Consider the following 144,179-nt stretch of genomic DNA (forward strand, 5'->3'; position numbering starts at 1 on the left):
CATTATCTTCAGCGGCTGACCGCGGGTAACCTCACCGCTGACCGCAAAGTTCCCACCATAGAAGATAATGGACACACTGGATTTAGGTGAGTATAATTTTATTTTCAGGTACACCGTGGATTCTACTTGGAGAAGTGGACAGAGGTCGGCGTGTGAACATAGGTAAGTATGTGTGTGTCGGCATGTATGTAATAAAGTTTTACTTTCACGGTGTCCGTGTCCTGTTTTTATTTGGTATTTTTTTTGCAGAAAAACTACAGGTACCAGCGGGCCCGTTTTACCCCCGCATGCTGGTACTTGTGGTTCTCCAAGTACCAGCTTGCGGGGGAGGCTTGCTGGGACTTGTAGTTCTTCTGCAAAAAAACAATATTCTTTTATTTTACACAAGGCTATCAGCCCCCCATCCCAGCCCTTGGATGGAGGGGACAGCCTCGGGCTTCACCCCTGGCCCTTGGGTGGCTGGAGGGGGGGACCCCTTGATTTAAGGGGTTCCCACACCTCCAGGGTACCCAGGCCAGGGGTGACTAGTTGGGGATTTAATGCCACGGCCACAGGGACCGGTATAAAAGAGTCCCCCGGCTGTGGCATTATCTCTCCAGCTAGTGGAGCCCGGTGCTGGTGTTAAAAATACGGGGGACCCCTACGCTTTTTGTCCCCCGTATTTTTTGCACCAGGACCGGACGCAGAGCCCGGTGCTGGTTCTAAATATACGAGGGATCCCCTGTCAATTTTTTCCCTGTATTTTTACAACCAGGACTGGCTCAAAGAGCCCGAGGCTGGTTTTGCTTAGGAAGGGGGACCCCACACATTTTTTTAGGGTTTTTTAACCATTTCAGTGCCGTCCGAAAAGTCGAATCCAGGACGCAGTTATCCGTCAATTGGTCCCTTTTTCAACAGCGGCACTGTCGAATCCGTTTTTAATTGAATATGTCGAATTCCGGCACCCGCCGGCCGGGATTCGACGGTCGAATTGTGTCGAATTTAAAAACGGGCGAAAAAAAGACGCAATTCGTCCGGAATTGCATATACCCATTAGTCTCTGCGACATGTTCCAATTTGTGACGATAGTACTGATTGATAATGTCGATATTATCTTAAACCATAAAGCTATACCTTTAAACACACTTTTATAATGGAGCTGCTGCGGCCGCTTCACTTGATACCCATGCTACGTACTTTGTACACTATTTGCGTACAGAGTCCCGTACAGTGTATGGACTTAGTGTACAAACGCCGCGCTGGGGGTACAAAGTACACACAGCGCGCGCACACACTCTTGATAAACTTTAAACCTTACAAAGCAAAGCACTGCAATGATGTTACACCTTAAACCTTATGCAGTGCTGACGGTATAAAGTACCCGCAGTGCGTACACACCTTATCAATACACTCTTAAACCTTATACAGTTAGGTAATGTAATTCGCTTTAAACCCTAGCAGGGAAAATAGGACACAACACCGATTTGTAGTTTAACACTGGGCTCCGAAACCTCAGCGTATATATCTGGAAGGGGATAACAATACAATTTATACACTACAATATACAACAGAGTAAATGGCTACAGTCAATGTACATACGTGAGAATATTCGCTTGCGCAACCTGGTCCAGTCCTCCGCTAATCAGGTAGATAGCGTTAAGAGTCTTCTGACCGGCCAGGCAGCAACAGGCTTTTTATACACTTCTTCCAAAAACAATACAATGGATACTGTAATCCCTTTGTCCATTGGACACAGAGATGCATCTTTGCATTACAGGAGAGGTCATAGGTTGATTTGAAAAGGTGGGCGATGTCTTTCTCAACTGCTCTTGTGGGTGGTCTCCTCTGGATTCCTGCCGCATACATAATATACAGTAAATACAGTTTATATCTATATTCTACTTCTGCACATAACTATACGCAGGAACATGCGATCTTCCTCTAACCAACACCGGAATGTTACCCTTAAAATACCCTACAGCTGGATACTAGACATCACCTTATAACCTTAGTCTGTCCCTTCATATCATGCAAAGGTGAATCCCCTAGTCCTGGAATCATTTAAACTGTTGATACTTGCTGATGTGGTGCAGGGGGGCTATGTGTACAATGTGCACTATTTGGGTTAAATATGTAATGTTCTGATAACCCTCTATGCGCTCACAAACTCCGCCGTAAATACCCATACCACGCGCAGGACCGCGGGAGCGATCATACGCAAATTGCGGATATATGCACGCACGGCGGAACAAGCGCACGCGCAGCGGGCATGTGTGTGTGGTTAGTACGTGGTGTGTGTATTACAATATTTTTTGACTTTGACATGATATATCAGCAATTATACACTGTTGGATGGAAATGATGCGACTGCAGTGCGCGTCCCTATGCTCAGGTTAGCTTCATATTAGCACATAATCGCAATTGCGTACAGCAAAATCAAGAACAACCACATCTGAATCAGACCTGTTGTTATTATAATCTCTTCTAGATGGCAATGAAGGAAACACAAACTTGGTGCTTCTGGAGAAGCAAATGAATTCGGAGACAGAAGAGGAAATCACCCCAGAGGTGAAACTGTTAAAGCGGCTACTGTTAACAGTTCTAAAGATCCACAAATTCATGATCAGCATTAAAGAGGACGATGTTGCCAAGTCACAGTGGGGCCTGGTCGCCTTATTGGTGGACCGTCTGATATTAATAATCTATGTACTGATCATGTCAATCTTATTTATCTATGTGATCGTTAGTTGGACGCAATAGTTCTTCTAACTGGACAGGAGGTAAAAATACATGTTGCCCATGTGTGATTCCTAAGGTTTTAACATGTAACACCTAGTAAATCAGCTTAGGGGCATATTCAATTAGGGTCGGATCCATTCCGACATGCATTTGTCAGAATGGATCCGACAACCCCTATTCAATCTCATCTCAATTCGACTTTTAAAAAGTCGAATTGAGATGAGGGACCGGAGAGGGACGAGAGGGGGGAGACCAGCGGGGACAGCCGCGGGCAGACGGAGGAGAGCAACGCTACAGCAGCGCTGCAGAAGGATGTCTCACAGCCACCAGACCTCACGGCAGTGTCCACCCAGCTCCAGCAAGCGTGACCTCACTTGCTGGCGCAGGGGTGGACGCTGCCGTAAGCGGTGCGGCTGTGAGACATCCAGCTGCAGCTCTGTGCTGTAGCGCTGCTCTCCCCTGTTTGCCCACGGCTCCCCCCCATCTCCCCACGGCTCCCCCCCCCCCCCTCCTCCTCTGGGTCCCACATCTCAGTCCGACATTTTTTTATGTCGGACTGAGATGGTCGGAAACGGGGCCAAATCCTGTCGAATTTGGCCCTGTTTCACTCAAAAGCACGTGAATCGGCAGCTTTACCGCCGATTCACGTACTATTCGACAAGTCAAATTCCACGACTTGTCGAATAAAAACTGCAGGGATTGAATAGGTCGAATCACTATTCGACCTTAAAAAGTCGAAAACTGACGTCTTTTCGACAGACAGCAGTTTTTTGCAGTTTTTTACCCTAATTGAATATACCCCTTAGTCTTTTATTGAATCCTTCCAGCACAGTGTTGTGCAATGTACAATAAACATCAAGCACTAGGACCAGCACTCACACATCATGCGATCTATCACTATGGGGCAGATTCAATTAGCCACAGGGTTAAACCTGGAGCTTTACCAGCATGGTAAACACCATGGCTAATTAAATCTGCCCCTATGTCTCCCAGCTCCTACACTCTCCTGCTCTGCTAATCTTCTAGCTCTCAAAATCAAGTTTCTTCATTTACATGTCTATGGACCTGATTCAGAGATACATGCACGTTGGGTGGGTGCTGCGTCTTCATACGCAGCAGATCTAAGATGAAATGAAAATGCCACAGGAGCCGTCTTTTGTAGTGAGAAGCTCACTGGTGGCTACTCAGATCTGGCACTGGAATGCGAAGAGTCAGGATTGGCCAAACATCCAGAACATCGGTTGCACTATCGGACTCCTATGATTGCTCAGAATGTCCGCCGCAACTAGGCTGCTGGGGCCACTGACACACACAGTAGACAAACCATCAGCCAGTTGCTAACGAATCGAAACTGCATGCATCTCGTATCAGGCTCCATATCTTCTTTTTACTAGACATAGGTTTATCACACCTTCTAAAGGTACGTCATCAAATAAAAAAAATTGATGAGAGTGCTTTGTATTAGATCTAAGAATCCAAATCATGTATAAAATTCTGTCATAAAAAGGGGTTGAGACAATAGTGGCTGATGCCTGTGATGTGCAATTATAGCTGTATGTAAACAACGGCAATGGCATATATGAAGTCACCCTAATTAGACGCCCATTAAAGTTAGATCTCGCCCTGAAATTGTGGATTTTTGCGCACAATGGAACGGGGCAATGAACAACAAATATGAGCTCTAGGGGCTACCATAGCTGTGCATCACATGCACACACTCACGAGGATTGCCGTCTCACTCCAATAGAATGGACCCCATAGGGTCTCTACAAGAATAATGTGGCAGTGAATTCTGGTTTATGCTAATTTAATAACATAAAAATGAAAACACCAACATATGCAAATACAAAGTAATTTATACCATTGAAGAAATATGAGGACATTACGTGTAGCTAAATAAACTGTGTTGGAAATTAAGCAGCAAGGGAAGGTCGCTGGGAGTTATCCTTCCTGGAAGGTAAATGGTACACTGAAATAGAAAGTGAAATTCCACACTCCACTGTTGGAATAGATGATAATTTTTTACATTTCAACCTGATATATGAGTCCAATGCAGTGAGGTTTTCCAAGCAATATCATTCATCGTCCTCTTTTTACTCAGATGATTTCTCCCAATGATGTCATATACAGAAAAGAGAGTATTGGTATGTAAATAAAAAGAAATGAGGTACAAATGCACACAAATCTTCAAAGGTTCACCCTACATGAGTACAATCTGAGGATGAATCTATCAAAAACTTCCCAAAGTGTGATAGACGTCCAATAAATGCTCACATGTAAAGACACATACAGTTATCTTTAGAGATACAATTCACTCCTTAGAACAGGGGTGGGAAACCTTTTTTCTACCAAGGGCCATTTGGATATTTATAAAATCCTTCGGGGGCCATACAAAAATTATCAACTTAAAAATTACCCTGCCCCCCAGTAGTTATGCCCCCAGTAGTCATGCCCCTTACAGGTACAGAGTGCGTGCGCCAAAAGGTGCGCCCCAAAACATGGGTGTGGCCATTTAAAATGGGACGTGATTCACATATGCCCCTAATAGAGCAGTGCCAGATACACATATGCCAGTGCATTGCCAGATACACATATACCAGTGCAGTGCCAGATACACAAATGCCCCCAGAGTGCCAGATATACAAGTACCCCCAGAGTGCCAGATGATATACAAGTGCCCTCAGAGTGCCAGATGATATACAAGTGCCCCCAGAGTGCCAGATATACAAGTGCCTCCAGAGTGCCAGATCGCTCACTGCTGCTGCAGGTCCGTCCGGTGGCGGCGTGTCTCAGCTGTCGGGTCAGGGCAGGGAGGAGAGCGCGGCTATGTCAGGCTGCAGCGACGTGTAGGACCTCAAACCAGCTGCTGGTTCATGAGCCAATCAGAGCTCATAGACCGGCAGCGGTGGCTCCTGATTGGCTGCCGGTCCGCGAGCTCTGATAGGATCTCAAACCAGCCGCCGGTTCGTGAGCCAATCTGTGGCTGCCGGACCTATTAGCTGAGCTCTCCTCCCTGCCCTAACAGCGGAGACACGTCGCCGCCGGACTGAGCGGCGGCGTGTCTCGCTGCCAAACAAGCGGGTGGGCCAGAACAAATGGCTTTGCGGGCCATATACGGCCCACGGGCCGGAGGTTCCCCACCACTCCCCTAGAAGGAAACCAATGGCTAAGATATCCCCTGGTCACCACGTGTTTAATTATAAACGTGGAAGCTCACAAGTATTCTTACATAAATGGTTTGTTTGTAGGTGTATCAAAGTTTCTTTGTCATTATACATCCATTCAAACTGCTATGTTTCCTCCTTAATAAATGTATGCACGGGTAGATTCCACAAATTGTTTAAACTAATTTATAAAATTTCCATGAATATGGTAGACATAGAATATCCACATTAAATGAACAGAACTTGCATCTGTATTAGGTATATAGATGGTAAATGGTTACAGCATCTAAAGAATCTGCCCCACCTGCAGTGCAACATGGTTTTGCCCAATTATTAACTTTTTTGGTTGGCTAACAAACCTGGATAACCCCCTCATATTCGGTAGAATAATGTATGAGTTTTAATAATAATGTACGTCCAAATATTTTTCCCTGTTTTCCTTGAACTTAGGTAAATATATACCAAGAACGTGCATTTAAGCCAAGGCTTCATATCTAGGGGACATTTACAGTATGTCCTGGTTATCGTTGATGGACTTAATTTATAATTCGAAATCTTTATAATCTGCTGTTGGGGGATCCTCCTATAATGCTTGACACTAAATACTTTATGGGATACTGAGACTCATTTGGGCCCTGGGCCCCCTATGTCTCTGGCAAAAGGAATGTTTGGTTTTGGCTGGAATTATATACTGTTTTCATTTTGTGATGTGTTAATGTGACATGTAATACTAAAAATGATTTTATTACTGTTTTCTATTGATGCTCTGTTAAGCAATCGTAGATATGATGTTACTGTTCAATTTATTTTTCAAACTCATAACGATGCATCTGATGTATCTGATGTGATGCTTTAATAAAAAGTTTTACAACAACAAAAATGTATAATCATACTTATCCTAGAACAATTGTATGGTTAAAAGACAAGTAATTGGTAAGGAAAGGGTTAAATATGTTTCCATAGTCTGTATCAACTCATTGATCACAGCATCTTTTACAAAAGGTGACCTACCTTTCATCCGGTTCTACCCAGTTCTATCAGGCATTTACCATTGGGTCTAAGATGCAAACAAGCAAACTGCGCTCATGGGGCTCTATTTAGGAATACAGTAATAAATGTAAGCAAGCTAGCTACTGTTTAGTAAATCTACTAATAGAAGCTCATTCTGTGCTGTTGTTCTTGCTGTTGCTATATTTTACCATATGCAATTGCAAATATATGCTAATATGGGCAGAACTAACCTGAGCATAGGGACGCCCACTGATCACATTTCTTCAGTCCAACGGCATAAAATTGTTGATACATCAGCACCATTGTCGCAAGTCGGGACATGTCGGAAAGTCTTGAGTGCCTCTGAGGATGCGCAGACTAAGCTGCTCTCCCAAGACGCAGAGAGCTCTCCAGTAGCAAGTAAGATGGCAACTGCTAATTTATACATGCCCACAAAATGTCATCTGAACAGCCATGACACATCTGTGTTTACCCAACCACTCCCCGTTACAACCACAAACGCTGTCTTCCTGTCACTCACTTTCAACAGCAGTCACAATTCACTGGCTGCGCATGCGCTCTGCAGTTCAGATGCATGCGCAGTAAGAAAACATTAACCGATGTGCTAGCAGTAGCCGCTTTGTAACTGCACCTGAATGAACCCATAATGAACATTATAAAGATATAGAGGGGAATGTAATAGGGTATCAGAATCAAGAAGTGAGATATTTTGTGAGAGTTCTCCTGTGGTTTTTTTTTTTTAAAGTGGCAATCATTTACATGGCAAAATCAACCGGGTTCAGTGTGAATGCATCTGACCTTTTAATTTCCTGGATTTTTTTAGGTAAAATTCCTTGGTTGATAGACTTGGGTCGTACCCATGTATTTCCCAGGTCTTATGTCTGAGAGGGGTATAAGTTGATGCAGTATCTCTTGATTCTTCTTCAATTTAAGATTACAGAAAAATATTCCTTGTGTTTCAAATGTCTTTGAAGTTAAAAACTTTAGTTTTCCAAAGAAAGCATTGAACCATGTGGTGGACACAAAAGATAATGCCTCACTTATAACCCTTTCACATCGCACAAATAACCCGGTATCGACACGGCATATTGCCGTGTCGACACTTGTCAGTGTGCGATGTGAAAGCACTTTCGGCGAATTAGCGGGTCGCCTGACCCGGTAATTCAACCCGGTATAAAAGAAGGATTATACCCAGGTTGAATACCGGGTCAGGCGCAGTGTGAATGGGAGTCGCGTCGATGCGACACAGTTCCCATTCACAGCATAGGGAGAGGCGGCGCAGGAGATGAGCTCATCTCCCAGCGCCGCCTCCACCCCCGCCCCTGCTGCTGCTGCGCCCCCCCGCTGCTATGGCAACCAACCCGGTATATTGCCGGGTCAGAAAGCCATCAAAGGAGACCAAATGCCGGATCCCACCCGGTAAGGACACGTTTCTCTTACCGGGTGGGATCCGGCATTTGCAATGTGAAAGCGGTATTAGTGCTTAGCAATTCTGGGCCTGATTCTGATTTGGAAGTATAGCAAAAACAGCAAGTAACTTTGTATCTGGAACAAACCATGGGCCCAATTTAGACCTGATTGCTGTGCTGAAAATTTGCGATCAGATTGTCACCGCCCAGGGAGAGTGAAAACCTGCCCCATACTTACATAGTCTGGGAGGTTGAAAAGAGGCAAAATGACCCATGCAAGTGTGTGAATGCATGCGTACACTGCGCGAAAACTTCGCCAGGCAACGGACAGCTGCAAATCTGTTCACAGCCCACTCACCATCGAAATTTTTTTTTCCTGTCTGTGCAATCTGTGCGTAACCCAGGACTTACTCCTACAGTGCAATACAAACAGGCTGATCGGGGCCGGAGCTGACGTCACACACCCGCCCTGAAAATGCTTGAGAACGCCTGCGTTTTTTATGACACTCCCTGAAAACGGGCAGTTACCACCCACAAATGGACTCTTCCTGTCAATCACCTAGCGATCAAAATTTTCGCACAATCCTGTCGCTGTTTGGTGATGCACCTGCGCATTGCGGTGCATGCACATGCACAGTCATTTGATAAACTGCAGTTGTGCGAATTCGCGCAACAGCAATCAGGTCTGAATCGGGTTCAGTGTTACAATGCAAGAGGAGCAAATACATTTATATTTTTTCTGTACATGTTAAATATTGGCTGCTTTGGCATGTAGCCCACAAATGTGAGAAATTGCCATTTAGATTTCAGTTTGTACACACCCCACCCAAATCTAACTCTCTGCACATGTTACATCTGCTCCAAATGCAGTGCAACATGGTCTTGCCTAGGCGCACTGTTACAGTACTTGCTTCTTCTTTTTTTTTTTACTTTACTTCCAAACCAGAATCAGGCACTCTGGGGTATATTTATTTAGTCATGTGCACCGGAAATTTTTTGGGTTTTGTGTTTTGGTTTTGGATTTGGTTCCGCGGCCGTGTATTGGATTCGGACGCGTTTTGCCAAAACCTCCCTGAAAAGTTTTTGTCGGATTCTGGTGTGTTTTGGATTCAGGTGTTTTTTTTTACAAAAAACCCTCAAAAACAGCTTAAATCATAGAATTTGGGGGTCATTTTGATCCCATAGTATTATTAACCTCAATAACCATAATTTACACTCATTTTCAGTCTATTCTGAACACCTCACATCTCACAATATTATTTTTAGTCCTAAAATTTGCACCGAGGTCGCTGGATGGCTAAGCTAAGAGACACAAGTGGCCGACACAAACACCTGGCCCATCTAGGAGTGGCACTGCAGTGTCAGACAGGATGGCACTTCAAAAAAATTGTCCCCAAACAGCACATGATGCAAAGAAAAAAAGAGGCGCACCAAGGTCGCTGTGTGACTAAGCTAAGCGACACAAGTGGCCGACACAAACACCTGGCCCATCTAGGAGTGGCACGGCAGTGTCAGACAGGATGGCACTTCAAAAAAATTGTCCCCAAATAGCACATGATGCAAAGAAAAAAAGAGGCGCACCAAGGTCGCTGTGTGACTAAGCTAAGCGACCCAAGTGGTCGACAAAAACACCTGGCCCATCTAGGAGTGGCACTGCAGTGTCAGGCAGGATGGCACTTAAAAAAATAGTCCCAAACAGCACATGACGCAAAGAAGAAAAATGAAAGATAAAAAGAGGTGCAAGATGGAATTGTCCTTGGGCCCTCCCACCCACCCTTATGTTGTATAAAGAGGACATGCACACTTTAACGAACCCATCATTTCAGCGACAGGGTCTGCCACATGACTGTGACTGAAATGACTGGTTGGTTTGGGCCCCCACCAAAAAAGAAGCAATCAGTCTCTCCTTGCACAAACTGGCTCTACAGAGGCAAGATGTCCACCTCATCATCATCCTCCGATTCCACACCCATTTCACTGTGTACATCCCCCCTCCTCACAGATTATTAATTCGTCCCCACTGGAATCCACCATCACAGATCCCTGTGTACTTTCTGGAGGCAATTGCTGGTGAATGTCTCCACGGAGGAATTGATTATAATTCATTTTGATGAACATCATCTTCTCCACATTTTCTGGAAGTAACCTCGTACGCCGATTGCTGACAAGGTGAGCGGCTGCACTAAACACTCTTTCGGAGTACACACTGGAGGGAGGGCAACTTAGGTAGAATAAAGATAGTTTGTGCAAGGGCCTCCAAATTGCCTCTTTTTCCTGCCAGTATACGTACGGACTGTCTGATCTGCCTACTTGGATGCGGTCGCTCATATAATCCTCCACCATTCTTTCAATGGTGACTGAATCATATGCAGTGACAGTAGACGACATGTCAGTAATCGTTGGCAGGTCCTTCAGTCCGGACCAGATGTCAGCACTCGCTCCAGACTGATCTGCATCACCGCCAGCGGGTGGGCTCGGCATTCTTAGCCTTTTCCTCGCACCCCCAGTTGCGGGAGAATGTGAGGGAGGAGCTGTTGACGGGTCACGTTCCGCTTGACTTGACAATTTTCTCACCAGCAGGTCTTTGAACCTCTGCAGACTTGTGTCTGCTGGAAAGAAAGATACAACGTAGGTTTTAAATCTAGGATCGAGCACGGTGGCCAAAATGTAGTGCTCTGATTTCAACAGATTGACCACCCGTGAATCCTGGTTAAGCGAATTAAGGGCTCCATCCACAAGTCCCGCATGCCTAGCGGAATCGCTCTGTTTTAGCTCCTCCTTCAATGTCTCCAGCTTCTTCTGCAAAAGCCTGATGAGGGGAATGACCTGACTCAGGCTGGCAGTGTCTGAACTGACTTCACGTGTGGCAAGTTCAAAGGGTTGCAGAACCTTGCACAACGTTGAAATCATTCTCCACTGCGCTTGAGTCAGGTGCATTCCCCCTCCTTTGCCTATATCGTGGGCAGATGTATAGGCTTGAATGGCCTTTTGCTGCTCCTCCATCCTCTGAAGCATATAGAGGGTTGAATTCCACCTCGTTACCACCTCTTGCTTCAGATGATGGCAGGGCAGGTTCAGGACTGTTTGCTGGTGCTCCAGTCTTCGGCACGCGGTGGCTGAATGCCGAAAGTGGCCCACAATTCTTCGGGCCACCGACAGCATCTCTTGCACGCCCCTGTCGTTTTTTAAATAATTCGCACCACCAAATTCAATGTATGTGCAAAACATGGGACGTGCTGGAATTTGCCCAGATGTAATGCACGCACAATATTGGTGGCGTTGTCCGATGTCACAAATCCCCAGGAGAGTCCAATTGGGGTAAGCCATTCTGCGATGATGTTCCTCAGTTTCCGTAAGAGGTTGTCAGCTGTGTGCCTCTTATGGAAAGCGGTGATACAAAGCGTAGCCTGCCTAGGAACGAGTTGGCGTTTGCGAGATGCTGCTACTGGTGACGCCGCTGCTGTTCTTGCTGCGGGAGGCAATACATCTACCCAGTGGGCTGTCACAGTCATATAGTCCTGAGTCTGCCCTGCTCCACTTGTCCACGTGTCCGTGGTTAAGTGGACATTGGGTACAACTGCATTTTTTAGGACACTGGTGACTCTTTTTCTGACGTCTGTGTACATTTTCGGTATCGCCTGCCTAGAGAAATGGAACCTAGATGGTATTTGGTACCGGGGACACAGTACCTCAATCAAGTCTCTAGTTGCCTGTGAATTAACGGTGGATACCGGACACACGTTTCTCACCACCCAGGCTGACAAGACCTGAGTTATCCGCTTTGCAGCAGGATGACTGCTGTGATATTTCATCTTCCTCGCAAAGGACTGTTGGACAGTCAATTGCTTACTGGAAGTAGTACAAGTGGTCTTCCGACTTCCCCTCTGGGATGACGATCGACTCCCAGCAGCAACAACAGCAGCGCCAGCAGCAGGAGGCATTACACTCAAGGATGCATCAGAGAAATCCCAGGCAGGAGAGGACTCGTCAGACTTGCCAGTGACATGGCCTGCAGAACTACTGGCTTTCCTGTGTAAGGTGGAAATTGACACTGAGGGAGTTGGTGGTGTGGTTTGCAGGAGCTTGGTTACAAGAGGAAGGGATTTAGTGGTCAGTGGACTGCTTCCGCTGTCATCCAAAGTTTTTGAACTTGTCACTGACTTCTGATGAATGCGGTCCAGGTGACGTATAAGGGAGGATGTTCCTAGGTGGTTAACGTCCTTACCCCTACTTCTTACAGCTTGGCAAAGGCAACACACGGCTTGACACCTGTTGTCCGCATTTGTGTTGAAATAATTCCACACCGAAGAGGTGATTTTTTTTTTGTATTTTGACCAGGCATGTCAATGGCCATATTCGTCCCACGGACTGCAAGTGTCTGCCCGGGTGCCTGACTTAAACAAACCACCTCACCATCAGAATCATCCTTGTCAATTTCCTCCCCAGCGCCAGCAACACCCATATCCTCATCCTGGTGTACTTCAACAGTGACATCTTCAATTTGACTATCAGGAACTGGACTGCGGGTGCTCCTTCCAGCACTTGCAGGGGGCGTGCAAATGGTGGAAGGCGCAAGCTCTTCCCGTCCAGTGTTGGGAAGGTCAGCCATCGCAACCGACACAATTGGACTCTCCTTGGGGATTTGTGATTTAGAAGAACGCACAGTTCTTTGCTGTGCTTTTGCCAGCTTAAGTCTTTTCATTTTTCTAGCGAGAGGATGAGTGCTTCCATCCTCATGTGAATCTGAACCACTAGCCATGAACATAGGCCAGGGCCTCAGCCGTTCCTTGCCACTCCGTGTCGTAAATGGCATATTGGTAAGTTTACGCTTCTCATCAGACGCTTTCAATTTTGATTTTTGGGTCATTTTACTGAACTTTTGTTTTTTGGATTTTACATGCTCTCTACTATGACATTGGGCATCGGCCTTGGCAGACGACGTTGATGGCATTTCATCGTCTCGGCCATGACTAGTGGCAGCAGCTTCAGCACGAAGTGGAAGTGGATCTTGATCTTTCCCTATTTTAACCTCCACATTTTTGTTCTCCATTTTTTAATGTGTGGAATTATATGCCAGTATCAATAGCAATGGCCTACTACTATATATACTGCACACAACTGAAATGCACCACAGGTATGGATGGATAGTATACTTGACGACACAGAGGTAGGTAGAGCAGTGGCCTTCCGTACCGTACTGCTATATATACTGGTGGTCACTGTCAGCAAACTGCAAAACTAAAATACACCACAGGTATAGAATCTAGATGGATAGTATACTTGACGACACAGAGGTGGGTACAGCAGTGGCCTTCCGTACCGTACTGCTATATATACTGGTGGTCACTGTCCGCAAACTGCAAAACTAAAATGCACCACAGGTATAGAATCTAGATGGATAGTATACTTGACGACACAGAGGTAGGTAGAGCAGTGGCCTTCCGTACCGTACTGCTATATATACTGGTGGTCACTGTCAGCAAACTGCAAAACTAAAATGCACCACAGGTATAGAATCTAGATGGATAGTATACTTGACGACACAAAGGTAGGTAGAGCAGTGGCCTTCCGTACCGTACTGCTATATATACTGGTGGTCACTGTCAGCAAACTGCAAAACTAAAATGCACCACAGGTATAGAATCTAGATGGATAGTATACTTGACGACACAGAGGTAGGTAGAGCAGTGGCCTTCCGTACCGTACTGCTATATATACTGGTGGTCACTGTCAGCAAACTGCAAAACTAAAATGCACCACAGGTATAGAATCTAGATGGATAGTATACTTGACGACACAGAGGTAGGTAGAGCAGTGGCCTTCCGTACCGTACTGCTATATATACTGGTGGTCACTGTCAGCAAACTGCAAAACTAAAATGCACCACAGGTATAGAATCTAGATGGATAGTATACTTGACGACACAGAGGTAGGTAGAGCAGTGGCCTTCCGTACCGTACTGCTATATATACTGGTGGTCACTGTCAGCAAACTGCAAAACTAAAATGCACCACAGGTATAGAATCTAGATGGATAGTATACTTGACGACACAGAGGTAGGTAGAACAGTGGCCTTCCGTACCGTACTGCTATATATACTGGTGATCACTGTCAGCAAATCTCTGCACTGTACTCCTATATAATACTGCTGGTCCCCAGTCCCCACAATAAAGCAGTGTGAGCACAGATATATGCGGCAAACTAAGCACAGATATGGAGCGTTTTTCAGGTAGACAACGTATAATACTGGTGGTCACTGGTCAGCAAAACTCTGCACTGTACTCCTCCTATATAATACTGCTGGTCCCCAGTCCCCACAATAAAGCAGTGTAAGCACAGATATATGCAGCACACTGAGCACAGATATGGAGCGTTTTTCAGGCAGAGAACGGATAATACTGGTGGTCACTGGTCAGCAAAACTCTGCACTGTACTCCTCCTATATAATATACTGGTGGTCCCCAGTCCCCACAATAAAGCAGTGTGAGCACAGATATATGCAGCACACTGAGCACAGATATGGAGTGTTTTTCAGGCAGACAATGTATACTGGTGGTCACTGTCAGCAAAACTCTGCACTGTACTCCTCCTATATAATACAGCTGCTCCCCAGTCCCCACAATTAAGCAATAAGCACAAATATTTGCAGCAACATTAATAAACGGAGAGGACGCCAGCCACGTCCTCTCCCTAACATTTCCAATGCAAGAGGGAAAAATGGCGGCGACGCGCGGCTCCTTATATAGAATCCGAATCTCGCGAGAATCCGACAGCGGGATGATTACGTTCGGGCGCGCTCGGGTTAACCGAGCCATACGGCAGAATCCGAGTATGCCTCGGACCCGTGTAAAATGGGTGAAGTTCGGGGGGGGGTTCAGTTTCCGAGGAACCGAACCCGCTCATCACTAGTCATAACTAGGAATTATAACAGTATGATAATGACCAGCTGGTCACACAGTAAGTCACTAAGTATTATATCATTGTATTTTTACATTCCTCACAAAATGATGCAGTTTTTCTATTTTAGCATATCCAGGGAGACAATGGGGCTGATAGTGTCGGGGGGTGTACACGCTCACACAGCACTGGCCAAACCCACACAGCACTTGCCACACTCACACAGCACTGTCCACAGCTTCTCCGAGTCTCACAATAAGTTCTTGATCATTTTCAGCACCAGAGACATATGACCCATAATCTGTCCCCGTCTATAAACCCAGTATGTAGGAAAACACTGTGGCTCTTATAGCCTATATGATGTCATCAGTTGATGATATATGAAATCACAGAAATACATTTTTAAACAATAAAGTTGCATGAAATAAATCTGTAAACAAAAGACCAAGCTAATCAAAATGGTGGAGGAGATACCCTAAGCCTTGGAGATTGATAACGTCGAGAGAGATAAAGTACCAACCAATCATCATTTGTCATTTTTGAAACACAGCCTGTAACATGACAGTTAGGAGCTGATTTGCTGCTACTTTTTCTCTCTCCATTTTATCACTCCCCAAGGCTTAGTATATATCTCCCAGTATACTGTATTAGTCTATAATATGAGTACTATAGTTTATAGACATTGGGGAGGATGTATTCTTCAGTAGGGATCAATGGACAAGGAAGAGTCTGGGGTAGTGGGGGTGTTAAAGGAAACATAGCCAATGAGTGAGGGGTACAAATCTTAGCACAGTATGAATGTGATATTGACTGAAACCTGTAAAAATTCTCTCAGCAGTCCTAAAGGAGTGAAAACAGATTGCCCTCTGCTCCATCTGTAATTATCATTGGAAATAATTAGAGATGTGCGGCGGGCACTTTTCGTGTTTTGGATTTGGATCCCCGCTCGTGCTTTGGATCTAGATTGGTTTTTCCAAAACCACCCGTATAAATCCAGTGATCCTGCCGTCAGGGCCGAAACTAGGGGGGGGCTAGGGGGGCAGGCGACCTGGGCGCCAGATTGGAGGGGGCGCCGAGACCCCCTAACACCCGCCGCGGCACTTACTTTTAAAAAACCCCTTCTCCCGAGTGCCCAGCTCGGGGGGCGGGGTTTCGCGGAATGACGCGATTGCGTCGTGACGTCACGGCGCAAACGCGTCATTCCACGAAACCCCGCCGGAGGAGGGAGAAGGGGGAGCCCGGAGCCGCGCAGACGAGGAGGGAGAGGCGGCTGAAGAGCGGCGAGAACCGCTTCAAATGTAAGTCAGCCCCTCTCCCTTCCTCTCTCTCTCTCTCTCCCTCCACCACCTGCCGCAATGTGTAAAATGGGGACCTGTGCCTGCCGCTATGTGTAAAATGGGGACCTGTGCCTGCCGCTATGTGTAAAATGGGGACCTGTGCCTGCCGCTATGTGTAAAATGGGGACCTGTGCCTGCCGCTATGTGTAAAATGGGGACACTTGCCAGCGTACTGTGTAAAATGGGGACCTGTGCCTGCCGCTATGTGTAAAATGGGGACACTTGCCAGCGTACTGTGTAAAATGGGGACCTGTGCCTGCCGCTATGTGTAAAATGGGGACACTTGCCAGCGTACTGTGTAAAATGGGGACCTGTGCCTGCCGCAATGTGTAAAATGGGGACACTTGCCAGCGTACTGTGTAAAATGGGGACCTGTGCCTGCCGCAATGTGTAAAATAGGGACACTTGCCAGCGTACTGTTTAAAATGGGGACCTGTGCCTGCCGCTATGTGTAAAATGGGGACACTTGCCAGCGTACTGTGTAAAATGGGGACCTGTGCCTGCCGCAATGTGTAAAATGGGGACACTTTTTCCTGCCGCAATGTGTAAAATGGGGACACTTTTTCCTGCCGCAATGTGTAAAATGGGGACACCTGTCTGCCGCAATGTGTAAAATGGGGACACTTGCCAGCGTACTGTGTAAAATGGGGACCTGTGCCTGCCGCTATGTGTAAAATGGGGACACTTGCCAGCGTACTGTGTAAAATGGGGACCTGTGCCTGCCGCAATGTGTAAAATGGGGACCTGTGCCTGCCGCAATGTGTAAAATGGGGACCTGTGCCTGCCGCAATGTGTAAAATGGGGACACTTGCCAGCGTACTGTGTAAAATGGGGACCTGTGCCTGCCGCTATGTGTAAAATGGGGACACTTGCCAGCGTACTGTGTAAAATGGGGACCTGTGCCTGCCGCAATGTGTAAAATGGGGACACTTTTTCCTGCCGCAATGTGTAAAATGGGGACACTTTTTCCTGCCGCAATGTGTAAAATGGGGACACCTGTCTGCCGCAATGTGTAAAATGGGGAATGGGGACACTTGCCTGTCGTACTGTGTAAAATGGGGACACTTTTTCCTGGATATGAAATTTATGTTAGAAAAGGCAGTTTCTCAGGTAAAAAAGTTCTGAAAGAGAGAGATTATATATATATATATATATATATATATATATATATAATATTTTTATTCATTTATTTTTTATTTTTTCTATTTTATTTTATTATTTTTATTTATTTATTGTAAAATATATTTTTTTTTTTTGCGGGGGGGGGGGGGGGGGGGTGTCAAATGACTACCTTGCCCCGGGTGACAAAAATCCTAGTTTCGGCCCTGCTGCCGTATAGATCCAGTGATCCTGTCATATAAGTCCAGTGATCCTGCCGTATAAGTCCAGTGATCCTGCCGTATGATTACAGTGGTACTGGCATATAAATCCAGTCCAGTGATGCTTCCGTATATGTCCAGTGATACTGCTGTATATGTCCATTGATACTGCCGTATATGTCCAGCGGTTCTGCCATATATGTTTAGCGGTACTTGCGTATAAATCCAGTGATCCTGCCGTATAAGTCCAGTGATCCTGTCGTATAATTCTAGTGATCCTGCCGTATAATTAATTACAGTGGTACTGGCGTATAAGTCCAGTCCAGTGATACTGCCGTATATGTCCAGTGATCTGCCGTATATGTCCATTGATACTGCCGTATATGTCCAGCGGTACTGCCGTATAAATCCAGTGAACCTGCCATTTAAGTCCAGTGATCCTGCCGTATAAGTCCAGTGATCCTGCCGTATGATTACAGTGGTACCAGCATATAAATCCAGTCCAGTGATACTTCCGTATATGTCCAGTGATACTGCTGTATATGTCCATTGATACTGCCGTATATGTCCAGCGGTTCTGCCATATATGTTTAGCGGTACTTGCGTATAAATCCAGTGATCCTGCCGTATAAGTCCAGTGATCCTGTCGTATAATTCTAGTGATCCTGCCGTATAATTAATTACAGTGGTACTGGCGTATAAGTCCAGTCCAGTGATACTGCCGTATATGTCCAGTGATCTGTCGTATATGTCCATTGATACTGCTGTATATGTCCAGGGGTACTGCCGTATATGTCCAGCGGTACTGCCGTATAAATCCAGTGATCCTGCCATTTAAGTCCAGTGATCCTGCCATATAATTACAGTGATCCTGCAGTATAATTACAGTGGTACTGGCATATTAGTACAGTCCAGTGATACTGCCGTACAGGGCCGGCGCTACCTGCTCAGCAGAGTCTGCAAAGCAGGGAGGCGCTGTGCAGGAGAGGCGCTCTGCTACTCCGCTGTGTGCGCTGTTGCTGTCGGCTGCCGCTGCACCCATTAGCAGTATGACAGCACAGCGGCGCCGGCTTGGGGCTCCTCTTCGGTCAGTTCATACTTCTCCCATCACTTCCTCCCTCCCTCCCAAGAACGCACGCAGCGGAGGTATTCTCCCCCCTTCCATGCGCGCACACAGGCACACAGTGTCACAGACACACACACACCAACAGCCGGCAACTTCGTCCGCACAGGCTGTCTCTCCTCTGTCACTGTGCTTTATGTTCCTGCACGTGAGACCGTGATGTGAGTTAAAAAACATTCTCTCTTCACTGTGTTCTCTGTGCCCTCCCCCGCTACATGCTGCAGGGAGCTGTTCAGGGCATCCCGTCTTTCTTAATACTGAGTTTAACTCTTTGAAATCCTTGATGTTTTCTTCAGTAATTGCTCATGAATGCTCCTGATGTGAGTGTACCCTTACAATTATTATTTTTTACCAGAGCACTATATATCTCAATCATATGTCCCTGCACATGTGAAATATCAAAAAGTGCAAATGAATCAAAACTGAGATCTCTATTCTATAGTAATATTTAATATATATAGCATTTTTCTCTGTGCATGCTAATATTTCATTTAAACACAATAAGGGTCAATTATGAACATGAGAAAAACAGACACAAATGTCTGTTGTTTTGTGACTGCGTACTGCTATCTTGTTACATCCCCATATGCACACAGTATACGTTTAGGATCCCGGCTGCCAGAATACCGACGGCAGCATCCCGAAAGGATCAGGACCTTGGCGGCGGACAGGGAGGGTTAGGGGATAGAAGAGGTAGGTCAGGATGCTGAATTCACCCATGTCAGGTTTGCCGCCATCGTGATGCTGCTGTCGGTCTAATGACTGCCGGCATCCCAACTGCCAGCATTTAATACTGACTCCATGCGCATGCAAGGATGATGGTGAGCTCAGTTTTCACATATCATGATGGACGAAGTGGGCTGAGTATATAAGCATACCTTCCAACATGACCCTCTCCAGGAGGGACACAATGCTCTGCTTCTGGACTTTTCTCTTAACGTATGATTGCCATCACCCGTGCTGAAACACCTTTCTTATCCATTATCCTGTTCAACACAGGTGCCGGCAATCATACAGTAAGAGGGAAGTCCATGAGCAGAGCATTGTGTCCCTCCTGGAGAGGTCATGTTGGGAGGAATGGTATAAAGGGCCCCATACACCTCTGCGACATGTCCCTCTGACATGTCACAGGCGATCACCCCGGCAGCCTCCCGGGGGGCAGGATCGTCCAAGATACATCGTATGCTGTCCTTTTGCATACGATATATCTTAGGGGAACCTGGCCGATCCCAGCCACTCCTGCGGGGTCGGACCAGATTGAATGTGCAGCACATTCAATCTGGAGGATCGGATCCGATGCTCACGGGAACGCGCATCAGATCAGATCGGAAACGCCTCCAAAAAGCCCGATTTCATCCGATATATTGGGCCAAATGCATTATTGTCCTAGTATATGTGGCCCTTAAGACAGGAATAGCAATATGCCTGGTTTTAATCACAAAGGCATTCGCACCACAGCATTGTGCATTTACACTCTAGTAAGTGAGCATTAATGGCAGTAACTAACAAAAAGAAAAACGTGGAGGAAATAGTATTCTTTACAGTGCAGTTCTGACCTTGGTTCTGCCTGAATGCTTATCTCTGTTCATTCCAAATTAAAATAACTATAATTTTAAATGTTTATTAGGAATAATACGCACCCCTTATTTTTTATTTTTTTCCCCCATGATTCAAGATTTGGAAACCCTCCTTTAATTATCCTGAATTTGCCCCTGTCCTCCCTTCCCCCCTGCACCTGTATGACAGACAGGCAGCAGCGGCAGGCTTTTTCATTCTTCAGCACTGCCCCCTCCTTCCCTTCTCTCCTGTGGACATTATGTGTAAGGGACACTACTACGGTAGGTATCATGTGTAAGAGGCACTAGTCCTTTGGACATTATGTCTATTAGGGGCACTACTACTGTGGGCATTATGTCTATAAGCGGCATTACTACTGCGGGCATTATGTGTAAGGGCCACTACTACTGTGGACATTTTGTGTAACGGCCTCTTTTACTGTAGACATTATGGGGGAAGATCAGACCAGATCGCTTGGCTGCGTTTTTTGCTGTCGTGCGAACAGATAGTCACCGCCTACAGGGGAGTGTATTTTCGCTGTGCAAGTCTCTGCGCAGCCCAGGACTTACTCTTCCAGTGCGACTGACTCCTGCTGATCAGGGCCGGAGCGGACGTCTGACACCCTCCCTCAAAACGCTCAAGCCCACTTGCGTTTTTCCGGACACTCCCTGAAAACGGTCAGTTGCCACCCACAAATGGCCTCTTCCTGTCAATTACCTTGTGAATGCCCGTGCGAATGGATCCTTCGCACCATCCCGTCACTTCATACCCTCCAACATTTTATACAGAAAAAGTGGTACAAATCCGAAAAGGGGGCGTGGCCGCGGGTAAAGGGCGTGACCACGCCCCTTTTCCTATACTTTCAATGGAAGTTTGGAGAGCCAAAAATCGGTACAGACCATGAAAAAAAGGTACTGTACCTATTAAAAAGGTACAATTGGAGGGTATGTCACTGACCGTCAATGCCCGTTGTAGCCATCCGATGCGCCTGCGCAATGCGACTCAGACGCATGCGCAGTTCGGATCTGATCGCCCCCTGTGCGAAAATGCACAGCAGCGATCAGAACTTGTAATTACCCCCAATGTGCAGTGTTATGTAAGATTGTGCTTCTGTGTGGCGTAATTAGAATTGGGGATACTATTAATGGCCACGTCCCTTTCTTGTGAGACCACACTACTTTATGCGACGCGTGCCTTCAGCGTATGCTGTTCCTTTATTAAGTATGGGAGAGAGGGCGCAAATTTTTAGTTTGCAGGGAGGCGCCAGACACCCTAGCACCGGCCCTGCTGCCGTATATGTCCAGTGATACTGCTGTATATGTCCAGTGATCCTGCCGTATAATTCCAGTAATCTTGCTGTATAATTCCAGTGATCCTGCCGTATACATCCAGTGATCCTGCTGTATAATTACAGTGGTACTGGCATATAAGTCCAGTCCAGTGATACTGCCGTACATGTCCAGTGATACTGCTGTATATGTCCATTGATACTGCCGTATATGTCCAGCGGTACTGCCGTATATGTCCAGCGGTACTGCCGTATATGTCCAGTGATCCTGCTGTATATGTCCAGTGATCCTGCCGTATAATTCCAGTGAACCTGCCATATAAATCCAGTGATCCTGCCGTATAATTACAGTGGTACTGGCGTAAAAGTACAGTCCAGTGATACTGGCGTATATGTCCAGTGATACTGCCGTATATGTCCATTGATACTGCCGTATAAGTCCAGTGAACCTGCCGTATAATTCCAGTGATCCTGCCATATAATTCCAGTGATCCTGCCGTATAATTCCATATAAATCCATATAATTCTGTATAAATCCAGTCCAGGGGTGCTGCCATATAAGTTCAGTGGTGCTGTCCTGTGCTGTATATTATTTACTCCAAATGAAGAGGTTATTAATATTTAATCCAAATAATTTTCACAGGGTTTGCCATGTGTGGTGTAGAGGTACGCTCTCCTGTACCGCATATTGTTATATAACTCCCCAAAAATAATGAACAAAAGTTTGATGAATAAAATAGGGAAAATCAAGAACAACTTCCTCCTAGTGCTGAAGCTGCTGCCACTAATCATGACATAGACGATGAAATGCCATCAACGTCGTCTGCCAAGGCCGATGCCCAATGTGATAGTAGAGGGCATGTAAAATCCAAAAAGCCAAAGTTCAGTAAAAAGTAAAAAAAAAAATGAATTTTAAATTGGTCTGTGGAGAAAAGTAAACTTGCCAATATGCCATTTACGACACGGAGTGGCAAGGAACGGCTAAGGCCCTGGCCTATGTTCATGACTAGTTCAGCTTCACATGACGATGGAAGCCCTCATCCTCCCGCTAGAAAAATGAAAACAGTTAAGCTGGAAAAAGCACAGAAAAGAACTGTGCATTCAAAGATGGTATCACAAATCCTCAAGGAGAGTCCAAGTGTGTCAGTGGTTGCGATGCCTGACCTTCCCAACACTAGACGGGAAGAGGTGGCTCCTTCCACCATTTGCATGCCCTCTGCAAGTGCTGGAAAGAGTACCCACAGTCCAGTTTCTGATATTCAAATTGAAGTTGTCACTGTTGAAGTACACCAGGATGAGGCTATGGGTGCTGCTGGTGCTGAGGAGGAAGTTGACGATGAGGATTCTGATGGTGATGTGGTTTGTTTAAATGAAGCACCGGGGGAGACACCTGTTGTCCGTGGGATGAAGAAGCCCATTGTGATGCCTGGGCAAAATCCCAAAAAAGCCACCTCTTCGGTGTGGAATTATTTCTCCACAAATCCGGACAACAGGTGTCAAGCCGTGTGTTGCCTCTGTCAATCTGTAATAAGTAGGGGTACGGATGTTAACCACCTAGGAACATCCTCCCTTATATGTCACCTGCTGCGCATTCATCAGAAGTCAGTGTCAAGTTGTGAAACTTTGAGTCCACTGACACCTAAATACCTTATTCCTCTTGTACCCAAGCTCCTGCAAGCCACACCACCAACTCCCTCAATGTCAACTTCCTCCTCAGTCAGGAATGTCAGTAGTCCTGCAGGCCGGGTGGTCTTCAGTATGCCGACTGATGGGATCCCGGCGCACAGTATACCGGCACCGGGATCCCGACAGCCGGCATACCGACACTTATTCTCCCTCGTGGGGGTCCACGACCCCCCTGGAGGGAGAATAAAATAGTGTGGCGCGCGTAGCGTGCCACCGTGCCCGTAGCATGGCGAGCACAGCGAGCCCGCAAGGGGCTCATTTGCGCTTGCCACACTGTCGGTAAGCCGGCGGTCGGGCTCCTGGCGCCGGTATGCTGGTCGCCGGGAGCCCGACCGCCGGCATATCATAGTGAACCCCTGCAGGCCATGTCACTGGCAAGACTGAGGAGTCCTCTCCTAACCGGGATTCCTCCGCAGGATCATTAATTAGTACGCCTGCTGCTGTTGCTGCTGGCGCTGCTGTTGTTGCTGCTGGGAGACGATCGTCATGCCAATCCGTTCCTAGGCAGGCTACACTATGCATCACCGCTTTCTATAAGAGGCATACCGCTGACAACCTCTTACGGAAACTGAGGGACATCATCGCACAATGGCTTACCCCAATTAGACTCTCCTGGGGATTTGTAATATCGGACAACACCACCAATATTGTGAGTGCATTACATCTGGGCAAATTCCAGCACGTCCCTTGTTTTGCACATACAATTCATTTGGTGGTGCAGAATTTTTTTTAAAATGACAGGGGCGTGCAGGAGATGCTGTCGGTGGCCCGAAACATTGCGGGCCACTTTCGGCATTCAGCCACCGCGTGCCGAAAACTGGAGCACCAGCAAACACTCCTGAACATGCCCTACCAACACCTGAAGCAAGAGGTTGTAATGAGGTGGAATTCAACACTCTATATGCTTCAGAGGATGGAGGAGCAGCAAAAGGCCATTCAAGCCTATACATCTGCCTACGATATAGGCAAAGGAGGGGGAATGCACCTGACTCAAGTGCAGTGGAGCATGATTTCCGTCTTGTGCAAGGTTCTTCAACCCTTCGAACTTGCCACACGTGAAGTCAGTTCAGACACTGCCAGCTTGAGTCAGGTCATTCCCCTCATCAGGCTTTTGCAGAAGCAGGTGGAGAAATTGAAGGAGGAGCTAAAACGGAGCGATTCTGCAAAGTATGTGGGACTTTTGGATGGAGCCTTTCATTTGCTTTGCCAGGATTAAAGGTTGGTCAATCTGTTGAAATCAGAGCACTACATTTTGGCCACCGAGATCGATCCTATGTTTAAAGCCTACGTTGTATCTTTCTTTCCAGCAGGCACAAGTCTGCAGAGGTTCAAAGACCTGCTGGTGAGAAAATGGTCAACTCAAGAGGAACGTGACCCGTCAACAGCTCCTCCTTCATTTTCTCCCGCAACTGGGGCTGCGAAGGAAAGGATCAGATTTCCTAGCCCGCCCGCTGGCGGTGATGCAGGGCAGTCAGGAGCGAGTGCTGACATCTGGACTGGACTGAAGGACCTGCCAACGATTACTAACATGTCTACTGTCACTGCATATGATTCTGTCACCATTGAAAGAATGGTGGAGGATTATGTGAGTGACAGCATCCAAGTAGGCATGTCAGACAGTCCGTACGTATACTGGCAGGAAAAAGAGGCAATTTGGATGCCCTTGCACAAACTGGCTTTATTTTATCTAAGTTGATACACCCCCCCCCCCTCCAGTGTGTACACCAAAATAGTGTTTAATGCAGCCAGTAACCTTGTCAGCGATCGGTGTAAGAGGTTACTTCCACAAAATGTGGAGAAGATGATGTTCACCAAAATTAATTATAAATTCCTCCGGGAAGACCTTTACCAGCAATTGCCTCCAGAAAGTAGACAGGGACCTGTGATGGTGGATTCCATTGGGGACGAATTAATACTCTGTGAGGAGGAGGATGTACACAGTGAAAGAGATGAGGAATCGGAGGTTGAGGATGAGGTCGACATCTTGCCTCTGTAGAGCCAGTTTGTGCAAGGAGAGATTGAGTGCTTCTTTTTTGGGGCCCAAACAAACCAGTCATTTCAGCCACAGTCGTGTGGCAGACCCTGTCGCTGAAATGATTGGTTTGTTAAAGTGTGCATGTCCTGTTTATAAAATATATGGGTGGGTGGGACAATTCCATCTTGCACCTCTTCTTCTTCTTTGCATCATGTGCTGTTTGGGGCCTATTTTTTAAATCTGCCATCCTGTCTGACACTGCACTGCCACTCCTAGATGGGCCAGGTGTTTGTGCCGCACACTTGTGTCGCTTAGCTTAGTCATACAGCCACCTCGGTGCAACCTTTTGGACTAAAAACAATATTGTGAGGTTTTCAGAATAGACTGGAAATGAGTGGAAATGAATGTTATTGAGGTTAATAATACCGTAGGATCAAAATTACCCCAAAATTTTGTGATTTTAGCCATTGTTATGTTTTTTCAAAAATCATCCAGATCTAAAACCAAAACCAAAACCCAAACACGAAAGGGTGGTTTTGGCAAAACCAACTCAAAACCAAAACACGAGCGGGGAATTAGAACCAAAACCAAAACACAAAACATGAAAAGTGCCCGCCGCACATCTCTAGTTTTGATCAGAGATGGGCAGAAAAGATAGGCAGGTGTGGCACTGCCTCACCTGTCATAGACTTTTTACTCCAGAGTTTTGACTATAAAATGATTAAAATAACACAAATAAGATTTTTCTAATATATTCTTTGCATTTTTCATATACTTTATATAGTCAAAACTCATATATGTTAAAATGACAGAAAGGCTCTGCCTCACCTGTCTCACTTCACTGCTTGTCACTGGTCAGCACTCTGATTGGTACAGCTCCAGCCATCCACCAATCAGCATGCACTGGCTGCAGGCTGGGAGGCACGTAGAGACTGCTGCCTGGCTGCTCTGATTGTGTGTAATTCACAATCAAAGGGGTATATTCAATTCAAGTCAGATCCTTTCCAACAAGCAAGTCGAATTGAGATTGTCAGAAACGCGGCCAAAACCTGTCGGATTTGGCCACGTTTCTGACAAAAGCACATTGATCCGCAGCTATTCCACCGATCCAGGAGGTTTCCGACAAGTTGGGAATTCCAGACTTGTCGGAAAAATACAGCCGGCATTGAATAGGTCGGAAACCCTTCTGACCTACACCTGTCGGAAAATGCTGACTTTCCGACAAGAGGCAGTTTCCGACAGGTATTGAATACACCCCAAAGTGGCTGGAAGCATACTCTACCTGCCTCACAAGAAGCTCATGAGGCACCAGGCCCAGCCTACCCCTGCACAAAAGCCCCTAAAATTGTGGGGCCCTGGACAGCACCCCAGTGTGCCTATACATTAAAATGACCCTGCTGAGCATTACATTACACAGTGTGTACACATAAAGGTGCTGTTGCGATTGAAGCACAGAATAGCAGTATGGCTTAGAAAAGTAAGGTGCGTTACTGGGCAGTGCCTAGGAGTGTCTTAGTGCACGCACAGAGATGGTCCATCTTATGGGTGGGATGCGGTTAAGATGGCAACTGTCGGGATCCCGGGACCCAGAATACCGATGCTGGTATCCTGACAGCTGTCAGGAGTCTAACAGCTGAATCGTGACAGCCGGCATTCCTATCGTAAGTATTGCAGGAGGGTTAGGGTCAGTACCGAGGGAGTTAGGTTTAGGTGCCTCCCAGGGGGGTTAGGGTTAGGCTGCAGGAGGGAGGTTAGGGTTAGGCTATTGGGAGGGGGGGTTAGGGTTAGGCATTGCTGGGAGGGAGGTTAGGTTTAGGCACTAAGAGGGAAGGGTTAGGCTGCGGGGTGGGGGGGTTAGGTTTAGGCAGATCAGAGTGGAGGTTAGGGTCAAGCACTAAGGGGGAGGTTAGGGATAGGCTGTGGGAAGGAAAGAGTATGCGTTAGGGTAGAGGGGGCAACAGTCTTACATCCCCCCTGTCGGGATTTCACATATCAGGATACCAGAGTTATACTGAATCCTTATGGGCATGTTATGGGAGTGCATGAGTCACTGAAGAGGTTCTATCTGCAGATCGCAGTAATCTAATGTGGCAGTATGGAATCAGAAGTTGCCTCAGGTACCTTGGGCCCTGGTCATGTAGGGCTTTGAAAGTCGGTAAGCCAATCTTGAAGATGATGCGCCATCTTACAGGCAACCAGTGCAAGGAGAAGAGAATGGGAGTTATGTGGTAAGAATGGGGCTGTTTCATTAATATCCTGGCAGCTGCATTTTGTACCATCTGCAAGTGATGCTATTATTTTGCTGGGAGACCCAAGGTAGAGGGCATTGCAGTAGTTTTATCGAGATGACACAAATGCAGTGACGTATTTATAATGGGTGCAGTGTGTGTGCAGTGCACACGGGCCCCTGGGTCAAGAGGGGGCCCACACCGCACACACTGCACCTATTTATTCTATACTTACCTTTCCGCCGTCCATTAGTGACCGTGTGTGGGCCCCATCCTCTCCCGTAGCTGGCACCACCGCTGCTAGCGCACCGAGCACCAGAGACTCTGCACTGTGCCAGAGTCTCAGTGCTCAGAGCGCTAACAGCGGCGCTGATGGCTACGGGAGAGGATGGGGCCCACACACGGAGACTGCACATGGGTCCCCTCCTCTCTAGATATGCCTCTGCGCAAATACATGTATGACTTTTGGAAGATCTTCAGAGGGAATTAAGTGTTTGATTCTTGCTATGTTCCTCAGATGAGAGAATGAGGATTTGATTATGGCTGATATCTGATGTTTAACAGCGACGTGCGGTGGGGTGAGGCAGGTGAGGCAGAGCCTTTTCTGTCATACTTACGTTTAAACCAGAGTTTTGACTGAATAAAATATATGAAAAATACTGATAATTTGTTTGAAATATGTTCTTTGCAGTATTCTAATAATATTTATAGCCCAAACTCTGGAGTAAAAAGTCTATGGCAGGTGAAGCAGTGCCTCACCTGTGTATCCTTTCCACACATCTCTAATCAAAACTCACCAGATTTCCAGGAGTTTATAATGTTGCACCTGTGTATAATGCCCAGATGTACCCTTTGGCTCATATATTGCATGTAAATCTGACTCGGGTTAGCTAGTGCCTCCTGAGCCATTTAGCTCACCGCACGTCCCTGATGTTTAAGTGTCAAGCCACCATATGAAACTCACTTCCCAGCACAGTACGAGAGGCCATCACTCTAGAATCCTTCAAAAGCAGACTCAAAACGTTCCTGTTTACTAAAGCATTTCCGTAATGTCTCTTTAGTATCTCCATGCTCTCTGTAGTTTATGAAAAGCTTTTCTGTACTTTATTACTTCTGTACTATATTATGTTCATTCTTTCTGTTAAGCACCTTGAGTTCTATTGGTGAAAGAGCACTATATAAATAAAATTATTATTATTATTATTATTATTATTATTATTATTTTATACACAGATGCTCAGTCGTTCAATTTGTTCTATTTGGAAGCCATACTCAGATATATAATCTGCAGCTGCCATAGGTCTAAAGACCCACCAAGCAGTATTACATTATATGCTCACAGTGGGCGTCTTGATCCTTGCAAATTCCTACTCATGGATGTGCACCAGGGAATGGCTTTGTTGTGGTATTTGCGTACCTGCGTCCACCTTTGAATCAAGTCCCAGATGAGATGATCAAGTATGTAAGATGGCAGAGAAAAAAAATGAAGAGATAAAACAAGTGAGGGTGGAGATGGTGGCACTGCCATGTATAAGAAGAACCTTGTCTTCCCAGCATCCCTTATTATGGGCTCCTCCATCAGACCTGGGCTCAGGTTATTAGTACCCTCTCTCCCCCTCTCTCGGCACCACTGCACAGGGGCATAATGGCTGGCAAGGGCATAGCTACCATAGGTGCAGGGGATGCAACTGCTATTGGGCCTGAACTGTCTCTGGGGCCCGGCCTTTCCCCTGCACCTACTGTAGTTGCTGCCCACACTTACCTTAAAAAAGTGTGCTGCAGACTTCCGGTTCCGGCCTCATGCTGTAAGGAAGCTTCACAACAGGGCTCCGGTGATTCCCGACTCCGGCACCGCTATATCGACTGATTTCTCAGTCTCCAAGAGCCGGTATTCTATCCACAGCATCAGTGGACCCGTCCCGCAGCCCCCCGCTGGTTTCAAGTGTCCGTGACGAGCTGCTCTCCTGCGGCGAGAGACTCCCGCCAGCCGGCGCGTCGCTGCAGTGACTCTCGTGGAGCGTTCAGTGTCCCAGATCGAACGCCACGGTCTGTAGCGCTCCCTGCACCCACCTGACCTGGCAGATCACCCCGAGGACGGATAGAGTACAAGCGTCTCTCGAGCAAAATCAGGTGCGGTATCCATAGCAACCGCAGCAGGGCGATTATTATTACACTGCCTCTCCACGCTGTCGCTGGGCTCCTGCAGCTCGATAACAATCTATAACAACGGCACACGCAGGATTATAAACTGCACAGACTGAATACCTCCTCCCGGGGCCCCTTAGCTGCACCCTCTTGAAATTTTATAACTATTTACAGAACATTTCAGCGGTTAAAACACGGCAAGGTCTTCATTTCAAATCACTCCTCAGGTTGCCGTATTATAGCTTTTAAAAACAGGCCTTCTCCATACGCCACCCAGCCTCTCTTCATTACACTGACGAGGAGTTTTATTATCTGTGCTCTCGCCTCATTCTGTCCATGGACCGTTTTTTATCCCCCATCCCTGCAGCTTCGGCACCACCCTCCTCTCTCCCTATTAGACAGGAGAAAAGGAGAGCTAATTCCACCATGGCTCCTGGCATTACTAACCCCCCTTCGTCTCCAGCCCCCCAAAAATTAATCGCATCACAATCTCCCGCACGTAACACCCCAACTAGCCGCTCTTCGGATTCACCTATCACGTATGCGGATCTGACAGAGGCCATAACCCAGGCTGTATCTCCACTGTTGTCAAAAGCAGTCTCAGATATCTCACTCCAACTGCAACACCTCTCGCATAAAGTCTCTGTTAATGAGAATAGAATTGGTGGTCTCTGTCATGATATGGCTGATATTCAGGGCTGTGTCAAACGTCTTGAAAAAGAAAATTATCAATTGTGGATGAAGCTGGACGACGCAGAAAACAGGTCCAGAAGAAATAATATAAGGCTGGTAGGCCTTCCTGAATCAGTAAAAGGAGAAGAACTCTCTAATTTTGTTCAGGTGACCCTCCCTACCCTCCTTGGTATTGCTGACTCCTGCAAGGACCTAGTGATTGAACGCGTGCACCGTGTTGGTCCTCCGCCCCGCTCTGCTGAAGGCCGCCCCAGGGTTACCCTATTCAGATGCCTCAACTATCTTCACAAAGTTGCCATATGGACAGCGTCAAGAAAGACCCGCTCACTCCAATGGGAGAACAACCGCCTACTTATATTCCAAGACTTTTCCGCAGAATTATCAAGAGCCAGGAAGGCCTTTAACCCAATTTGTTCAAGGCTGGTGTCTGCCAAGCGTAAGTTCTCCTTACTCTACCCAGCAAAACTTCGAATATACGATGGAGACAAACATCTGGATTTCTCTACTCCAGAAGATGCGACGTCCTTCCTCCAAGAGGGGCCTACAGAAATTCGTGATGACATCGCAGATGCCGCCCCTGCCCCTGACACTTGATCTTCAGGTCCATACCATAATTTTGTTACAAAAGGGGTTCCCCCCCCCCCATGTGTTCTTGTTTAACTCATTTAAACTAGAGAAGTTTTATTGTGCTTTAAATCTTGTGATAATCCTCAACATGCTGGTCACAGCCTTATTTGGTTCTAGAATTATTATATTCTCCCGTATGCCAATTCTTGTGGTCAGGTTTCCTTGTTACTCTTTTGTGATTATCACAATATTTACGCTTATTGATGTTCTTATATAAAATTAGTAAATTTATTATTATATCATATACTTGCTGTTACATAGCTTAGTCTAGCTCTACCACAATATTCTATGTAACTTTCCCCAGATGCTGTAGTCGGGAACTCATCTGGTGCATTGCTCCGGATTAGTAATGATGTTTAGAACAATCTCAGTTATTATTTTGTCTCTTGTGCCCGGAAGTTTGTTTGCTTGCCAAACGTTACCCATACTTTCTTGTGTGAATCCGTATTCTTCCCATGCCCCTCCCCCCCCTATCCCCATTTCCCATTCCCTCTTTCAGATCCGATCGTTTGATATTCGGTTGATCTTTGTATTTCTATACCTCTCATGGTTATTTAAATGACTGATCTAAAAATTGGCACTTTGAATGTTGGTGGAATTAATTCCCCGGCTAAACGTTGCAAAATCCTCATATATTTATCCAAGATGAATTTAAATATAGCATTTCTGCAGGAAACTCACTTGACTCTTCAGGAATCCGTAAAATTGCAGATGTCACACTGGTCCCTTATAGCGGCAGCCCCATATAACTCAAAATCAAGAGGTGTTGTCCTCCTAGCGAAACGTAATCTCAACATCATAATACTGTCCTCAGACATAGACCCTAACGGCCGATATTTAATTGTAAATCTCTCTATTGATTCACAAGTTATGGTTCTTTGCAATATTTCTCTAACGTCCTAAGTGGATGCTGGGACTCCGTAAGGACCATGGGGAATAGCGGCTCCGCAGGAGACAGGGCACAAAATAAAAGCTTGAGATATCAGGTGGTGTGCACTGGCTCCTCCCCCTATGACCCTCCTCCAAGCCAGTTAGATTTTTGTGCCCGGCCGAGAAGGGTGCAAACTAGGTAGCTCTCCAGAGCTGCTTAGAATAAAAGTTTAGTTAGGTTTTTTTATTTTCAGTGAGTCCTGCTGGCAACAGGCTCACTGCATCGTGGGACTAAGGGGAGAAGAAGCGAACTCACCTGAGTGCAGAGTGGATTGGGCTTCTTAGGCTACTGGACGTTAGCTCCAGAGGGACGATCACAGGTTCAGCCTGGATGGGTCACCGGAGCCGCGCCGCCGTCCCCCTTACAGAGCCAGAAGAGACGAAGGTCCGGTGAAAGCGGCGGCAGAAGACATCCTGTCTTCAAGACTAAGGTAGCGCACAGCACCGCAGCTGTGCGCCATTGCTCTCAGCACACTTCACACTCCGGTCACTGAGGGTGCAGGGCGCTGGGGGGGAGCGCCCTGAGACGCAATATAACACACATATACCTTAGCTGGCAAAAGGAATACATCACATATAGCTCCAGGGCTATATGGATGTATTTTTTCCCCTGCCATTTTACACAAAAAAGCGGGAGTTAAGGACGTCGTGAAGGGGCGGGGCCTATCTCCTCAGCACACTGGCGCCATTATTCCCTCACAGCTCCGCTGGAAGGACGGCTCCCTGATTCTCCCCTGCAGTACTGCATCTGATTCAGGGTAAAAAAGAGAAGGGGGGGCATTTTGGCAGCAAATAACTAGATTAACAGCAGCTATAAGGGATTAACACTTATATAAGGTTATCCCTGTATATATATAGCGCTGGGTGTGTGCTGGCAGACTCTCCCTCTGTCTCTCCAAAGGGCTAAGTAGGGTCCTGTCCTCTATCAGAGCATTCCCGGTGTGTGTGCTGTGTGTCGGTACGCGTGTGTCGACATGTATGAGGAGGAAAATGAGGTGGAGGCGGAGCAGTTGCATGTGTTAGTGATGTCACCCCCTAGGGAGTCGACACCTGACTGGATGATTGTGTTTAAGCAATTAAGTGATAATGTCAGCAATTTACAAAAAACTGTTGACGACATGAGAAAGCCGGCAAATCAATTAGTGCCTGTTCAGGCGTCTCAGACACCCTCAGGGGCCCTAAAACGGCCGCTACCTCAGTGGGTCGACACGGATCCAGATCCAGATACTGAATCTAGTGTCGACGGTGACGAGACAAACGTAATGTCCAGTAGGGCCACACGTTACATGATCACGGCAATGAAAGAGGCATTGAACCTTTCTGACACTACAAATACCTCAAAGGCGGGTATTATGTGGGGTGTGAAAAAACTGCCAATAGTTTTTCCTGAGTCTGAGGAAATAAATGAGGTGTGTGATAAAGCGTGGGTTTCCCCCGATAAAAAACAGCTAATTTCTAATAAGTTATTAGCACTATACCCTTTCCCGCCAGAGGTTAGGGCACGGTGGGAAACACCCCCTAGGGTAGATAAGGCGCTCACACGTTTATCTAAACAAGTAGCGTTACCGTCCCCTGATACGGCCACCCTCAAAGAACCAGCTGATAGGAGGCTGGAAAATATCCTGAAAAAGTATATACACACACTTGCTGGTGTTATACTGCGACCAGCAATCGCATCAGCCTGGATGTGCAGTGCTGGAGTCGCATGGGCGGATTCCCTGACTGAGAATATTGATACCCTGGATAGGGACAATATTCTGTTAACTATAGAACATTTAAAGGATGCATTGCTATATATGCGTGATGCGCAGAGGGATATTTGTACCCTGGCATCAAGAGTAAGCGCAATGTCCATCTCTGCCAGAAGAGCATTATGGACCAGACAGTGGTCAGGGGACGCAGATTCCAAACGGCACATGGAAGTATTGCCGTATAAGGGGGAGGAGTTATTTGGGGCTGGTCTAACAGACCTGGTGGCCACGGCAACGGCTGGAAAATCCACCTTTTTACCCCAGGTTACTTCACATCAACAGAAAAAGACAGTCTTTTCAAACTCAGTCCTTTCGTTCCCATAAGTACAAGCGAGCAAAAAGTCACTCTTTTCTGCCCAAGGGCAGAGGAAGAGGAAAAAGGCAGCACCATGCAGCCGCTTCCCAGGAGCAGAAGCCCTCCCCTGCTTCTGCCAAGTCTTCAGCATGACGCTGGGGCTTTACAAGCAGACTCAGACACGGTGGGGGCCCGTCTCAAGAATTTCAACGCGCAGTGGGCTCACTCGCAAGTGGATCCCTGGATTCTACAGGTAGTATCACAGGGGTACAAACTGGAATTCGAGGCGTTTCCTCCTCATCGGTTCCTGAAGTCTGCTTTACCAAAGTCTCCCTCCGACAGGGAGGCAGTTCTGGAAGCCATTCACAAGCTGTACTCCCAGCAGGTGATAATCAAGGTACCTCTCTTACAACAGGGGAAGGGGTATTATTCCACACTATTTGTGGTACCGAAGCCGGACGGCTCGGTGAGACCAATATTAAATCTAAAATCTTTGAACACTTACATAAAAAGGTTCAAATTCAAGATGGAGTCACTCAGAGCGGTGATAGCGAACCTGGAAGAGGGGGACTATATGGTGTCGCTGGACATCAAGGATGCTTATCTCCACGTCCCAATATATCCTTCTCACCAAGGGTACCTCAGGTTTGTAGTACAAAACTGTCATTATCAGTTTCAGACGCTGCCGTTTGGTTGTCCACGGCGCCTCGGGTCTTTACCAAGGTAATGGCCGAAATGATGATTCTTCTACGAAGAAAAGGCATCTTAATTATCCCTTACTTGGACGATCTCCTGATAAGGGCAAGAACCAAGGAACAGTTAGAAGTCGGAGTGGCACTATCTCAGGTAGTGCTAAGTCAGCACGGATGGATTCTAAATATTCCAAAATCGCAGCTGATTCCAGCGACACGTCTACTGTTCTTAGGAATGATTCTGGACACAGTCCAGAAGAAGGTGTTTCTCCCGGAGGAGAAGGCCAGGGAGTTATCCGAGCTAGTCAGGAACCTCCTAAAACCAGGACAGGTCTCAGTGCATCAGTGCACAAGGGTCCTGGGAAAAATGGTGGCTTCTTACGAAGCGATTCCATTCAGAAGATTCCATGCAAGAACTTTTCGGTGGGATCTACTGGGAAAATGGTCCGGATCGCATCTTCAGATGCATCAACGGATAACCCTGTCGCCAAGGACAAGGGTGTCTCTCCTGTGGTGGCTTCAGAGGGCTCATCTACTAGAGGGCCGCAGATTTGGCATTCATGATTGGATCCTGGTAACCACGGATGCCAGCCTGAGAGGCTGGGGAGCAGTCACACAGGGAAGGAATTTCCAGGGCTTGTGGTCAAGCATGGAAACATCTCTTCATATAAAACATTCTAGAACTAAGGGCCATTTACAATGCCTTAATTCAAGCAAAACCTCTGCTTCAGGGTCAGGCGGTGTTGATCCAGTCGGACAACATCACGTCAGTCGCCCACATAAACAGACAGGGCGGCACGAGAAGCAGGAGGGCAATGGCAGAAACTGCAAGGATTCTTCGCTGGGCGGAAAATCATGTGATAGCACTGTCAGCAGTGTTCATTCCGGGAGTGGACAACTGGGAAGCAGACTTCCTCAGCAGACACGACCTTCACCCGGGAGAGTGGGGACTTCACCCAGAAGTCTTCCACCAAATTGTAAACCGTTGGGAAAGACCAAAGGTGGACATGATGGCGTCACGTCTAAACAAAAAACTGGACAGATATTGCGCCAGGTCAAGGGACCCTCAGGCAATAGCAGTGGACGCTCTGGTAACGCCGTGGGTGTACCAGTCAGTGTATGTATTCCCTCCTCTGCCCCTCATACCGAAAGTATTGAGAATTATAAGAAGGAGAGGAGTAAGAACTATACTCGTGGTTCCGGATTGGCCAAGAAGGTCTTGGTACCCGGAACTTCAAGAGATGCTCACGGACGAACCGTGGCCTCTACCTCTAAGACAGGACCTGCTACTGCAGGGGCCTTGTCTGTTCCAAGACTTACCGCGGCTGCGTTTGACGGCATGGCGGTTGAACGCCGGATCCTGAAGGACAAGGGCATTCCAGAAGAAGTCATCTCTACTCTGGTAAAAGCCAGAAAGGAAGTAACCGCAAAACATTATCACCGCATTTGGCGTAAATATGTTGCGTGGTGTGAGGCCAAGAAGGCCCCTACACAGGAATTTCAACTGGGTCGTTTCTTGCATTTCCTGCAAACAGGACTGTCTATGGGCCTAAAATTAGGGTCCATTAAGGTTCAAATTTCGGCCCTGTCGATATTCTTCCAGAAAGAACTGGCTTCAGTACCTGAAGTTCAGACATTTGTGAAAGGGGTGCTGCACATACAGCCTCCTTTTGTGCCTCCAGTGGCACCTTGGGATCTCAATGTTGTGTTGAGATTTCTAAAATCACACTGGTTTGAACCATTGTCTACGGTAGATTTAAAATATCTCACGTGGAAGGTGTCGATGCTGTTGGCCTTGGCTTCAGCTAGGCGTGTGTCAGAATTGGCGGCTTTATCATGTAAAAGCCCTTACCTAAATTTTCATTCTGACAGGGCGGAATTGAGGACTCGTCCTCAATTTCTACCTAAGGTGGTTTCTGCATTTCACATGAACCAACCTATTGTGGTACCTGCGGCTACTAGGGACTTAGAGGACTCTAAGTTGCTGGACGTTGTCAGGGCCTTGAAAATATATGTTTCCAGGACGGCTGGAGTCAGGAAAACTGACTCGCTGTTTATCCTGTATGCACCCAACAAGCTGGGTGCTCCTGCTTCAAAGCAGACGATTGCTCGTTGGATTTGTAGTACAATTCAGCTTGCACATTCCGTGGCAGGATTGCCACAGCCAAAATCAGTAAAAGCCCATTCCACAAGGAAAGTGGGCTCATCTTGGGCGGCTGCCCGAGGGGTCTCGGCTTTACAACTTTGCCGAGCAGCTACTTGGTCAGGGGCAAACACGTTTGCTAAATTCTACAAATTTGATACCCTGGCTGAGGAGGACCTGGAGTTCTCTCATTCGGTGCTGCAGAGCCATCCGCACTCTCCCGCCCGTTTGGGAGCTTTGGTATAATCCCCATGGTCCTTACGGAGTCCCAGCATCCACTTAGGACGTTAGAGAAAATAAGATTTTACTTACCGATAAATCTATTTCTCGTAGTCCGTAGTGGATGCTGGGCGCCCATCCCTAGTGCGGATTGTCTGCAATACTTGTATATAGTTATTGTTACAAAAAATTCGGGTTATTATTGTTGAGCCATCTTTTCAGAGGCTCCTTTAAAATTATCATACTGTTAACTGGGTTCAGATCACGAGTTGTACGGTGTGATTGGTGTGGCTGGTATGAGTCTTACCCGGGATTCAATATCCTTCCTTATTATGTACGCTCGTCCGGGCACAGTATCCTAACTGGCTTGGAGGAGGGTCATAGGGGGAGGAGCCAGTGCACACCACCTGATATCTCAAGCTTTTATTTTGTGCCCTGTCTCCTGCGGAGCCGCTATTCCCCATGGTCCTTACGGAGTCCCAGCATCCACTACGGACTACGAGAAATAGATTTATCGGTAAGTAAAATCTTATTTTACGCTCCTACTACATACAAAAAATATTTCTTCCAGCTGCTACTGGCTAAATTAACCCCATTCTCTACTGATAACCTCATAGTTTGTGGTGATTTTAATTTAGTTTCTTCCAATTATTTAGACCGCTCTAACACTTCTAGGAACCCCCAACTCCTTCCTAAACTTGGTATACCTTCCGTTTCTGAGTCCTTACAATTAATTGATATATGGCGTGCACTCCACCCCATAGAAAGAGAATTTTCTTGCCATTCCTCCGCCCACGATACATTTTCTAGAATCGATTATGTGTTTATTTCCCATCAGTTTTTTTCCTCAGTCACAGACTCAGCCATTGAACCCATTATTATCTCTGATCACGCTCTAATTTGGTTTTCTTTCATTTTGCGTCCCACTCATTCCCTAACCCCCCAATGGAGATTTCCCTCTCACCTTTCTAACTCTACAAAATTTTGTGACTCCCTACAGTCATCTTGGGACTCCTTTTTCTTTTCAAACGAACACTCAATATTAGACCCCCCTATATTTTGGCAAGCTGCCAAAACGGTTCTTCGGGGCAATATCATTTCATACTCCTCGGCCTTAAAGAAAAAATATGCTAAATCTTATTTAGAAATTCAACGTGCGTTATCCACAGCTTTTCAAGCTTTCAAATCCCATCCCTCCCAGTCCAATAAATCTTCCTATTTAACATTGAAACTCCAGTTTAATGAATTTCTCTCACTGATGGGAGACAAATATAAATTTAAAGTAGATTATCGGTTCCACAAATTTGGAAATAAGACTGGTAAGCTCCTCACAAATATGTTAAAAGGTTCCTCTCCTCCCATGTTAGTTCATCCACTAAAGCTCCCGGATGGGTCCTTAACTAATGACCCCCAAACCATTGCATCTATCATGAAATCATTTTATGAAACATTATATTCTGGTCATTCTCCCACCTCGGCTGAGCATCCCCAATCTTGGTCTTTTCCCTCTTTACCTCAAATTCCCTCTGAATTTCTTATTTCTTTGGATAAACCCATTACACTAGAAGAAGTCCGTTCAGCTATCACCCACTTGAAACCTAATAAAGCTCCAGGCCCGGACGGCTTTTCTAATGAGTTTTATAAATTGTTAATTGATACAATTGATAAGCACCTTTTGGCATTGTTTAACTCAATAATTCATTCCAAATCCATTCCCCTATATTTTAATAGAGCTATAATCAAAGTTCTTTTGAAACCAGGACAAGATCCTTCCCTTTCAAGCTCCTATCGCCCAATTTCTCTATTAAATTCAGACTATAACATTTTTTCAAAAATCTTAGCTGACCGCCTAAAATTTTCTCTCCCCCACATAATTCATCCAGACCAATCCGGGTTTATTTGGGGCCGTCACTCTGTGACTAATGTCCGCAAAGTTCTTTCCGTAATCCAACATTTGAAAATACACCCTACCTCATCAGAAAACATTGTATTAGCCTTAGATGCAGAAAAGGCATTTGACCTCTTGAAATGGCCGCAACTTTTTCGATCCATGCGATTTTTTGGGTATCCCTCATCCTTTATTTCGATTATCCAGTCTCTATACACCTCCCCATTCTCACAGCTTTATTGTAACGGTCACCTATCAACTCCCTTCGCAGTTTCTCGAGGTACTCATCAGGGTTGTCCCCTTTCTCCACTACTCTTCGCCATCGCTATTGAACCACTGGCAATCTCTATCAGAAACTCTCCTAACATTCATGGTATTCAAGTCGGAAATATCCCATTAAAACTTGCTTTATACGCGGATGACCTATTACTTTTTCTGTCTGACCCCTGCACTTCTCTACCTAATTTATATTCATTGATAGTTAATTTTGGCGCTCAAGCAGGATTCAAGATAAACATGACTAAATCAGAAATCCTTCATTTAGACGGCCCTAACACTCTCACTCAAATTCCTACAAACCCTCTCATCTCGTCACTACTCAAAACAGAAATTAAATATTTAGGCTTACGTATTCCCTCAGATCTCTCCTCTCTGTACAAAATAAACTTTACCCCATCTCTTTCCAAAATCTCTTCACTATATGACTCATGGCTAAATCTCCCATTATCTATTATTGGAAGAATTGCGGTAGTTAAAAGCATAATTTTTCCTAAAATTGTTTACTTATTACAAATGCTACCAATTGGTCTTTCTATTTCCGACCTGAAACGCTTTGATCAGATTACCTCTCGATTTATATGGCAAAATAAACGCCCTCGAATTGCTCTCCACAAATTACAGACTCACAGATATCACGGTGGTATGTCCCTTCCAAATCTACAATTATATACTCTAGCGACCCATTTCAGATATATTTCAGATTGGCTTCTTTCCAAATCTACTTACACTTCCACTTCTTTAGACTCAGCTCTTTTCAGTCCATACTCTCCAAGCGCCCTTCTTCACTCCAAAAAATTCGATATTCCTCCTAATATTTTACACCATATTATGTTTCAAACCACATATTCATCTTGGATCTCTATTAATAAAAAATTAACCAGAAACTCGACTTCTTCTCCATATAACACACTTTGGGGTAATCCTTCATTTCGCCCTTCGTTATCCAACCCTATATTCCACACATGGAAAGATAAAGGCCTCTCACTTACCTCCCAGGTTTTTGACCCAGGAGGTCAAATACTGTCTTTCTCTACTCTTCAAGCACAGTTTTCCCTTCACACCTCACACTTCTTCATGTACTTACAATCACGGCACTACATCTTTTCGCTAGATCCTAAAACAAGATATCTAAATTCAATTGATCCCATTAATTCTCTGCTACGTCTTTTAAATTCTTCTTCCTATCGTATAAAATTTATCTATACTCTATTATTACCGATCTCCGATACGAAAGCATGGCAATCACTGACATTAACTTGGCAAAAAGATATCCCTGACATTGACTCTCCCTCGATCCTCACTAAACATAGCTCCAAAACCCTGAAATTCCTGAAATCCTCCTACCTTCAGGAAGTCCATTGGAGAACATTGCATAGAGCTTACATATCCCCCGCTCAAAGAAGTCATATGATCCCAGACACATCAGGCTCCTGTCTTAAATGTCATCACTCTCACGCTAATTTTTTCCACTGTTTCTGGGAATGTGGGAAAATAAAACGCTTTTGGAATAAAATAATTGTGTACCTAAACTCCTTATTTTCCACACATGTCTTCCCAGACCCTTTAGCCTGTCTATGTGCTAACTTAAAAAATTGGCTTCCTAACAGAGCTCTCTCTCCCTATATTCCATTGCTGGCCACCATTGTGACACTTGCAAAGAAAATCATTCTCACTCATTGGATCTCCTCCTCCTCTCCCTCCCTGCAAGAATTGAAATTAAAACTCTTACAAATATTTTACTTTGATATAGTACCTTTCCAGATTTGGATAAATATATTGATCGATTTTACACCAAATGGTCCCCATTCATACATTCTTTAGACTCGTCTACTCAAGAAAGAATTATGAAAGTATACGAAAATACGGACTGGCATCACTTGCGTATTGTCGCAAACTCCTAAGCCCACTCAACATTGATCTACTAGTTAATTCTGTTTAAGCGATTATGAACCGTTTCAATCCTCTTCCGATAATAAAGATTGGATCCCCCCCCCCTTCCCTCCTCCATCCCTCCCCCTCACACTCATTGTCTTCTGTTTTTCTTTCCTTTTTCTATATTTTTCTTTCTTCTTTTATCCTTTTCAAAATTATTTTTATTCTACGTAATTGTCATAATTTTGTGTGGATATCTGTAACTGGATCCTCAATTTGCATCTCAATCTGCACCGCATTTGTCGTAGTTTCTCTTTATATTAACGCGCAGGACTTGGAATTGTTTTTCAGGTTAAACGTTTTTGTACTCTTGGATCCCTTCTCTATATGCAATTGACGATGTATCCTCTGATTGTATACCCCTTTTTTTTTTTAACAATAAAAATTGTATTATAAAAAAAAAAAAAAAAGTGTGCTGCTGCACCACAGTAACACCCAGGGCCGTCTTAACAGCATTGTAGGCCCTGGGCAAAGCAATGCTCTGGGAAGGGGGGGGGAGTGCTATCAGCGGCAGCTTTGATGTCCCGCGAGCGTTAGGGGGTGTTCTATCTGCTGCTCAGCATGGTGGGAGATGGGGCGGGAAGGAGAACACTAAACTGTAGAAGGGGGCATTGGGCTGAATGAAGGGGCTCCAGTACATGACTTCCAAGGTGGTATGGAGTGTTTAATATGCAAGGAAGGGGTGGGTAGAGGAGTGGGCTTAATAATAATTTTCCAGTGGGAGGGCAGTTTGCTTGACTGCAGATATAGTATCTCCAGTTCCTGAAAATAGAGTTCTTAGCTTTTAAATGGATAAAAAACTAGAGAGTCTCGCCTTTCGGGGGGTACTGGGGACTTGGGGATAAGAGTTCAGGAGCCAGAGCAATCCACCGACGAAAATATAAAACTGCATACCAGGAGTGTGGAGCTGGATCAGGGACCAGCTGCTGGAAGGCAGATATCTCTGGAGGTGGGCATAGTAGAACAAGCTGCCAGTGTCCACTGAAAGGGGAGAGTCCCAGTGTTTGGAGAATACCCTAAGAAAAACTCTAAGTCAGACAGAACCTGAGATATCTGGCTGGGAATAGCAATTAACAGGCACGGATGGGGATCACTGCTTTGAAATCAGATGTCTCCTGTTCCCCATGGCCGATTTAAAAAAATCTGATACCCCTGGAAAAAGGGGACCCTCCGCTATCAGGCTAGGGCCCTTATACTCCTAGGGCCCTTGGGCAACTGCCCATTGAGCCCATACGTAAATACGGCCCTGGTCAGACTTGCTCAACCGGCTGGCTTCACATTTCCTGAGTCCTAACTAATTGTGGAAGGAGGCATGGCTGAGTCTGCAGGCATATCCTTGGACCATGTCCACACCTCCTCCCAGCATTTGTGTGAAGGAGAAACTAGATGGAGCTGGCTGGGAAAACAGATGTGTCTGCAGTGCAGCAGCTCACTGCTAACATGTAAAAAAGCAGAAAACAAGGCCCACTGCGGGTAGTCCACAGGGGGAAGGTCTTTAAGTAGTCAGGGGGAGGTGATCTTTTAGTAATCCACAAGGGGGGGGGGTGCCTCTTCCAGTCAGTTGGGGGCCGGGGGCTAACTGACTATGTTAAGGGGCCCCAATTGGCATAGCTATGCCCCTGATGGCTGGCATTGCTGACTCACAGTTCTGAGGCCATGAGATTGATTGTGAACTGTGTGTAGTTTTTATGTTCTTTCCATGTTTCCATTAGTATACATTATGTTTTGGCTATATCCTACACTAAAAATAGACTATGTATTGCTACAGGGGCATTCACCTATGGGACTAAATCAATATTTTCTATGTAAAGTGCTGCATATTATATAGGTGATTGATTAAAAAGTGAATAATAAAAATGATGACACTACTTAAAATTAGAGCTGTGCGGCGGGCACTTTTCGTGTTTTGAGTTTTGGTTTTGGTTCTAATTCCCCGCTCGTGTTTTGGTTTTGGGTTGGTTTTGGCAAAACCACCCTTTCGTGTTTTGGTTTTGGTTTTGGATCTGGATGATTTTTTTTTTTAAAACCCATAAAAACAGCTAAAATCACAGAATTTGGGGGCAATTTTGACCCTACGTTATTATTAACCTCAATAACATTCATTTCCACTCATTTCCAGTCTATTCTGAACACTGAACACCTCACAATATTGTTTTTAGGTCAAAAGGTTGCACCGAGGTGGCTGTATGACTGAGCTAAGCGACACAAGTGTGCGGCACAAACACCTGGCCCATCTAGGAGTGGCAGTGCAGTGTCAGACAGGATGGCAGATTTAAAAAATAGACCCCAAACAGCACATGATGCAAAGAAGAAAAAGAGGTGCACCGAGGTTGCTGTATGACTAAGCTAAGCGACACAACCACCTGGCCCATCTAGTAGTGGCATGCAGTGGCTGAATGTCGAAAGTGGCCCGCAATTTTTCAGTCCACTGACAGTATCTCCTGCACGCACCTCTCATTTTTAAAAAATTATGCAATTGGTGGACTTACACGGCAGTACCCCAGGACTAATACAGCAGTACCCCTGGACTTATACAGCAGTGTCAGACAGGATGGCACTTTAAAAAAACATGCCCCAAACAGCACATGATGCAAAGATGAAAAAGAGGTGCACCAAGGTTGCTGTATGACTAAGCTAAGTGACACAAGTGTGTGGCACAAACACATGGCCCATCTAGGAGTGGCACTGCAGTGTCAGACAGGAGGGCAGATATAAAAAAAAAAGGCCCCAAACAGCACCTCATGCAAAGATGTAAAAGAGGTGCAATGAGGTAGCTGTATGACTAAGCTAAGCGACACAAACAATTGGCCCATCTAGGGTTGGCACTGCAGTCCCACTGCACTAATGGCGGATTCCGGATGCACGTCTAACACCAGCATAGTTGTTATGGCCTCAGTAATCCACTTTGCAACAGGGTATATATATATATATATATATATATATATATATATATATATATATATACGGCAGTATCACTGGACTGGACTTATACGGCAGTACCACTGTAATTATACGTCAGGATCACTGGACTTATACAGCAGTATCAATGGACATATACGGCAGTATCACTGGACATATACGGCTGTATCACTGGACTGGACTTATACGCCAGTACCACTGTAATTATATGGCAGTATCACTGGACTTATATAACAGGATCACTGGATTTATACGGCAGGATCACTGTAATTATATGGCAGGATCACTGGAATTATACGGCAGGATCACTGGATTTATACGGCAGGATCACTGTAATTATATGGCAGGATCACTGGAATTATACAGCAGTACCGCTGGACATATACGGCAGTATCAATGGACATAAACGGCAGTATCAATGGACATATACGGCAGTATCAATGGACATATACGACAGTATCACTGCACTAGACTTATACGCCAGTACCACTGTAATTATACTGCAGGATCACTGGATTTATACTGCAGGATCACTGGAATTATACGGCAGGATCACTGGATTTATATGGCAGGATCACTGGATTTATACAGTAGGATCACTGGATTTATACGGCAGGATCACTGGAATTATACAGCAATATCACAGGAATTATACGCCATTATCCCGAGAATTATATGGCAATATCACTGTAATTATATGCCAGTATCACGGGAATTATGTGGCAATATCACAGGAATTATACGGCAGTATCACTGTAATTATACGCCAGTATCATGGGAATTATATGGCAATATCACTGTAATTATATGCCAATATCACAGGAATTAAATGCCAGTATACCGAGAATTATACGGCAATATCACTAATTATACGCCAGTATCACAGGAATTATATTGCACTATCTCTGTAATTATAAGTAGAGATGAGCGCGTTCGGTTCCTCGGAAACCGAACCCGCCCGAACTTCAGTTTTTTTTACACGGGTCCGAGCGACTCGGATCTTCCCGCCTTGCTCGGTTAACCCGAGCGCGCCCGAACGTCATCATCCCGCTGTCGGATTCTCGCGAGACTCGGATTCTATATAAGGAGCCGCGCGTCGCCGCCATTTTCATACGTGCATTGAGATTGATAGGGAGAGGACGTGGCTGGCGTCCTCTCCGTTTATAGAGAGTGAGACTACTAGAGTAGAGAGAGACACAGTATTATTTACTTTAGTAATTTTGGGGAGCATTAGGAGGAGTACTACTACTTGCTGAAGTGATAGTGTGACTGTATATCTGACTTGTGGGGGAGACAGTGGGGAGCAGTTAGAGTCTGAGAGCAGGAGTACATATTTTAACGTACAGTGCACACTTTTGCTGGCACTCTGCTGCCAGAGTGCCACACTGCCATTGTGACCACACTGACCACCAGTATATATTGTGATTGTCTGCTTAGGAGTACTACTTGCAAGTTGCTGATAGTGTGACCAGTGACCTGACCACCAGTTTAATTAATCACCACCAGTTTAATATATATATATATATAATTGTATATAATATATATATATATAATTGTATATGTATACCACCTACCCGTGTTTTTTTTTTTTCTCTTTCTTCTTGATACATACTACTATAGTAGCTTACTGTAGCAGTCTGCGGTGCTGCTGAGCTGACAGTGTCCAGCAGGTCCGTCATCAGTCATTACATAATAAATATATATACCTGTCCGGCTGCAGTACTAGTGATATTATATATATATATATATATATATATATATATATATATATATTAATTTCATCTCATTATCATCCAGTCTATATTAGCAGCAGACACAGTACGGTAGTCCACGGCTGTAGCTACCTCTGTGTCGGCAGTCGCTGGTCCATCCATAAGTATACTAGTATCCATCCATCTCCATTGTTTACCTGAGGTGCCTTTTAGTTGTGCCTATTAAAATATGGAGAACAAAAATGTTGAGGTTCCAAAATTAGGGAAAGATCAAGATCCACTTCCACCTCGTGCTGAAGCTGCTGCCACTAGTCATGGCCGAGACGATGAAATGCCAGCAACGTCGTCTGCCAAGGCCGATGCCCAATGTCATAGTACAGAGCATGTAAAATCCAAAACACCAAATATCAGTAAAAAAAGAACTCCAAAATCTAAAATAAAATTGTCGGAGGAGAAGCGTAAACTTGCCAATATGCCATTTACCACACAGAGTGGCAAGGAACGGCTGAGGCCCTGGCCTATGTTCATGGCTAGTGGTTCAGCTTCACATGAGGATGGAAGCACTCAGCCTCTCGCTAGAAAAATGAAAAGACTCAAGCTGGCAAAAGCACCGCAAAGAACTGTGCGTTCTTCCAAATCCCAAATCCACAAGGAGAGTCCAATTGTGTCGGTTGCGATGCCTGACCTTCCCAACACTGGACGTGAAGAGCATGCGCCTTCCACCATTTGCACGCCCCCTGCAAGTGCTGGAAGGAGCACCCGCAGTCCAGTTCCTGATAGTCAGATTGAAGATGTCAGTGTTGAAGTACACCAGGATGAGGAGGATATGGGTGTTGCTGGCGCTGGGGAGGAAATTGACAAGGAGGATTCTGATGGTGAGGTGGTTTGTTTAAGTCAGGCACCCGGGGAGACACCTGTTGTCCGTGGGAGGAATAGGGCCGTTGACATGCCTGGTGAAAATACCAAAAAAATCAGCTCTTCGGTGTGGAAGTATTTCAACAGAAATGCGGACAACATTTGTCAAGCCGTGTGTTGCCTTTGTCAAGCTGTAATAAGTAGGGGTAAGGACGTTAACCACCTCGGAACATCCTCCCTTATACGTCACCTGCAGCGCATTCATAATAAGTCCGTGACAAGTTCAAAAACTTTGGGCGACAGCGGAAGCAGTCCACTGACCAGTAAATCCCTTCCTCTTGTAACCAAGCTCACGCAAACCACCCCACCAACTCCCTCAGTGTCAATTTCCTCCTTCCCCAGGAATGCCAATAGTCCTGCAGGCCATGTCACTGGCAATTCTGACGAGTCCTCTCCTGCCTGGGATTCCTCCGATGCATCCTTGCGTGTAACGCCTACTGCTGCTGGCGCTGCTGTTGTTGCTGCTGGGAGTCGATGGTCATCCCAGAGGGGAAGTCGTAAGCCCACTTTTACTACTTCCACCAAGCAATTGACTGTCCAACAGTCCTTTGCGAGGAAGATGAAATATCACAGCAGTCATCCTGTTGCAAAGCGGATAACTGAGGCCTTGACAACTATGTTGGTGTTAGACGTGCGTCCGGTATCCGCCGTTAGTTCACAGGGAACTAGACAATTTCTTGAGGTAGTGTGCCTCAGTTACCAAATACCATCTAGGTTCCACTTCTCTAGGCAGGCGATACCGAGAATGTACACGGACGTCAGAAAAAGACTCACCAGTGTCCTAAAAAATGCAGTTGTACCCAATGTCCACTTAACCACGGACATGTGGACAAGTGGAGCAGGGCAGGGTCAGGACTATATGACTGTGACAGCCCACTGGGTAGATGTATGGACTCCCGCCGCAAGAACAGCAGCGGCGGCACCAGTAGCAGCATCTCGCAAACGCCAACTCTTTCCTAGGCAGGCTACGCTTTATATCACCGGTTTCCAGAATACGCACACAGCTGAAAACCTCTTACGGCAACTGAGGAAGATCATCGCGGAATGGCTTACCCCAATTGGACTCTCCTGTGGATTTGTGGCATCAGACAACGCCAGCAATATTGTGTGTGCATTAAATCTGGGCAAATTCCAGCACGTCCCATGTTTTGCACATACCTTGAATTTGGTGGTGCAGAATTTTTTAAAAAACGACAGGGGCGTGCAAGAGATGCTGTCGGTGGCCAGAAGAATTGCGGGACACTTTCGGCGTACAGGCACCACGTACAGAAGACTGGAGCACCACCAAAAACGCCTGAACCTGCCCTGCCATCATCTGAAGCAAGAAGTGGTAACGAGGTGGAATTCAACCCTCTATATGCTTCAGAGGTTGGAGGAGCAGCAAAAGGCCATTCAAGCCTATACAATTGAGCACGATATAGGAGGTGGAATGTACCTGTCTCAAGCGCAGTGGAGAATGATTTCAACGTTGTGCAAGGTTCTGCAACCTTTTGAACTTGCCACATGTGAAGTCAGTTCAGACACTGCCAGCCTGAGTCAGGTCATTCCCCTCATCAGGCTTTTGCAGAAGAAGCTGGAGGCATTGAAGGAGGAGCTAAAAGGGAGCGATTCCGCTAGGCATGTGGGACTTGTGGATGGAGCCCTTAATTCGCTTAACAAGGATTCACGGGTGGTCAATCTGTTGAAATCAGAGCACTACATTTTGGCCACCGTGCTCGATCCTTGATTTAAAACCTACCTTGGATCTCTCTTTCCGGCAGACACAAGTCTGCTGGGGTTCAAAGACCTGCTGGTGACAAAATTGTCAAGTCAAGCGGAACGCGACCTGTCAACATCTCCTCCTTCACATTCTCCCGCAACTGGGGGTGCGAGGAAAAGGCTCAGAATTCCGAGCCCACCCGCTGGCGGTGATGCAGGGCAGTCTGGAGCGACTGCTGATGCTGACATCTAGTCCGGACTGAAGGACCTGACAACAATTACGGACATGTCGTCTACTGTCACTGCATATGATTCTCTCACCATTGAAAGAATGGTGGAGGATTATATGAGTGACCGCATCCAAGTAGGCACGTCAGACAGTCCGTACTTATACTGGCAGGAAAAAGAGGCAATTTGGAGGCCCTTGCACAAACTGGCTTTATTCTACCTAAGTTGCCCTCCCACAAGTGTGTACTCCGAAAGAGTGTTTAGTGCCGCCGCTCACCTTGTCAGCAATCGGCGTACGAGGTTACTTCCAGAAAATGTGGAGAAGATGATGTTCATTAAAATGAATTATAATCAATTCCTCCGTGGAGACATTGACCAGCAGCAATTGCCTCCACAAAGTACACAGGGAGCTGAGATGGTGGATTCCAGTGGGGACGAATTGATAATCTGTGAGGAGCGGGATGTACATGGTGATATATCGGAGGATGATGATGAGGTGGACATCTTGCCTCTGTAGAGCCAGTTTGTGCAAGGAGAGATTAATTGCTTCTTTTTCGGTGGGGATCCAAACCAACCCGTCATTTCAGTCACAGTCGTGTGGCAGACCCTGTCACTGAAATGATGGGTTGGTTAAAGTGTGCATGTCCTGTTTATACAACATAAGGGTGGGTGGGAGGGCCCAAGGACAATTCCTTCTTGCACCTCTTTTTTTCTTTCATTTTTATTTGCGTCATGTGCTGTTTGGGGAGTGTTTTTTGGAAGGGCCATCCTGCGTGACACTGCAGTGCCACTCCTAGATGGGCCAGGTGTTTGTGTCGGCCACTAGGGTCGCTTATCTTACTCACACAGCTACCTCATTGCGCCTCTTTTTTTCTTCTTTGCGTCATGTGCTGTTTGGGGAGTGTTTTTTGGAAGGGCCATCCTGCGTGACACTGCAGTGCCACTCCTAGATGGGCCAGGTGTTTGTGTCGGCCACTAGGGTCGCTTAGCTTACTCACACTGCTACCTCATTGCGCCTCTTTTTTTCTTCTTTGCGTCATGTGCTGTTTGGGGAGTGTTTTTTGGAAGGGCCATCCTGCGTGACACTGCAGTGCCACTCCTAGATGGGCCAGGTGTTTGTGTCGGCCACTAGGGTAGCTTATCTTACTCACACAGCTACCTCATTGCGCCTCTTTTTTTCTTCTTTGCGTCATGTGCTGTTTGGGGAGTGTTTTTTGGAAGGGCCATCCTGCGTGACACTGCAGTGCCACTCCTAGATGGGCCAGGTGTTTGTGTCGGCCACTAGGGTCGCTTAGCTTACTCACACAGCTACCTCATTGCGCCTCTTTTTTTCTTCTTTGCGTCATGTGCTGTTTGGGGAGTGTTTTTTGGAAGAGCCATCCTGCGTGACACTGCAGTGCCACTCCTAGATGGGCCAGGTGTTTGTGTCGGCCACTAGGGTCGCTTATCTTACTCACACAGCTACCTCATTGCGCCTCTTTTTTTCTTCTTTGTGTCATGTGCTGTTTGGGGAGTGTTTTTTGGAAGGGCCATCCTGCGTGACACTGCAGTGCCACTCCTAGATGGGCCAGGTGTTTGTGTCGGCCACTAGGGTCGCTTAGCTTACTCACACAGCTACCTCATTGCGCCTCTTTTTTTCTCCTTTGCGTCATGTGCTGTTTGGGGAGTGTTTTTTGGAAGGGCCATCCTGCGTGACACTGCAGTGCCACTCCTAGATGGGCCAGGTGTTTGTGTCGGCCACTAGGGTCGCTTATCTTACTCACACACCTACCTCATTGCGCCTCTTTTTTTCTTCTTTGCGTCATGTGCTGTTTGGGGAGTGGTTTTTAAAAGGGCCATCCTGCGTGACACTGCAGTGACACTTCTAGATGGGCCAGGTGTTTGTGTTGGCCACTAGGGTCGCTTAGCTTAGTCATCCAGCGACCTCGGTGCAAATTTTAGGACTACAAATAATATTGTGAGGTGTGAGGTATTCAGAATAGACTGAAAATGAGTGGAAATTATGGTTTTTGAGGTTAATAATACTTTGGGATCAAAATGACCCCCAAATTCTATGATTTAAGCTGTTTTTTAGTGTTTTTTGAAAAAAACACCCGAATCCAAAACACACCCGAATCCGACAAAAAAAATTCGGTGAGGTTTTGCCAAAACGCGGTCGAACCCAAAACACGGCCGCGGAACCGAACCCAAAACCCGAAAAATTTCAAGTGCACATCTCTAATTATAAGGCAATATCACAGGAATTATACACCAGTATCACGGGAATTATACGGCAATATCACGGGAATTATACGGCAATGTCACTGGTATTATACGCCAGTAACACTGGATATATGGCAGCAGAGGACACCACCACTGTGACTGGTCACTGGACTGATGCTGCACAAGAGAGACACTACCCCTGGTCTGATGCAAGACAACACAGCAAAACTGCAAGGGACTTATACAGCAGCCAGCAGCACTGGGGGCATATAGCAGCAGAGGACACCAACATTGTGACTGCCTGGACTGATGCAGCATTAGACACTGACTACACTGGACTGAGCAGCATAAGACAGCACTAGAATCGCCACCCCACTTTCCCACCCACACAGACACTGAGGATGAAGACACGTCCTCCACTACACTCTCCAAGACTGGATTGAAAATGGCCGCGACGCGCGGCTCCTTATATGGAATCCAAATCCTGCGAGAATCCAACGGCGGGATGATGACGTTTTGCCTCGTTCTGGTTTCCGATTCAGGCGGGAAAACCCGAGTCTGACTCGGGGTCGGGCTCGTGACGTGAAGTCCAGCAGGGTTTGGTTTTCTGAGAACTGAACCCGCTCATCTCTACTTAAAATTAGTGATGAGCGGATTCGGTTTTACTCGGTTCTCAAAACCGAATCTTATTGGCTCACTGATGTCACGTGTTTTGGATAGCCAATAAGATTCGGTTTTGAGAACCGAGTAAAACCGAATCCGCTCATCACTACTTTTAAAATTAGGTTTTTTTAACTAGAAAAGGTTTTTCTTGATATCAGTGTGCATATTTTCAACCTTAGTAACTGCTTTAGGGCACAATTAAACAGGCGGCCTTGAGGCATTGATTCTCCATGGTAGCTGCATTCCTTACAAGCCACATTACACAACAGCGAAATTCTTGTCAAACAGGTTTTTAAAAGGACTCACTGATTGACATCTAGTAATAAAATAACAATAGTTTAGGATATGTCTCTTTTCTATCCTTCATTCTCTTTACTGCACGTTCCCACAAACGTTCATCTGAATGACCTTCTAACAGTCTTTTGTTGCTAAGGTGCTGGATATCATATTAGCTTTGTTGAAGACCTAAGTAACAGGAGAATCTTTTCTTCACATCACAGTGACTTTTTCTTTAGGGGACACCCAACTGCATATTTAACTTGTTTGGGAGAACTCTAAGGCAGGGGTGGCCAACCAGTCAGAGACAAAGAGCCAAGATATCTTGTTAGGTACATCAAAGAGCCGACTTTAAGCCGAAGACGCACTTGCAAAAATGGGGTGTGACCTTGTGCCTGCTAGGCCACGCCCCTGGTATAAAATACATAGAAAAAGCCAGATCCAACATAAAATACAATGAAAAAGCCACTTCTACATCAAATAATTGAAAAGGCCAGATCCGCATAAAATATATTGAAAAGCTAGATTCACATTATTATTATTATTATTATTATTATTATTACAGTTATTTATAGGGCGCCACAAGTGTTTCGCAGCGCCGTACAAAGGACAGTACAGGGAGACAAAACTTAGCATAACAGTAAATAAATAACAAAAATGGAGTGCAGGTAACAAAGAGCACCACAATTGTCAAAATATAATACAGCTTAGATGTAAGTAGCGAAGGAGTAATCATTGTACTACTTGGGGCTGGCGGCCATAGATAGAGAGGGGCCATTTACCAGCACGAGAAAAGGCAGGTAAAGATGGTCGCTGAGTGAAATGTGTCAGGAAGAGGGCTTAGACAAGAGGAAAGAGGGCCCTGCTCTGAAGAGCTAACAATCACATAATACACTTTAGTTCCCCCATGTGTCACTCCAGCCAGCACCCGCATGTGTCACTCCAGCCAGCACCCGCCTGTGTCACTCCAGCCAGCACCCGCCTGTGTCACTCCAGCCAGCTCCCCGATGTGTATTTGGCTCCCTCAGTTCTCAGTCTACGTAGTGCTGCTGCATGTCTGGCTGGAGCGCAGCAGTTTACAGATCTCTTGTGGTCATGTGACTGAGTGTTGGGAGCCACATTTGAATAAAGAAAGAGCCGCATGTGGCTCAAGAGCCACGCGTTGGCCACCACTGCTCTAAGGGGTCAATTTGCGAGTTTGCAAAAGTGAGTTTGTATCATGAAACTTGCATCATACTTGCCTACTCTCTTGCAGTGCCAGATTAAGGTCCACATGGACCTAGAGCTGAAATTGCTGAAGGGCCTATTGTGTGCCACCACAGGAGTGTGACCAGTGCTGTGGTGGGGTGACTAGTGCTGTGGTGGGGTGACTAGTGCTGTGGGGATCTGTTGTGTGCTGTGGGGCGACATCCAGGGGTGTAAAGTCATTCCAGTGACAAGTTAGAATTTTGACTTTGATGTGGTCTTCTATGTACATATGTGCCTACAGTATGTATATATGTGCTCATCTGTCTGTATGTGCCTATGTCTGTATGTACTCCTCTATGTCCGTATGCGCCTATGTCTGTATGTGCCCCTCTATGTTTGTATGTGCTTATGTCTGTATGTACTCATCTATGTCCGTATGCGCCTATGTCTGTATGTGCCCCTCTATGTTTGTATGTGCTTATGTCTGTATGTACTCATCTATGTCCGTATGGGCCTATGTCTGTATGTGCCCCTCTATGTTTGTATGTGCTTATGTCTGTATGTGCTCATCTATGTCCGTATGCGCCCATGTCTGTATGTGCCCCTCTATGTTTGTATGTGCTTATGTCTGTATGTACTCATCTATGGCCCTCATTCCGAGTTGATCGGTCGCAAGGCGAATTTAGCAGAGTTACACACGCTAAGCCGCCGCCTACTGGGAGTGAATCTTAGCTTCTTAAAATTGCGACCGATGTATTCGCAATATTGCGATTACTAACTACTTAGCAGTTTCAGAGTAGCTCCAGACTTACTCTGCCTGTGCGATCATTTCAGTGCTTGTCGTTCCTGGTTGACGTCACAAACACACCCAGCGTTCGCCCAGGCACTCCCACCGTTTCTCCGGCCACTCCTGCGTTTTTTCCGGAAACGGTAGCGTTTTCAGCCACACGCCCCTGAAACGCCGTGTTTCCGCCCAGTAACACCCATTTCCTGTCAATCACATTACGATCGCCGGAGCGAAGAAAAAGCCGTGAGTAAAAATACTTTCTTCATAGTAAAGTTACTTGGCGCAGTCGCAGTGCGAACATTGCGCATGCGTACTAAGCGGATTTTCACTGCGATGCGATGAAAAATACCGAGCGAACAACTCGGAATGAGGGCCTATGTCCGTATGGGCCTATGTCTGTATGTGCCCCTCTATGTTTGTATGTGCTTATGTCTGTATGTACTCATCTATGTCCGTATGTGCCTATGTCTGTATGTGCCCCTCTATGTTTGTATGTGCTTATGTCTGTATGTACTCATCTATGTCCGTATGGGCCTATGTCTGTATGTGCCCCTCTATGTTTGTATGTGCTTATGTCTGTATGTACTCATCTATGTCCGTATGTGCCTATGTCTGTATGTGCCCCTCTATGTTTGTATGTGCTTATGTCTGTATGTGCTCATCTATGTCCGTATGTGCCTATGTCTGTATGTGCCCCTCTATGTTTGTATGTGCTTATGTCTGTATGTACTCATCTATGTCCGTATGTGCCTATGTCTGTATGTGCCCCTCTATGTTTGTATGTGCTTATGTCTGTATGTGCTCATCTATGTCCGTATGTGCCTATGTCTGTATGTGCCCCTCTATGTTTGTATGTGCTTATGTCTGTATGTACTCATCTATGTCCGTATGTGCCTATGTCTGTATGTGCCCCTCTATGTTTGTATGTGCTTATGTCTGTATGTACTCATCTATGTCCGTATGTGCCTATGTCTGTATGTGCCCCTCTATGTTTGTATGTGCTTATGTCTGTATGTGCAGTGCCAGATTAGGGTCCTAATGGGCCTGGAGCTGAAATTTATAAAGGGCCTATTATACGCTGCAGTCAACAGGTTGACAGATATATAATATATGTATACACACACACACACACACACACACACACACACACACACACACACATACATATATAGTGCTAGGATTCTGGGCCGGCAGGGGCTATCTGTGCCCGTGCGCGAAAAGGGGGCCTCACTGGCGTCACAATTGGGGGCATGCCCAGCACCTACAAATGTGCTGGGCTCCCCCTAAGTGCTCCATTTCATGTGAATAGATGCCATGCACGTGCGCATGGCATCTATTCATGCGGTGGCAACGGCAGCATGGCAGGCTGTTTTAGTGGAGCGCCGCTAAAGGGACAGGGTGCATTTTGCCCTTTAAAAACTGGGCAGGGGACGCAGCGCCCTGCTAAAACAGCCTATCATGAACACTACGTATAGTCTGCCAATTAATGTTTCAGGGCATCCATACAGTCGTCAGGACTACATACAATACATACAATGATGCAGGGGCGGATCCAGAAAAAAATTATAGGGGGGGGGGCACCATAAGGGGCGTGGCTTCATTGGAATGGGCGTGGCTTCGTTGGGATGGGCGTGGTATTGCAGGAAAAGGCTACCTTATACCCCAGTTTTGCAACCTGCACGCCCAGACGTTGGCCACCACAGGAAAGAAAAATAATCCTGATTCATGCCCCTTACATTATTTGTCATTTTTCCTCCTTATAGTAATGCCCAGTATACATTATTCCACATACTGCAATGGCCCTTAGACATTATTCCACACACAATAATGCACATGACACAATATGCACACACTGTAATGCCCCAGACACATTATGCCACACACCGTAATGCCTGTGACACATTATGACAGGAATCGCAATGCCCGTTATACATTATGCTACACACTGCACTGCCCCTGATACATTATAGCACATACAATGTCTGTGACACATTATGACACACACTGCAATGACCTTGAGACATTATACCACAATGCCCGTGATATAGTATACCATACACCGTAATGCCTGTGACACATACCGCAATGCCCGTTATACCCTATGCCACACACCGCAATGCCCGTTATATATTATGCCACACTGCAATGACCCTGAGACATTATACCACATACCACAATGCCCGTGATATAGTATACTGTCAAAGTCAGAAAAATATCTCTATGCACACTACCATATTTGCACCTCACACAGGTCCGTGCTGCGCATGCGTACGCTCTCCCGTACGTGCGCATACTCACAGTCGCGGGCACCCGCAGGCGCATGGTATGCGTATTTACGGTAGAGTTTATGTGGTTGTAGCATGCGACTCAATCGTAACATATTTTCAGTAATAATGTATTTTGTAGATCATGGTCCCTTTGATAGATTCTGAAAGTTTGGTTAATATAGAATGTTTATGAACAGAGGAATCCCTCTTTGTTTGAAACGAAGGGTCAGACAGGAGTAATACAGTGGTGTTTAGTATCCATCGGAAGAATATTTAATTAGAAATATTCCGGTGTTAGTTTGAAGCAGATCAATCGCTCGTGCGAATAGTTATGGACATAAGAAGTTTATGAACATTTACTTTATTTGCACTTTATTACCCATGCGGCGGGAAACCCAGTTTCCCTCCCACCTGAGCAGTTGGAAATAGTCACAGCCCACCTGTATGAATCAACCTATGACCTTTTGTTATAATGCGAAGCCGAATTCCTGTGTCCAATGAACAATGAGATTGTAGGGACCATTGAATTGTATTGTGTGTGGGGCATAAATAGCAGGCCGACCATATCCAACTTCACTCTCTTCAACGGTTCTCATTACTGATAATCGGGAGCTGGATATCGAGGCGCATGCGATCGTTCCCTTTGTGCGTAAGTTCTCTCCGTAATCATATTGTCTTACTGTGAGCCATTTCTCTCTCTCCCTCTCTTCTCTTTCACTCGTATTTTTCCTTGATTAGACTTGAATTGTATTGTATTGTATTTCCCGTGTAGTTATCTGGTTAGTTGGTTTATGTTATATTGTAGTGTATGCTTTGTACTGTGATTCCTTTTGCAAGTATAATAGTCATAATACACATAATAGGTTTCGGACCCTAAGCCCAGGTATCTGTGTATTCTTTATAGTGTTAAGTACTCCCTGAGCATCGGTGACACTCAAGCAGCTTTGTAGTTAATCAGGTTACACAAGGTTGCACTTACACTTTGTCTCTACATTAAGGTTTGCTGTGTATTTCATTGCTAAAGGTATAGATATAAAGGTTTAACGTTGTGAGCGTCTGCATCGCTGGTGATCTCCTCGTGGTCCCGAGCGCTGCTACGCTATAGCGAATCATTACGATAAGTCAACAGCCAATAGTCTGCCTGCCTGCGATCACTTGGCCGTGAGTGAACGTGACGCCTGAGCGTCTCGATCACGGCTAAGCGATCGATACGCAACTTGCGTACCCTTATGGTACTTCTTACGTAGATAGCGTACATTGTTCTTAGACCTCATAAAGGGTTATATACACGATAAATATTTAGCTTTATCAATTGGCGGCTCGTCCTGTCCTTCACATATCTGCACTAGGTAGATCAGCAGACATTATCCCTCAGCAAAGGGCGGGAGGTTGTCTCGTAGTGCTGACGGGATAAGCGTCTGCTTCGCTTAGATAAAAGAGTGCTGAAGGAATCCGGGAACCGGAGGTAAGAACAAAACGCTAGTGTCTTTTAAAACTGTTTATTTTTCTGTCTTGCGTACATACGCACGCACACATATATATCTGCATTTCCGTTTCATTTTCGTATATCATTCTCCTGTCTGCCAGTTTTATAGTTGATAAAAAAAGTGCCAAAAGAGATTTGCTGTTATTTCATAGTTTAAGAGTAAAGGTAATATAGTTAAAAGATAGACAAACACACAGTTTTGCCTGGGAGATAAGGCGAAGTCAGTGTGTTGTGTGGTAGATGACCAGGGATCATCTACATTGATAAAAAATATAAATTGTGTTACGGTGGATCTTTGCTTTGCGTACACGTGTCCCTAACAAAAGACTTGTGTACGCAATCCAAAGGCGGACGCACGCAGCGTACATTACGCAACGGAGCGTCCGGTTACGCCCACGTAGCTCAAGTCACGATAAGTTGATTTTTAACGCAACGCGGTAAGTAACGCAAAGCGGTAAAGAGCGCCACAGGCGATAAATAACGCAAGTCTATTTTTGGAAATCCAAAATTTAAATTAACAGATCCTGCTCCTAATTGGTAACACAGCTGGGCTAAAGAAAAATTTCTGCGCAGAAATAGAAATAGAAGCAAAAGTGTACATGTGATGAGTGAGTGTTTTTGTATTACATAAGTTTATATAACTTAAAGGTTGAACCACAAGAAAAGTCGAGTACTCGTGAGGTACACGCGTGTAAGTGACGTGCACGGTGGCTAGGGAGGCATCCTTGGTTAAACATAATATTTGAGCATTAGAGTATAGCGGACCAGTATAGAACAAGACCAGGAGGTCAGACCAGGAGGTCGTACAGAACAAGACCAGGAGGTCATAGTAGACCAGCAGGTCCAGGTACAGTAAACAGGGAAGTCCGCTATACAGTTCAGAGGCACAACACCAAGAGAAGGGTTGGTGCAAGACCCATATAGGCCGTACAAGCTCTGGCTGAAGGAATTCGCAGTCGTAAGTTTCGATTCCATTGGTCTTTCCGTACACAAGCTTAGTTGTTTGTGTACTGAACGACTGGACCGCACGTAATTGTGTACAGTAGTTAGTAATCTGACCTAGTACCATTAGAGTAAAGGGGTCACAAACGCTATTTGTACATTCTGACGTGATTTGTGTAATTTTTTATTTTTCAAGAAGGGAAGTTCGCTGGTCACTCAGGAACTATCTGACAAACCTCACCTTTACTGGAAAGAGTAAGTGTTCTGCGGATAACCCTCGCATGTTCCAGTAAACAACGGTTTTTATAGGTGCCCTGGGTCGAGTGCGCCAGCACCATATCGGTGTGATCAGGTCGCATTGGTCGGCGTGGGCGAGTGAGTGGGGTACTCGGTAAACCGCCACCGTCAGCCTATTGTGAACAATCTGGTTTTCTGTAAGGGTTCGCTGAAGACCTTGATATAGAGATCAGAGGTAGAGCAAGCAACGCCTGCAGAGTTATGGGGGCCAGTTGTTCAGGTAGGGGGCGATCAACCTCGGTTCGGGTTGATTCAGTGGTCCGACCAATTGGGTCGGCCAGGTATATCATGTGTGAGAAATATGGAAGTCACACAGAGGTTTTATGTGATGAATGGGAGAGAATGACGGTACAAGACCAGGAGAAATTCCCAAGAATAGGTAGCTTCAGCCCAGAGGTGTTACAAAATTTAAGGAGGAGGATATGTCTCATAAAATCAACAAAGAGACGAGTTCAGCATTATGATTATTTACAGTTGTGGCAACAGGAAGGTGAGATACAGAGAGGTTTGGCTCAGGCGGCGGGATCTGGCTCTAACAGAAAACTGATTGCCACGGCCCCGCCGCCACCATATATATCAGGAGAGAAGTTGATTACGGAGAAAGACGCACTAAAGTGTAACACAAAATCACTTAGTAACTGTGTAAATGTTAATGATAATGTTAACCCATTAACCCATGCAAGTATTAACCCGTGCAAGTTGTACCCTGTTTTGAACTTTCCTCAGGAGTGTGATCAAGAGGACGAAGCGACAACGATTTCAGCGCTCTCTCTAGCAGCCACCATAGCAGAGACCACAGTAGGCACAGCAACACCCACGAGATTAGTAAAGGCCCCTAGCGGAGGGATAGGTGAGGTCGTATCAACTGGTAAGTACGGCACCATGCATTATGCTGAGACTATTTCACCACAAGCTGTAGAATCTACACAGAATGAGGTTGTTAGAATTACTCCTGTTAGGGTAATAGCAGTTCCCAATGGGAAAACAGATGTATCAGGAGCCACTCCCATAAGGAACATTGCCATGTACAGCCCATTTTCCCGAATGGAATTAAGGACCATAGTGTCTGAATTCCCTGACCCTAGAAAAGATTTAGTTGCCAGCCAAAAATACATCGCAGACTTAGGAAACACTTTAGAGCCCAATAATAAAGATTGGCAGATATTGCTAAAAGCTTGTTTACCCTCCAATGTCGACTCAGCTCAATTTTTAGCTGATTGTGGACTAGATCTGGATGTACCTCTTACAGATGTGTACAACAAAGATAACGTAAGAAGGATAAACTTACAGTTAAAGGAGCATTTCCCAGCAGTTGTTAAATGGAACAAAATATTTTCCATTAAATAAAAAGAGTCAGAAACAGCTGCAGAATATTTTCACCGGGCACTATTAGAAATGGCAAAGTACACTGGTATAGAGGACATTAGGACAAATCCAAACCATCGAGAAGTAGCAGTATCTGTACTAATGGATGGTTTGAAGGAAACATTAAAGGCAAGGGTACAGACCACGCAACCATGTTGGCGAGGTCTGTCAGTGTCCACTTTGAGAGAGGCTGCTATTGATCACGACCGAAACATCACCAGACACAGGGAGTCGCAGAGTGATAAGCTAATGTCAGTAAGTATACAGGCTCTGACCACAAAGCAGCCTGCGTATGTACCATCCAACCCTGTGGGTAAGTCAACTATGATAACATGTTATTCTTGTCAAAGACAGGGACACTATGCACGAGACTGTAGAGCGAAAAAATTCGCAAAGATCATACCAACCCCCTAGACAACGACACGACACACGACATTGGGAGCAAGGTCCGCAGAAACGGAGTTATGAGCCACATACAGGGGAAACAAAAAGATATCCCCCAAACAGAGACTGGCATGCCTCTGGTAGTTCCCAACTATCTCCCTCACAAATAGTTGCTGCCAGCGGGATTCAGGGAGGTCACCATACCCAATAGGGGTGTGGCCATACCTGTAATCTGCAGCCAGTGAAATTGATTGCCAACCTTGAAAGTGAACCCGAGGTCGCAATTAATGTAGCTGGTAAAACTTTAAACTTTCTTGTAGACACAGGGGCGGCCAAGTCAGTGATAAATTCGACAGTGGGCATGAGAACCACTGGTAGGACAATTCCAGCCATGGGAGTAACAGGAGTAGTCCAGCACTACCCTGTTAGCAAACCAGCCGAGATTACAATAGGGCCTTTGCATACCAAGCATTCCTTTTTGCTGGCTGCATCGGCACCAACCAATCTCCTGGGAAGAGACTTACTGTGTAAAATGGGGTGCGTCATTTATTGTACTCCTGAAGGTGTATTCTTGGACATACCTGAGAAACACGCTCAGGAAGTGCGAGACATGTTAGACTCCCCATCAAAATTAATGTCACATACCATTATGACAAATAGGAATCCATCCCAAGTAGAAGAGATGACATCTCAGATACCAGAGTCACTTTGGACAAAAGACGGACAGGACACTGGATTAATGGCAAACGTAGCTCCAGTAGTTGTACAAGTAAAAGATGGTAGGATAGCTCCAAAAATCCCACAGTATCCTCTGAAGCCAGAGGTGGAGTTAGGAGTTTACCCAGTAATAGAGCGCTTGCTACAACAGGGCATTCTGGTAAGAACGTCCAGCACTGCTAATAGTCCCATCTTCCCTGTTAAGAAGAGTGGGGGGAGGGGTTACAGGCTAGTGCAGGATCTAAGGGGGATTAACAAAATAGTTGAGAGTCAGTTCCCCGTAGTGCCAAATCCAGCTGTCATCCTAATGCAAATCCCTCCCACTGCCAAATTTTTCACTGTTATTGACCTCTGCTCCGCTTTCTTTTCGGTACCTCTGCACCCTGACAGCCAATATTTGTTTGCATTCACATACAGAGGAGTCCAATACACGTGGACTCGATTGCCCCAAGGTTTCATAGATAGTCCAAGTATATTTTCTCAGGCTTTGCATGATTGTTTACAGTCTTTCCAACCAGACAGTGGAACAGTATTGATACAGTATGTGGACGATTTATTACTGTGTTCAGATTCACTGGAAGCATCTCTGAAGGATACGAAACAGCTCCTGTTTCATCTTTCAGACACCGGACACAAGGTGTCCAAAGACAAGTTGCAATTATGCCAAACTAAGGTAAAATATTTGGGACACTGTCTAACACAAGGACTGAGACACCTGACCGCTGATAGAATCCAAGCAATTAGAGACATGACCCTGCCACAAACCCAGCAACAGATCAGAACGTTTTTAGGAATGTGTGGGTATTGCCGTAATTGGATCCCAGGGTTTTCCATTTTAGCGTTACCTTTGCAGGAAATGGTCTCCTCGAACAAACCTGATAGGATTTCGCATACAGACGAGTCCGAAACAGCATTTGAGAGACTCAAACAGTGCCTAACGCAGGCACCAGCACTAGGTATGCCAGACTATGGGAAACCCTTTGAACTATACGGAACAGAAAGTGCTGGTTGCGCGGCAGGCGTACTAACCCAAAAACACGGTGATGCCAGCAGGCCAGTTGCATACTACAGCGCTCAGCTAGATACGGTAGCGCGATCCCTCCCCACATGCTTGTGAAGCGTTGCTGCGATAGCATTGCTAGTGACAAAAAGCGAAGATGTCGTGCTAGGCCACAACCTCACAATCCATACGCCACATGCGGTATCAGCCTTATTGAATTCTGCCCAAACCAGACACGTCTCATCAGCGAGGTTTACAAGATGGGAATTAGCACTAATGGCCCCCGTAAACATCACCATAAGGAGATGCAGTGCATTAAATCCTGCAACATATCTCCCAGGTGTGCCTGGTCAGGCACAAAGGGTGGAAGGTGAGAGTGCTGGGGAAGGAGGATTTAATACAAAGGAAGATACACATGATTGTATGGAATATTTGACCCAAAATTTTACCGCAAGGCCTGACATCAGTGACAACCCACTGGAAGATGCAGAACTCACGTTCTACACGGACGGTAGTTGTCACAGACAGTCAGACTCGGGAGACTTGTGTACTGGATACGCAGTCGTAGATGACCAAGACACCATAGAAGCGGAACCGCTAGGCCCACCTCACTCAGCCCAGGTTGCTGAACTGGTCGCCCTAACCAGAGCATGTGAATTGGCTAAGGGTAAGTCAGCCAATATCTACACCGATTCTAGATACGCATTCGGGGTAGTCCATGATTTCGGAGCCCTATGGCGCCTCAGAAATTTCATGACGGCAGCTGGTACACCGGTAGCGCATGCAGCTCACATAAAAAGGCTTCTAACAGCGATACAGGAACCCGACAGAGTGGCTGTTATCAAATGTAAAGCACACACATATAGCCAAGACCCGGTATCACTTGGTAACAGCCGAGCAGACGAAGCTGCTAAGTTAGCAGCTGCTACCCCCATACAGACAGACACCACACAACTGATGGTATTCAATACCATCAACACACAGAAGTTGTGTAAAATGCAAAATTTGTGTTCCACACAGGAAAAGGCAGTCTGGAAGGCAAAGGGATGTGGCCAAGAGTCCTCAGGACTCTGGACGGATGGACATGGTAAACCAGTGGCCCCCAGAGCATATCTTCCATGTCTGGCTGAAGCAGCTCACGGGCTGACTCATCTAGGCAAGGAAGGAATGTGCAAATTGGTAAGAGCCTATTGGTGCGCCCCAGGATTCTCCTCTCATGCGAGTAAAAGAGCAATGTCATGCCTTACCTGTCTGAGAAAGAATATTGGAAAGGCAATACCTACAGAACCATCCCATATCCCACCTGCCGGCGGCCCTTTCCAGGTAATACAAAATTGACTTCATTCAATTACCCCCTTGTCGGAATTTGAAATATGTACTTGTTTGTATAGATGTTTTCTCGAATTGGGTCGAGGCATTTCCTGCAGCTACAAATACCGCTATGTTTACAGCTAGGAAAATTGTGCAGGAATTTGTATGTAGATATGGTATCCCTAGAATAATCGAAAGTGATAGGGGTACCCATTTTACAGGTGATGTCTTTCAAGGAATGTGTAAGTTGATGGGAATTGATAGCAAGCTGCACACTCCGTACCGTCCACAGGCGAGTGCGAAGGTCGAAAGAGTGAACAGCACTATTAAAAATAAATTGAGTAAAGTGATGGCAGAGACAGGATTGACATGGCCAGAAGCTTTACCCATTGTATTGTACAGTATCAGAACCACTCCCAGGTCCCCTCTTAATCTGTCCCCCTTTGAAATCTTATTTGGTCGACAACCGCATGTCATGATTAACCCTCAGGATGATTTGAAATGTAACAATGAAGTAACTGTAAAGTACTTGATTAACATGAGTAAACAGTTAAGGAATCAACATGATAATCTAAAGTTGGTGATTCCTGATCTACCTGATAGTAATTGTCATGACATTGAACCTGGGGATTATGTAATGATACGAAATTTTCTACGCTCAGGTTGCCTTATTGACAGATGGGAAGGACCATACCAGGTCTTATTGACTAGCACTACAGCATTGAAGGTTGCTGAGAGAGAGACTTGGGTCCATTCATCCCACTGCAAGAAGGTTGCTGATCCAGAGAAGTCCCGTGATAAGGAACAGACGGTAGAGGTTGTATCACTGGAGTGTCTGTTCCAGGAGGACTGAGGCGGCACCTGAGCCTTGAAGACCGAGAGCTGTTGTCGACTCCCCACTCCCTTTTATTGTTTTTTTTCCACTTCCCATCCCCTCTCCCTCAAATGTATTTTTCCTCCTTCTCATTCTTCTTCGTCTCCTCCTCAAAGATGGACTTGCCCCAAGAGACTGTGATCCGGATTTTCCTGTTGACCATGATGTTGACCAGAGCAGTCTGTTCCGGCGAGAGTACCATGGAGGTCGATAGAGGTTCTGGAATGAGTTCTGATGATAAAGATGGAGGCGTAGTTTTCCAAGATCAACCTAACCAACTAGCAAAGGCGAGTATCAGAAAACGATCCGATAGCATTGACCATAGAAGAAATTGTGACGGATTGTTAGCTGAAGAAAATTGTATCTGTAGGCTCTGTAACAATGTCATTGAAGATGGGTGCATTAAGAAATGCCAATCCAGTTTTAATATCCATATGGACCGGCATCCATTGAGTGATTATCACTCCTTAGTGGGTAATGTACTAAACAAAACAGATTGTTGGGTATGCTCTCAAGTACCTCAGGGTCATAGCAAATCAGGGCTAGTACCATTTCCTTTAACGATAGGGGAGGTACTTGAGTTAAATGGTGGGAGACCGGTGGACCGGAGGTTTAATATCTCCAGCCCTCCTAGTTTGAAGCTCCACCAATACCACGTGGATAGGTCCCTATTATGTTTTAACATCTCCAATCCCAGAAAGCCGGGAAATTGGGAAGTATCATGGAGTAACCACACCATGACCTTTTTACATAGAGCAGATAGAATGCCTACAGATACAGAGCTTGTACGCCACATAGCCAGTAGAGGAAAATCTTTCCGGTATAGATACACCTTAGGAAATAGGATTACTAGAGTTGGAGAAGTATCACCAGGATACTGTGCACATATCGTACAACCTGATACGTGCATTAAGCAGATGGAAGAATTAGGGCTAGGAGATTTCACCTGGAAGGTGTGTAATATGGTAATGTCTTTCTCCGTCCCATATGTTCTCCCCGATGATGCATATTTCATATGCGGGAGAAAGGCGTACAAGTGGCTTGCCCCAAACTCTGAAGGATTGTGTTATATTGGAAGAGTATTGCCTGAAGTAATGACTGTAACCCATGATAAAATGAAAGACATACACCGTGGTGCCCAAGCTCCTTATACTCACACTCATTACGAGCACCTCGTTAAAAGACAACTGTCAGAAAGGTTAGAGCATCCGGCCTCTGATCTGATCCATGAATCCACCGGGATTCAGGTTCTGGTGGCGTTAGATTTCACTCGCACCGCTCGAGGAGTGATGAATTATAGATACATTTCCGCACTCGCCAATTTGTTAGATAATATCACTGAAATGTATGATGACACGTTTAGATACACTGGAAGAGAACTTCAAGCTTATAAAACAGAACTGGTACAGCATAGAATGGTTCTTAATTACCTCACAGCAGTGACAGGCGGATATTGTGTTACATTGGCAACACAGTACGGCGTGAAGTGTTGCACGTATATCACAAATAGCACCGAGGATCCGGTAGAGGTCATAGACCAAAAGATGGACGATATTCTCCAATTAAAGTGGGAATTTCGCCGAAAACACAATCTCACTCTTGCTGCTGTAGGTAATGAGCTGACTGGTTGGGTGTCATGGTTGAACCCGCGAAATTGGTTCTCGGGTTTAGGAGACTGGGCTCAAGGAGTCATAATGGATGTTGGGAAGTTTCTACTATGTATCTTAGGTGTCGTTATATCGATTGGATTGATATTTAGATGCGGGCAGGCTTTAATGAGGTGCAAACAAAGTACCAGAGTGATGAGTTTGAGGAGTGAGGAAACTGTAATTAACCTGGATTTGATTTACGACCCAACGATAGAAACAATGATGTGATGAAAATGCGATTTCTACGGTCCGTTTCTTTCACCTGTTTTTCTGGTTTTTCTCCAAGATAACAAGACCCCCTTGGACGAGGAAGTTGATGAGACGCTATACAGACAACGGATAGACCAAAGAAGAAGTTTTGACCACTTGAGATATGGACACTTGATGAACTTTGCCATGGATCCCCAGTTTCCCTAGAATTCTTAAAATTACGCTAGCCCAACATTTTTTTGTAAATCTAATGGCATTGACAAAGCTTATTGCTCACGCTTAATGAGCAAAACAGCGCAAAGAAGACGACTTTCAACTGATACCGAACAAAACTTCAACCGACAGATGTACATTAACCTGACATAGAATACCACCGCATTTACCGTAATTATGTCTTTTCTTCATTTCTACAACCCTCAGGTAATGACACACATAGTATAGGGAATACAGGCACAGATATCAGCAATCACATATTCCCCCATTCATGTATCATCAACTAAAATGTGCTCCCCATTTTGTTCAAAATCCGAAAAGAGCTCGGTAAAGTTTGACAGCCCATCCACAGACCTGTACCACGGGATAAGAAGGAATTCAAATGTATACTTCGCAATACCTCGAAGCTTGATTTACAACACGTACGGCACGATGATACATGACCCCCCCAAACACGGATTCATACACACATGCTTCTGCTATCTCACTAGGTCATACCCTCTTCACACCTACTCCTCTCTCCTCCCTTACCCAACCATGGAAATGAATTAACCCCTAACATATATTTTTCTCCTTTTGAAATGTTTTCAGGAAGTGGCAGTTATTATTGACTGCCAAAGGGTGGACTGTCAAAGTCAGAAAAATATCTCTATGCACACTACCATATTTGCACCTCACACAGGTCCGTGCTGCGCATGCGTACGCTCTCCCGTACGTGCGCATACTCACAGTCGCGGGCACCCGCAGGCGCATGGTATGCGTATTTACGGTAGAGTTTATGTGGTTGTAGCATGCGACTCAATCGTAACATATTTTCAGTAATAATGTATTTTGTAGATCATGGTCCCTTTGATAGATTCTGAAAGTTTGGTTAATATAGAATGTTTATGAACAGAGGAATCCCTCTTTGTTTGATACGAAGGGTCAGACAGGAGTAATACAGTGGTGTTTAGTATCCATCGGAAGAATATTTAATTAGAAATATTCCGGTGTTGGTTTGAAGCAGATCAATCGCTCGTGCGAATAGTTATGGACATAAGAAGTTTATGAACATTTACTTTATTTGCACTTTATTACCAATGCGGCGGGAAACCCAGTTTCCCTCCCACCTGAGCAGTTGGAAATAGTCACAGCCCACCTGTATGAATCAACCTATGACCTTTTGTTATAATGCGAAGCCGAATTCCTGTGTCCAATGAACAATGAGATTGTAGGGACCATTGAATTGTATTGTGTGTGGGGCATAAATAGCAGGCCGACCATATCCAACTTCACTCTCTTCAACGGTTCTCATTACTGATAATCGGGAGCTGGATATCGAGGCGCATGCGATCGTTCCCTTTGTGCGTAAGTTCTCTCCGTAATCATATTGTCTTACTGTGAGCCATTTCTCTCTCTCCCTCTCTTCTCTTTCACTCGTATTTTTCCTTGATTAGACTTGAATTGTATTGTATTGTATTTCCCGTGTAGTTATCTGGTTAGTTGGTTTATGTTATATTGTAGTGTATGCTTTGTACTGTGATTCCTTTTGCAAGTATAATAGTCATAATACACATAATAGGTTTCGGACCCTAAGCCCAGGTATCTGTGTATTCTTTATAGTGTTAAGTACTCCCTGAGCATCGGTGACACTCAAGCAGCTTTGTAGTTAATCAGGTTACACAAGGTTGCACTTACACTTTGTCTCTACATTAAGGTTTGCTGTGTATTTCATTGCTAAATGTATAGATATAAAGGTTTAACGTTGTGAGCGTCTGCATCGCTGGTGATCTCCTCGTGGTCCCGAGCGCTGCTACGCTATAGCGAATCATTACGATAAGTCAACAGCCAATAGTCTGCCTGCCTGCGATCACTTGGCCGTGAGTGAACGTGACGCCTGAGCGTCTCGATCACGGCTAAGCGATCGATACGCAACTTGCGTACCCTTATGGTACTTCTTACGTAGATAGCGTACATTGTTCTTAGACCTCATAAAGGGTTATATACACGATAAATATTTAGCTTTATCAATACCACACACCGTAATGCCTGACACATTATGACACACACCGCAATGTCCGTGATACATTATGCCACACACTGCAATGACCCTGAGACATTATACCACATATCACAATGCCAGCGATATAGTATACCATACACCGTAATGCCTGTGACACATTATGACACACACCGCAATGTCCGTGATACATTATGCCACACACCGTAATGCCCATTACACATTAAGTCCTACAGTAAGGCTTCTAATTACTTTTCAAATACCTGCTCGTTGTCAGGGGTTTCATGCACTGGGTGTCATGCTCGTTGCCAGGGGTTTCATGCTCTTGGTTCCATGCACGGTGCCAGGGGTTTTCATGCTCAGGGTGTCATGCTCGTTGCCAGGGGTTTCATGCACTGGGTGTCATGCTCGTTGCCAGGGGTTTCATGCTCGTTGCCAGGGGTTTCATGCACTGGGTGTCATGCTCGTTGCCAGGGGTTTCATGCACTGGGTGTCATGCTCGTTGCTAGGAGGTAGTCCTTGTTGCTAGGGCTGTGCTCCCAGTGCCACATATGTCCCCAGTGCTAGATATTCCCCCACGGTGCCAGGTACTCACATGCCCCCAGTGCCAAATATAGCCCCCCCCATGTGCCAGGTACACATATACCCCCAGTGCCAGATATTCCCCGACAGTGCCACATATGCCCCCAGTGCCAGATATCGCCCCCCCCCCAGTGCTATATATGCCCCCAGTGCCACATATGCCCCAGTGCCAGATATTCCCCCCCCCCCCAGTGCCACATATGCCCCCAGTGCCACATATGCCCCCAGTGCCAGATATTCCCCCCCCAGTGCCATATATGCCCCCAGTGTCAGATATTCCCCCCAGTGCCATATATGTCCCCAGTGCCAGATATTCTCTCCCCCCCCCTCCCTGCCAAATATGCCCCCAGTGCCAGATATTCCCTCCCCAGTGCCATATATGTCCCCAGTGCCAGATATTCTCCCCCCCCCCTCCCTGCCAAATATGCCCCCAGTGCCAGATATTCCCCCCCAGTGCGTCCCCCCCCCTTCCTCCGCCGCCGCTGCTCCCCCCGCTCCCCTGCTGTTAGGAGGGACACGGAGGGCACAGTGCACGCCTCCCTGTGTCCCTCCTGTGTCTCCGGCGGCCGCGGGTCACTGTAATAAAGGAAGTGCTCACGAACGGCACTTCCTTCATGAGACCAGCGGCCGCCGGAGACCCAGGAGAGGCGCGCACTGTGCCCTCCGTGTCCCTCCTAACAGCAGGGGAGGAAACGAGACCGCAGACTGACATGCGGACGCTCGTCCGCATGTCAGTCTGCACTAAAAATGACAGGGGGGCACGTGCCTTGGTGCCCCCCCCCTAAATCCGCCACTGCAATGATGACAGGGTGGATGGCCCGTAATGGAATTTACTTATTTACCAGCAAGAAGTCTCTGAGTGCAGTTTGTTGGATATATACAGATGTAACCAGCCTCGTCCATGGGCATATGCATTGCGGGTGTAAATTGGTGAGCCGAACTGCAATTACACGCACCCGTCGCCTTGCTAATGTATTCTCTATGGCCGTGCACATGCATACACACGCGTGCGGCCATTCACTGGCATACATGGGGCGACTACATTGCCAAGAGGCTGGCCACATCTTTATGTCTTATTATAATTGTGCATCGGGGCAAGCTACCATTGATATTGTGAGTGTCGGTAGTTCTCTTGGATGAGATAATTTTGTTATATATATTTACACACATACATACATACATACATACATACATACATACATACATACATACACACATATACATACACATACATACATGTATAGGGATGCGGTCATGTGATTGCTGCTCAGGATCCCGGCGGTCACCATGCCGATATTGGGATCCCGAGCGATTAAAAGCCCGACAGTAGGCTTGCCGACTGACAGGGACTATTCCCACTCGTGGGTGTCCACGATAGAGCGGAAATAGAACCTGTGGCGAGTAGAACCTGGAGCTCTGTTGCACTCGCCCTCCCCCGCCAGCATTCTGTGGTCGGGATCCCGGAGTCGGTATGCTGCCGTCCGGGATCCCGACCACCAGTCTCGCAGCCCAGAGAGAGAGAGAGAGAGAGTGTGTGTGTGTGTGTTTTTCTACCAAAGGCCGGCACTCGCAATTCAGTGTGTAATTGCTGCGGTACCCTCCACAACACAAATGGATATGTAGACAAGAAGAGGCGGCACCAGTCGGACTCCCCATGCAAAGAAAGACACTGTTCTACCACTTACTTTGCATGGGAAGTCCGACTAGTACCACCTCTTCTTGTCTACACACTTTACACACACATATATATATATATATATATATATATATATATATATATATATATAGCAATGCATACAGGGTCCCTGGCACTCCGGTCTTACGTATGCTTGCTCTGGTGCCCTCCCCTCAGATCAGCATCTGTAGATATCTCCTTTCTTATGGGCGGCACTCAGTGTTAGGATCTCCTGCTCTGTGCTGCCACGTCGCCATGGCAACCGGGAGGCAAGTGTTAGCGAAGTAACCTGAGCGCAGCTGATACTCCGGTCCTGGTTTTTACTGTGTAGTGGTTACAGGCTCTGTGCACGGCAGGGAATCCAGCGCTGGTTTTGTGCTCACAGTCTGTGAGGTCTGAGTGGGGCGAAGACAGCACCTGCTATATAAACCATCCTCTCAGGCTAGGCAAATGCTGCTGAATCTTTGTTTGTTAGTCAGTTCCAGAGAGTTAGTTAGTACTGTGTGACTTTGTATTTACTTGTTGCTTACTGCGAATAGGCCTTGGGATTCGGTACTTCATTCTGCCAATCCGGACCTAGCAGTAAGACTGGAGTCAGTTGTTTGACCTGCTGGGGTTCTTTTGCTATTCTGTGAACCCAGCAGGTTTGCGGCTGTACTCTCAGACCTGCTTGCTTAATCCTCCCTCACTGTGCAGGGCGTCCGGGTGTCAGTTTAGTGGCAGTAAGCTGAACCTGTGCCCTGCAAGTGGGGGTTAGGATTGTGGATACTCTCCTTGTGTCTATATTTCTATCTCTGACCAAGGAGTTTATTCCCACACCCGTTGGTAACCCTTTGGGGTTTTTCCTGTTGCTCTTAGCAACATAATTTCAGGTGCTCCACATGTTAAATCACTACACCTCGCTTCATTGTCCGCTCTATTCCATCTGAGCATTCCTGACACTAGGGAGACACCCAATTCCTGAGCCTTTGGGCTTCTCCGTTCACTTTGTGTTTATTAGTTATTCCATCACCTCCTGTGTATGTTATGTTATACTGTCTGTGAGTTCGTTTGCTTCGTTTCCCTCTCTGTTCATACACCGGTATACTCCTGTTAGCACTGGTGTGCGTAACATATTCAGCAGCCCTACTCCTGTTGAAATTTTGTGGGAATATGGAGCATACCCCTCAAAATACTTTGCAACAGGTGGTCGATCAGGTGCAGGTCCTGACTCGACAATTTAATGAGATGTCCATTAAATGAACACCCCGCAGGCTGCTAGCGGAGCTCCCGCAGCAGCAGCGGCAAGTTCAAGGGTTAAGGAGCCGAAAGTAAATCTCCTGGATCGTTTTTTTTCTGGAGATCGCTCGCAGTTCTTTTGTTTCAAGGAGAGCTGTAAGCTATATTTCAGGCTTAGGCCCCAGTCTTCTGGGTCGGAGATTCAGCGGGTGGGCATGGTGATTTCCTTGCTACAAGGAGACCCACAGGTCTGGGCATATGGGTTACAGCCTGACTGTCCGTCGCTTAAAAGTGTTGATGCTTTTTTTACGGCACTGGGCATTTTGTATGATGACCCTGACAAGATGGCTTCAGCCGAGGCTCAGATTACGGTCCTTAAGCAAGGGCGACGGCCAGCTGAGGTTTATAGTACAGAGTTTCAGAGGTTGGCTCATGATACCCAGTGGAATGACCCAGCCCTGAGAAACCAGTACCGAAGGGGTCTTTCTGACCAGATAAAGGACCAACTGGTACAATATCCCTCGCCTGATATTTTAGATCAGCTCATGCAGTTATCCATCCGGGTGGATAGACGACAGAGAGCGTAGGCTTGAAAGGGAGACCGTAGTTTCCTTTTTTCCCAAGGGAACCTCAGACTGAGGAATATTCCGAGGAGCCTATGCAGATTGGGGCTACCCGCCTCTCCTCACGTGAGAAGACGCGGAGGAGACAGCAGGCTTTGTGTTTGTACTGTGGGAATAAAGGTCATGTTGTAGTATCATGCCCAGAAAAACCGGAAAACTTCAGGGCCTGAGGGTGATGGGAAATATCCTGTCAGGCCAGAAGTCAGAATTTCCCAAAAAGACTTTTCTCATTCCGGTGACTTTGGAGATCCTCGGTCAAACTGTCAAGACTGAGGCCTTTGTTGACAGTGGGGCCGATGGGGTTTTCATGGACCATCAATTCGCCCTGGAACACTCTGTTCCCTCAGTACCTTTGGCATCAGAGATTGAGATCTGTGGGTTAAACGGGGAACCATTGTCCCAGGGTAAAATTACCTCCTGCACCAGCCAAATTCCTTTGTTTATTGGAGCCACACACTCTGAAAAATTGTCTTTTTATGTGACTGTCTGTTCTTTTGCCCCATTGGTTTTGGGGTTACCCTGGTTAAGGGCCCATAACCCTCAATTTGACTGGGTCTCTGGGGAGATTCTTAGTTGGGGTAGTGATTGATTAAGGAGTTGCTTGAGCCTTCCAGTCAGGCTCTCGCAGCGAAGTTTGCCAGGATTGCCAGGATGTTATGCAGATTTTGCGGATGTGTTCTCCAAAAAAGTTGCGGAGGTACTACCTCCCCATCGCCCCTATGACTGTGCCATTGATTTGTTGCCGGATGCTAAGCTTCCCAAGAGCAGGTTGTACTCCCTGTCACGTCCTGAGACTCAGGCTATGGCAGAGTACATTCAGGAGAACTTGGCTAAGGGATTTATCAGACCCTCACAGTCCCCAGTTGGGTCAGGGTTCTTCTTCGTGGGTAAAAAGGACGGTTCGTTGGGACCCTGCATCGACTTCAGGGAATTGAACCGTATCACGATTAAAAACTCGTACCCACTGCCTCTCATTTCGGTTTTGTTTGACCAGCTTCGTACTGCCACCATTTTTTCTAAGATTGACCTACGCGGTGCTTACAATCTAATCCGAATAAGAGAGGGGGATGAATGGAAGACTGCCTTTAATACCCACTCAGGGCATTATGAATATTTGGTGATGCCTTTTGGGCTCTCTAATGCCCCGGCAGTCTTCCAGGAATTCATGAACGATGTGCTCAGGGAATATTTGGATAGATTCTTAGTTGTTTATCTAGATGACATCCTAATCTTCTCTCATTCCCTGGAGGAACATCGGAAGCATGTACGCTTAGTCCTCCAGAAACTCAGAGACCACCAGCTTGGGGCGAAGCTGGAGAAGTGCGAGTTTGAAGTCCAGCAAATCGCATTTCTAGGGTATATTATCTCCTCAGAAGTTTTCCAAATGGAGGGTTCTAAGGTACAGGCAGTCCTGGATTGGGTGCAGCCCACTAGTTTGAAGGCGCTTCAGCGTTTTCTGGGCTTTGCAAATTTTTATAGACGGTTTATCGCTGGATTTTCGTCTATAGTGGCCCCCTTGGTGGCACTCACTAAGAAAGGTGCGGATGTTGCTCACTGGTCTTGTGAGGCCAAAGCGGCCTTTGCCCGTCTCAAAAGGGCATTTGTCTCGGCCAAGGTGCTGCGACACCCAGATCCAGAGCGTCCTTTTGTGGTAGAAGTGGATGCCTCTGAGATAGGTATTGGGAAAGTGCTCTCTCAGATGGGGGTGTCTGATAATCGCCTTCATCCCTGTGCTTACTTTTCCCGTAAATTTTCGTCTGCCGAGATGAATTATGATGTGGGTAACTGGGAATTGTTGGCTATAAAGGATGCACTCGGGGAGTGGAGACACTGGCTTGAGGGGGCTAAGTTTGTGGTCTCAATTCTCACCGACTATAAGAATCTGGCATATTTGGAGTCAGCGAAGCGGCTCAATGCCAGGCAGGCACGATGGGCTTTGTTTTTTGCTCGCTTTAATTTTTTGATAACATATCGCCCTGGGTCAAAAAACATCAAGGCTGATGCGCTCTCGCTGAGTTTTGCTCCAGTTCAAGAGACCACCGAAGAGCCATTGCCCACTGTGTCCCCATCATGTATTAAAGTGGGCATTACCCAGGACCTCTTGTCATTAGTCCTTAGAGCACAGGAGCAGGCTCCTCCAGACCTTCCGGTAGGTCTCTTGTTTGTGCCTCCTAGGTTAAGACAGCGAGTGTTCCTGGAATTCCATGCCAAGAGGTCGGCAGGGCATCCGGGTATTGCCAGAACTCGGGAGTTGCTGTCTAGGGCGGTGTAGTGGCCCTCGGTGGCTAGGGATGTGGATCAGTGGGTTCGGGCATGTGACGTTTGTGCCCGAAATAAAACTCCTAGAGGGGTTCCTGTCGGCCCATTACATCCACTCTCTATTCCGTCTAAGCCATGGACCCACATTTCCATGGATTTTGTGGTGGACTTGCCCAAATCCTCGGGGATGACAGCCATTTGGGTTGTTGTTGACAGGTTTTCGAAGATGGCGCATTTCGTTCCACTGGTTGGGTTGCCATCGGCCAGACGCCTGTCTGAGTTATTTATGCAGCATGTTGTGCGCCTCCACGGGTTGCCACTTGATGTGGTCTCTGACCGTGGATCCCAGTTTGTGGCCAAATTCTGGAGGGCATTTTGTTCTGATCTCCAGATTTCTGTGAGCTTGTCGTCAGGCTACCATCCACAGTCTAATGGGCAGACTGAGAGGGTGAACCAGTCCTTGGAGCAGTTCCTCAGGTGTTATGTCTCCAAGTGTGATACTGACTGGGTTGCTCATCTGTCCATGGCAGAGTTTGCCTATAACAACGCGGCTCACTCTGCTACAGGGATCTCTCCCTTCCTTTGTGTGTATGGGCATCATCCTAAGGCCAATTCTTTTGACCCCCTGGATTCCACGCCTGGTGGTTCCTCTGTTGTTTCGGTCCTTAGGGGTATTTGGAGGAAAGTGAAGAAAGCCCTTGTGTCTGTGTCATTAGTGACCAAAAGGGTTTTTGATAAGCGGTTTTTGATAATGCAGCTTCAAATTAGGAGACTTCGTCTGGTTGTCCACCAAGAATTTGAAGTTGAGACAGCCATCTCATAAGTTAGGCCCCCGGTTTATCGGCCCTTATAAGATCACCAGGGTTATCAATCCGGTGGCATTTCAGTTAGATCTGCCCCGTTCATTGGGTATCAATAAAACATTTAATTGTTTCCTTTTAAAACTGGCGGTTAATAATCCTTCTTCCAGTGGAAGACCTTCTCCTCTTCTGATACGGGGTCAGAGGGAGTTTGTGGTTGAAAGGGTTCTTGACTCCAAGATGGTTCGGGGTCGGCTGTCATTTTTGGTGCACTGGAAGGGGTATGGCCCGGAGGAGCGGTCGTGGGTGCGCAGTTGTGATCTTCATGCCCCCAGACTGTTACGCTCTTTCTTCTCGCAGTTCCCCGATAAACCCGGTGGTAGGGGTTCTTTGACCCCTCGTCAGAGGGGGGGTACTGTTAGGATCTCCTGCTCTGTGCTGCCACGTTGCCATGGCAACCGGGAGGCAAGTGTTAGCGAAGTAACCTGAGCGCAGCTGATACTCCGGTCCGGGTTTTTACTGTGTAGTGGTTACAGGCTCTGTGCACGGCAGGGAATCCGGCGCTGGTTTTGTGCTCACAGTCTGTGAGGTCTGAGTGGGGCGTGGACAGCACCTGCTATATAAACCATCCTCTCAGGCTAGGCAAATGCTGCTGAATCTTTGTTTGTTAGTCAGTTCCAGAGAGTTAGTTAGTACTGTGTGACTTTGTATTTACTTATTGCTTACTGCGAATAGGCCTTGGGATTCGGTACTTCATTCTGCCAATCCGGACCTAGCAGTAAGACTGGAGTCAGTTGTTTGACCTGCTGGGGTTCTTTTGCTATTCTGTGAACCCAGCAGGTTTGCGGCTGTACTCTCAGACCTGCTTGCTTAATCCTCCCTCACTGTGCAGGGCGTCCGGGTGTCAGTTTAGTGGCAGTAAGCTGAAACTGTGCCCTGCAAGTGGGGGTTAGGATTGTGGATACTCTCCTTGTGTCTATATTTCTATCTCTGACCAAGGAGTTTATTCCCACACCCGTTGGTAACCCTTTGGGGTTTTTCCTGTTGCTCTTAGCAACATAATTTCAGGTGCTCCACATGTTAAATCACTACACCTCGCTTCATTGTCCGCTCTATTCCATCTGAGCATTCCTGACACTAGGGAGACACCCAATTCCTGAGCCTTTGGGCTTCTCCGTTCACTTTGTGTTTATTAGTTATTCCATCACCTCCTGTGTATGTTATGTTATACTGTCTGTGAGTTCGTTTGCTTCGCTTCCCTCTCTGTTCATACACCGGTATACTCCTGTTAGCACTGGTGTGCGTAACACTCAGAGACTTTTATCAAACAGATTAAGTGAAAAAAAGACCCCACCGGGCCGTTTTATTGGTAACGTTTCGGGGTATAATCCCCTTCCTCAGACAACCTGTCTGAGGAAGGGGATTATACCCCGAACCGTTACCAATAAAACGGCCCGGTGGGGTCTTTTTTTCACTTAATCCGTTTGATAAAAGTCTCTGAGTGCCGCCCATAAGAAAGGATAGATATATATATATATATATATATATATATATATATATACATATACATATACACACACACACACACATATATATATATATATATATATATATAAACACACACACACACACACATTTCTATATATATATATATATTCTATAGTCTGCCTTTAAAAAAAAAATACATACATATATATATATATATATATATATACATACACATACACACATATACACATATACACACACTGCTCAAAAAAATAAAGGGAACACTTAAACAACACATCCTAGATCTGAATGAATGAAATATTCTTATTAAATACTTTGTTCTTTACATAGTTGAATGTGCTGACAACAAAATCACACAAAAATTATCAATGGAAATCAAATTTATTAACCCATGGAGGTCTGGATTTGGAGTCACACTCAAAATTAAAGTGGAAAAACACACTACAGGCTGATCCAACTTTGATGTAATGTCCTTAAAACAAGTCAAAATGAGGCTCAGTAGTGTCTGTGGCCTCCTCGTGCCTGTATGACCTCCCTACAACGCCTGGGCATGCTCCTGATGACACTGGTCTATACGATTACGTATACATCTTCCAACTGGGCTGTTCCAGTGGGAAACTATTTAAACTAATATATGGGAGAGCCCAATATGTGTGCTAGTAAAGATAACGTAGCGACAGAGCTCTCTTTTTTGTTTAGATATTGGTAAAGGTATATTGTGAACGCATGTGCAGAGATATAGAGCTTCATATTCTGCACTACATTAATATAACAAAATACATGTAACAATAAAAATAAAAACAAAATTAATTTAATTATGAGATGTTTGTGTAATTTAGAAAGTAACATTAGATAAAGAATATATCAACATGATTCTGCCTTTTATCAAATTGAGTAATTATATATTTCTACTATTAGACATTATAATAGTTTGTAGTAATGATATTTATAAACTTAGAGTCTCCAATTCTGTCCGCATCGCAATAAGCTTGTAACTCTACATGATCAAATTTGTATATGCATTAGTATAATACTATTAAGCATTTTTAAATGTTAATTATTGTTGTTATTATTTAATACAGACCACTTTTAGTACTCTAAGCTAAACATTGCTATATGAAAGTGCAAATGAGAATGCACCTGTTGAGATCCTACACACACCTGTTCTCACTAATTAGAAAAGACAAGGTATAAAAGAATGAGAAGCAATGTTCAGAGTAGAACACTCTGCCTCTTGAAGAAGCCACCTGGGGTGCGGAGAAACGCGTTGAGGGTACAGAGAGAAGGAGTCTAATACCCCATTGCCCACAAGAATTGGAGCGTGTCCTCCTAGCAGCTGATTCTAACATTTGCCGGCAATTGTTCTATCTCCAGCGAGACTGCACTGTTCAATCCCCTGGATCACACCGGGAACGCCTTGTGTCCTGCCCTGGTGAGCACTATTCCACCGGTGCTGGGGGTGGAGAACGGTGCACTGGTGCATCCACACTCTGTCGGAGTAGAGAGCGGCTCCCCGCTTGCGCTGTAGACGGACTACGCTGATGACGAGTCCCGCCGCTGACGGATGTCTCACCCGTGCACAGGGTGATAAAGAGCGGCTACAAACATATTACTGTGGTGCAGCGAGGAAAAACCGTCCAAGACTGTGAATAACAGTTATTCCACAACTCCCAATTATTTGCACCGCTCATACACCTAGTAAATCTGGAAACTGATGAACTCTTTCCAATTGGAATCGAACTTTACATTACCTTGAGGACACCCATATGCACGACCGTGCTAAAAATTCTTGTGTTTTTACATTTGGGCGAGTAATTAACTACAGATAAAAGCTATTAGAGAATTATCTCTTATTCTAGGTATTATGACTGCCTTACGAGTACATGCAAATAGTTCATACCATTGTTTATTCTAGAGGTCTCCGGAACCTCAGTTTTATATGATTACTGTAGTGTGATGTTGTCTATTTTAATGTGTTATATGTTATCAGTTCATGTAATAAATTAGTTTATTTTTATTTTTATTGCTGTGTCCATCATTGGCATTGAGCACTCACCTGGTAATTTTTTACAATTGCTAATTTTTTACAATTGTTCTACTTTACCCGCTCTTATTTCCTTTTTGCAAATTTTGTTACATTCCTTATAGTGCTGAAATGACTCTGCTTCCCCGTCAGATTTGTATTTTTTAAATGCTCGCCTTTTCTTGCCCATAAGTTCCTTTATCTTTTTGTTAAGCAACATCGGTTTATGATTTTTATTCCTTTTTTTGCTGCTCGTAGGAATAAATTTGAGAGTATTTTTAGCTAGCAGGAATTTTAGTACCTCCCATTTCTCCATAGTATTTTTTCCTAAAAACAAACCTTCCCATTCAATATCCCTGAAAAATACCCTCATATTTTCAAAATTCGCTTTGCTAAAGTTTAGAGTCATAGTAATGTAGTATTACTGAGCACCACAATGCAGCACAAGACAATGAGCAGTGATACTGAGCACTGATGATACTACTGAGCAGCACGATGCTGCAAGAGACACTGTACTAGTATTAGTAATGTAGTATTACTGAGCACCACAATGCAGCACAAGACAATGAGCAGTGATACTGAGCACTGATGATACTACTGAGCACTGACACTGAGCAGCACGATGCAGCACAAGACACTGTACTAGTATTAGTAATGTAGTATTACTGAGCACCACAATGCAGCACAAGACAATGAACAGTGATACTGAGCACTGATGATACTACTGAGCACTGACACTGAGCAGCACAAGACACTGTACTAGTATTAGTAATGTAGTATTACTGAGTACCACAATGCAGCACAAGACAATGAGCAGTGATACTTAGCCCTGACGATACTACTGAGAACTGACACTGAGCAGCAAAAGATACTGTACTAGTATTAGTGTGCAGCACAAAAGCACTCTGGAATTGTCACCCCAGAGATACAACTGTGACTGATGAATGAATGATGATGACCGATGCACAGTCACAGGACACTACTACCAGAGCACCCTACAGCAGCAAGATGCAGCACAAGAGAGACACTGTACTAGTATTACTGAGCAGCAATAAGCACTGATACTGAGCACTGATACTGAGAACTGACACTGAGAGAATGTAGCCACGTCCTCTCTGTACCCTCTACAATGCCCGAGTGAAAATGGCAGCGACGCGTGGCTCTTTATATGGAATCCGAATCTCGCGAGAATCCGACAGCGGGATGATGACGTTTTGCCTCGTTCGGGTTTTCCAAGTCAGGCGGGAGCAACCGAGCCAGGCTCGGACCCGTGTTTGACACGTGGAATTCGTTAGGGTTCGGTTCTCGGCGAACCGAACCCACTCATCTCTAATAACAACCATTATGAATCCATCTAATCTTTTTTAATTTCTTATTTGTTTTTTTGTGTTAGATTGGTTTCTAAATTTATTTTATTACTGAGCAATCAATATGGCCTGATTCAGAGTCGAACACAATGCAGATGTTCACAGAGTTGAGCGATTATTATTGTATTGTGCATCAGTAACAGCATTGCAGACACTGGACAAAGCAATACACTATGTCCCTACGCACCCATTCATGGCAATAAATAATAAAAACAAAATCACAAATTACCCCTCCTTCGGTCCCATGCCGTCTCTCCACATGCTTCCATACAGTGAATGGCTGTCTGTCAGGGACGTGCAGTGAGGTAAATGGCTCAGGAGGCACTGGCTAGTAACAGAGCCACATTTACACACAATAAATGATCCAAATGGTTTGTGTGGGTATTATACATAGGTGCAGCAGTATAAACTGCTGGAAATTTGGTGAGTTTTGATTAGTGATGAGCGAATTGGGTTCTCAGAGAACCGAACCCTACCAGACTTCACATCCTGAGCCCGGATCCAAGTCAGGCTCGAGTTTTCCCGCCTGACTCAGAAACTAGAACGAGGCAAAACGTCATCATTCCGCTGTCGGATTCTCGTGGGGTTTGGATTCCATATAAGGAGCCGCACGTCACCGCCATTTTCACTCCAGCATTGGAGAGTGTAGAGAGAGGACGTGGCTCCATCCTCATTGTCCGTATCTTGTGCTGCATCTGTCCAGTTACAGTGGTTGTGTCCTCTGCTGCCTTATGTCCAGTGCTGTCCAGTGGTGCTGTGTTGTGCTGCATCAGTCCAGTGGTGGTGTGTTGTGCTGCATCAGTCCAGCCAAAGTGGTGGTGTCCTCTGCTGCCATATGTCCAGTGTAGCTGTATAAGTCCAGTCCATTGCAGTGGTACTGTGTTGTCCTGCATCAGTCCAGTGGTGCTGTCCCTGTGCTGCCTATATGTCCAGTGATACTGCCGTATATATGGCCAGTGATCCTGCTGTATATGTCCATTGATACTGCCGTATATATGTCTAGCGGTACTGCCGTATATGTTCAGCGGTACTGCCGTAAAAATCCAGTGATCCATGCTGTATAATTCCAGTGATCCTGCCATATAAATCCAGTGATCCTGCCGTATAGATCCAGTGATCCTGTCATATAAGTCCAGTGATCCTGCCGTATAAGTCCAGTGATCCTGCCGTATGATTACAGTGGTACTGGCATATAAATCCAGTCCAGTGATACTTCCGTATATGTCCAGTGATACTGCTGTATATGTCCATTGATACTGCCGTATATGTCCAGCGGTTCTGCCATATATGTTTAGCGGTACTTGCGTATAAATCCAGTGATCCTGCCGTATAAGTCCAGTGATCCTGTCGTATAATTCTAGTGATCCTGCCGTATAATTAATTACAGTGGTACTGGCGTATAAGTCCAGTCCAGTGATACTGCCGTATATGTCCAGTGATCTGCCGTATATGTCCATTGATACTGCCGTATATGTCCAGCGGTACTGCCGTATAAATCCAGTGAACCTGCCATTTAAGTCCAGTGATCCTGCCGTATAATTACAGTGATCCTGCAGTATAATTACAGTGGTGCTGGCATATTAGTACAGTCCAGTGATACTGCCGTATATGTCCAGTGATACTGCTGTATATGTCCAGTGATCCTGCCGTATAATTCCAGTAATCTTGCTGTATAATTCCAGTGATCCTAATTACAGTGGTACTGGCATATAAATCCAGTCCAGTGATACTGCCGTACATGTCCAGTGATACTGCTGTATATGTCCATTGATACTGCCGTATATGTCCAGCAGTACTGCCGTATATGTCCAGCGGTACTGCCGTATAAATCCAGTGATCCTGCTGTATATGTCCAGTGATCCTGCCGTATAATTCCAGTGAACCTGCCGTATAAGTCCTGTGATCCTGCCGTATAATTACAGTGGTACCGGCGTAAAAGTACAGTCCAGTGATACTGGCGTATATGTCCAGTGATACTGCCGTATATGTCCATTTAATACTGCCGTATAAGTCCAGTGAACCTGCCGTATAATTCCAGTGATCCTGCCGTATAATTCCATATAAATCCATATAATTCTGTATAAATCCAGTCCAGTGGTGCTGCCATATAAGTTCAGTGGTGCTGTCCTGTGCTGTATATTATTTACTCCAAATAAAGGGGTTATTAATATTTAATCCAAATAATTTTCACAGGGTTTGCCACGTGTGGTGTAGAGGTACGCTCTCCTGTACCGCATATTGTTATATAACTCCCCAAAAATAATGGAGAACAAACGTTTGATGAATAAAATAGGGAAAATCAAGAACCACTTCCTACTAGTGCTGAAGCTGCTGCCACTAATCATGACATAGACGATGAAATGCCATCAACGTCGTCTGCCAAGGCCGATGCCCAATGTGATAGTAGAGGGCATGTAAAATCCAAAAAGCCAAAGTTCAGTAAAAAGTCCCAAAAAATGAATTTTAAATTGGTCTGTGGAGAAAAGTAAACTTGCCAATATGCCATTTACGACACGGAGTGGCAAGGAACGGCTAAGGCCCTGGCCTATGTTCATGACTAGTGGTTCAGCTTCACATGACGATGGAAGCCCTCATCCTCCCGCTAGAAAAATGAAAACAGTTAAGCTGGAAAAGGCACAGAAAAGAACCGTGCGTTCAAAGATGGTATCACAAATCCCCAAGGAGAGTCCAAGTGTGTCAGCGGTTGTGATGCTTGACCTTCCCAACACTAGACGGGAAGAGGTGGCTCCTTCCACCATTTGCATGCCCTCTGCAAGTGCTGGAAAGAGTACCCACAGTCCAGTTTCTGATATTCAAATTGAAGTTGTCACTGTTGAAGTACACCAGGATGAGGATATGGGTGCTGCTGGCGCTGAGGAGGAAGTTGACGATGAGGATTCTGATGGTGATGTGGTTTGTTTAAATGAAGCACCGGGGGAGACACCTGTTGTCCGTGGGATGAAGAAGCCCATTGTGATGCCTGGGCAAAATACCAAAAAAGCCACCTCTTCGGTGTGGAACTATTTCTCCACAAATCCGGACAACAGGTGTCAAGCCGTGTGTTGCCTCTGTCAATCTGTAATAAGTAGGGGTAAGGATGTTAACCACCTAGGAACATCCTCCCTTATATGTCACCTGCTGCGCATTCATCAGAAGTCAGTGTCAAGTTGTGAAACTTTGAGTCCACTGACACCTAAATACCTTCTTCCTCTTGTACCCAAGCTCCTGCAAGCCACACCACCAACTCCCTCAATGTCAACTTCCTCCTCAGTCAGGAACGTCAGTAGTCCTGCAGGCCGGGTGGTCTTCAGTATGCCGACTGACGGGATCCCGGCGCACAGTATACCGGCGCCGGGATCCCGACAGCCGGCATACCGACACTTATTCTCCCTCGTGGGGGTCCTTGACCCCCCCCTGGAGGGAGAATAAAATAGTGTGGCGCGCAAAGCGCACCACCATGCCCGTAGCGTGGCGAGCGCAGCGAGCCCGCAAGGGGCTCATTTGCGCTTGCCACACTGTCGGTAAGCCGGTATGCTGGTCACCGGGAGCCCGACTGCCGGCATATCATAGTGAACCCCTGCAGGCCATGTCACTGGCAAGACTGAGGAGTCCTCTCCTAACCGGGATTCCTCCGCAGGATCATTGAGTGGTACGCCTGCTGCTGTTGCTGCTGGCGCTGTTGTTGTTGTTGCTGCTGGGAGATGATCGTCATCCCAGAGGGGAAGTCAGAAGACCACTTGTACTACTTCCAGTGAGGAAGATGAAATATGGTAGAAGTCATCCTTCTGCAAAGCGGATAACTGATGCCTTGACAGCTATGTTGGTGTTAGACGTGCGTCCGGTATCCACCATTAGTTCAGTGGGACTTAGAGAATTGTTTGAGGTTCTGTGTCCTCAGTATCAAATCCCATGTAGGTTCCTCTTCACTAGGCAGGCGATACCGAGAATGTACAGAGACGTCAGAAAAAGTGCCCTCAGTGTCCTACAAAATGCAGTTGTACCCACTGTCCACTTAACCACGGACATGTGTACAAGTGGAAAAGGACAGACTAAGGACAATATGACTATGACAGCCCACTGGGTAGATGTATAGCCTCCCGCAGCAACAACAGCAGCGGCACCAATAGCAGCATCTCGCAAATGCCAACCCATTCCTAGTCAGGCTACACTATGTATCACCGCTTTCCATAAGAGGCATACCGCTGACAACCTCTTACGGAAACTGAGGGACATCATCGCACAATGGCTTACCCCAATTAGACTCTCCTGGGGATTTGTGATATCGGACAACACCACCAATATTGTGCGTGCATTACATCTGGGCAAATTCCAGCACGTCCCTTGTTTTGCACATACAATTCATTTGGTGGTGCAGAATTTTTTTTTAAATGACAGGGGCATGCAGGAGATGCTGTCGGTGGCCCGAAACATTGTGGGCCACTTTCGGCATTCAGCCACCGCGTGCCGAAAACAGGAGCACCAGCAAACACTCCTGAACATGCCCTGCCAACACCTGAAGCAAGAGGTTGTAATGAGGTGGAATTCAACACCCTATATGCTTCAGAGGATGGAGGAGCAGCAAAAGGCCATTCAAGCCTATACATCTGCCTACGATATAGGCAAAGGAGGGGGAATGCACCTGACTCAAGCGCAGTGGAGAATGATTTCCGTCTTGTGCAAGGTTCTTCAACCCTTCGAACTTGCCACACGTGAAGTCAGTTCAGACACTGCCAGCTTGAGTCAGGTCATTCCCCTCATCAGGCTTTTGCAGAAGCAGCTGGAGAAATTGAAGGAGGAGCTAAAACGGAGCGATTCCGCAAAGTATGTGGGACTTTTGGATGGAGCCTTTCATTTGCTTTGCCAGGATTAAAGGTTGGTCAATCTGTTGAAATCAGAGCACTACATTTTGGCCACCGAGCTCGATCCTATGTTTAAAGCCTACGTTGTATCTTTCTTTCCAGCAGGCACACGTCTGCAGAGGTTCAAAGACCTGCTGGTGAGAAAATTGTCAACTCAAGAGGAACGTGACCCGTCAACAGCTCCTCCTTCATTTTCTCCCGCAACTGGGGCTGCGAAGAAAAGGATCAGATTTCCTAGCCCGCCTGCTGGCGGTGATGCAGGGCAGTCAGGAGCGAGTGCTGACATCTGGACTGGACTGAAAGACCTGCCAACGATTACTGACATGTCTACTGTCACTACATATGATTATGTCACCATTGAAAGAATGGTGGAGGATTATGTGAGTGACAGCATCCAAGTAGGCATGTCAGACAGTCCGTACGTATACTGGCAGGAAAAAGAGGCAATTTGGATGCCCTTGCACAAACTGGCATTATTTTACCTAAGTTGCCCCCCCCCCCCCTCCAGTGTGTACACCAAAAGAGTGTTTAGTGCAGCCAGTAAGCTTGTCAGCGATCGGTGTAAGAGGTTACTTCCACAAAATGTGGAGAAGATGATGTTCACCAAAATTAATTATAAATTCCTCCGGGAAGACCTTTACCAGCAATTGCCTCCAGAAAGTAGACAGGGACCTGTGATGGTGGATTCCATTGGGGACGAATTAATACTCTGTGAGGAGGAGGATGTACACAGTGAAAGATGAGGAATCGGAGGTTGAGGATGAGGTCGACATCTTGCCTCTGTAGAGCCAGTTTGTGCAAGGAGAGATTGATTGCTTCTTTTTTGGTGGGGGCCCAAACAAACCAGTCATTTCAGCCACAGTCGTGTGGCAGACCCTGTCGCTGAAATGATTGGTTTGTTAAAGTGTGCGTGTCCTGTTTATAAAATATATGGGTGGGTGGGACAATTCCATCTTGCACCTCTTCTTCTTCTTTGCATCATGTGCTGTTTGGGGTCTATTTTTTAAATCTGCCATCCTGTCTGACACTGCACTGCCACCCCTAGATGGGCCAGGTGTTTGTGCCGCACACTTGTGTCGCTTAGCTTAGTCATACAGCCACCTCGGTGCAACCTTTTGGACTAAAAACAATATTGTGAGGTGTTCAGAATAGACTGGAAATGAGTGGAAATGAATGTTATTGAGGTTAATAATACCGTAGGATCAAAATTACCCCAACATTTTGTGATTTTAGCCATTGTTATGTTTTTTTAAAAATCATCCAGATCTAAAACCAAAACCAAAACCCAAACACGAAAGGGTGGTTTTGGCAAAACCAACTCAAAATCAAAACACGAGCGGGGAATTAGAACCAAAACACGAAAAGTGCCCGCCGCACATCTCTAGTTTTGATCAGAGATGGGCAGAAAAGATAGGCAGGTGTGGCACTGCCTCACCTGTCATAGACTTTTTACTCCAGAGTTTTGACTATAAAATTATTAAAATAACACAAATAAGATTTTTCTAATATATTCTTTGCATTTTTCATATACTTTATATAGTCAAAACTCATATATGTGACAATGCTAAATTCCTTTGTCGTATAACAACCCTTTATGAAGCTAAGAACACTGTACGCTGTTTACTTAAGAAGTACCGTAATGGTACGCTAGTTGCGTAATGATCGCTCAGCCGTAGGCGAGACGCTCAAGCGTCACGTTCGCTCACGGCCCAGCGATCACAGGACACGTTATTGGTTATGTCTAGGGTAATGATTCGCTATGGCGTAGCTTACGCTCGAGACCACGAGGAGGTCACCAGCGATGCAGACGCTCACAACACTATACCTTTATGTTAAAACCTTATACCAATGAAATACAAAGAATACCTTAATGTGAGTACAGGGTGTAAGTGCAACCTTGTGTAACCTGACTAACTACAAAGCTGCTTGAGCGTCACCGACGCTCAAGTGAACACTTAACACTATAGGAAATACACAGATGCTGGTTTAGGTTCCAAAGCCTATTGACTGTATTATATCTAATATACTTGTAAAAGGGGATAACAGTACAAATGATACACTACAATATAACAAAGACTTCCTAACCACAGAACTAAACAATAAATACAAAAAGACAATACTACACTGACCTAAATGCAATACAATACAATGCTATCTAATACAATACAATACTAGCCTAGTCTAGGGGAGATATGAGAGAACAGAACAGAGAGAGAGAGAGAGAGAGAGAGAGAGAGAGAGAGAGAGAGAGAGAGAGAGAGAGATGAGATGAGAGAAATTGGCTCACAGAAAGACAATGATAACGGAGAGAAACTTACGCACAAAGGGTATGATCGCCTGCGCCTCGATATCCAGCTCCTGGCTATCAGCAGATAACCGTTGATGAGAGAGTGAGAGCTGGATGTGGTCGGCCTGCCTATTTATGCCCCACACACAATGCAATCTCCTGGTCCTACAATCCCATTGTCCATTGGCCGAAGGAATTCGGCCCTGCATCATAACAAAAGGTCATAGGGTGATTCATACAGGTGGGCTGTGACGATTTCCAACAGCTCAGGTGGGTGGGAAACTGGGTTTCCCGCCGCATACCTGAGTATGTGTAATTAATAGAAATGGACATAAACTTCTTATGTCCATAACTATTCGCACGAGCGATTAATACGCTCCAAACCAACACCGGAATATTGCTAATTAAATACTCTTCCGATGGGTACCAAACACTGCTGTATGATTCCTGTTAGACCCTTCGTACGATATAAAGAGGGATTCCTCAGCTCTGGGACATTGTATTTTAACCAAACTTTCAGAATCTATCAAAGGGACCATGATCTATAAACTACATTAATTGTGAACATTTGTAACGAATGAGTCGCACGCTACGACTACATAAACTCTACCGTAAATACACATACCGCGCCTGCGAGTGCACGTTATTGCGGGTATGCGCATCCACGGGAGAGCGCACGCACGCGCAGCGCGGACCAGTGTGCGGTGCAAATATGGCAACGTGCATTGAGACATTTTTCTGACTTTGACAGTCCACCCTTTGGCAGTCAATAATAACTGCCACAAAACATTTAAGGAGAAAAATGTAAGTCAGGGGTTAATTGATTTCCATGGTTGGGTAGGGGAGGAGAGAGGAGAAGGTGTGAAGAGGGTATGACCTAGTGAGATAGCAGAAGCATGTGTGTATGAATCCATGTTTGGGGGGTCATGTATCATCGTGCCGTACGTGTTGTAAGTCAAGCTTCGAGGTATTGCGAAGTATACATTTGAATTCCTTCTTATCCTGTGGTACAGGTCTGTGGATGGGCTGTCAAACTCTACCGAGCTCATTTCGGCTGTGGTTGTAACAAAATGGGGATGCACATTTTAGTTGATGATACATGAATGGGGGAGGTATGTGGTTGCTGATATCTGTGCCTGTATTCCCTATCGTCTATGTGTGTCGTTACCTGAGGGTTGTAGAGATGAAGATAAAGAACACTTACGAAAAATGCAATGATATTCTATGTCAGGGAAATGTACATCTGTCGTCGAAGTTGTTTTCGGTATCTGTTGAGAGTCGTCTTCTTTGCGCTGTATTGCTCCTTAGGCATGAGCAAATAGCTTTGTCTGAGCCATCAGATTTACAAAAAATGTTGGGCTAGCGTGAGTTTAAAGATACTAGGGAAACTGGGGATCCATGGCAAAGTTCATCAAGTGTCCATATTTAAAGTTGTCAAATCTTCTTCTTTGGTGCTTGTCTGTTGTCTGTATACATCTCGTCTCGTCAGCTTCCTTGTCCAAGGGGGTCTTTGTATCTTGGAGAAAAGCAGAAAGACAGGTGAAAGAAACGGACCGTATAATCGCATTTTCATCACATTCTGGTTTCTATCATTGGGTCATAAATCAAATCCAGGTTAATTACAGTTTCCTCACTCCTCAAGCTCATCACTTTTGTACTTTGTTTGCACCTCATTAAAGCCTGCCCGCATCTAAATATCAATCCAATCGATATAACGACACCTAAGATACATAGTAGAAACTTTCCAACATCCATTATGACTCCTTGAGCCCAGTCTCCCAAACCGGAGAACCAATTTCGCGGGTTCAACCATGACACCCAACCAGTCAGCTCATCACCTACAGCAGCAAGGGTGAGATTGTGTTTTCGACGAAATTCCCACTTCAATTGGAGAATATCGTCCATCTTTTGGTCTATGACCTCTACCGGATCCTCGGTGCTATTTGTGATATACGTGCAACACTTTATGCCGTACTGTGTTGCCAATGTAACACAATATCCGCCTGTTACTGCTGTAAGATAATTAAGAACCATCCTATGCTGAACTAGTTCTGTTTTGTAAGCTTGAAGTTCTCTTCCAGTGTATCTAAACGTGTCATCATACATTTCAGTGATATTATCTAACAAATTGGCGAGTGCGGAAATGTATCTATAATTCATCACTCCCCGAGCGGTACGAGTGAAATCTAACGCTACCAGAACCTGAATCCCGGTGGATTCATGGATAAGATCAGAGGCCGGATGCTCTAACCTTTCTGACAGTTGTCTTTTAACTCGGTGCTCGTAATGAGTGTAAGTATAAGGAGCCTGGGCACCACGGTGTATGTCCTTCATTTTGTCATGTGTAACAGTCATCACTTCAGGCAATACTTTTCCAATATAACACAATCCTTCAGAGTTTGGGGCAAGCCACTTGTACGCCTTTCTCCCGCATATGAAATATGCATCATCGGGGAGAACATATGGGACGGAGAAGGACATGACCATGTTACAAACCTTCCAGGTGAAATCTCCTGACCCTAATTCTTCCATCTGCCTAGTGCACGTATCGGTTTGTACGATATGTGCACAGTATCCTGGTGATACCTCTCCAACTCTAGTAATCCTATTTCCTAAGGTATATCGATACCGGAAAGATTTTCCTCTACTGGCTATATGGCGTACGAGCTCTGTATCTGTAGGCATTCTATCTGCTCTGTGTGAAAAGGTCATGGTGTGGTTACTCCATGACACTTCCCAATTTCCCGGTTTTCTGGGATTGGAGATGTTAAAACATAAGAGGGACCTATCCACATGGTATTGGTGGAGCTTCAAACTAGGAGGGCTGGAGATGTTAAACCTCCGGTCCACCGGTCTCCCACCACTTAGCTCAAGTACCTCCCCTAACGTTAAAGGAAATGGTACTAGCCCTGATTTGCTGTGACCCTGAGGTACTTGAGAGCATACCCAACAATCTGTTTGGTTTAACACGTTACCCACTAAGGAGTGATAGTCACTCAATGGATGCCGGTCTATATGGATATTAAAACTAGATTGGCATTTCTTTATGCATCCATCTTCAACCAGATTATCACAGAGCCTACAGATACAATTTTCTTCAGCTAACAATCCATCACAATTTCTTCTATCGGATCGTTTTCTGATACTCGCCTTTGCTTGTTGGTTTGGTTGATCTTGGAAAACTACGCCTCCATCATCATAATCGGAACCCATTCCAGAACCTCTTTCGACCTCTATGGTACTCTCGCCGGAACAGACTGCTCTGGTCAACATCATGGTTAACATCAAAATCCGGATCACAGTCTCTTGGGGCAAGTCCATCTTTGAGGAGGAAATAGAGAAGAATGAGGGGGAAAAAGAAATTTTAAGGGAGAGGGGCTGGGAAGTGGAGAAAAACAATAAAAGGGAGAAGGGAGTCGACAACTGCTTTCGGTCTTCAAGGCTCAGGTGCCGCCTCAATCCTCCTGGAACAGACACTCCAGTGATACAACCTCTACCGTCTGTTCCTTATCGCGGGACTTCTCTGGATCAGCAACCTTTTTGCAGTGGGATGAATGGACCCAAGTCTCTCTCTCAGCAACCTTCAATGCTGTGGTGCTAGTCAATAAGACCTGGTATGGTCCTTCCCATCTATCAATAAGACAACCTGAGCGTAGAAAATTTCGTATCATTACATAATCCCCAGGTTCAATGTCATGACAATTACTATCTGGTAAATCAGGAATCACCAACTTCAGATTATCATTTTGATTCCTCAACTGTTTACTCATGTTAATCAAGTACTTTACAGTTACTTCATTGTTACATTTCAAATCATCCTGAGGGTTAATCATGACATGCGGTTGTCGACCAAACAAGATTTCAAAAGGAGACAGATTAAGAGGGGACCTGGGAGTGGTTCTGATGCTATACAAAACAATGGGTAAAGCTTCTGGCCACGTCAATCCTGTCTCTGCCATTACTTTACTCAATTTATTTTTAATAGTGCTGTTCACTCTTTCGACCTTCGCACTCGCCTGTGGACGGTACGGAGTGTGCAGCTTGCTATCAATTCCCATCAATTTACACATTCCTTGAAAGACATCACCTGTAAAATGGGTACCCCTATCACTTTCAATGATTCTAGGGATACCATATCTACATACAAATTCCTGCACAATTTTCTTAGCTGTAAACATAGCGGTATTTGTAGCTGCTGGAAAAGCTTCGACCCAATTCGAGAAAATATCTATACAGACAAGTACATATTTCAAATTTCGACATGGGGGTAATTGAATGAAGTCAATTTGTATTACCTGGAAAGGGCCGCCGGCAGGTGGGATATGGGATGGTTCTGTAGGTATTGCTTTTCCAATATTCTTTCTCAGACAGGTAAGGCATGACATTGCTCTTTTACTCGCATGAGAGGAGAATCCTGGGGCGCACCAGTATGCTCTTACCAATTTGCACATCCCCTCCTTGCCTAGATGAGTCAGCCCGTGAGCTGCTTCAGCCAGACATGGAAGGTATGCCCTGGGGGCCACTGGTTTACCATGTCCATCCGTCCAGAGCCCTGAGGACTCCTGGCCATATCCCTTTGCCTTCCAGACTGCTCTTTCCTGTGTGGAACACAAATTCTGCATCTCACACAACTTCTGTGTGTTGATGGTATTAAATACCATCAACTGTGTGGTGTCTGTCCGTGTGGGGGTAGCAGCTGCAAGCTTTGCGGCTTCGTCTGCTCGGCTGTTACCAAGGGATACTGGGTCTTGGCTATATGTATGTGCTTTACATTTGATAACAGCCACTCTGTCGGGTTCCTGTATCGCTGTTAGAAGCCTTTTTATGTGAGCTGCATGCGCTATCGGTGTACCAGCTGCCGTCATGAAATTTCTGAGCCGCCATAGGGCTCCGAAATCATGGACTACCCCGAACGCGTATCTGGAATCGGTGTAGATATTGGCTGACTTACCCTTAGCCAATTCACATGCTCTGGTTAGGGCGACCAGTTCAGCAACCTGGGCTGAGTGAGGTGGGCCTAGCGGTTCCGCTTCTATGGTGTCTTGGTCATCTACGACTGCGTATCCAGTACACAAGTCTCCCGAGTCTGACTGTCTGTGACAACTACCGTCCGTGTAGAACGTGAGTTCTGCATCTTTCAGTGGATTGTCACTGATGTCAGGCCTTGCGGTAAAATTTTGGGTCAAATATTCCATACAATCATGTGTATCTTCCTTTGCATTAAATCCTCCTTCCCCATCACTCTCACCTTCCACCCTTTGTGTCTGACCAGGCACACCTGGGAGAAATGTTGCAGGATTTAATGCGCTGCATCTCCTTATGGTGATGTTTACTGGGGCCATTAATGCCAATTCCCATCTTGTAAACCTTGCAGATGAGACGTGTCTGGTTTGGGCAGAATTCAATAAGGCAGATACCGCATGCGGTGTATGGATTGTGAGGTTGTGGCCTAGCACGACATCTTCGCTTTTCGTCACTAGCAATGCTATCGCCGCAACGCTACGCAAGCATGTGGGGAGGGATCGCGCTACCGTGTCTAGCTGGGCGCTGTAGTATGCAATTGGCCTGCTGGCGTCACCGTGTTTTTGTGTTAGTACACCTGCTGCGCACCCAGCACTTTCTGTTCCGTATAGTTCAAAGGGTTTCCCATAGTCTGGCATACCTAGTGCTGGTGCCTGCGTTAGGCACTGTTTGAGTCTCTCAAATGCTGTTTCAGATTCGTCTGTATGCGAAATCCGATCAGGTTTGTTTGAAGAGACCATTTCCTGCAAAGGTAGCGCCAATATGGAAAACCCTGGGATCCAATTACGGCAATACCCACACATTCCTAAAAACGTCCTGATCTGTTGCTGGGTTTGTGGCAGTGTCATGTCTCTAATGGCTTGGATTCTATCAGCGGTCAGGTGTCTCAGTCCTTGTGTTAGACAGTGTCCCAAATATTTTACCTTAGCTTGGCATAATTGCAACTTGTCTTTGGAAACCTTGTGACCTGTGTCTGAAAGATGAAACAGGAGCTGTTTCGTATCCTTCAGAGATGCTTCCAGTGAATCTGAACACAGTAATAAATCGTCCACATACTGTATCAATACTGATCCACTGTCTGGTTGGAAAGACTGTAAACAATCATGCAAAGCCTGAGAAAATATACTTGGACTATCTATGAAACCTTGGGGTAACCGAGTCCACGTGTATTGGACTCCTCTGTATGTGAATGCAAACAAATATTGGCTGTCAGGGTGCAGAGGTACTGAAAAGAAAGCGGAGCAGAGGTCAATAACAGTGAAAAATTTGGCAGTGGGAGGAATTTGCATTAGGATGACAGCTGGATTAGGCACTACGGGGAACTGACTCTCAACTATTTTGTTAATCCCCCTTAGATCCTGCACTAGCCTGTAACCCCTCCCCCCACTCTTTTTAACAGGGAAGATGGGACTATTTGCGGTGCTGGACGTTCTTACTAGAATGCCCTGTTGTAGCAAGCGCTCTATTACGGGAAAAACTCCTAACTCCACCTCTGGCTTCAGAGGATACTGTGGGATTTTTGGAGCTATCCTACCATCTTTTACTTGTACAACTACTGGAGCTACGTTTGCCATTAATCCAGTGTCCTGTCCATCTTTTGTCCAAAGTGACTCTGGTATCTGAGATATCATCTCTTCTACTTGGGATGGATTCCTATTTGTCATAATGGAATGTGACATTAATTTTGATGGGGAGTCTAGCATGTCCCGTACTTCCTGAGCGTGATTCTCAGGAATGTCCAAGAATACACCTTCAGGAGTACAATAAATGACGCAACCCATTTTACATAGTAAGTCTCTTCCCAGGAGATTGGTTGGTGCCGATGCAGCCAGCAAAAAGGAATGCTTGGTATGCAAAGGCCCTATTGTAATCTCGGCTGGTTTGCTAACAGGGTAGTGCTGGACTACTCCTGTTACTCCCATGGCTGGAATTGTCCTACCAGTGGTTCTCATGCCCACTGTCGAATTTATCACTGACTTGGCCGCCCCTGTGTCTACAAGAAAGTTTAAAGTTTTACCAGCTACATTGATTGCAATTTCTGGTTCGTTTCCAAGACTAGCAATCAACTTAACTGGCTGCAGATTACAGGTATGGCCACACCCCTATTGGGTATGCTGACCTCCCTGAATCCCGCTGGCAGCAACTACTTGTGAGGGAGTTAGCTGGGAACTACCAGAGGCATGCCAATCTCTGTTCGGGGGATATCTTTTTGTTTCCCCTGTATGTGGCTCAAAACTCCGCCTCTGTGGACCCTGCTCCCAATGTCGTGTGTTGTGTTGTCTAGGGGGTTGAAAAGATCTTTGTACATTCTTTGTTCTACATTCTCGTGCAAAGTGTCCCGGTCTGTTACAAGAAAAACATGTTATTACACTTGCCTTACCCACAGGATTCGGTGGTACATACGCAGGCTGCCTTGTGGTCAGCGCCTGTATACTTACGGACATCAACTTATCACTTTGCGATTCCCTGTGCCTAGTGATGTTTCTGTCGTGATCAATAGCAGCCTCTCTCAAGCCGGACACTGACAGACCTCGCCAGCACGGTTGCGTGGTCTGAACCCTAGTCTTTAATGTTTCCTTTAAACCATCCATCAGTACAGATACTGCTACTTCCCGATGGTTTGGGTTGGTCTTAATGTCTTCTATACCAGTGTACTTTGCCATTTCTAATAGTGCCCGGTGAAAATATTCTGTTGCCGTTTCGGACTCCTTTTGCTTAATGGAAAATATTTTATTCCATTTAACAACGGCTGGGAAATACTCTTTTAGCTGTAAATTTATCCTTTTTACATTATCCTTGTTGTACACGTCTGTAAGCGGTACATCTTTATCCAATGCAGTCAGCTAAAAATTGAGTTGCGTCAACATTGGAAGGTAAACAAGCTCTTAGCAGTATCTGCCAATCCTTGTTGTTGGGTTCTACAGTGTTACCTAGATCCCTGATGTATTTTTGGCTAGCAACTAAATCCTTCCTGGGGTCAGGAAATTCGGACACTATTGTTCTTAATTCCATTCTGGAAAATGGAGTGTACATGGCAATGTTCCTTATGGGAGTGGCTCCAGACACATCTGTTTTTCCATTGGGAACTGCTATTACCCTTACAGGAGCAATTCTAACAGCCTCTTCCTGTGTAGATTCTACAGCTTGTTGTGGTACAATTGTTTCAGTGTAGTGCATGGTGCCGTACTTACCCGTTGACACGACCTCACCTATCCCTCCGCTAGGGGCTTTCACTAATCTCGTGGGTGTCGCTGTGCCTACTGTGGTCTCTGCTATGGTGGCTGCAAGAGAGAGAGCTGAAATTGTTGCTGAATCGTCTTCTTGATCACACTCCTGAGGAAGGTTCAAAACAGGGTACATCTTGCACGGGTTAATACTTGCATGAGTTATTTGGTTAACATCATTAACATTTACAGTGTTACTAAGAGTTTGTGTTTTACAACCCAGTGCGTTTCTCTCCGCAATCAACTTCTCTCCTGCAATGTATGGTGGAGGAGGAGCTGTGGCAATCAACTTCCTGACTGCCCCAGATCCTGCCGCCAGAGCCAAACCTCTCTGTATCTCACCTTCCTGGTGCCATAACTGTAAATAATCATGATGCTGAATTCGTCTCTTTGCTGATTTTACGAGACATATCCTCCTCCTTAAATTTTGTAACACTTCTGGACTAAAGCTACCTATTCTTGGGAATTTGTCCCTGTCTTGTACAGTCATTCTCTCCCATTCATCACATAAAGATTCGGTGTGAATTCCATATTTTTCACACATTACATATCGTGCCGACCCAACTGGTCGGTTCACAGAATCAACCTGAACCATGGTTGATCGCCCCCTACCTGAACAAATGGCCCCCATAATCTGCAGGCGTTGCTTATTCCTCCTTGAATATCAAGGCTTTCAGCGAACCCTTACAAACAAACCAAGATGTCCTTGGGCAGGCCGGCGGTGGTGGTTTATCAAGTACCCCACTTACTTCTCGCCCACGTTGGCCAGTACTGCAATCACTGTAACCAGAGCTGCTGTACCCAACCTAGGGCCCCTGTGAACCTTTATTTACTGGAACATATGAGGGTTACCCGCAGGACACTTACTCTTTCCAGTAAAGTTGGGGTTGTTAGATAGTTCCTGAGTGACCAGCGAACTTCCCTTCCAAAAATAAAAAATTACACAAATCACGTCAGAATGTACAGATAGCGTTTGTGACCACTTTACTCTAATGGTATTAGGTCAGATTACTAACTACTGCACACAATAACGTGCGGTCCAATCGTTCAGTATACGAGCACTACTTGTCATGTACTGAAAGATCAATGGAATCTATGTTTCCGGCTGCGATTCCTTCAGCCAGAGCTTATGGCCTATATGGGTTCTGCACCAACACCCCAGGCGTTGTGCCACTGGACTTTTATAGCGGACCTCTTTGTCTATTTTACCTGTTACCTTATGACCTCCTGGTCTTGTTACCTTATGACCTCCTGGTCTTGTTACCTTATGGTCCGCTATACTCTAATGCTCAAATATTATTTAACCAGGGATGCCTCCCTAGCCACCGTATATGTCACTTACACGTATGTCCCTTGACGAGTACCCGGCTTTCCTTTTGGTTCCACCTTAAAGTTATATAAACTTTTGTATACAAAACACACTCACTCAACACAAGTACACTTTTGTTTCTATATCTATTTCTGCGCAGAAATTGTCTTTAGGCCAAAAGTGTTACCAATTAGGAGCAGGATCTGTTAAACTAAATTTCAGATTTTCCAAAAATAGATTTGCGTTATTTACCGTGTCGCGTTATCTACCGCTGTGCGTTAATTATCGCCTTTGCGTTACTTCACTTTATCACAACTTGAGCTACGTGGGCGTAACCGGACGCTACGTTGCGTAATGAACGCTGCGTGCGTCTGCCTTTTGGATTGCGTACGCTAGTCTTTGTTAGCGACACGTGTACGCAATGCAAAGGATCCACCGTAACACAATATATTTTTATCAATGTAAATGATCCCTGATCATCTACCGCAATCCACACTGACTGCCTTGTATCTCAGACAAACCGTGTGTTTGTTCTATACTTTAACTATCACCTCTACTATGAAATAACAGCAAATCTCTTTTTAGCACTTTCTATCAACTATAAAATTGGCAAACAGGAATAGTGATATACGAAAATGAAACAGAAATGCAGATATATGTATGCGTGCGTGTATACGCAAGACAGAAGAGAAATAAAACAGTTTTAAAAGACACAAGCGTTTTGTTCTTACTTCCGGTTCCCGGATTCCTTCAGCATTCTTTATCTAAGCGAAGCAGACGCTTATCCCGTCAGCACTGTGAGACAACCTCCCACCCTTTGCTGGAGGGATAATGTCTGCTGATCTACCTAGTGCAGATATGAGAAGGATAGGACGAGTCCCCAATTGACAATGCTAAATTCCTTTGTCGTATAACAACCCTTTATGAAGCTAAGAACACTGTACGCTGTTTACTTAAGAAGTACCGTAATGGTACGCTAGTTGCGTAACGATCGCTCAGCCGTAGGCGAGACGCTCAAGCGTCACGTTCGCTCACGGCCCAGCGATCACAGGACACGTTATTGGTTATGTCTAGGGTAATGATTCGCTATGGCGTAGCTTACGCTCGAGACCACGAGGAGGTCACCAGCGATGCAGACGCTCACAACACTATACCTTTATGTTAAAACCTTATACCAATGAAATACAAAGAATACCTTAATGTGAGTACAGGGTGTAAGTGCAACCTTGTGTAACCTGACTAACTACAAAGCTGCTTGAGCGTCACCGACGCTCAAGTGAACACTTAACACTATAGGAAATACACAGATGCTGGTTTAGGTTCCAAAGCCTATTGACTGTATTATATCTAATATACTTGTAAAAGGGGATAACAGTACAAATGATACACTACAATATAACAAAGACTTCCTAACCACAGAACTAAACAATAAATACAAAAAGACAATACTACACTGACCTAAATGCAATACAATACAATGCTATCTAATACAATACAATACTAGCCTAGTCTAGGGGAGATATGAGAGAACAGAACAGAGAGAGAGAGAGAGAGAGAGAGAGAGAGAGAGAGAGAGAGAGAGAGAGAGAGAGAGAGAGAGAGAGAGAGAGAGAGAGAGAGAGAGAGAGAGAGAGATGAGATGAGAGAAATTGGCTCACAGAAAGACAATGATAACGGAGAGAAACTTACGCACAAAGGGTATGATCGCCTGCGCCACGATATCCAGCTCCCGGCTATCAGCAGATAACCGTTGATGAGAGAGTGAGAGCTGGATGTGGTCGGCCTGCCTATTTATGCCCCACACACAATGCAATCTCCTGGTCCTACAATCCCATTGTCCATTGGCCGAAGGAATTCGGCCCTGCATCATAACAAAAGGTCATAGGGTGATTCATACAGGTGGGCTGTGACGATTTCCAACAGCTCAGGTGGGTGGGAAACTGGGTTTCCCGCCGCATACCTGAGTATGTGTAATTAATAGAAATGGACATAAACTTCTTATGTCCATAACTATTCGCACGAGCGATTAATACGCTCCAAACCAACACCGGAATATTGCTAATTAAATACTCTTCCGATGGGTACCAAACACTGCTGTATGATTCCTGTTAGACCCTTCGTACGATATAAAGAGGGATTCCTCAGCTCTGGGACATTGTATTTTAACCAAACTTTCAGAATCTATCAAAGGGACCATGATCTATAAACTACATTAATTGTGAACATTTGTAACGAATGAGTCGCACGCTACGACTACATAAACTCTACCGTAAATACACATACCGCGCCTGCGAGTGCACGTTATTGCGGGTATGCGCATCCACGGGAGAGCGCACGCACGCGCAGCGCGGACCAGTGTGCGGTGCAAATATGGCAACGTGCATTGAGACATTTTTCTGACTTTGACATATGTTAGAATGACAGGAAAGGCTCTGCCTCACCTGTCTCACTTCACTGCTTGTCACTGGACAGCACTCTGATTGGTACAGCTCCAGCCATCCACCAATCAGCATGCACTGGCTGCAGGCTGGGAGGCACGTAGAGACTGCTGCCTGGCTGCTCTGATTGTGTGTAATTCACAATCAAAGGGGTATATTCAATTCAAGTCAGATCCTTTCCAACAAGCAAGTCGAATTGAGATTGTCAGAAACGCGGCCAAAACCTGTCGGATTTGGCCGCGTTTCTGACAAAAGCACGTGGATCCGCGGCTATTCCACCGATCCAGGAGGTTTCCGACAAGTTGGGAATTCTAGACTTGTCGGAAAAATACAGCCGGCATTGAATAGGTCGGAAACCCTTCTGACCTACACCTGTCGGAAACTGCTGACTTTCCGACAAGAGGCAGTTTCCGACAAGTATTGAATACACCCCAAAGTGGCTGAAAGCATACTCTACCTGCCTCACAAGAAGCTCATGAGGCACCAGGCCCAGCCTTCCCCTGCTCAAAATCCCCTAAAATTGTGGGGCCCTGGACAGCACCCCAGTGTGCCTATACATTAAGATGACCCTGCTGAGCATTACATTACACAGTGTGTACACATAAAGGTGCTGTTGCGATTGAAGCACAGAATATCAGTATGGCTTAGAAAAGTAAGGTGCGTTACTGGGCAGTGCCTAGGAGTGTCTTAGTGCACGCACAGAGATGGTCCATCTTATGGGTGGGATGCGGTTAAGATGGCAACTGTCGGGATCCCGGGACCCAGAATACCGATGCTGGAATCCTGACAGCTGTCAGGAGTCTAACAGCTGAATCGTGACAGCCGGCATTCCTATCGTAAGTATTGCAGGAGGGTTAGGGTCAGTACCGAGGGAGTTAGGTTTAGGTGCCTCCCAGGGGGGTTAGGGTTAGGCTGCAGGAGGGAGGTTAGGGTTAGGCTGTGGGGAGGGGGGGTTAGGGTTAGGCATTGCTGGGGGGAAGGTTAGGTTTAGGCACTAAGAGGGGAGGGTTAGGCTGCGGGGTGTGGGGGTTAGGTTTAGGCAGCTCAGAGTGGAGGTTAGGGTCAAGCACTTAGGGGGAGGTTAGGGATAGGCTGTGGGAAAGGAAGAGTATGCATTAGGGTAGAGGGGTGCAACAGTCTTACATCCCCCCTGTCGGCATTTCACATATCAGGATACCAGAGTTATACTGAATCCTTATGGGCATGTTATGGGAGTGCATGAGTCACTGAAGAGGTTCTATCTGCAGATCGCAGTAATCTAATGTGGCAGTATGGAATCAGAAGTTGCCTCAGGTACCTTGGGCCCTGGTCATGTAGGGCTTTGAAAGTCGGTAAGCCAATCTTGAAGATGATGCGCCATTTTACAGGCAACCAGTGCAAGGAGAAGAGAATGGGAGTTATGTGGTAAGAATGGGGCTGTTTCATTAATAGCCTGGCAGCTGCATTTTGTACCATCTGCAAGTGATGCTATTATTTTGCTGGGAGACCCAAGGTAGAGGGCATTGCAGTAGTCTTATCGAGATGACACAAATGCAGTGATGTATTTATAATGGATGCAGTGTGTGCGGTGCACACGGGCCCCTGGGTCCAGAGGGGGCCCACACCGCACACACTGCACCTATTTCTTCTATACTTACCTTTCCGGCGTCCTTTAGTGACCGTGTGTGGGCCCCATCCTCTCCCGTAGCTGGCACCACCGCTGCTAGCGCACCGAGCACCAGAGACTCTGGCACAGGATTCTGAAAAAATGGCACGCGGCCATTTTTTCAGAGTCCTGTGCATGCGCTGTAGACTCTTGCACTGTGCCAGATACTCAGTGCTTAGAGCGCTATCAGCGGCGCTGATGGCTACGGGAGAGGAGGGGGCCCACACACGAAGACTGCACATGGGTCCCCTCCTCTCTAGATATGCCTCTGCGCAAATACATGTATGACTTTTGGAAGATCTTCAGAGGGAATTAAGCGTTTGATTCTTGCTATGTTCCTCAGATGAGAGAATGAGAATTTGATTATGGCTGATATCTGATGTTTAACAGTGACGTGCGGTGGGGTGAGGCAGGTGAGGCAGAGCCTTTTCTGTCATACTTACGTTTAAACCAGAGTTTTGACTGAATTAAATATATGAAAAATACTGATAATTTGTTTGAAATATGTTCTTTGCAGTATTCTAATAATATTTATAGCCCAAACTCTGGAGTAAAAAGTCTATGGCAGGTGAAGCAGTGCCTCACCTGTGTATCCTTTCCACACATCTCTAATCAAAACTCCCCAGATTTCCAGGAGTTTATAATGCTGCACCTGTGTATAATGCCCAGATGTACCCTTTGGCTCATATATTGCATGTAAATCTGACTCGGGTTAGCTAGTGCCTCCTGAGCCATTTAGCTCACCGCACGTCCCTTATGTTTAAGTGTCAAGCCACCATATGAAACTCACTTCCCAGCACAGTACGAGAGGCCATCACTCTAGAATCCTTCAAAAGCAGACTCAAAACGTTCCTGTTTACTAAAGCATTTCCGTAATGTCTCTTTAGTATCTCCATGCTCTCTGTAGTTTATGAAAAGCTTTTCTGTACTTTATTACTTCTGTACTATATTATGTTCATTCTTTCTGTTAAGCACCTTGAGTTCTATTGGTGAAAGAGCACTATATAAAGAAAATTATTATTATTATTATTATTATTATTATTATTATTATATACACAGATGCTCAGTCGTTCAATTTGTTCTATTTGGAAGCCATACTCAGATATATAATCTGCAGCTGCCATAGGTCTAAAGACCCACCAAGCAGTATTACATTATATGCTCACAGTGGGCGTCTTGATCCTTGCACATTCCCACTCATGGATGTGCACCAGGGAATGGCTTTGTTGTGGTATTTGCATACCTGCGTCCACCTTTGAATCAAGTCCCAGATGAGATGATCAAGTATGTAAGATGGCAGAGAAAAAAAATGAAGAGATAAAACAAGTGAGGGTGGAGATGGTGGCACTGCCATGTATAAGAAGAACCTTGTCTTCCCAGCATCCCTTATTATGGGCTCCTCCATCAGACCTGGGCTCAGGTTATTAGTACCCTCTCTCCCCCTCTCTCGGCACCACTGCACAGGGGCATAATGGCTGGCAAGGGCATAGCTACCATAGGTGCAGGGGATGCAACTGCTATTGGGCCTGAACCGTCTCTGGGGCCCGGCCTTTCCCCTGCACCTACTGTAGTTGCTGCCCACACTTACCTTAAAAGTGTGCTGCTGCACCACAGTAACCCCCAGGGCCGTCTTAACATCATTGTAGGCCCCTGGGCAAAGCAATGCTCTGGGAAGGGGGGGGGAGTGCTATCAGCGGCAGCTTTGATGTCCCGCGAGCGTTAGGGGGTGTTCTATCTGCTGCTCAGCATGGTGGGAGATGGGGCGGGAAGGAGAACACTAAACTGTAGAAGGGGGCATTGGGCTGAATTAAGGGGCCCCGGTACATGACTTCCAGGGTGGTATGGAGTGTTTAATATGCAAGGAAGGGGTGGGTAGAGGAGTGGGCTTAATAATATTTTTCCAGTGGGAGGGCAGTTTGCTTGACTGCAGATACAGTATCTCCAGTTCCTGAAAATAGAGTTCTTAGCTTTTAAATGGATAAAAAACTAGAGAGTCTCACCTTTCGGGGGGTACTGGGGACTTGGGGATAAGAGTTCAGGAGCCAGAGCAATCCACCGACGAAAATATAAAACTGCATACCAGGAGTGTGGAGCTGGATCAGGGACCAGCTGCTGGAAGGCTGATATCTCTGGAGGTGGGCATAGTAGAACAAGCTGCCAGTATCCACTGAAAGGGGAGAGTCCCAGTGTTTGGAGAATACCCTCAGAAAAACTCTAAGTCAGACAGAACCTGAGATATCTGGCTGGGAATAGCAATTAACAGGCACGGATGGGGATCACTGCTTTGAAGTCAGATGTCTCCTGTTCCCCATGGCCGATTTAAAAAAAATCTGGTACCCCTGGAAAAAGGGGACCCTCCGCTATCAGGTTAGGGCCCTTATACTCCTAGGGCCCTTGGGCAACTGCCCATTGAGCCCATACGTAAATACGCCCCTGGTCAGACTTGCTCAACCGGCTGGCATCACATTTCCTGAGTCCTAACTAATTGTGGAAGGAGGCATGGCTGAGTCTGCAGGCATATCCTTGGACCATGTCCACACCTCCTCCCAGCATTTGTATGAAGGAGAAACTATATGGAGCCGGCTGGGAAAACAGATGTGTCTGCAGTGCAGCAGCTCACTGCTAACATGTAAAAAAGCAGAAAACAGGGCCCACTGCCGGTAGTCCACAGGGGGAAGGTCTTTAAGTAGTCAGGGGGAGGTGATCTTTTAGTAATCCACAAGGGGAGGGAGGGTGCCTCTTCCAGTCAGTTGGGGGCCGGGGGCTAACTGACTATGTTAAGGGGCCCCAATTGGCATAGCTATGCCCCTGATGGCTGGCATTGCTGACTCACAGTTCTGAGGCCATGAGATTGATTGTGAACTGTGTGTAGTTTTTATGTTCTTTCCATGTTTCCATTAGTATACATTATGTTTTGGCTATATCTTACACTAAAAATAGACTATGTATTGCTACAGGGGCATTCACCTATGGGACTAAATCAATATTTTCTATGTAAAGTGCTGCATATTATATAGGTGATTGATTAAAAAGTGAATAATAAAAATGATGACACTACTTAAAATTAGAGCTGTGCGGCGGGCACTTTTCGTGTTTTGAGTTTTGGTTCTAATTCCCCGCTCGTGTTTTGGTTTTGGGTTGGTTTTGCCAAAACCACCCTTTCGCGTTTTGGTTTTGGTTTTAGATCTGGATGATTTTTTTAAAAAAACCATAAAAACAGCTAAAATCACAGAATTTGGGGGTAATTTTGACCCTACGTTATTATTAACCTCAATAACATTAATTTCCACTCATTTCCAGTCTATTCTGAACACTGAACACCTCACAATATTGTTTTTAGGCCAAAAGGTTGCACCGAGGTGGTTGTATGACTAAGCTAAGCGACACAAGTGTGCGGCACAAACACCTGGCCCATCTAGGAGTGGCAGTTCAGTGTCTGACAGGATGGCAGATTTAAAAAATAGGCCCCAAACAGCACATGATGCAAAGAAGAAAAAGAGGTGCACCGAGGTTGCTGTATGACTAAGCTAAGCGACACAGCCACCTGGCCCATCTAGTAGTGGCATGCAGTGGCTGAATGTCAAAAGTGGCCCGCAATTTTTCAGTCCACTGACAGTTTCTCCTGCACGCCCCTGTCATTTTTCAAAAATTATGCAATTGGTGGACTTACACGGCAGTACCCCAGGACTAATACAGCAGTACCCCTGGACTTATACAGCAGTGTCAGACAGGATGGCACTTTAAAAAACCATGCCCCAAACAGCACATGATGCAAAGATGAAAAAGAGGTGCACCAAGGTTGCTGTATGACTAAGCTAAGTAACACAAGTGTGCGGCACAAACACATGGCCCATCTAGGAGCGGCACTGCAGTGTCAGACAGGAGGGCAGATATAAAAAAAAGGCCCCAAACAGCACATCATGCAAAGATGTAAAAGAGGTGCAATAAGGTAGCTGTATGACTAAACTAAGTAACACAAACAATTGGCACACCTAGGAGTGGCACTGCAGTGTCAGACAGGAGGGCAGATATAAAATAAAAAAAGGCCCCAAACAGCACATCATGCAAAGATGTAAAAGAGGTGCAATGAGGTAGCTGTATGACTAAGCTAAGCGACACAAACAATTGGCCCATCTAGGGTTGGCACTGCAGTCCCACTGCACTAATGGCAGATACCGGATGCACGTCTAACACCAGCATAGTTGTTATGGCCTCAGTAATCCACTTTGCAACAGGGTATATATATATAGCAGAAAGTGGAGGGTACGGCACTCCAGGCGACTTGAAAAAACACTCTTAAGCCAGTATGAAGTAAAGACAACGTTTCAGGGCTTTTATTCTTGCCCTTTCGTCAGGTCAACATGTTGACCTGACGAAAGGGCAAGAATAAAAGCCCTGAAACGTTGTCTTTACTTCATACTGGCTTAAGAGTGTTTTTTCAAGTCGCCTGGAGTGCCGTACCCTCCACTTTCTGCTGTTGCTGTCTCCTCGTTTGGGCACCCGGCGCTGAGAGAATCTAAGGGAGAGCCGGACCACACTTTGTATGTATGTATGTATATGTATATGTATATTATATATATATATATATATATATATATATATATATATATATATATATATATATATATACGGCAGTATCACTGGACTGGACTTATACGGCAGTACCACTGTAATTATATGTCAGGATCACTGGACTTATACAGCAGTATCAATGGACATATACGGCAGTATCACTGGACATATACGGCTGTATCACTGGACTGGACTTATACGCCAGTACCACTGTAATTATATGGCAGTATCACTGGACTTATATAACAGGATCACTGGATTTATACGGCAGGATCACTGTAATTATATGGCAGGATCACTGTAATTATATGGCAGTATCACTGGACTTATATAACAGGATCACTGGATTTATACGGCAGGATCACTGTAATTATATGGCAGGATCACTGTAATTATACGGCAGGATCACTGGATTTATACGGCAGGATCACTGGATTTATACGGCAGGATCACTGTAATTATATGGCAGGATCACTGGAATTATACAGCAGTACCGCTGGACATATACGGCAGTATCAATGGACATAAACGGCAGTATCAATGGACATATACGGCAGTATCAATGGACATATACGGCAGTATCACTGCACTAGACTTATACGCCAGTACCACTGGAATTATACGGCAGGATCACTGGATTTATACAGCAGGATCACTGGATTTATACGGCAGGATCACTGGAATTATACAGCAATATCACAGGAATTATACGCCTGTATCCCGAGAATTATATGGCAATATCACTGTAATTATACGCCAGTATCACGGGAATTATGTGGCAATATCACAGGAATTATACGGCAGTATCACTGTAATTATACGCCAGTATCATGGGAATTATATGGCAATATCACAGGAATTAAATTCCAGTATATCGAGAATTATACGGCAATATCACTGTAATTATACGCCAGTATCATGGGAATTATATGGCAATATCACTGTAATTATACAGCAATATCACAGGAATTATACAGCAATATCACAGGAATTATAAGACAGTATCCCGAGAATTATACGGCAATATCACTGTAATTATACGCCAGTATCACAGGAATTATATTGCACTATCTCTGTAATTATAAGGCAATATCACAGGAATTATACACCAGTATCCCGAGAATTATACGGCAATATCACTGTCATTATATGCCAGTATCACGGGAATTATACGGCAATATCACAGGAATTATACGACAATATCACTGGTATTATACGCCAGTAACACTGGATATATGGCAGCAGAGGACACCACCACTGTGACTGGTCACTGGACTGATGCTGCACAAGAGAGACACTACCCCTGGTCTGATGCAAGACAACACAGCAAAACTGCAAGGGACTTATACAGCAGTACTGGGGACATATAGCAGCAGAGGACACCACCACTGTTACTGGTCACTGGACTGATGCTGCACAAGACACTACCCCTGGTCTGATGCAAGACAACGTAGCAAAACTGCAAGGGAATTATACAGCAGCACTGGGGACATATAGCAGCAGAGGACCAGGCCCGGCGACAGGGGGGGTCAAAGGGGACAGCCGTCCCGGGCCCCGACGTTGTTGTGAGGGGCCCCAAGGTCCAGCGGCGGCAGCATGTAACAGATCTAAATAATTATATATATTTCGGCATCGCGCCAGCTGCGGGCCGCCCGCTGTGCAGTTAAAAGTAATCAATAACTGACCTTTTTTTTCAGATCCGCCACCCCCATGATCTGTGGTCACCACTTAGCATCCCCAAGCCCAGCCCCAGGTCAGCTGTCACACAACGCTACCTCCGGACCTCCCCTCATCTCCCAGTCATCCCCACCCGCCCTGTCTCTGCTGTGAGGAGCGTGAGCAGGCAGGCAGGAGCAGGATTGCAGGACTGCTGGCAGCTTGTTGCGGCAGGGTGCATCAAGCTGGTCACTCGGAGGCTGAGCCTCGTTGATTCACGGCGCCGGCGGCTGTGTCTGGTAAGTCAAGTGTCTGCACTGCAGGTGCACTCGGCTCTCCAGCAGGAGTTTGGGGCTTTGGGTGTGGGATGGGCTGCGTGCAGGCACATATCATGGATGCATGTGCATGCATTACATCTGCCCTGTAAACCTGGTATTACTGTAGGTAAGAGCGAAGATTGCAGGGCGAGAAAAGGTAGGGATGGCCATTATGGTGGGGCATGCTGGATCATTACAGGTGAGTATAACTCTCTCTCCCCCTCCCATAATGTGTAAAAATGGGGACTGCCTGCCATAATGTGTAAGAATGGGGGATTCTGCCTGCCTAATGTGTAAAAAAGGGGACTCTGCTGCTGTAATGTGTAAAAAGGGATACTCTGTCTGACATAATGTGTAAAAGGAGCTCTGTGGTCACTAGAGATGAGCGCCGGAAATTTTTCGGGTTTTGTGTTTTGGTTTTGGGTTCGGTTCCGCGGCCGTGTTTTGGGTTCGACCGCGTTTTGGCAAAACCTCACCGAATTTTTTTTGTCGGATTCGGGTGTGTTTTGGATTCGGGTGTTTTTTTCCAAAAAACCTAAAAAACAGCTTAAATCATAGAATTTGGCGGTCATTTTGATCCCAAAGTATTATTAACCTCAAAAACCATAATTTCCACTCATTTTCAGTCTATTCTGAATACCTCACACCTCACAATATTATTTTTAGTCCTAAAATTTGCACCGAGGTCGCTGTGTGAGTAAGATAAGCGACCCTAGTGGCCGACACAAACACCGGGCCCATCTAGGAGTGGCACTGCAGTGTCACGCAGGATGGCCCTTCCAAAAAACCCTCCCCAAACAGCACATGACGCAAAGAAAAAAAGAGGCGCAATGAGGTAGCTGTGTGAGTAAGATTAGCGACCCTAGTGGCCGACACAAACACCGGGCCCATCTAGGAGTGGCACTGCAGTGTCACGCAGGATGTCCCTTCCAAAAAACCCTCCCCAAACAGCACATGACGCAAAGAAAAAGAAAAGAAAAAAGAGGTGCAAGATGGAATTGTCCTTGGGCCCTCCCACCCACCCTTATGTTGTATAAACAAAACAGGACATGCACACTTTAACCAACCCATCATTTCAGTGACAGGGTCTGCCACACGACTGTGACTGATATGACGGGTTGGTTTGGACCCCCCCCAAAAAAAGAAGCAATTAATCTCTCCTTGCACAAACTGGCTCTACAGAGGCAAGATGTCCACCTCATCATCACCCTCCGATATATCACCGTGTACATCCCCCTCCTCACAGATTATCAATTCGTCCCCACTGGAATCCACCATCTCAGCTCCCTGTGTACTTTGTGGAGGCAATTGCTGCTGGTCAATGTCTCCGCGGAGGAATTGATTATAATTCATTTTAATGAACATCATCTTCTCCACATTTTCTGGATGTAACCTCGTACGACGATTGCTGACAAGGTGAGCGGCGGCACTAAACACTCTTTCGGAGTACACACTTGTGGGAGGGCAACTTAGGTAGAATAAAGCCAGTTTGTGCAAGGGCCTCCAAATTGCCTCCTTTTCCTGCCAGTATAAGTACGGACTGTGTGACGTGCCTACTTGGATGCGGTCACTCATATAATCCTCCACCATTCTATCAATGTTGAGAGAATCATATGCAGTGACAGTAGACGACATGTCCGTAATCGTTGTCAGGTCCTTCAGTCCGGACCAGATGTCAGCATCAGCAGTCGCTCCAGACTGCCCTGCATCACCGCCAGCGGGTGGGCTCGGAATTCTGAGCCTTTTCCTCGCACCCCCAGTTGCGGGAGAATGTGAAGGAGGAGATGTTGACAGGTCGCGTTCCGCTTGACTTGACAATTTTCTCACCAGCAGGTCTTTCAACCCCAGCAGACTTGTGTCTGCCGGAAAGAGAGATCCAAGGTAGGCTTTAAATCTAGGATCGAGCACGGTGGCCAAAATGTAGTGCTCTGATTTCAACAGATTGACCACCCGTGAATCCTTGTTAAGCGAATTAAGGGCTCCATCCACAAGTCCCACATGCCTAGCGGAATCGCTCCGTGTTAGCTCCTCCTTCAATGTCTCCAGCTTCTTCTGCAAAAGCCTGATGAGGGGAATGACCTGACTCAGGCTGGCAGTGTCTGAACTGACTTCACGTGTGGCAAGTTCAAAGGGCATCAGAACCTTGCACAACGTTGAAATCATTCTCCACTGCGCTTGAGACAGGTGCATTCCACCTACTATATCGTGCTCAATTGTATAGGCTTGAATGGCCTTTTGCTGCTCCTCCAACCTCTGAAGCATATAGAGGGTTGAATTCCACCTCGTTACCACTTCTTGCTTCAGATGATGGCAGGGCAGGTTCAGTAGTTTTTGGTGGTGCTCCAGTCTTCTGTACGTGGTGCCTGTACGCCGAAAGTGTCCCGCAATTCTTCTGGCCACCGACAGCATCTCTTGCACGCCCCTGTCGTTTTTTAAAAAATTCTGCACCACCAAATTCAAGGTATGTGCAAAACATGGGACGTGCTGGAATTTGCCCATATTTAATGCACACACAATATTGCTGGCGTTGTCCGATGCCACAAATCCACAGGAGAGTCCAACTGGGGTAAGCCATTCCGCGATGATCTTCCTCAGTTGCCGTAAGAGGTTTTCAGCTGTGTGCGTATTCTGGAAAGCGGTGATACAAAGCGTAGCCTGCCTAGGAAAGAGTTGGCGTTTGCGAGATGCTGCTACTGGTGCCGCCGCTGCTGTTCTTGCGGCGGGAGTCCATACATCTACCCAGTGGGCTGTCACAGTCATATAGTCCTGACCCTGCCCTGCTCCACTTGTCCACATGTCCGTGGTTAAGTGGACATTGGGTACAACTGCATTTTTTAGGACACTGGTGAGTCTTTTTCTGACGTCCGTGTACATTCTCGGTATCGCCTGCCTAGAGAAGTGGAACCTAGATGGTATTTGGTAACGGGGGCACACTGCCTCAATAAATTGTCTAGTTCCCTGTGAACTAACGGCGGATACCGGACGCACGTCTAACACCAACATAGTTGTCAAGGCCTCAGTTATCCGCTTTGCAGCAGGATGACTGCTGTGATATTTCATCTTCCTCGCAAAGGACTGTTGAACAGTCAATTGCTTACTGGAAGTAGTACAAGTGGGCTTACGACTTCCCCTCTGGGATGACCATCGACTCCCAGCAGCAACAACAGCAGCGCCAGCAGCAGTAGGCGTTACACGCAAGGATGCATCGGAGGAATCCCAGGCAGGAGAGGACTCGTCAGAATTGCCAGTGACATTGCCTGCAGGACTATTGGCATTCCTGGGGAAGGAGTAAATTGACACTGAGGGAGTTGGTGGGGTGGTTTGCGTGAGCTTGGTTACAAGAGGAAGGGATTTACTTGTCAGTGGACTGCTTCCGCTGTCACCCAAAGTTTTTGAACTTGTCACTGACTTATTATGAATGCGCTGCAGGTGACGTATAAGGGAGGATGTTCCGAGGTGGTTAACGTCCTTACCCCTACTTATTACAGCTTGACAAAGGGAACACACGGCTTGACACCTGTTGTCCGCATTTCTGGTGAAATACTTCCACACCGAAGAGCTGATTTTTTTGGTATTTTCACCAGGCATGTCAACGGCCATATTCCTACCACGGACAACAGGTGTCTCCCCGGGTGCCTGACTTAAACAAACCACCTCACCATCAGAATCCTCCTGGTCAATTTCCTCCCCAGCGCCAGCAACACCCATATCCTCCTCATCCTGGTGTACTTCAACACTGACATCTTCAATCTGACTATCAGGAACTGGACTGCGGGTGCTCCTTCCATCACTTGCAGGGGGCGTGCAAATGGTGGAAGGCGCATGCTCTTCACGTCCAGTGTTGGGAAGGTCAGGCATCGCAACCGACACAATTGGAGTCGGACTCTCCTTGTGGATTTGGGATTTCGAAGAACGCACAGTTCTTTGCGGTGCTACTGCTTTTGCCAGCTTTAGTCTTTTCATTTTTCTAGCGAGAGGCTGAGTGCTTCCATCCTCATGTGAAGCTGAACCACTAGCCATGAACATAGGCCAGGGCCTCAGCCGTTCCTTGCCACTCCGTGTGGTAAATGGCATATTGGCAAGTTTACGCTTCTCCTCCGACAATTTTATTTTAGGTTTTGGAGTCCTTTTTTTACTGATATTTGGTGTTTTGGATTTGACATGCTCTGTACTATGACATTGGGCATCGGCCTTGGCAGACGACGTTGCTGGCATTTCATCGTCTCGGCCATGACTAGTGGCAGCAGCTTCAGCACGAGGTGGAAGTGGATCTTGATCTTTCCCTAATTTTGGAACCTCAACATTTTTGTTCTCCATATTTTAATAGGCACAACTAAAAGGCACCTCAGGTAAACAATGGAGATGGATGGATTGGATACTAGTATACAATTATGGACGGGCTGCCGAGTGCCGACACAGAGGTAGCCACAGCCGTGAACTACCGCACTGTACTGTGTCTGCTGCTAATATAGACTGGTTGATAAAGAGATAGTATACTCGTAACTAGTATGTATGTATAAAGAAAGAAAAAAAAACCACGGTTAGGTGGTATATACAATTATGGACGGGCTGCCGAGTGCCGACACAGAGGTAGCCACAGCCGTGAACTACCGCACTGTACTGTGTCTGCTGCTAATATATAGACTGGTTGATAAAGAGATAGTATACTCGTAACTAGTATGTATGTATAAAGAAAGAAAAAAAAAACACGGTTAGGTGGTATATACAATTATGGACGGGCTGCCGAGTGCCGACACAGAGGTAGCCACAGCCGTGAACTACCGCACTGTACTGTGTCTGCTGCTAATATAGACTGGTTGATAAAGAGATAGTATACTCGTAACTAGTATGACTATAAAGAAAGAAAAAAAAACCACGGTTAGGTGGTATATACAATTATGGACGGGCTGCCGAGTGCCGACACAGAGGTAGCCACAGCCGTGAACTACCGCACTGTACTGTGTCTGCTGCTAATATAGACTGGTTGATAAAGAGATAGTATACTCGTAACTAGTATAACTATAAAGAAAGAAAAAAAAACCACGGTTAGGTGGTATATACAATTATGGACGGGCTGCCGAGTGCCGACACAGAGGTAGCCACAGCCGTGAACTACCGCACTGTACTGTGTTTGCTGCTAATATAGACTGGTTGATAAAGAGATAGTATACTACTAATATTATATATACTGGTGGTCAGGTCACTGGTCACTAGTCACACTGGCAGTGGCACTCCTGCAGCAAAAGTGTGCACTGTTTAATTTTAATATAATATTATGTACTCCTGGCTCCTGCTATAACCTATAACTGGCACTGCAGTGCTCCCCAGTCTCCCCCACAATTATAAGCTGTGTGAGCTGAGCACAGTCAGATATATATATACACATTGATGCAGCACACTGGGCTGAGCAGTGCACACAGATATGGTATGTGACTGAGTCACTGTGTGTATCGTTTTTTTCAGGCAGAGAACGGATATATTAAATAAAACAAACAACTGCACTGTCTGGTGGTCACTGTGGTCGTCAGTCACTAAACTCTGCACTCTCTTCTACAGTATCACAGCCTCAGGTCAATCTCTCTCTCTCTCTCTCAACCCTAATCTAAATGGAGAGGACGCCAGCCACGTCCTCTCCCTATCAATCTCAATGCACGTGTGAAAATGGCGGCGACGCGCGGCTCCTTATATAGAATCCGAGTCTCGCGATAGAATCCGAGCCTCGCGAGAATCCGACAGCGTCATGATGACGTTCGGGCGCGCTCGGGTTAACCGAGCAAGGCGGGAAGATCCGAGTCGCTCGGACCCGTGAAAAAAAACATGAAGTTCGGGCGGGTTCGGATTCAGAGAAACCGAACCCGCTCATCTCTAGTGGTCACGCCCCTATATTTTTATATCGGGGGGGCCCACAGGGATATCAGTGTACCGAGCCCCAAGATTTCTGTTGCCGGCCCTGCAGAGGACACCAACATTGTGACTGGCTGGACTGATGCAGCATTAGACACTGACTACACTGGACTGAGCAGCACAAGACAGCACTAGAATCGCCACCCCACTTTCCCACCCACACAGACACTGAGGATGAAGACACGTCCTTCACTACACTCTCCAAGACTGGAGTGAAAATGGCCGCGACGCGCGGCTCCTTATATGGAATCCAAATCCTGCGAGAATCCAACGGCGGGATGATGACGTTTTGCCTCGTTCTGGTTTCCAAGTCAAGCGGGAAAACCCGAGTCTGACTCGGGGTCGGGCTCGTGACGTGAAGTCCGGCAGGGTTTGGTTTTCTGAGAACTGAACCCGCTCATCTCTACTTAAAATTATTTTTTTTTAACTAGAAAAGGTTTATCTTGATATCAGTGTGCATATTTTCAACCTTAGTAACTGCTTTAGGGCACAATTAAACAGGCGGCCTTGAGGCATTGATTCTCCATGGTAGCTGCATTCCTTACAAGCCACATTACACAACAGCGAAATTCTTGTCAAACAGGTTTTTAAAAGGACTCACTGATTGACATCTAGTAATAAAATAACAATAGTTTAGGATATGTCTCTTTTCTATCCTTCATTCTCTTTACTGCACGTTCCCACAAACGTTCATCTGAATGACCTTCTAACAGTCTTTTGTTGCTAAGGTGCTGGATATCATATTAGCTTTGTTGAAGACCTAAGTAACAGGAGAATCTTTTCTTCACATCACAGTGACTTTTTCTTTAGGGGACACCCAACTGCATATTTAACTTGTTTGGGAGAACTCTAAGGGGTCAATTTGCGAGTTTGCAAAAGTGAGTTTGTATCATGAAACTTGCATCATACTTGCCTACTCTCTTGCAGTGCCAGATTAAGGTCCACATGGACCTGTCTGTATGTGCCTATGTCCGTATGTGCCTATGTCTGTATGTGCCCCTCTATGTTTGTATGTGCTTATGTCTGTATGTACTCATCTATGTCCGTATGTGCCTATGTCTGTATGTGCCCTTCTATGTTTGTATGTGCTTATGTCTGTATGTACTCATCTATGTCTGTATTATTATTATTATTATTATCATCCATTATTTATATGGCGCCACAAGGGTTCCGCAGCGCCCGATTACAGAGTACAAATGCACATAAAAAATAGGAAAACAGTGACTTACAGTTGAATACAATATAGGACAAGTACAGGGCAGCTAAGCATAACTACACCAGTAAACATAGAGATAAGTTCCAGGTGGTCAAAAAACTGTGGGATCGGGGCGGTTGAGGATTATTAAAGTAAGAAAAGTATAAAGCACATGAGGGAAGAGGGCCCTACTCGTGAGAGCTTACATTCTAAGGGGAGGGGTAGACAGACAGGGATGACACAGATGGGGTACATAGAGAGCGTGGAACAGAGGGTTATGTTGAGATTTGGCTACGTTTGGTAAAGAAATGGGTCTTAAGAGCCCGTTTGAAGTTTTGTAGAGAGGTGGAGAGTCTGAGGGGGAGAGGTAAAGAATTCCAGAGAAATGGAGCAGCACGTGAAAAATCTTGGAGATAGGAGTGGGAGGAAGTAATCAGAAGACAGGAGAGACGGCGTGCATTAGCAGAGCGAAGAGGACGGGTGGGAGAGTAAAGGGAGATAAGGTCAGAGATGTAGATGGGAGAGGAGTGGGTGAGTGCTTTGTAAGTGAGTGTGAGAAGTTTGAATTGGATTCTGAAAGGGAAGGGAAGCCAGTGGAGGACCTGTAGGAGGGGGGAGGTAGACGTAGTGCGTTTGGTGAGGAAGATGAGCCGGGCAGCAGCATTGAGGATAGATTGGAGTGGAGAGAGGTGATTGTCAGGGAGGCCAGTTAAGAGGAGATTACAGTAGTCCAGTCTGGAAATAATCAGTGAGTGAATAATGATCTTAGTGGCATCCTGTGTGAGAAAAGGTCTGATTCTAGAAATGTTTTTGAGATGAAAATGACAGGTTTGTGAGAGGTGCTGAATGTGTGGTTTGAAGGAGAGGGAGGAGTCAAGGATTACGCCAAGACAGCGTACTTGGGGGCTAGGGGAGATAGTTGTGCCATCAATGGATAATGAGATTGTGGGAGGTGAGGCTGTGCGGGAGGGTGGGAAGATGATCAGCTCAGTCTTAGACATGTTGAGTTTAAGAAAGCGCTGAGACATCCAGGAAGAGATAGCAGAAAGACAGTTTGAGGTACGAGTGAGGAGAGCCGTGGAGAGATCAGGGGAGGAGAGGTAGATTTGAGTGTCATCAGCATAGAGGTGATATTGGAAGTTAAAAGAACTAATGAGTTCACCTAAAGAGGACGTATAGAGAGAGAAAAGGAGAGGACCAAGAACAGAGCCTTGGGGGACACCAACAGTTAGTGGAAGTGGGGGGGGAGGTAGCATCATGAGAGGAGACAGAGAAGGAACGATCAGAGAGGTAGGAGGACAGCCAGGAGAGGGCAGTATCACGCAGACCAAGAGAGTGAAGGATTTGCAGAAGGAGAGGATGGTCCACAGTGTCAAAAGCAGCAGAGAGGTCAAGAAGAATAAGCAGAGAGTAGTGGCCCTTAGATTTGGCTGCATGGAGGTCATTGCAGACTTTTGTGAGGGCAGTTTCAGTGGAGTGGAGAGAACGGAAACCAGACTGGAATGGGTCAAGCAGTGAGTGAGAGGAAAGAAAGGCAGTGAGGCGATTATAGACAATACGCTCAAGAAGTTTGGAGGCAAAGGGGAGGAGAGAGATGGGTCGATAGTTGGAGAGAGTGTTAGGATCAAGGGTAGGTTTTTTAAGAATAGGGGAGACAAGAGCATGCTTGAAGGCAGAGGGGACAGTGCCTGATGAAAGGGAGAGATTGAGAAGGTGGGCAAGATGGGAACAGGCAGAAGGGGAGAGGTAACGGAGGAGGTGGGAGGGGATAGGGTCGAGCGTGGAGGTTGTGGGGGGGGAGGAACGGATGAGGGCCATGACTTCCTCGCCAGATACATGGGAGAAAGATGTCAGAGTTGGTAAGAGGGAAGGGGAGGGGTGGCAAGGGATGGGTGGTGGCTGGTTGCTGGTCTGGTGGGAAGTGATATCCTGACGTATGGAGTCAATCTTGGATGTGAAATAAGTGGCAAAGTCAAGAGCAGACAATGAGGAAGGGAGAGGAGGTGGTGGTGGGCAGAGGAGGGAGTTAACAGTGGCAAAGAGGCGCCGGGGGTTGGAAGACTGTGTAGAAATGAGGATTTTGAAGTATGATTGTTTAGCAAGGGAAAGGGCAGTACTGAAGGATGAGAGCATGAATTTGAAATGGAGGAAGTCTGCTTTAGAGCGTGATTTCCTCCACTGTCGCTCGGCAGTACGTGAGCATTTTTGTAGGTATCTGGTGCATTTGGTGTGCCAGGGTTGAGGTGTTGATCTGCGAGGGTGAATAGTGGTTGGCGGAGCAACAGAGTCAAGGGCAGAAGTAAGAGATGCATTGTATAGGGATGTGGCTTGTTCAAGGCATGTGAGAGAGAGAAGAGGAGAGAGAAGGGAGTCAAACAGGGAGGACAGGGATGAGGTGTCAATAGCCTCAATGTTACGCTTCGTGATGGTAGCCTTAGGAGGGAGAGATGGGGAAGCAGAGATAGATAAGTTGAAAGAGAGCAAATGGTGGTCAGAGAGGGGAAAAGGGGAATTGGAGAAATCAGAAATATCACAGCGGTGAGTGAAAACCAGATCCAGTGAGCTCCCGTTCACATGGGAGGGTGAGGTGGTCCACTGGGAGAGACCAAGTGAAGAGGTGAGGTTAAGGAGTTTAGAGGCAGGTGATTTTGTGGGGTTATCGATAGGGATGTTGAAATCACCTAGAATAATGGAGGGAATGTCAGAAGAGAGGAAGTGAGGTAGCCAGGAAGCAAAGTTGTCAAGGAATTTGGAGGAAATGCCAGGTGGACGGTAAAATTACAGCAACTCGAAGATTAGTAGGTTGGTAGAGGCGTAATGCATGGACCTCAAATGTAGAGAATGTAAGAGAAGGTTCTTGAGGTATAAGTTGGTATGTGTAGCTTGAGGGTAAAAGGATCCCAACACCACCCCCATGGCGACCCCCGGGTCGGGGTGTGTGTGAGAATGTGAGGCCCCCAGCAGAGAGAGCAGCAGGAGAAGTGGTGTCATGAGGAGTAATCCAGGTTTCTGTAATGGCCAGGAGGTGCAGGGAGTTGGAAATGAAAAGGTCATGAGTGGGGGTCAGTTTGTTGCAAATAGATCGGGCATTCCAGAGTGCACAAGATAGGGGGTATGAGTTTGTGGGAGAGATGTGAATGAGATTATCAGGATTGCTGTAGCGTTGAGGTAGGAGTAATTTGGAAGGAGAAGATAAAGAGGGTGTGATGATGGTGCTGGGGCCTTGGCTAGGAAGGGAGACTGCATGCGTGAAACAGGGAGGGAGTGCAGTTTGATACTGGTGGAGGAGAGGTGAGGAGACAGGCAGAGGAGGGAAAGAGTAGGGTTGAGCGGTGGGGTATAAGTGGTGTGAAGGGGCAGAAGTGAATTGCAATGGGGAAACAGAAGAGGGGTAGGGAGGCAGACAGAGGAGAGGAGGGAGGATGAGATGTAGGAGACTGTGAGAGAGGGATAGAGGTGGTAACAGGGGACAAAATAAAGGAATAGAAGGACAATGAGTAAGGGGGGTTGCCAGCCTGGCCATAGTGTGGATGGTGTGTAAACTGGTAGTATAATGAGAATAGGGGGAGGAGTGGTGGCTGTATGAGAGAGCAGTGAAGTTTGCAGAAAGAAATACGATTTGCAAGTAATTAAAATGATGTTAATATCTACAGATTACCAGTAAATCAAATATTTGTTGATGTTAGATGGAAAATTACACAGTGTTGGCAAACCACAAGTCAGTGTTGTTTCATCAAATATGCTTCTCAATTAAACATTTGTTTTCCAGGTATTTGCAGGGTCAGAGTAAAAGTTGTATTGCAGGTTTTTTGCAGAAAGTGAATGTTTAGTGTCCGGGTAAGTGAGGTTTGGAGAATAGGTGTGTACATACATTTGTAGCTGCAGTCCAAGGTTTGGTGGATTGTGTTGATTTGCTTTTGTTTGGAGTTTCCATGCAGTTTCCGTCCAGTTAAAGTCCAGTATAAGTGCCAGACGAATCCCTTTGAGATCTTTCTCCACACAATGATTCAGCTACGCTAAAATCAGCTAAACTACACACCAATATAAAGCCCAAACATGTGTATGTAAGCACATTGATTGATTGGACCCTCCCCTAGCCCATCACCCATTTGGGGCAATAAAACTTAAACAAACAAATAATGTGTAGGGATGAAACCATTACACATTCCCCAAATAACTACAAATAAAACTTGAATAAATCTGCTAATATTTAATACACTAGTGACTAGACATACCTATGGCTAAGCATTCAGGATATTCCTATGTGATAATTAGCAGACTCGGTACAGCTTGCTGGGCATTGTTGTTCCACTAGACATACCTATGGCTAAGCATTCAGGATATTCCTATGTGATAATTAGCAGACTCGGTACAGCTTGCTGGGCATTGTTGTTCCACTAGACATACCTATGGCTAAGCATTCAGGATATTCCTATGTGATAATTAGCAGACTCGGTACAGCTTGCTGGGCATTGTTGTTCCACTAGACATACCTATGGCTAAGCATTCAGGATATTCCTATGTGATAATTAGCAGACTCGGTACAGCTTGCTGGGCATTGTTGTTCCACTAGACATACCTATGGCTAAGCATTCAGGATATTCCTATGTGATAATTAGCAGACTCGGTACAGCTTGCTGGGCATTGTTGTTCCACTAGACATACCTATGGCTAAGCATTCAGGATATTCCTATGTGATAATTAGCAGACTCGGTACAGCTTGCTGGGCATTGTTGTTCCACTAGACATACCTATGGCTAAGCATTCAGGATATTCCTATGTGATAATTAGCAGACTCGGTACAGCTTGCTGGGCATTGTTGTTCCACTAGACATACCTATGGCTAAGCATTCAGGATATTCCTATGTGATAATTAGCAGACTCGGTACAGCTTGCTGGGCATTGTTGTTCCACTAGACATACCTGGTAAGAGAACAATGAGATATGAGGTTACTTCATAGTTCAAGCAAATTGATCACAAAAGTAGTCCAGTATAAGTGCCAGACAAATCCCTTAGAGATTTTCTCCCTTTGAGATCTTTCTCCACACAATGATTCAGCTACGCGTATGTCTGTATGTGCCCCTCTATCTTTGTATGTGCTTATGTCTGTATGTACTCATCTATGTCCGTATGTGCCTATGTCTGTATGTGCCCCTCTATGTTTGTATGTGCTTATGTCTGTATGTACTTATCTATGTCCGTATGTGCCTATGTCTGTATGTGCCCCTCTATGTTTGTATGTGCTTATGTCTGTATGTACTCATCTATGTCCGTATGCGCCTATGTCTGTATGTGCCCCTCTATGTTTGTATGTGCTTATGTCTGTATGTACTCATCTATGTCCGTATGTGCCTATGTCTGTATGTGCCCCTCTATGTTTGTATGTGCTTATGTCTGTATGTACTCATCTATGTCCGTATGTGCCTATGTCTGTATGTGCCCCTCTATGTTTGTATGTGCTTATGTCTGTATGTACTCATCTATGTCTGTATGTGCCTATGTCTGTATGTGCCCCTCTATGTTTGTATGTGCTTATGTCTGTATGTACTCATCTATGTCCGTATGTGCCTATGTCTGTATGTGCCCCTCTATGTTTGTATGTGCTTATGTCTGTATGTACTCATCTATGTCCGTATGTGCTTTTGTCTGTATGTGCCCCTCTATGTTTGTATGTGCTTATGTCTGTATGTACTCCTCTATGTCCGTATGTGCCTATGTCTGTATGTGCCCCTCTATGTTTGTATGTGCTTATGTCTGTATGTACTCCTCTATGTCCGTATGTGCCTATGTCTGTATGTGCCCCTCTATGTTTGTATGTGCTTATGTCTGTATGTACTCATGTATGTCCGTATGCGCCTATGTCTGTATGTGCCCCTCTATGTTTGCATGTGCTTATGTCTGTATGTACTCCTCTATGTCCGTATGTGCCTATGTCTGTATGTGCCCCTCTATGTTTGTATGTGCCTATGTCTGTATGTACTCATCTATGTCCGTATGCGCCTATGTCTGTATGTGCCCCTCTATGTTTGTATGTGCTTATGTCTGTATGTACTCATCTATGTCCGTATGCGCCTATGTCTGTATGTGCCCCTCTATGTTTGTATGTGCTTATGTCTGTATGTACTCATCTATGTCCGTATGTGCCTATGTCTGTATGTGCCCCTCTATGTTTGTATGTGCTTATGTCTGTATGTACTCATCTATGTCCGTATGCGCCTATGTCTGTATGTGCCCCTCTATGTTTGTATGTGCTTATGTCTGTATGTACTCATCTATGTCCGTATGCGCCTATGTCTGTATGTGCCCCTCTATGTTTGTATGTGCTTATGTCTGTATGTACTCATCTATGTCCGTATGTGCCTATGTCTGTATGTGCCCCTCTATGTTTGTATGTGCTTATGTCTGTATGTACTCATCTATGTCCGTATGTGCCTATGTCTGTATGTGCCCCTCTATGTTTGTATGTGCTTATGTCTGTATGTACTCCTCTATGTCCGTATGTGCCTATGTCTGTATGTGCCCCTCTATGTTTGTATGTGCTTATGTCTGTATGTACTCATCTATGTCCGTATGTGCCTATGTCTGTATGTGCCCCTCTATGTTTGTATGTGCTTATGTCTATATGTACTCATCTATGTCCGTATGCGCCTATGTCTGTATGTGCCCCTCTATGTTTGTATGTGCTTATGTCTGTATGTACTCATCTATGTCCGTATGCGCCTATGTCTGTATGTGCCCCTCTATGTTTGTATGTGCTTATGTCTGTATGTACTCCTCTATGTCCGTATGTGCCTATGTCTGTATGTGCCCCTCTATGTTTGTATGTGCCTATGTCTGTATGTACTCATCTATGTCCGTATGTGCCTATGTCTGTATGTGCCCCTCTATGTTTGTATGTGCTTATGTCTGTATGTGCAGTGCCAGATTAGGGTCCTAATGGGCCTGGAGCTGAAATTTATAAAAGGCCTATTATGCGCTGCAGTCAATAGGTTGACAGATATATAATATATGTATACACACACACACACACACACACACACACATACATATATAGTGCTAGGATTCTGGGCCGGCAGGGGCTATCTGTGCCCGTGCGCGAAAAGGGAGCCTCACTGGCGTCACAATTGGGGGCATGCCCAGCACCTACAAATGTGCTGGGCTCCCCCAAAGTGCTCCATTTCATGTGAATAGATGCCATGCACGTGCACATGGCATCTATTCATGCGGTGGCAACGGCAGCATTGCAGGCTGTTTTAGTGGAGCGCCGCTGAAGGGACAGGGTGCATTTTGCCCTTTAAAAACTGGGCAGGGGACGCAGCGCCCTGCTAAAACAGCCTATCATGAACACTACGTATAGTCTGCCAATTAATGTTTCAGGGCATCCATACAGTCATCAGGACTACATACAATACATACAATGATGACAGGGTGGATGGCCCGTAATGGAATTTACTTATTTACCAGCAAGAAGTCTCTGAGTGCAGTTTGTTGGATATATACAGATGTAGCCAGGCTCGTCCACGGTCATATGCATTGCGGGTGTAAATTGGTGAGCCGAGCTGCAATTACACGCACCCGTCGCCTAGCTAATGTATTCTCTATGGCCGTGCACATGCATACACACGCGTGCGGCCATTCACTGGCATACATGGGGCGACTACATTGCCAAGAGGCTGGCCACATCTTTATGTCTTATTATAATTGTGCATCGGGGCAAGCTACCATTGATATTGTGAGTGTCGGTAGTTCTCTTGGATGAGATAATTTTGTTATATATATTTACACACATACATACATACACACATATACATACACATACATATGTAATACCCTGAAGCTATTGCACCATGGAGATCCCCTTGTGATTTATTTATTTTTTTTACATTGTGGAACTACAAGTCCCAGAGTAGATCGTGGGCTGAACTTTATGTGACCCTGTCAGATTGGGACAGGGATTTTGCCGCCAATTCTCTGGTCCTGTCACATCTTACCCAGCAACATAAAAAAGTCTGGGAAACATGTCCCCAGCTGATTGGGTCCCCTGGGTTGTAGGGCAGTGTGACCAGGGGGTGGTCTGTTGCTGGGGCCCCGGGAGCCAGTCATCATAGAGGAGAGGGGAGGTGGAGGAGCACCAGGACCCTTAAAAGAAGCCTCACAGCACAGGAGAAGAGAGCCCTGGAATGGGAAGATTACCTGGAGGAGTTGTCAGCATGTAACTGCCGGGAGCCTGAAGTGCGGAGTCCCCCGCTGAAGCCTGACTGCTGCCCAGCCGAGCCGCCGCCAGGACCAGGAGCTATGACCAGCCTGGAGAGTGGAGCCGCCTGTCGGGTCGTGTGTCCGTCTGCGCTGTGAGAAGCGAAGGGGAAGATCCGGTGACCGCAGTGAACCGAGGAGCAGAGCTGGAGACCTGGTCGGAAGTGAGGACCCCTGGTGAGGATAAGCCGTCCACGCCGCTGCCTGCCGGTGAAGAGGATCGCGGGGACGACTGGAGATGCCCGGCGCGGATCGCTACCGAAGAGGAGCGGGTGGAGGAAGATCCCCAGGAGGAATTCCCAGGCTGCTGCAGAGAAGATGCGGGACCCGGCGGTGAAGGGCGCGCAGGCATCGCGGAGGACGACCCTGCAAAGAAGAGCCCCGGCGAGGACCCCTGGCGGCTGGAGTACGGCGAGGACCCGAGAAGACCCCAGCGTAGATATGACGGCGCGGACCGGAGTCTGCTGCACAAGAGGAGAGAGGACAGCGCAGAGGAGTGAAGACCCGGAGACGGCGCGGCGGCAGCTGAAGAGGAGAAGACCGGACCGGAGCCTGAGGAGGGAGACTCCAGACAGCAGCGCTGAAGATGCAGAGGATCGGAGGTGGCAGAAGCGCCGCATCTGGTGGTGAGACCCTGGTGCCCCAGTAACCCTTCCGCTGCCAGAAACTCTGCCCATGAAGATATCCCCTTCCGCTGCAAAAGCTCTGCAAAGAGGGGACATAGTATTAGTAAAGGGTGTAGACACCCCTAAGATCCCCTGTGTCCTGTATTTAACCCCTTCCGCTGCATGAACTCTGCATTGAGGGACATATTATTTAATAAGGGGTAGGCTCTCCTTCATAGTGCCCCACAAGCTGAGTTAATTTTGGGGAAGGACACCCTACAGTAACTGTGCCCCTGCAATTATGTACAAACAGGGGGTAGGCACCCCTTGGGTAGGCACCCTTAGAGCTAATGGTGCCCGTATCTAGTGTTAATGTGCTTATCTGTAATTGAGTAATGCTGGTACCTATAGTTCTTTCATGCAAGCTCCGCCCAGCGGTAATAGTCAATGTGAATGTGCTTATCCGTAATTGAGTTATGCTGGTACCTATAGTTCTTTCATGCAAGCTCCGCCCAGCAGTAATAGTCAATGTGAATGTGCTTATCCGTAATTGAGTTATGCTGGTACCTATAGTTCTTTCATGCAAGCTCCGCCCAGCAGTTTAATAGTCAATGTTAATGTGCTTATCTGTAATTGAGTTTTGCTGGTATCTATAGTTCTTTCATGCAAGCTCCACCTAGCAGTTTAATAGCCAATGTGAATGTGCTTATCTGCAATTGAGTTATGCTGGTATCTATAGTTCTTTCATGCAAGCTCTGCCCAGCAGTTTAATAGCCAATGTGAATGTGCTTATCTGTAATTGAGTTATGCTGGTATCTATTGTTACACATACATGTATAGGGATGCGGTCATGTGATTGCTGCTCAGGATCCCGGCGGTCACCATGCCGATATTGGGATCCCGAGCAATCAAAAGCCCGACAGTAGGCTTGCCGACTGACAGGGACTATTCCCTCTCGTGGGTGTCCACGATAGAGCGGGAATAGAACCTGTGGCGAGTAGAACCTGGAGCTCTGTTGCACTCGCCCTCCCCCGCCAGCATTCTGTGGTCGGGATCCCGGAGTCGGTATGCTGCCGTCCGGGATCCCGACCACCAGTCTCGCAGCCCAGAGAGAGAGAAAGAGAGTGTGTGTGTGTGTGTGTGTGTGTGTGTGTGTTTTTCTACCAAAGGCCGGCACTCGCAATTCAGTGTGTAATTGCTGCGGTACCCTCCACAACACAAATGGATATGTAGACAAGAAGAGGCGGCACCAGTCGGACTCCCCATGCAAAGAAAGACACTGTTCTACCACTTACTTTGTATGGGAAGTCCGACTAGTACCACCTCTTCTTGTCTACACACTTTACACACTTACACGCATATATATATATATATATATATATATATATATATATATATATATATAGCAATGCAGACAGGGTCCCTGGCACTCCGGTCTTACGTATGTCTTGCTCCGGTGCCCTCCCCTCAGATCAGCATCTGTAGATATCTCCTTTCTTATGGGCGGCACTCAGAGACTTTTATCAAACGGATTAAGTGAAAAAAAGACCCCACCGGGCCGTTTTATTGGTAACGTTTCGGGGTATAATAATCCCCTTCCTCAGACAACCACATTACTGTCAATCAGCGGCAGCCAGCAGGTAGTCTGATATCTCACCTCAGTCTGGAGGATATCAGACACCCAGCCGTTGCAACCAGTCTGCCTTCAAAGAGCTGCTGCTTTCCGTACCCTGTCCTGCCCTGCCTGGGCTGTGTTGTGGAGTCCAGGACACGGAGTACGGTAGTGGTGGTGTTTTGCTGTAGTGGTGGGTACTTTTTTGACAGCACACGCTGTGATATCACCTGGAGCGGAAGAGGAGCCGCCAAGACACAACGTGTATACGGCGCAGGGAAGGCAAGGCAGGGAAAGCCTTCGACTGTCTCCATGTGAGTGGCATCATTTAATCCACCGGCGCCGCAGCCGGGGGAGGGGGCCCCATCTGAAGTGTAGAGGGTGGAGGGGGTGGGGCCCACCTAAGACACAACAGGCTGCTGCAGTAGAAGGAAAAAAAATTTCCTCCCTCCCTACTGCAGCACAGAGCTCTGTGATCCTCTGGGCCTATTTTGGAGGGTGGGCCTGGAGCTGAAGCTCCATCAGCCCCATTGTTAATCCGGCCCTGTGTATGTGCTCCTTTATGTCCATATGTGCCTCTGTCTGTATGTGCTCCTCTATGTTTGCATTTGCATAGGTCTGTATGTGTTCCTTTACGTCCGAATGTGCTCCTGTAGGTCCCTATGTGCCTCTGTCTGTATGTGCTTCTCTATGTCTTTATGTGACTATGTATGTACTCCTGTATGTTAATATGTCTGAATGTAACATAGTAACATAGTATCTGAGGTTGAAAAAAGACAATTGTCCATCGACTAAAATTTCTGACTGATGCTGATGTCAGCCGTTGCATTTTATCCCTATTTATAGTGACTATAATGCATGACTATGCACCATACCCCTGGATATCCTTATCCATTAGGAATTTATCTAACCCATTCTTAAAGATGTTCACAGATTACGCCATTACAACTCCCTCAGGCAGGGAATTCCAAACACGTATTGTCCTTACCGTGAAAAAGCCTTTACGCCGTATTGTGCGGAATCTCCTCTCCTCTAACCTGAGCGAGTGTCCACGAGTCCTCTGTGTTGATCTAACCAAAAACAGGTCCTGCGCAAGCTCTTTGTATTGTCTCCTTATATATTTGTAGATGTTGATCATATCCCCTCGTAGTCTCCGCTTTTTCAATGTAAACATGCCTAGTCTTTCAAGCCTTTCCTTGTATTCCATCGTCTCCATGCCCTTAATTAGTTTGGTCGCCCTCCTCTGAACCTTTTCTAGCTCCAGGATATCCTTTTTGTAGTATGGTGCCCAGAATTGAACACAGTATTCAAGGTGTGGCCTCACTAGTGATTTATATAATGGGAGTATAATACTCTCGTCCCTAGCATCAATACCCCGTTTTATGCATGCTAATATCTTATTAGCCTTCTTTGCTGCAGTTCTACTTTGGGTACTACTGCTTAGTTTGCTATCTATGAGGACACCTAAGTCCTTTTCCAGTACAGAATCCCCTAATTTTACCCCATTTAGTAGGTAGGTGTAATTTTTGTTATTGTTACCACAGTGCATTACCTTACACTTGTCTGTGTTGAAGCGCATTCTCCATTTGGCTGCCCATGCTTCTAATTTAACTAAGTCGTTCTGTAGAGACTCGGCATCCTCCTCTGTATTTATAGCCTTACACAATTTGGTATCATCTGCAAAAATGGGGAGATGTTTAAGTGATTCATTGGCGGACTGGTGGAACTTGGAAGGAGTGCAGGAGAGGTGGGTAAAACTGAAAAGTGCAATACTAAGTGCAACTGATCTTTGTATCAAAAGGGTTAGGAAAAGCACCAGGAAAAGGAAGCCAGTGTGGTTCACAAAAGAAGTATCAACTAGTGTGAAAGCAAAAAAGATGGCTTTTAGGAAATACATACTCTAACAAAGGAAACCCAGAAATGATTTCCAGAAGAAAAAATTCCCTTTGTGGAGCACTCTTTTATGTGTATAATTGGTAATTTAATACAACATAACTTTTATTCACTCTTGTTAAAAAACTAACTAGACATGAACATACAATACAAGTACAATAAACATATATATAGTGCGCTCACCAAATAGTAATGGCAGTGGTGGTATTTTAAAGCATCAAACGAGTAAATACATGTAACACATCAATACACCAATTATAAAACTTTAATTATAAAACTTTAGATGTTATTTCATAGTCATCTCCAGCTAATGGTACCCTTGAAACGAATCTTAGTGAATTCAACATTTTTCATACAGTTCATTCATAGGCTATCTGTTTATGATAACGTATATTAAGTCACAAGCAGTATGCCACAGGTGATACATTTAAACATGAAACCATGATTTGCATAAAGCCACATAAATAAGTCATAACTCATGCTCCCAATGATCAAAGAAAATTGTCATCCTGAACATATGACTTTAAAAATTATTAGCATGCAAGCTACCCAGAAAGCCAAATATCTGCATTAATTGTTATTTCTGGTAACAGTTATTATCATAGCATGGCTTCCCTGCGCTCTCCCTTGTATAGGTGTCAGGTATAAATTTCAGTGCACTAAAATAGGATAGAAAGAGACAGCGTGAAGATATGCCGCCCATTCTGCTGCCGCCGTCTTCCGTGAGCGGACGGGGGTGAGAGCGGGACAGGCAAACGCTGATCACGAAACGGGAGATACAGTGATAAGCCCTAACTCCTCCGTTTGCGGTGTTAGATGGCCCTGATTACACTAGGCATCGCAGGGACCAAATTCGCAACCGGGAGGAGGGCAGACACCGAAATTGATCAAATAGAATCACAGATCACGTAATGAATACTATAATAATTGATTGATCTAATAATGGTTGTGTCAATGGAATTAGTTCCAGACAAAGCACGCTATAAGTGTCTTGACTGTATCCCAAAAATAGATGAATTATACTAGGTAACAATACACTGGGAAATTAACTGTCTCATCTAACCTTGTGCATTTGATTTAATTGATTTATGAGCAACACAGTATCCCTGGCATAAATGGATTCAAATAAATAACCAGTAGATTGAGAGATAGGGACAGCGTGGGAATCTGCAGCCCCATCTACTGCCTCCGTCTTCAGTGAGCGGATGAAGGTGAGAGCAGAGCTAGCAGCACGCTGGCCGGAGAGAGGGATACGGTGTGCGGCCCCGTCTCCCGTGTGCGGTGTTAGGTGGCCCTGGTTACACAATGCATAGCAGGGACCAAGTGCGCCGCCGGGAGAGGAGAAGACACCTGAAGGGGGAGAGAAAGAGTACCTGACTGGTTAGCTGGAGGGTGTAGATGTGTAAGGGCTGTTCCCCCTGCAGCGGGGAATCAGCAAACGGCCAGAACGCGTTTCACCACGGAGGGCTTAATCACCTGTGAGCCTAACCGGAGTTAGGAAGTGTGTCAGTATTTAAAGGAGGTAGAACCAATCATTGATCAGGGCCTGATTGCCCGGTGATTATCTGATTGGTTAATTGGTTAATTATCTAAATGTCTAAAAATGTAACTCGATATTCAGAGCAGAGAAATTCAAATTAGAACCCTTCCCAAATGGGTATACGTTTTCTATCTCAGAAACATTAATTAAAATATAAAAGCAATCAATTAAGCACTAAAGAAAAAGGAAAAGAAAAAAGAAGAAAAGAAAAAAGAAGAAAAAGAAAAAAGAAGAAAAAGGAAGAAAAATAATTTTTGTATTATATTATTAAAATAAAACACCTAATAATCAGTGGTGCTGTTAATGATAATTTTCTATCACAGGAACACTTCTTAAAGTATATAATCAATCAATTAAAAAGGAAATAAGGAATTTTCATAATTATGTCGGGCAAAAAAAATTTTTTATCCAAGACAGACCACACTGTACGTGTCTTGGCTGTATCCCGGAAAGTAATTTTTAGTACTATGTAATAATACACTAGACAATTTATTAATTAACTGTTTATATGATCATAATAACTAGATACTTGAATAAATTACCTACTGAGTGGTGATATGAACATGGAGTGAGGGTGAGGACGGGAGGGTTGGGTACAAGGGAGGGAGGGGGGGGAGGGTTTGGAGCAGTTTTGGATGTCACCACAATACGTGATCAAAATGCAAGTACAAAAAAAGGGGGGTGCAAATACAAACAAATGTGTAGGAATCATGGACCTGTGAAGAAAAGGGGGAAAAGAAAGGGAAAAGGGAAAGGGGAAATATATTATTATATTATGTGTCTGTGCTAATAAAACGTGTCTATATAAATAAGGATGTAAAAAAATATATACAAATGTGAAGTGTATGTTTGTAGAAGTGTATAAATAAATTATTATAGATACAAAATTGTGTGATAAATGTGCGATGTGTACAAATCCATTATTAATGGAATAGAAATTAAAATATTGAATGTGAGAACATGAGAATCAATTAATATAAATATGTATGTATGCTCATAAATTAAATTCATTGCTTATATCCAAAAGGTGTGTTCCCAAAAGATATATGTTATGAAATGGTTGTTTATTATCCTACTGTTAATTAGGGGAGCCCCAAAGGGGCATAACCAAGGCCTGAAGCTAAAAAATGGAAATACAGATAAAAATGATGAAAGTAAAAATAAAAATAAAAATGAAAATAAAAATAAAAATTAATGAATGAAAACAAACATAGGAACAGTCGAGAGATAAGGTGTATCTACTTAGTGACTACACCTTCAAGGAAATATGTTATAATTCCTGAATTCATTGCGACCTTCCGGTCCCTAAATAATTGGAGGGAACCCTAACGAACAAGACCAGGGCCTAAGAAAACTAAGATCCAGTGTATCTATTTGATAATTACACCTTCAGAGAAAGATGTTATAATTAATGGATTCGTTGAGACCATCCGGTCCCAGAGTACCTAACATGAAAGTCCACTTGCTCTCTTTTTGGAGAAGTACTTTGGTCGTATCGCCACCTCTAATGTTGGATTTGATCTTATCCACACAGAATACTTTCATTCTGTGTGAGGGATTGCGATGAAAATGTTTGGCAACGGATGTAATCTGTTTCATGTTCCCCAGATTTTGTACTTGCATTTTGATCACGTATTGTGGTGACATCCAAAACTGCTCCAAACCCTTCCCCCCCTCCCTCCCTTGTACCCAACCCTCCCGTCCCCACCCTCACTCCATGTTCATATCACCACTCAGTAGGTAATTTATTCAAGTATCTAGTTATTATGATCATATAAACAGTTAATTAATAAATTGTCTAGTGTATTATTACATAGTACTAAAAATTACTTTCCGGGATACAGCCAAGACACGTACAGTATGGTCTGTCTTGAAAAAAAAAAAAATTTTTGTCCGACATAATTCTGAAAATTCCTTATTTCCTTTTTAATTGATTGATTATATACTTTAAGAAGTGTTCCTGTGATAGAAAATTATCATTAACAGCACCACTGATTATTAGGTGTTTTATTTTAATAATATAATACAAAAATTATTTTTCTTCCTTTTTCTTCTTTTTTCTTTTTCTTCTTTTTTCTTTTTCTTTTCTTCTTTTTTCTTTTCCTTTTTCTTTAGTGCTTAATTGATTGCTTTTATATTTTAATTAATGTTTCTGAGATAGAAAACGTATACCCATTTGCGAAGGGTTCTAATTTGAATTTCTCTGCTCTGAATATCGAGTTAAATTTTTAGACATTTAGATAATTAACCAATTAACCAATCAGATAATCACCGGGCAATCAGGCCCTGATCAATGATTGGTTCTACCTCCTTCAAATACTGACACACTTCCTAACTCCGGTTAGGCTCACAGGTGATTAAGCACTCCGTGGTGAAACGCGTTCTGGCCGTTTGCTGATTCCCCGCTGCAGGGGGAACAGCCCTTACACATCTACACCCTCCAGCTAACCAGTCAGGTACTCTTTCTCTCCCCCTTCAGGTGTCTTCTCCTCTCCCGGCGGCGCATTTGGTCCCTGCTATGCATTGTGTAACCAGGGCCACCTAACACCGCACACGGGAGACGGGGCCGCACACCGTATCTCTCTCTCCGGCCAGCGTGCTGCTAGCTCCGCTCTCACCTTTGTCCGCTCACTGAAGACGGAGGCAGTAGAAGGGGCTGCAGATTCCCACGCTGTCCCTATCTCTCAATCTACTGGTTATTTATTTGAATCCATTTATGCCAGGGAACTGTGTTGCTCATAAATCAATTAAATCAAATGCACAAGGTTAGATGAGACAGTTAATTTCCCAGTGTATTGTTACCTAGTATAATTAATCTATTTTTGGGATAAAGTCAAGACACTTATAGCGTGGTTTGTCTGGAACTAATTCCATTGACACAACCATTATTAGATCAATCAATTATTATAGTATTCATTACGTGATCTGTGTTTCTATTTGATCAATTTCGGTGTCTGCCCTCCTCCCGGTGGCGAATTTGGTCCCTGCGATGCCTAGTGTAATCAGGGCCATCTAACACCGCAAACGGAGGAGTTAGGGCTTATCACTGTATCTCCCGTTTCGTGATCAGAGTTTGCCTGTCCCGCTCTCACCCCCGTCCGCTCACGGAAGACGGCGGCAGCAGAAGGGGCGGCATATCTTCACGCTGTCTCTTTCTATCCTATTTTAGTGCACTGAAATTTATACCTGACACCTATACAAGGGAGAGCGCAGGGAAGCCATGCTATGATAATTGTTACCAGAAATAACAATTAATGCAGATATTTGGCTTTCTGGGTAGCTTGCATGCTAATAATTTTTAAAGTCATATGTTCAGGATGACAATTTTCTTTGATCATTGGGAGCATGAGTTATGACTTATTTATGTGGCTTTATGCAAATCATGGTATCATGTTTAAATGTATCACCTGTGGCATAGTGCTTGTGACTTAATATACGTTATCATAAACAGATAGCCTATGAATGAACTGTATGAAAAATGTTGAATTCACTAAGATTCGTTTCAAGGGTACCATTAGCTGGAGATGACGAAATACATCTAAAGTTTTATAATTAAAGTTTTATAATTGGTGTATTGATGTGTTACATGTATTTACTCGTTTGATGCTTTAAAATACCACCACTACCATTACTATTTGGTGAGCGCACTATATATATGTTTATTGTACTTGTATTGTATGTTTATGTCTAGTTAGTTTTTTAACAAGAGTGAATAAAAGTTATGTTTTATTAAATTACCAATTATACACATAAAAGAGTGCTCCACAAAGGGACTTTTTTCTTCTGGAAATAATTTCTGGGTTTCCTTTGTTAGAGTATGTGATATTCAGTTCCGTGGAGCACCTCCGGCGTTGATACTAAATTAATGTGAGATAATTCTTGTACAAGCTGGTTTAAATACAATTGTATCCATTTATTATTGTTTATGTTCTGTGCGGGATACTCAGTACCCCTTTTTTATAATTTTAGGAAATACAAACAGACTCAAAATAATAATGACAAAGAGGTGTATCTTGACAGATGGAAGGATGCTAAGAAAGTGATCAGACGTGCAAAGGCAGAAGCTGAGGAAAAAATGGCCCAGTCAGTAGATAAAGGGGGCAAAACTTTTTTTAAGTATATAAGTGAAAGGAGAAAATCAAATGGAGGAATAATAAGACTTAAGACAGAGAGTGATCATTTGGTGGAGGGTGACAAGGCAATAGCAGATCACCTAAATAATTATTTTTGCTCAGTATTTACTACAGAATAAGGGATGGGGCCACAGTTAAGTTGCAAGGACATTCATAAAAATAAGGTAGTTGAAAGTACATTTACAGAGGAGAAGGTCCTAACAGAACTTTTACAACTAAAAGTGGATAAAGCAATGGGACCAGATGGGAAACACCCAAGGATACTCAAAGAGCTAAAAGATGTGCTGGTTACACCGTTAACAGAATTATTTAGCCAGTCACTAAATACAGGTGCTATTCCAGAGGACTGGAAAAGAGCAAATGTAGTTCCACTGCACAAAAGTGGAAGCAAGGAAGAAGCAAGTAACTACAGACCAGTAAGCCTTACATCAGTAGTGGGGAAAGTAATGGAAAAACTATTAAAAGAAAGAGTTGTGGAATATCTTAAATCAAACCACTTACAGGATCCAAAACAGCATGGATTTACTGGTGGTAGATCATGCCAAACAAATCTTATTGACTTTTTTGACTCTGTGACAAAAATAATAGATCAAGGGGGAGCTGTAGATGTAGCTTATCTAGACTTTAGTAAGGCATTTGACACTGTCCCACATCGCAGACTGCTAAATAAACTTGAACGCGTGGGGGTGGATTATAAAACAGTTAAATGGATAAGAACCTGGTTGCAGGATAGGAAACAGACAGTTGTAGTTAATGGAGTGCAATCTATGGAGGGAAATGTTACCAGTGGAGTACCCCAGGGATCTGTACTTGGTCCAGTTCTCTTTAATATCTTTGTTGGTGACATTGCAGATGGTATTGAAGGGAAGGTATGCCTTATTGCAGATGATACAAAGATATGCAACAGGGTAGACACACCGGGAGGGGTAAAACAAATGATTGATGACCTAGGTAGGCTTGAGAAATGGTCAAGAACGTGGCAACTACAGTTTAATGCTTAAAAAATGCAAAATCATGCACTTGGGTCTCAAAAACCCAAAGGCTAAATATAGTATCAAGGGTACTATAATGGAAACTACTGAGAAGGAAAGGGATTTAGGAGTCACTATTTCAAGTGACTTGAAGGCAGGAAAGCAATGCAACAAAGCAATGAGAAAGGCAAGTCAGATGCTTGGTTGCATAGGGAGAGGAATCAGTAGTAGGAAAAAAGAAGTGATAATGCCACTGTACTGGTCATTGGTGCAGCCCCATCTGGAATACTGTGTCCAGTTCTGGAGACCATATCTCCAGAAGGATATAAATACATTAGAGAGTGTACAAAGAAGTGCAACTAAAATGGTGCATGGCCTACATCACAAAACGTACCCGGAAAGGCTAAAAGATCTTAACATGTATAGTTTGGAGGAGAGAAGGGAAAGGGGGGACATGATAGAAACTTTCAAATATATCAAGGGTCTTAACAAAGTTCAGGAGGGAAACATTCTTCAAAGGAAGAGAAATATTAGAACTCGAGGACATACACTGAAACTGGAGGGGGGGAGGTTCAGGGGAAATTTAAGTAAAAATTACTTCACAGAAAGGGTAGTGGATAAGTGGAATAGTCTCCCATCAGAGGTGGTAGAGGCTAAGACTGTAGAGCAATTTAAACATGCTTGGGATAGGCATATGAATATCCTTACAAAGAATTAAGGTTCAAAAAGGGTTGAGATTACCTAAAGGATAAAAAAAAGGGGCAGACTAGATGGGCCAAGTAGTTCTTATCTGCCGTCAAATTCTATGTTTCTATGTTTCTATGTAAAATTGACACCATGCTCTCTAGACCTTCTGTTAGGTCGTTAATGAAAATATTGAACAATAGTGGTCCTAATACTGAGCCTTGCGGCACACCACTTAGCACTTCAGTCCAAGTTGAAAAAGATCCATTAACCACAACGCGCTGCTCCCTATTATCTAACCAGTTTTTGACCCAAGTGCATATTGTGCTTCCTTGCGCTGATTCTTGTAGCTTGTAGATTAGTCTCATGTGTGGTACAGTATCGAACGTTTTGGCAAAGTCTAAAAAGATTACATCCACGTCTTTACCCTGATCTAGGTTTGCGCTTACTGTTTCATAAAAGCCAAGTAAGTTGGTTTGACAGGATCTGTCCTTCATAAACCCATGTTGATTCCTTTTAATGACCTTATTGACTTCAAGGAACTTTTGAATACTATGGGGTAAATTTACTAAAATGGGAGTTCTATTTAAGATGGGATGTTGCCCATAGCAACCAATCAGATTCCAGGTATTATCTTCTAGAAGGTGCTATATAAATGAGAAATGGAATCTGATTGGTTGCTATCGGCAACATCCAATCTTAAATAGAACTCCCATCTTAGTAAATTTACCCCTATCTCTTAGAATACCTTCCAATACTTCCCCCACTATAGATGTAAGACTAACTGGTCTATAATTACCTGGTTCAGCTTTACTTCCCTTTTTGAATATAGGCACTACTTCCGCTATACGCCAGTCTTTGGGAACCATACCTGATATAACTGAATCCTTAAAGATCAAAAAAAGTGGTTTTGCCAGTTCAGAGTGAAGCTCCATTAGAACCCTTGGGTGAATACCATCGGGCCCTGGTGATTTATTAATCTTTAAATGTTTTAATCGGTCACAGACTACTTCCTCGCTTAAATAAGTACCTATCAGTGGGATATTCTCATTATTGAGATTGTGTGTCAGTCCCTGAATTGGGTCCTCTCTAGTAAATACTGTTGAAAAAAACTCATTTAGTGTGTCCGCTATGTCATTATCATTTTTGCTTAAGACTCCCAGCTTGTCTTTTAAATGGCCTATACTCTCCTTCTTTAATCTCTTGCTATTAATGTATTTAAAGATTTTTTGGGGATTCGCTTTGCTTTCCTTTGCTACTAGTTTTTCAGTTTCTACTTTAGCCGCTCTTATTTCCTTTTTGAAAATTTTGTTACATGCCTTATAGTGCTGAAATGACTCTGCTTCCCCGTCAGATTTGTATTTTTTAAATGCTCGCCTTTTCTTGCCCATAAATTCCTTAATCTTTTTGTTAAGCCACATCGGTTTATGATTTTTATTCCTTTTTTTGCTGCTCATAGGAATAAATTTGAGTGTATTTTTAGCTAGCAGGAATTTTAGTACCTCCCATTTCTCCGTCGTATTTTTTCCTAAAAACAAACCTTCCCATTCAATATCCCTGAAAAATACCCTCATCTTTTCAAAATTTGCTTTGCTAAAATTTAGAGTCCTAGTTGAGCCAGTATAGGGCTGTTTATGGAAACTGATATTGAATGTGACCATATTGTGGTCGCTGTTTCCTATGGGTTCCCCTACTATAATACCTGATACCAAATCCCCATTGTTTGTTAATACCAGGTCTAAGATTGCATTGTACCTAGTTGGTTCCTCAATCAGTTGGACTAAGTTGTTATCATTAAGTGTGTTTAAAAACATATTGCCCCTAGCAGTATCACATGAATCGTTTTTCCAGTTTATCTCTGGATAGTTAAAATCTCCCATCACTATTATGTCTCCTACTCCTGCTGCTCTTTCAATTTGCTTTAGTAACAATTCCTCATCAGATGCGTTGATACCAGGTGGCCTATAGCATACACCCAATACTAACTTTTTTATTCCTTTTTCCCCGCATGCAATTTCTACCCATAATGTCTCGACAGTGTCTACAGTCCCCTCCTGAATATCTTCCCATATATCAGGTTTTAAAAACGGCTTTACGTAAAGACACACCCCTCCACCCTTTTTATTTAGTCTGTCTCTCCTAAACAGTGTATAGCCCTCTAGATTGACTGTCCAATCATGAGATTCGTCCCACCAAGTTTCAGTAATGCCTATAATATCATACTGTTTGCTTGCTCCTCTATGTCCATATGTGCCCATGTCTGTATGTTCTTCTGTATGTCTGTATGCGCCTATGCATATATGTGCCCCTCTATGGGTTAGGTGCGGGATCCTGACAGTGAGGATGCCGGCAGTCAGCATCATGACACTTCTTGGTAAGTAAACTAACCCTACCACTTACCCTCTCCCTAAATCTACTGCAGCCTAACCCTAACCCTCCCCTCATGCAGCCTAACCCTAACCTTCCTCTCCCACAGCCTAACACTAACTTTCATCCTAGTGCCTAACCCTAAAATCCCCTACTGCAGCCTATCCCTAACCCTCCATGGCATACTTACATTAAGGAAAGGGGGGAGTAGAGAGAGAAAGAAAGAGAGGAGAGACACAGAGAGAGAGAGAGAGAGAGAGAGAGAGAAGGAAGGGGGAGACACAGATAGGGGGAGGTAGAGGGGGGTGAGAGGGAGAGGAGAGAATGAAAGAGAAAGGGGGGAGAGAGAATGAGAGAGAAAGGGGAGAGGGGAGGTAGAGACAGATAGAGAGAAGAGAATGGGGGGGAAAGAGAGAGAGAAAGGGAAAGATAGAGAGAAGGGGGAGGCAGAGAGATAAGGGGGAGACAGAGAGAGAGAGAGAAGGGGGAGACAGAGAAGAGGGACAGAGAGAAGGGGAAAACAGAGAGAGGGGGAGGGGAGAGGTAAGAGAGAGGGGTAGAGAGGGAACTGAGAGAGAAAGAGGAGAAAGAGACAAAGAGAGAGAGAGAAAGAGAAGGTTGGAGACAGAGAGAGAGAGAGAAAAAAAGTAGAAACAGAGCGAGATAGAGGGTGGGAGAGAAAGGGGAGAGAGAAGGGGAGACAGAGAAAGAGATAGGGAGAGAGAGAGAAAGAAGAGTGGGAGAGAGAGAGAGAATGGGGAGGCAGAGAGGGAGAAGTGGGAGACAGAGAGAGAGTGAGAAGGGGGAGACAGAAAGAGAGAGAGAGAGTAGGGGGGAGAGAGAAAAGGGCTAGAAAGAGAAGGATGGGAGGCACAGTGAGAGAGAAAAGGGTGGGAGACACAGAGAGAGAGAAGGGCAACAGAGAAAGAAAGAGAAGGTGGGAGACACACAAAGAGAGAGAAAGGGGATACACAGAAAGAGAGAGAGAGAAGGGTGGGAGACAGAGAGAGAGAAGGGGGAGACAGAGAGAGAGAGAAAGAAAGAGAAGGGTGAGAGACAGAGCGAGAAGGGGGGAGGCACAGAGAGAGTGAAAAGGGGAAGATACAAGGAGAGGCAGAGGGAGACAGAGAGAGAGAAAGAGAGCTAGAAAGAGAGAGAAGGGTGAGAGACATACACACACAGAGAAGGCAGAGACAGATAGAGAAAAAGAGAGATAATGGTGGGAGACACAGGCAGAGAAAGGTGGGAGACACAGAGAGAGAGAGAGAGAAGGGGAGACAGAGAGAGAGAGAGAGAGAGAAAGGGGAGAAACAGAGAGAGAGAGAGAAAAATGAAAGGGGAGGCACAGAGAAGGGGGGGGACAGAGAGAGAACGTCGAGACAGAGCGGAAGGGGAGAAGTGTGTGGGAGAGATGGTTTAGAAAGGATTGAAACAGGCATAATGGAGATGGTGCCATTGTAGTGTATGTGGGCATTAGTTGGGGTGGAGGGTGTGAGGGAGGGGGTTGGCAGGGCTTCGGACGGCCACTGACGGTGACAGAAAAAAATAAATTGTCGCCAATGTCTACCAGCACTGTCTGGGCCTATTTTCATGGGGGCCAGGAGCAGCAGCTCCACCCGCCCCATTGTTAATCTGGCTCTATTTTTTGGATCCTGCGGGAGACTCCTGATTTTTTGGGTAGTCCCCCTTACCCCTGGAAGAGTAGGCACCCCTCCAACATCTTGCCCACTTCCTATTGAAGTGGGCAGAATGGGGAGAACATTAACAGGAATCCACGGTCTGAGAAGAGGGGGCGTGGCCTAGTGATGCGATTCTGTTGTTTGCATAATTTAGGCTCCGCTCCCCATTCAAATATGTGCAATTCACAGCACTTTACTGTGAGTGAGCAGGACTAATAATGCAAGTGTTCTGGCCCTGCCCCCATCACAGCCCATCTGCTTGTTCTCTCCTGGCTTCTCCCGGAGACCACAATATAAAAGTAGGCAAGTATGACTTGCATACATTGCATGAATGCCCGCACCTGACACATACAAGATTCTATTAGAAATGACAATATGTGATAGTCATAGTAAGGTTGTCAACTTTTCATAAAGCGATCAGGGAGAAGTGCTTGAAAAAGTGGGGAAACCATCCTTTGGCCCCCAAAAAGCGGCAACTGAATAGCAGGACCATATAGAAGGCCATTATTGGCCATATGGTAAATACAAGAGGTTCTACCACATAATGCTCATGTCTCATAGCATTTAACCCTTTAATGGACTTTGTCAATTTCACAGTCATGGCGTGGCGTTTCCGCAATGTGAACGCATCATGTGCATACGCACCGCCATGCTGCTTTTATATTCGAATTATCACGGGCGTATGAACGCGTGCCACAATCGCAAGCACAGCGGGCATTATATGTACCGGTAGTGGGAGCATATCCTCCCGCTACCTATCCTCACTGTGAGCCTCCAGGTCCCTCTCTATGTACACAGCAGCGGAAGCCTCTTACTCCCACTGCCTGGCCGTTGCCACTGTGCTGCTTGTAGAAAACGTTTGCGGGAGCGTGCGTATGCACGCATCCGCGAAAGCCACTACATGCCGTTTCTTTGTACCGCGATGCGAACACATCACGGGCAAAGATGAAAAGTGGCACATCAGTATTTAATTTTAAATCCCTCCAAGTGTGTGATTATTCAAGGTGAATAAAGAACATGGGAGATGATTCACAGATTGACGCAGATCGCTGTATACGCAGCCAGACATTTGTCCATCTCCTCAGATGCTGGTGCCGGCCCAGCATCAATCTAAGGTTGACCCCTGGCAGTGCAGCCTAGCTGCGCTGTCAGGTGATCAGCCGCCATTTTCGTAATTGGAGCGGCTGTGTGTGACGTTACGCAGCTGCCCCGAAAACGGTCATGGCACGCCCCCGATCGACCCATCCCCCACCCCCAACGCTGCATCGCCGCCCACTAACGTCCACCATGGTCAATCATCATGCGACCGCATCCTTCCTGGAGAGGGGTCACGCACGCGCACTGCGGCCAGTGCACATTCGCAAACCAGATTAACGCGGCTGCCGCGTACGGACGTGCGGCTGTGTCTACCTCTGAATCAGCCTCATTGTACCACACTGTGTCCTTTTCCTTAATGTAAATATGTTCACTACTTATTCACCTGCTCAGGGGTTGCGCACAAAAACATCTGAATTCCCTCTGAAAAAGATATGGGAGCGTGGAATTGCATGACAAATGTAATTCACATTGCGAGTTCGCAGTGAGAATGACCCATCTTTAACCTAATTGAATTGACCCCTAAGTATTCCTTAGTGGTGTTTGGGGTTTGTTTATAAGCATGTTTTATCATCCGTGGAAAATATTTAAAAAAATGGTACCAGAAATAGCAATAACATATACTGTAGCACCATCTACAGGTTGTAGAAGGTACAGTAAAAAATTATGAAGAGACATATATAAATTTGTAATAAAAAGAACTTTAATTTTTTCATGATGTACTGTCAGTTTAGTATGTGTAAATGGTACATAACCGTGATAGTATTTATAAGGGCTGTGCGGGCTCAATTTCTAGGAAAGACCAGAATTTCCGATATCCGTGGGAATCCAAGTGCCGGCTCAGATTTTTCCGCAGATTTCAAAATGAGGCAAAACGTCATCTACCCGATTTCGCAAGTTTAGTATATAAGGCCCCCCAGCAGTGATTCAGGGATCATTTCACACAGGACTGCCGAAGGTGTTGGGTGGTGTTGTTGGTTGAAAAAACTCAAGGGACCAGGTTCTGGGATATGCCCCACAGTGCCAGGTGTGCCAGATATGCCCCAGACTGCTAGATACTTACCCTCCGTCGCTCCCGCGCTGTCTTCTGAAGGAGGGACACGGAGAGCACAGCGCGCGGCTCTCCTGTGTCCCTCCTGCGTCTCCGGCGGCAGCGGCGTGTGTTAAAGGAAGTGCCGGTTCGTGCACTTCCTTTACCACACAGACACTGCTGCCACCGAAGATGCAGGAGGGACAGAAGAGAGCCGCGCGCTGTGCTCTCCGTGTCCCTCCTAAAGCTGACTCAAGTATAAGCCGAGGTGGCTTTTTCAGCACAAAAAAAAGTGCTGAAAAAGTCGGCTTATACTCAAGTATATACGGTAATTTCCAGCTTCTGTCTCACCGTTGTCACAGCTGCAGCTCTGTAAGGGGGAATCAGACCCACCCTCCTCTTTGCAGCATGTTACAACTTTGCAAGATTTATCATCAGTATCTGCTTGTACAAACAGAAATCCCCCTTCTTCAAAATTTCCTAAAGGGAGACTATCGGACAGAAGAACTTTATCATCTTGGTGTTCCTTATTCCCAACAGTAAACATTTCATCCTCTATGCTTATATCAAAAAGCATTTACTCTGATGTTAAATTATTTTGTTTCTCACTCTGTTCATTTATATAAGACTTTTACCTTTCATTTTGCTCTCTGAGCATGTCACATTCAAGTTTTACTTCCTCAAACTGAATCTGAAGATCATTAACAGATTGAATGGTAAAATTCAGAATTTTACTGACCATTTTCCTCTCTTTTTGTCTAAAAAGAGATAAATCCACAAATCACAAATCATAAAAAGTATCAGAATCACAACTAATGTCAATTCTTTGCATAACATCAGTTGGATTCTCAACTTGTAAAGGCTGAATGTCTTTACAACACTCATCCATCAATGGTTGCCACCGGCCGGGTCTCACAAACCATGTTGGATGCTTGGAGCTTTTTTTAGTAGCTCCCCTGAACCATTTTTTAAACAAACTCTTGTTAAATACAGTCTTAATTTAATCCCTTCTATCCTGCCGACTACGCCAAATGTTGTCAGTTGAAAAAACTCAAGCGACCAGGTTCTGGGGTACAATGTGTTAAATATGGAGACTGACACAGGACATATCAAAAAGGATAAGCATTTATTTATCTACGTTACAATAATGAAAACATGCAAGTAATAAGCTATAGTCAGTTACAATAATAAAATAAAAACAATTAGAATACTTAGCTCTTAGCTCAGATGTTTTAAGATCTGTCCAAGATGATGGTCATCAATTAAGTAGTTTAAATAATGTAGTTCAGTCATTCTCCAGGGTCCCGCCTAATAACTTTGTCCAAGTTAAAAGCTGGAGGGGGTTTGTGGAAGTCTAGGTCCGCTGCAGCCAGACCTAGCTTCCATCAGAACTACTTGCTATGCGTAAGTCTCTAGGCTTTATACACCTGCAAGTATACGCTAACATTGTCTTAACAGATATTACATTCAGGGTCTGTGAAGCTGAGTGCAGCAGTCATTCGGTATAACATAACTTATTTTATCCTGGACAACTGTACCCTCTCCCCTACTTATGAACACAATACCCCAAACATCTTACTAGACAGTTTCCATCTGAGATACTGATAACAGGAACATATATTTAGAATAATCAGCCAGCCTAAAAGCTGTATACACTTCCCACTCACTATGTCTTTCACACTATGTCAAAGGTGAAAGACAGCTGTGGAGCTTAACGTGAGACTATGGGGTCTATTTACTAAGCCCTGGATGGAGACAAAGCCAATGGAGACAAAGCACCAGCCAATCAGCTTCCAACTGCCATGCCACAGGCTATGTTTGAAAATTGACAGTTAGGAGCCGATTGGCCGGCACCCCACCTCCGCCGACTCCATCCCCATCCAAGGCCCAGCAAAGAGACCCCTTTATTTCTAATTGGTGCCTATATGTCTGCAAAGCACTAATCCTAATACAAAGTACATATATAAAGCAATGAGGTCATACATATTCAAAATGGAGTTACACGTGGACAAAATGGCATCTAAAAAGGAGTAAAAATATCACCCCATACTGGTGGATATCAGGCATTCAGTTCACAAAATCACAGAGATTACAATTAGGAATAGATTCAAAGTGCACAAGAGGACACTGTTTGTTGGGCAGTGGCACCCACATGTCCCTTACTTGTTTCAGTGTTTATACTGGCCAAGCTAGTTTTTATGTAGGCAGTTAGAAAAACACAGTTTTTTATTTTTATAGGGCAGGAACATATATATTGTTTAATTGCATTTTGGATAAGTGTGTCACACTGGTACTGTAATTTACTTAGTGTTAATCCTTGGTGCAACTGCACTCTGGTGATTTTTTGTCACTGCCCACAGTACAGCCAAGAGCTTTTAATATAAAACAGGGTTAGAATTAACCCTTTGTGCACACTGGTGTTGTTTTTTGTCACTGTGCGCAGTGCAGCCCAGAGCTTCTAATATAATACATGGCCAGTATTAAGCCTTGGTGCACACTGGTATTGCTTTTTGTCACTGCCCGCAGTACAGCCCTGATTGCCTAATATAATACAGAGGCAGCATTAACCCTTTTGCACACAGGTTTTTTTGTCACTGCCTGCAGTGCAGCATTAACTCTTTATTATTGCACTTTGGTATCTGCAAAAAGTTTTTGGTGTGCGCCACTATTACTATAATTTAAGTGCAGTGATTCACAGCAGTGTGTAAAGAAAATCTAAAAAAATTCAGAGACAAAGAAATTGAGGATGCTATTTAGGGTGTGCAACAGGATAAGGCGAATATTTGTTGCTAATGAGGATATTGATGATGAGGATGAGGATGATGAGGCTGTTGTTTGCGTAAGTCAGACAACAGTGGCAGTTCTTGCCAACAATAAAATGAAAATCATTGTAATGCCTGGCAAAAGATTAAAAAAAGCCACCTCTTGGGTGTGGGATTATTTTTACCCAAATCCTGACAGTGTTTGTGAAGGCATCTCCTCCATTTGTGAGGCCAAAGTTAATAGATATAGGGATGTTAACCATCTAGGCACATCCTCCATGTTACGTAATTTGCAGCAAGTTCATGAAATTTATTTTACAAAATTATAATAATTTAAAATAATAAGCAGTCCAGTATCATCTATCAGCCGTTTGGACCAGCCCATGTAATCTCCACTATCAACATCCTCATCATCAACCTCCTCAGTGATCAGAGCTAATCCTTCCAAAAAATTGTTTTGTG

This window comes from Pseudophryne corroboree, chromosome 11, assembly GCF_028390025.1.
Source record: "Pseudophryne corroboree isolate aPseCor3 chromosome 11, aPseCor3.hap2, whole genome shotgun sequence".
Classification (NCBI taxonomy): Eukaryota; Metazoa; Chordata; class Amphibia; order Anura; family Myobatrachidae; genus Pseudophryne; species Pseudophryne corroboree.